Below are 144,179 nucleotides of genomic sequence, written 5' to 3'. Positions count from 1 at the left end.
CAAATTCCTGTCCTACTGGCTCCGTTTAGCCGCTTGATATTTTGCAAACACAATTAGCACTGCGTGATCCAGGCGCCCCTCTTATCTATATGCCTCAGCCTTGTGAGGTACCCTTTATGACAATGCTCCATACGTTTAGGAATACCATTCCACGGGAAATTTTAAAAAAGTTGTGAAAGTGTTTGATAAACTGCTGTCGCCTTTTGCTTTCCGATACCAGTTGAGGTATAAAAAACCGCATAAAGAAGTCACAGTTTCTTCCGAAAGCCAAATTGCGATAGAAAATTATTAAATTAATTATTAGAAAGGTGATCGAAATGATATCAAGAATTATCGCCCTATCTCAGTGTGGCCAATATTTTCAAAAGGTTTAGAAAAGATTATTCATGAGCGCCTTTCAATTTTTTCTCAGAGATATGACCTTTTACCCCAGCTCAATTTGGATTTAGAAAGCATTTCCGCGGAACTAGCCTTGATAGAACAAAAAGAGTTTATTTTATCACAGTTTTCAAGTAAGATAGTTGTACTTGGCCTGTACATTGACTTCACGAAAGCTTTGACTGCATTGTTCATTCCATTTTACTCAAAAAATTTGAATTGTATGGACTGCGTGGCCATTGCTGGAATCTTATAAAATCTTACCTTGGCTATCGGCGGCAGTATGTTCAAATTTTCTGAGCACTGCTCCGACCAAAAACCGACTGCAAGAGGAGTGTCTCAAGGCAGCATTCTTGGACCTTTTCTTTTTAATATCTATATAAATGATCTGGTCAATACATGCGCTTAAGCCAAATATATATTGTACGCCGACGATGCCAGAATATTTTTTTCCGCTACAGACTGTGAGCAAACCAGCTATATAGCAAACTCCGCCCTTGTAAAACTTCTGGACTTCTCTGTAGCAAATCAGTTAGAGGTTAACACCAACTAAACTAAGGCTGTGCTATTTAGACCGAAATCAAAGCAGGTAAATATGAACATAGATCTTATCTATGGCACCAGAAAAATAGAAATAGTAAGTAGTATTAAAATTATAATATGAACGTAGATCTTATCTATGGCACCAGAAAAATAGAAATAGTAAGTAGTGTTAAAATTCTTGGGGTAATTAAGGTTTTCGCAAAATATGCTGTGGCATATTCATGTAGATTCTGTTTGCCCTAAGTGTCAAGTGTCGTTGTTATTTTATCCAGATGTAGGTGGATATTACCTTTCAGCGTAAAAAAGCTGATATATAATTCTCTTTTTTACTCACACCTCTCTAACTGCTTTTTAGTATGGGGATATACCACAGTAACTAACTTAACAAAGGTGTACGTCCTACAAAAAAAAAAGAAAATTAGGCTTCTTTTTGATGTCCCCTACAATTCTCATACACATACTCTGTTCATTAAAGCAGATGTAATGCCTGTCTGGAAATTGTTTAGCTATAGACTAATTGTTGCCTTTAGGTGCGAATTAAAAGACAATCGAAATTTCTTTCACAACCTAGCCAAGCTGGAAATAAAGCCTACATCCTATAGTATACGTCAGTCTCAATACTGGAAGGTGGTCACTCCCCGTGCTAACTATTCTATGGGTACACTATCGTATATTTTGCCTAAACTTCTTAATGATCTGAATAAATGTGGAATTGATTTAGGTCACACTACAGTTCGCGAACTGCGCCACGTGATATGTCATGTTTTGAACAAATCTAATATTGGATTTCCTTGTGATATATTAAATCGAATCAATTTTGCGTTTGTCTTTTATCCGATTCCTCTATGTTTCATGTATGCTCCTGTACTGCCTTGTAGAGGGGACCGTGGGCTCCAGTCAAGCTATTCAGCAGCTTTTACCCATGGCCCCTCCATCGTTTTGATGGAAATAAAGGTTATTATTATTATTATTATTATTATTATTATTATTATTATTATTATTATTATTATTATTATTATTATTATTATTATTGTCAGCTACACGAAGTAAGAATGGTAGTTTTCTCGGCCGTGCATATCGGAAACATTGCTTGCTAGCAAGAGCGGTGTCAGGTCAGCGTGCGTAAGCAAACATCCCACTCGTTTAGGGCGGACACTCGCTGTCAGAAAGCTGCCAAGGTCGACCAAAATAGGTCGCGAAACTTCGGGCGAAAAGAGGTTCAGTACAAATCGTCATAGATATCAGAAAGGGGGGTTATGGGAGCAGCGATTGATTGAATGTTTGGAGGGAACGAACATTGGGGAACAAAAAAGGGTTCTTTTTAATACAAGTGAGACACAGCTACATTCAACAAAAAGAAAATTCTTGGTCAATTTTATATGTGCGTAACATATTAAGAAAATAGAAGTTTATTTAGTTTTATTACTATTAGTAAACACATTTCATTTTCAGCGCCCATCGTTACAGTGGGCGTTGACGCCACTATCCCTTGCAATGCAGTGCGCGTCTTGAAATGCGCAGGAGGGCACGCTCGCAAAGTTCACCTGTTGAAATACGCCCCCCCCCCTCCCCCACCTCACACGTTGTGCTTTTATGCTTGTCGAAGTTTGTATGTATTTGGTGACGCGGGTAGCTTCATCGCTTCTTAACCTGTTCGGTAAAAAGTAGTGATTTACGATCGCCAGATAATCCGTGTGGTTGTGTTCGTGCGACTGCGCTGGCCGAAGGGCTTGGCATCCGACGATAGGTTCAGCACTCTACACCTGGAGCTTTCGTCGGCCTCCAAAGAAAGTATGTTCCGTGAAGGGGTAGGATTTCGGCAACCATGCGGCTGGCCTATTCTTGCATCGCTTTCCGCTCTGAAAGGTCGAAACGCCCATCAAGTCGAAAGGAGGGGCATTCGAATATATAGCTCCAAAGCCAGACCAACAAAACAAATTTCACGCCTTCGAAAACAAAATGACGTCACTTCTGCTTTTAACGGATATGGCATCAGATTATTTTTTCTTCCGCCGGAAGTGTGCCCTCCACATACACATGGCGCTAAGCTCTACGAACCCCAGATCAACTGCCATGTTTTGAACGTATGGGCTCCTATGGAAGCTTGGCTACCAGGTAACTATACATACATACATACATACATACATACATACATACATACATACATACATACATACATACATACATACATACATACATACATACATACATACATACATACATACATACATACATACATACATACATACATACATACATACATATATACATACATCGTCTAATTGAGCAAGGAGTGAGTATGTATCAAGTCTTCCATAAGGAATACGTGCGATGGCGCTAACATGCAAAACGGCTCTATCCAACGTTACTAGACTAGTTTCAGTTTTAAAACTCGGCGCTGTTGCGCGGAACCGCCACCCGCCCGCGCCTTTGTGGCGCTGCAGTCGCGCCCGGCTTCACTTCCTCACTAGCCGGCTACGCGGGCGGGCCGGATTAAGCACGCGGTGCACCGTTGGTGTATTCTGTGGTTCGTTGTTGACAGCGAATTTCAGCTAGCATGTCATCCGTGGTACTGTAGCCTTCGCCGAGTTCAGCAGACGATACCGACGTGCTGCGTACCCATCGGAACGATGACGACAGTTCGGTGCACTACATTTTCTGTGCTCCCAGCAACGCGACGCTTCGCTCGGCGTGAAGCAGAGCGATTCCTCGTGCCGACCGGGAACTTGTCTTGTGTCCCAGACAGTGGCGCGTACCCACTATGGGGGATTGGCCATTGATTGATTGAAAACATCTTTATTTGTGGGATATTCGTAGAACTCGTGGGTGGGCCGCCCATTCCGGTAGCCCACTGGTTACTGCTGCTGCACTGGCCCTCCCCACCAGCCAGTGCTGACGCTCAGGATCATCGCTGAGCAGAATAGCCTCCCACTGCTCTTTTGAGGAATTTGGGATGGGGTCAACTGTGGGATTAAACCGGCAAGCCCAGACAATGTGGTAGAGGTTAGCTGCCGCTCCACAGTGTGGGCATTGCGGGGAGTATAGTGTAGGGTACCACTGGTGTAAATTAGCTGGCGTTGGGTATGTATTAGTTTGTAGCCTCCTAAGAGTGTGCTCTTGCATTTTATTGACGGATTTATGTGGTGTTGGGTACTCCTTCCTGTCTGTTCTGTATGGTGCGAGAATGTCAGCATACACTGCTAGAGCAGTTAGGTCCCAGCACTCTTCACGGTCATCAGGGGGAGACGCCCGGTATAGAAGAGCTCGGGCATGTCTGTGAGTGGCTTCGTTTCCTCCTGGTAGTTCCAGGTGACCGGGAAACCAGATGACTGAGGCTTGGCTGGGTGGATGCTTAGTCAGCAATGAAAACCCTGACCTGTGAATCAATCCATTATTGAAGTTGCGACAGGCGTTCTGGGAGTGAGTGAGCACATCGGCGTTGGGGTTAGATGCTATAGCTAATGCAATAGCTGCTTCCTCTGCGTGAGTGGTGTTGGAAGTTTTCATCGAGGCGCAATTCACCATCGATCCTGAAGGCGTTGAGACCACAATAGTCATCACCCCATTCTTTGGCACTGCGGCGTCCACATAGAGTATGTTAGGTTGCTCGTCCCATTTCTCCTGCAGGGCTTCCCCTCTTGCTTTTCTCCTTTCGATGTTATATACGGGATGCATGTTCTGCGGAATGGGGTACACTTTGATGTATCTCCTCACATCACGTGGTACCTCTTCCCTTTGGTCTATCGTATAGGGCAGATTAATATGGATCTTTTCGAGCAGATCTCTACCTGGTTTTGTGAGTGCGAGCCTATTGAGTTGTGGAAGGCATTGTGCTTCCCACATCTCTTTGAATGTATTATGTACTCCTAGAGCAATGAGCTTTGCCATTGGCGTGGAGTTTGGTAGCCCCAGTGCCGTCTTGTAGGCCTTCCGGATCAGTGTCTCCAACTTTTCAATTTCCGACTTGGAGAGGTTAAGGAATGCCGTCCCGTACATTATCCGAGAAATCACGAAAGCCTGCACTAAGCGGATGGCGTCCCTTTCCTTCATGCCATGGTGCTTATTTCTGATACGATGCATCATCCGGAGGATTTGCTCGGTGGATGTTGTAAGCTTCTTCACAGTGGTGGTGTTCTGTCGCCCCTGCGGGATATACAGCCCTAGGATCTTGATCTCCGTGGGTTTCGGTACTGAGTGGTTGTCTATATACACCGTGATGTTCTGCGCCAGGGGTGTCCTCGGGTTCTTCAGGATGAGCAACTCGGACTTTTACGGCGCACAAGGGAGGCCTCTTTCCCTTGCGTACTGGTCCACCGTGTCCGCTGCTGCTTGAAGGCGCTGCTCGATCTCGGCGTCACTCCCCGAGTTGCACCAGACAGTGATATCATCCGCATACAATGTGTGTTTGATACCCGGGATTTCAGAGAGAAGGCCTGGGAGATCTTTCATAGCCAAATTGAACAAAAGGGGTGACAGTACCGCCCTTTGCGGAGTTCCTCTCGGGCCTACAGTGATGGGATCTGATTTTATTCCACCGAAGTTTATAGTGGCTTGCCTTGCTGATAAGAAGTTCTTGACATAGTTGTAGGTTCTGGCGCCACAGTTGGTGTCGGCGAGGCTGTGAAGAATATTTTTATGTAGAACGTTGTCAAACGCTCCTTTATAATCAAGTGCCAGGATGGCCCTTGTCTGTGACTTGGGGGGAGTCTCAAGGAGATCCTTGTACAGGTACAAGAGGGCATCCTGGGTCGATAGGTGAGGGCGAAAGCCGAATTGAGTGTTAGGTAGGAGGTTGTTCTCTTCTAAGTATCTACTGAGTCTCGTGTTGATGACCCTCTCTATGAGCTTGCCCAAACACGAGGTCAGCGATATCGGTCTTAGATTATCCAGTTTAAGGGGTTTGTTCGGCTTTGGAATGAACCGAACCTCGGCCGTCTTCCAGGATATCGGTAGCATTCCTGTAGCCCAATGCTGCTCGTTGAAGCATTCCACCAGCGAGGTGATGGTGTCATCGCTGAGGTTAAATAAGAGCTTAGCTGTTATTAGATCTGGACCAGGAGCTGCATTTTTTCTCATGGCCGCTATTTCTGCTTTGTTCTCTTCTTTCGTGAGTGTGATGTCCAGCTTCGCATTCGGCAACCCAGAATACTCCGGTTGTTCCACGACTGGGTCCGTGCACAGATACCTGGTCTTGAGCTTTTCCATCAACTCTGTGTCCGCACCAGGGATGGTGTGTACAATCTTCGTGAGCCTGTCTTTAGTGGCCGACTTGCTGCTGCTGGGGTCGATTAGGACACGCAGGAGCTTCCAAGTCTTTGACACACCTAGCTTTCCCTGAATACCATCGCAGAGCGTATTCCAGTTCTGTCTAGCCAAGGATATGGCGTAGGATTCTGCCTTTTTGTTTATCTCGTCTATCTTTTTCCTGAGTTTGCTGTTAAGCCGTCGTCTTCGCCATCTCTTTGTCAATGAGTGTCTTGCATCCCATAAATGCAGAAGGTGCGGATCGACCCCTGGGCAATCTTCTGTCGTGCAGACCTCTTTCGTAAAGGCTTTCAAAGCTTGCACCACACCCTTAACCCATTCCTCTAGGTTTGTAATAGAGTTTGCAGTAGATGCCCGGGCCTGTCTCCACCTGTCCCAGTTCGTAATTTTTGCTATACCTATTTTGCGTTTGCACGCGTTTGTGCTTATCTCCAGAGAGAGGATGAAGTGATCGCTTCCCAGGTGCTGTTCGGTATTCTTCCAAATCGCGCTGTTTATGTTCTTGGTAAACGTCAGGTCTGGACACGTGTCTCTACTAACACTGTTTCCCAGCCTCGTAGGGTAAGTGGGATCGGTGAGGATCGATAACCCTTCTTGCGTCACCACTACTTCCAGTTTTCTGCCTTTTGGTGTCACCGCCGGGTAGCCCCATGAAGGGTGCGGTGCGTTGAAGTCTCCCCCAATCACGCAGGGGGCATGACCCGCTAAGCTCAGAAATTTCTATATGAGGGAACCCAATCTTGCGTGCCTGTCTTCGGGAGGGCTGTAAACATTCAATACATGTGTGCTTGTCGCTCGTCTTCGGAGAGGAAAAATAGTAATGTAGCAGTGCGCAATATCCGGCTCGAAAGGGTCGTGCAGTATGGCAGTGTATAGTTTGTGCACTAACGTGGCAGTTAAATGGCCTTGCTGATAAGTCACATAGTCTTGGAGTTTGATAGGTATTAGGTGGGGTTCTTGAATTAGAATAGCTGCCGGTGGGGTCAGATTCCTGAGATAGTAGGAGATTAAGAGCCGCCTGCTTTCTCCTGTAGCCCCGGCAGTTCCACTGCCAGATCTTTATTCTACGTTTGGCTGGCATGGTGAGTCCGTATCGGAGGGCTCATCCACTTGCATTGTACGAGCGAATTTGGACTTATGTCTTTTATCCGCATGTTCCTTCCCAAGTGCAGAAATTGCCGTCTCCGTGTATCGTCTGTTTGCAATCTGCTCTCGAATTTCTTGGAATTGGGCGTTCACGTAAATTGGAAAGGCTCGAAACTCCTCCTTGAAGGATCGGATTTCTTGGATAATTTGTTGGTACACCTCGCCTAAAGCAGGCTGGGAGCTAGGTGCCTGCTGTGTTTGGCTTTGAGGAGTCGGCTGAGTTACCGGCGTTATTGCATTAGTAGTGGCTCGCTTAAGCTCTTGGTTTTGGATTGTTAAAGCGCTGACTTGTTTATTAAGACTTTCTATCTCTTTTTTGAGTGCTGCCAACTGCGTGTTATACGGGGAGGACGAGGGGAGGGGAGGCCACTCTGCAAAGCTCACCTTCGAATCTGAGAGCTGACCCGAGGAAGCCTTCTTCAGCGCCCCGGTGGTCTTCGTGTGGTTCTCCTTCCCTTGTTCTTTACCCGCTTCCACGTGACTGGCGTTCTGGTTGGAGCCGGTTGCCCGGCGTCTCGAGCTCGAACGGCCGCGAGAGGTGGAACGAGAGTGGGAGACTGATGACGACGCTCCTCACCATCGCTGTTCAGGCTGCTTCTTCTGCCTGGGCCTGCTCCTACCTACTTCCAGTTCCGTTGTTGAAGCCGCGTTTGATGACGTGGCACAAGCGTTCTTGTTCAGCGGTCTGTGGAAATTTTCCTTGCAGTCCCTTGAATTAGTCTTGTGCGGACCCTTGCACAGCGCGCAAACGGGTGCGCACTCGCGCGTCTCATCTGGACTCGGCGTTCCACAGTTCTGGCAAGCAGCCCTCTTGGGTTTCGGGCAGACGTCTGCTCGGTGACCTGGCATTCCACAGTTGATGCAAGCCGCCCTCGTTTTCCGGTAGATGTAGCAGCGGCGCTCTGACCACCCGTAGTTGACCGTGAATGGAACTTTCTGGCCGGCGAAGACGATGACTGCCGACGTAGTCTTGCCCAGACGGCGCGCTCCCAGGATTGTATGGCTGGGTGAGGAGACGTCTTGGAAGATAGAGTCATCACCCACTTCAGGCTTGATATTATGTATTACACCCCTGCAAACATCCTCTGGCAAGGCAACGTAGGCGGTGACTGTTATACTCTTGCCGTCGAGGTGTAGACTATTAAGCTTGGCGAGGCGGAACGCATCTTCCTCACAGTGAGTACATATCATTATAATGTTCTGCTGGCTAACAACGCGCAGAGTTGGCTTTTCTTGTAGGGGTATGTCAAGGGCCGCTTGGATCTCTAATTCGAGATCCAAGGAGCGTGGAGCCACAGATTGCAGATCCACTGTGGTTTTAGGTCGGATGATGACCTCATATGGAAAATTCTTTAAACTCGGTAGACGCGGAGGTCTTGGTGCGGGAGGCTCTCGGCGTTCTTTCTGCTCCGGCTCTTGCTTGGGAGCTGTCGATTTAGCTTGCACCGCTCTTTCGTTGTTACGTCGGGACCATATGTTCCATCCATGGCTGTTGTCTTCCTTCGGGGGCTCCTGCGGGGGCATCAGCTGCTGCTGGGATGTTGGTACATGGCTGAAGTCCATCTCCGTCGGGTCGTAGCCTCTTAGGGAATTAATAGTAGTCGCGGTAGTCATGAGTGAAGCGGGAGCACTCACCGGCGAATGTCGTTGGACTCAGCGTTGCGCGAACGCCATGCCGCGCATCCGCCGGCGCACCTGCGTCTCTGCTGCGGTGACGCACCCAAACCACTCGGCCGTTAGGGTTAGCGCTCTTCGCGTGGTGCTGAGAAGTCACACAGTCTTTACCGCCGAGATTATGGCACTCACAGGTTCACTGGAGGTACCAGGCGATGCCAGGCGTTGAAGGGAACCCGTGGATGGTAAATATACGGTGATCCAATATTGTTATCCGCCGCAATTGAAGATTGTCAACGGAGCCCAATCATCGAACGTCCGCTCTTGACGAACGCTTGCAGCGCCCGGGGATTGGCCAAGAAGCAGGCGGTTTTCCGTATGGTTAGAAGTAGAGAGAAACTAGATCTGTATAGTGGAGCGTGGGACGATAGTACTGTAATTTAGAAGTGTAATTAAATATTGTAAGGAATTCCGATAAAATATGTAAACGTAAAGAAATGAAATAAATTTATTTATGGATAATTTTAGAAATTCAGCAAGGTACTCTTTTTGTGTCTCTAATAAAATTGTAAACTGCCAGAAAAGCATCCCTGTGGCTGGATCCCACTGAAGTCGCCGCAAAAGAAGGAATGGTTGGCGAGGTTAGCGAGAGGCCAAATTTGGTAAATGAGCATTCTAATAGTTTTCTTTGTCTTAGAAAGCGACGGCACGAGAGAAAGTAATGTTCGATAGTTTCAGGTTTGCTGCAAAAAGAACATAGAGGGGACACTGTGAGACCAGACCTGTGTAAGTAAAAATTTAGAGGAGGTATGCCGTATGCGACCTCTAAATTTTGTAAAAGAAACTTCCAATTGCCTTGAGGGACACCAATTAGTATTCCATGGGAAGCCAAGGTGGTGGAAATCAGAAGACAGCGTTAGAATGGATATTGCAGAGTTTTGATATATAGCGAAATTTCTGTACCTAACCGCGGTGACATAAACTGGTGTCGGCAAAACAGATCAAAACAGGAAAGCTCGTGCGAGTGAATCAGCCATTTCAAAGCAAACGTACTTTTCGTAAGCACGGAGGCACCATCGAACGAAATGTTCTTTGAATTGCTGAACTTAAAGATTCTGTTAGTGCTGTTCATACAGATAGCGAGTCGGTCACAATAACAGCTAATGGGTCATTTTGGACTTTCTGCGTTCGTCGTCGTCTTCCACAGCTGGCTGCGTGGCCGTTCATCTTTCTAGCATTGAATTTCACTTCACTTCTGTCGTCGTAATGGGGAGGCCGCGTTTACGGGGGTACAAGCCATTGCTTAAGGGAGTATGAGCCACTCATCGTCTTACGTAACGGAAAGATTTAATTTTGAAGAAATTTAATTTCGAAGAATCAAGCGGCTAATCGCAGGCGAAGGCTGCTAACCATGCCGCCGAGCAAACTCGAGACATCGAACGCAAGCGACAACTGCGGACGGTAGGCATACCGTCAGTGACGTCGTTCTCTCCGTCGCAGGCGATTTTGTGTATAACCTCATAACTGAGAAATACTTTAATGAAACCTCGGGATTAACCCAGTGATAAAAACAGGGGCCATACGTTTCAGCTTCGAACATAAAGCATTTTCACGGAATGAAAAATCCGACTTTTTTTTTTGCTTTTGTGTACAAAGACCGACCTCATCTTTCATTTTGTAGCGCTTCTTTGCCGTGGCGAGAAGCTTCGGTGGGGATGATGATGGCCAGATATTCAGGCTCGTGAGCCTAAACTGCGCGAAATGCTAAGACGACAGGAAGAAACACATGACATTTAGAAACGCAGCTTCTGCGCTTCGCTGTATGCGTTTCTTCTTTTCGTGCAGTTTACTCTTCTTTCAGTATTAACGAAGCGGCACGATAAATCTTATTGCTGTAGCTGGACCGCTTTCTCGTGGTATCACTATTTCCGACAAGGGAGAACGCCAGCGAGCGTGAAACACGTGCACACTGCCCGTCCGCACCAGCTCAAGCGTGTGACGAGGCATCTGCAGTGGAGCCCGATGGAACAGCGTTTCCCTCTGGCGGCTGTCAAAGAAGCGGTGACAGCGGCTGTAAGCGCGCGGGCGGGGAGTTCTACAACTGAAGCTAGTCTAGTAACGTTGGCTCTATCCATGGCGTGCGCAAGCTTATTGCTTCCGACGTGCAGTATCTACAAAAACATCTAGGAGAATTTATTTCTTTGTTCTTCGGTGGGGAATATCCGTAACCTGTACAATCTCGAGGATCAACATCGAAGACCTTCGAAGGCCTTCAGATGTAAGAATTGATTTGAAGGCGGACTTTGGATCGAAATGCCCTAATCACAGTTCAACTCGACCTCTATAAAATGAACGCTTGATACAAGGAAACTTCATGCGCGTTGTGTCATCTAAATTGAAACTTTGAAAAAGTGACGTCGAGCTATAGCAACGTATGCTCCATCTCTTCTTACAACAAGCGCCTGAATTGGATAGATTAAAGTTATCCTTATAACAAACCGAGTAACGTCACCATTGTGCGCTTTGGGAGAAAATGGCCACGTGCGGCTCGTTGAAACGAATATGTAGGCTGGTGAGGCGCTATGTAAATTCTGTAAGCTTACGCGCTGATTTCAAATTGTCCTGCATGACGATGAGATTCCCACCATCCTAGCAATAGATCTTCAAATTTTCGTAACCGTAAATTTTCGTAATATTGGTTATAGACTATCATCTGTAGGGAGCCGCGACGGGAGCGTTTTACTGTAGATGTATATCAAAGGGGTTCGTAACAATAAATGACAAAAAATGAAATGAGGTGTTGCCATGCTTTCAGAAGTCCAGCTTCATCCCGAACGTTTACACTTTCTCAGCGTACAGTGGCGACCGCAATTGTCACAGCCAACAACCGTGCCACTTTACCTTGCTCTGACATAAGCTTCTCCATTGTGTACCCTGTTCTTATGCGCACCTTTTTCGCTTAATTCACCTGATTCCCTCTGTGCCCGCTCACAAATGCTGTAGTTAGAGAACCCGTCATGTTCACATCATTACCCTTGCTCCGTTTTTTCCCCTTCTATACATTTTTTTTTGCTTCTTGAAGAACGTAAAAATGTGGTATTCCCTTTTTGCGTCGGCTGATTTGCATAAGTCACGTGCCAAAATCGCTGACGCTGTTAGCAGTGCGTCTTATGCACAAGCATTTTTTGCTAGTGAGCTTCAGTCTCGGCAGAGAGCGGGGTTACCAGAAAAGAAGGACGCCCGGGCTCTGTTTCGAATTCCAGCCATTCTGGCTCCGTGCTGGCGCTTGATAATTTGCATGCACAATTAGCACTGCGTGATCCAGGCACCCCGCATGTCTGTTTGCCCCAGCCTGGTGAAGCACCCTTTTTGACAATGCTCCATACGTTTAGGAATACCGATCCTCACTAAAATTTCCAAAGTGTCGTAAAAGTGTTTCATAAACAGCTGTCGCGCTTTGCGAGGCCACGGATAATTGCTTCATCTCGATTCACTGTATATGTTAAGGCTTTTGTGGTATATAGAGAACAAATATACGAACCAATTACTTGAATCAAGAGTCATGTTTGCAAGCGTACGCTCGTTCCATACTTATATAAGGCGCCGAAAAATTACGGCAAGTGAAGTCATTGACCTAAATTAGCTACGCCAAGACAGCCGATGCCTTTCGCTCACTGCGCCACAAGTCTCGGTTCCATGCGATGAAAGCCCAAATTGGTTGAAATGCGTCACAGGAGGTAAAACCGAATTTCTCCCCATGTTGTAGTTCGAAAGTGCATTGGCGCCATGACGAAGTGTACAATCAACGCAAGATTACGCCGGAAGCATAAGGAACAGGCTACATCTTAAAGATGTGGGTTGGCGAGCAGGCGAACTTTACTTACACAGCCAGCCCCGCTGGCTTCGGTGACGTGTCGCGCGCATAACACATGCATATGACGCGTATGTTGTGCGGCTAACTTGTTGCCGCATAAGGCAATAAAAATAAATCGCAAGGAATAAGTTTATTCATAGGAAAACTTTTTTAGTTTTAGCCGGAAAGAATAAAAAAAATGAAACGGTGTTTAAAATCATTTCACGTTTGTTCCCCAATGCTCGCCCCAGCTAACAGATGGGGCAAACAGTAGGTGTGACGTGTTTCCTGTTGCCAGTAATGTAATTCATGGGAAACTGTTTAGCTTTCGCAGTTTTTTGTTATGCTCGTGTCAGGTAACGGATGGGATGAACACTACGCGTGACGTGTTTCCGGTTGTCAATTTTTGCCGAGCGTCCCCGCTTGTTGAATTTATTTCTCTATGGTTGAACGGGTAAGGCGAGAGGAATGCAGGAATTTTAATATTTAACCAAGCGGAGACCAAGGTGCAACTGTCAATGCAGCCACAGCCCTGAAGAAAAGCGCCCTCTTCGTACGTTACGCAAAATTCATTTCACATTTGTTATCTTTTTTTTCGATGCTCACGTCAGCCAACGGATGGGATAAAAACTAGGCGCGATGTGTTGCTAATTTTTGCCCAGTGTGCTTTCTTGCTTAATTTCTTTCTCTATGGTCAATAAGATCGCGTACTTTAACGTTCCCGTACCTACCGCCAATGGAGCCATCTCAAAAGAAAAGCGCACTCATTTTACGTTAGACAAACTCCATATATGCCCAGTAATCTCTACCTAAGTTTCTCTTCAGGTCTGGAACGGAACTGTGCTTAGGGAAAGCTTGATCAAACTATACTGACCTAAAGTGTCCGCCACCCGTGTCTTCATATGGAGACCTCCTTTTCTCCTAGTGACGAATGCTAGTCTTCTCGTTTCGCTATGTGGAGTATATTTGCCCTTCCACTACGTAGCATAATAGCGCGCTAAGGCATGACATCATAATGATTTTACTGCTAAATACATCATAGTAGATCTGCGCGAAGTGGCAACCGCAAAGCGACCACCAAGTTCCTGCCACCCATTTCTGTCAAGCTCAGAATAAATGATGCGAAAACTAGCATTTATACGAGAACATCCATACGGACAATATGTAAAGCTCATTCCGTGTATTTTTTTGAGAAATATCAAATGGCCACTTATAAAACACTTAGCAAATTTATATCGTGCGTTAAATGATGCCTTTGCAGGCCTCAGTACTAGATCACGCCACCATAATGTAGGGAGGCTCCGTGTCGCGTTGACTGCGTGTCTCGTCCGAATAGCATCTCGTCGTCAGCGCATGCGCGGTTGCGCAAAATAGCCGCGTGACTGCATCCTTGCTGTTGCAGATTTCAATGCATGGACGCAAGAGTTGGTTATATTAATTCCATGGGTGAACGTTGGAGCCTGTTTTGTGTGTGATGCCAGCCGCGGCAGCTTAGTGCGTAAGGCATTTCAACGCTGAGCTCAAAGTCGTCCATTCCATTGCGACCACGGCGGCCGAATGTCGACTGGAGGGAAATGAAAAAACGAAGCAAAAAAATGAAGACGAAAGAAAGAAAAAATGTGCGTGTACTTGGATTTGGGTGCTCATTAAAGACCCCCATACTGCTAAAATCACTCTGGTAAAATCACAATTGGTAAAATCATCATAGCGTGCCTCATAATCAAAGCTGGATTTCGGCGCGTAAAACCCGACATTACAATTTCTATCGTTATGAGCGAGTAAAGTTTCAAAAGCGCAAGTTTCAGGCACTATATATATTGTGTGGGCTAGTGCTCTTATCCAACCCCGTGTCTCCTGCCTTCCCCTTCACCTTCCTAGGGTGGAGTAAGTTGTGGCTAGAAGGCTTCGTGCCGGCGTGGCGCTTACACCGACTGCGGCATCAAAGTGGAACTGGTTGTATTTACCATTGGGCTCTACGTGACCAGTCTGCTCAGTGCCACTGATGGATAAGCAGGTGCAGCGTAACACCTAATACTCACAAGTCCAGGCTCACAATCGGAACCCTCGTGTATGCTACTGCAAGCTTGCCTCCGCTGCACTGTCGCATCCAGGTACGACCGCTGGATACATGATAACAGATTCCACAAAACACACCTTCATTTAGTACACTACACAGGCATCACAGCACTTATAATACAGATATACACATGAATAATTCAGGTCTCCGGGCAAGTCGCGATCGCAATAAAAAACACATAAAAACGAAGTGCTCAAGTACGTGATAAGGTCTTTATCAGCCATGTTTCCGAGTGATTTGGGAAATTTCGACGTCGCGCCGAGTTTGCATACCTTGAAGATGGGGCTCATCAGACGTTTGTTGCATGGCGAAAATTTTAAGTTTGTAGCTGAGATTACATTTCTTAAGGAAATTGGTCCCACACTTAGTCTCTCCTTTTACTTTTTACGCATACTTTGTACCATTACCAAAATACCAAAATTCGTCGATAAACGAAACAAGAAACTTGATTATATTGCTCGAAAAGAAGAGACATGCCGTGGGTAATGCATAGACGAAATAAGAAGTGTTTATACACACACACGCACACGCACACGCACACACACGCACACGCACACGCACACACACACACACACGCACACGCACACACACACACACACACACACACACACACGCACGCACACACGCACGCACGCACGCACGCACACACACACACACACACACACACTACGTGTAATGCGATAAAGGGGTGAGTATTTATCGCCTTCAAAAAGCAATGCATGCAGTTGTGCTATCGTGCAAGGCAAGTCTTTCTTTGGCGACAGGAAGCCTATTGCTTTCTAGGCGCCGTGCACAAGTATCCAGTGGAATTTAATTTCGTTGTGCTTTCGTTGTGCGATGTTGGTTAGTTGTACCATCTCGAGGGCCGAATTGGAAGGCCATCTTATGGAAATCCAAAAAATACTGTGAAAGCGGACTTAAAATCAATATGCGCTATCCACAAGTCAACTCGATGTCTACAACATGGGTTTTTGACACAAGGAAACATCATGGGCGTTTTGTCATCCGTATTTAAACTTGGAAAAAGTGACGTGGAGCGATAGCAACGTTAGGCTCTATGTCTTTATACAACATGCGCCTAACTTCGTTATGTGAGGCAGTCATGCACGCAGAGAACGAGACTGTGCCATTTTTGACCGTGTTCCAACCCCGCGATCATGCTCCGTCATCATCTCACGGCTGCCTCATTGCTCGTGATTATGGCGCTGATCAGGTGTTCTCGTGAATTAATATTCAAAAAACAACAGTTCGAGAAAAGACTGAACCGGGACGCCACTCTTAATCCTAAGCTTTAACCCGTCGTTTTCCATAATGCAATCTTTGATTGTCTTCATAAGCTGATTTCTAGGAAAGAAACTATATAAATCTGTGACTTATACTGAACGCTGCTGATACACCCCCTCTTGTAAAATCCTGAGGAAATATGAGTTTTTTTTTATTTTGAATGGGTCTTCTACGTGGAGCCCTGTTAAATTGTGAAGGACGAAACACCTCGGCGCATACTGTCAATGGAGCCAATAGGATAATGGGGCGGGCACTCTAGGTAGGCTAGACAAACTCCACAGTTGCCTTGGTATCCGTACATGAGTTTCTCTTCAGTTCCCAATGCTTTTTGTGCAAATGCAAACGGAAATAAAAAACATTGAACTGAAATATCCGCAGCCCGTGTCTTTATACAGAGAGCTGCTTTTCTCCTTACGAACAATGCTAGTCTTCTCGTTTCGCTTGGTGGAGTGCCTGTGCCTGTCCACGACTGAGCTTGATGGCGCAGCAAGGCATGACACCGTAATGGTTTTACCGCAACACACATTAAGCAAATTTGCTCAAAAAATGGGGCAATTGCAAAGGCGGCGCAAAGTTGCTCCCTGCAACTTTTATCAGGCAAACAATATTCAACATATCATTCGAAAACTAGTATTACCCCGAGTACTTCCGTAGGGAGAAATTTGTAAAGCCCATTCCGAGTATTTTGGATAAATATCAGACGGCCACTTATAATACGTATATCTAATTTGGATCCTGCGTTAAAGGATGTGTTTCCAGGTGCCTGAATGAGATCGTGCCGCCATGATGAAGGCTCCGTGTCGCGTTCATTGCCCGTCTCGTCTGCATCGCATCTCGTGATCGGCACATGCGCGGCGGTGCAAAGTAGTAACATGGCGGGGTACTTGCAGTTGCTGATTTGAATGCATGGGCGAGCGTTTTCTCTAGAGTTGCCTATATTAAATCTATAGGTGAAGATTCCAGATTTTGTTTAATGGGATACCAGCAACGGTAGCTTGCTGCTTAAGGGGTTTCTCTGGAAAGCTCAAGGTCGTCCACTCAATCGCTGCCACAGCGGTCGTATTTTCACTGAAGAGAAATGGAAAAAAATGAGAAGAGAACAGACGAAAAAAAAAAACAGTCGTGTACTTGCCCTAAGGGTCATGTTATTCGACCCCAAATTGAAGAAGTCACTCCGAGTCCCTGGTTTTAGCGTGCCTCATAATAAAAGCCGGCTTTCAGCACGTAAAAATTAACATTGCAATTTCTAGCCTGATGAGCGAGCAAAGCTTCAAATGCGTCAGTTTCAGCCATTCTAAATATTGCGCGGGCAAGTGCTGTTATCCCACCCTGTGCCTGCTCCCTTCCGCTTCACCGAACCATGGCGGAGAAAATGCTTAGAAGGCTTCGGGCTGGGGTGACCCTTAAAGCGGCTGTGGTCACAAAGTGAAGTGTTCTCATTTACCACTGGGGTGCCACGTGTCCATACCCCGTAGTATCCGTGGTGGAGAGGCAGATGCGTACCACCTAATCTGCACAAATCCCTGCTTTCCTAGGAATGCTCGCATCTCCTACTGGAAGCCTGCCTCCGCTACGATGTCGCCACGAGCTACGACCACTGGATACGTGACGAGAGATTCCACAAAGCTCTACTTCGATTCCTACCCAACACAGCCCTCACAGCACAGATATAATACAGATATACACATCAAGAATTATGCTTTCGGGGCAAGTCCTTATCGCAATAAAAAAATTGCATATCGTGAACTGTAGCACAGCAAGCGGTCGGTATTTTCTTCGATGCCGCAGACCTCGCAAGCTACACTGTCGGCGACTCCAATTAATGTAGAGTATGCCTTTGTGAAGGCAACTCCTAATCAGAGGCGACCGAGATGCGTAACTTTACGTCGAGGAAGTCCGATTGGAGGTCGGAGAGGCAGTGAGGGGTTTAATTGATGCAGTCGTGTAAGTGGTAAGTTTGGCAAGTTCCATTCGGACAGTGAGAGACTGCGTGACAGGTGCCGAAGATGCCTTGTGGCGTCTGTCCAACGAAGCGGAATTAGAATGCTGTGCTCTTCTTGATGTGCTTTGCGAGCCGCGTTATCGGCGGAATCATTGCCACTGATTTCACAATGGGCCAAGCACCCACTGAAATACAACCTCGTGACCGTTTGGTTGGACGTGATGGTGAAGTTTCACGATTTATTATGTCAATTGTTCACAAAATCCGCGTCGGAGAACTGACTGCGTGCACTGTAACGCTGGTTTTGAGTCACACAACACAGTCCATTTTCTAGGCCTTTCAGAATCAATTAAATTGCGTTGCACGACGCAGAGCCGTTTGTTCTGCCACCGTTGAGGTCGTGACATGCGATGTCTTGAACCACAGTGTTTAAAAAATGTAATATATATTGTGGGGTTTCACGTGCAAAACACTTTCTGATTATGAGTAACGCCATAGTGGAGGACTCCGGAAATTTCGACCACCTGAGGTTCTTTAACGTGCACCTAAATCTGAGTACACGGTTGTTTTCGCTTTTCGCCCCGATCGAAATGTGACCGCCATGGACAGGATCTGATCCCGCGATCTTGGGCTCAGCAGCCCAACGCCAAAGCCACTGAGCAACCACGGCGGGTGAACCGCAGTGTTATTCCTAGCGTTGGTACAGCCACCGCACCACCAGAACAGGATGACGTAGTCGCTCCAGCGGTATAGTTGTGCATGTGGTTGCTGTACCTTTCCTGCAAGAGAAGTAATCTCAGCTGTTTTAGAGCAGCGGCCGGTAGATCTCTCTTCTACTGTAGTCCTGGAATCAATATATGCACTTGTGGACGGCTCACACACCACGGAGGAAACTCTGGCTTAGCCGCAAGTGAGCACCCAGAAGTAAGCGACGCACAATGGGCACTGACAGCAGCGCTAAATGTCGAGCAGGGCTTTGCATCAGTGAAGCTCGCCAGGTGGTGGGAAGGGGCCCTAGCATACTGTCTGAGATGCATACGCATTGTACGCATTGTCTAAATGGTAATGTGCGTCGTGATTGGGTAATCCTGCGCAATGGCAATGGTTTCGGCCGTCGATGCACTACATGGTAAGCAAAGACATATCTTAAGGGCATGGGCTTCAATGCTGTGAATCGTACGCAAGTTAGTCTTGCAGGTGTTGGATATTGGAGGCAGGCTGTATCACAGGAATCCAATGAACATCACCATGTGCAGCTGTAACACAGCGTGTATAAGACAGTCCACAACTTTTATTTGCAAGGAATTTGAATAGGCGACACATTGCGGTCAGCCGCTTTTTCACGTAATTCACTTGGGGAGTCCAAGACAGGTCTCTGTCAATTACGACTCCGAAGAACCTATGATTTCTGCTGTGAGGTATAAGTTGTCGGTCAATAGATATGCCGTAAGCAGATATTGGCTTCCTCGTGAATGCCAGCATTGCGCACTTTCCGCATGATATTTCAAGTCCTTGTTGACGAAGGCAGCAAGATGTCATTGTGGCGGCCTTCGGAAGCCTAGCGCGAAGCTGAAGTCGTGAAACACCTGATGTCCAAATGCGGATGTCGTCCGCATAGAAGGAAAGTCGCACGGTTCATCGCAAGTTGTCAACTAATGCAATGAGGATCAGATTGAAAAGCGACGGGTTAAGCACTCTGTCTTGAGGGACTATTCGGCTACCGTAATGCTAGGATGTCGTAGTAAGTGGAATGCAAAGGGTTCGGTGCCGGATGTCATCACTGAAACTAGCAATCCAAGTTATAGGCGACACAATGTCAGAAGATGACGTCAAAACCGAAAGGAGTAAGGACGAATGCCTTTTTTGTTCTACACGTGCTGGGAATCCTACGAGTTGCGACAGCGGCAATTCAGAGCAGACATTTAGAAAACAAGTAGGCTTCATCAGATTCATCAGTTGCCGCGGCTTAGAAAAGAGAAAAGAGTGTTGTCACTGCAAGAAAGAAAAACCAAAGTCATCGAGTAAAAAAAAAATTGATATACCTAGAAAAGTTCCAAAATATTTGATCCAATCAGTCCTGAAACATTTCACGAAAACCACTGCTATATTGCGGCGCCCGGTAACCTGCCCCAAGAATTTTTTTCTTTGAAATATAAACGATCACAGAGCAGCAAATCATTTCCAACTCTGCTCAAATAGGAAAAATACCACATTGAACTGATTCGCAAACTGCGATAAAAAATTTCGAGCACGCTTAAGATTCGCCTCTAAGAGCGAAACGCGATAGCATTAAACAAACCTTTATTGTTTATCTTGCTTCGCGGCAACTGTAGCCTATGTAACCGTAACATTTTCCTAGAAACGCTGCCGGCGAACGCTATGCACGAAGGTGAACTTTCTGGTTCTTCCTTTTTTTGTCTCCCCCCACATAGCATTTGGCGCCGATGACGAGCTTGCGCGGAGGCGAGCGCCATCTAGATGGTGCTGCAAATAAGGAACTTAGCAGGGCGCGACGTTCCTTTTATTGGAGACCTCAAACAGCAGCTGGAAAAGAGATTTGCGTTCGAGTTTTCACGCGACAGAATTACGGTTTCTCGCATATTCCAATTACAATTCGACACTATAATATCATTGATAGCCTGTGCGTCGCACATTACGAATTTTCTGACGCATTTTACTTTGAGAAGTTCAGTTAGTTCAGTAACGCCTCCGCCAGACGAAGAAACAATTTCTAAGAAATCTGCTCTACTCTCAACCGTGCGCATGGCCGCCGCATTTCGATGGGGGAGAAATGCGAAAACACCAGTGTACTTGGATTTAGCTGCCCAGTAAAGAACCGCAGGTAGTTCAGATTTCCGGTGTCTGCCACTACGACATGCTTCATAATCAGATGAAAGCTTTAGTACGTAAAACCCCATATTTTTGTAATTTCAGCCTTTCTGTTTTGAAAATGTGGCGGAGACGTGCATGTCCAGACGATGTCTCCCGCGAATTTCCCAAACATCTACTGAACTCGAAATATCACCGGAGCAAACGTCCATAGCTAAAACGTTAAGCCCAGAAGAAACAATAAAGTGCAGTATGGAATGAAAGTCTGCGGTGACATACACTGTCGGTGCAGCCGGTATTGTTATCCGAGAAAAACTAATGAATTTTCCTCTTGCAATCGCGAATGCCTTGGTAGTGTCACGGGAGCCAGCTCATTAACAAAACGGGCACTCTTTGTACGTTACACAAACCACGCAGGTGCACTGGGATATCTACACAAGTTTCTCTTCAGTTGTCGAAGGCAATTGTGAATATGCAAACGGCGATCAAATTATATTTACGTAAAATATGTGCAGCCCGTGTCTTTATTCGGAGATCTTGTTTTCTGCTATAGAAAAATGCCAGTGTACTCATTTTGCTTCATGGAGTATTTTTGCCTTTACTTTACATAGCTTGATAGCGCACTGACGCGTGACATCGCAACGATTTTACCGTTAGACACATTAGATTAAATCTGCGCGAAATAAAGTGGCAACCGCAAAGGCACCGCTAAGTGCTACCTCCCATTTCTGTGAGTCTAACAATATTCATTATACGGTGCGAAAACTCGCATTTGCTCGAGCACGTACGTATGGGGGACAATGTGAAAAGCTAATTCCGTGCATATTTTATGAATGCCACATGGCCATTTATAAAACATTCAGCTATTTTTTGTCGTGCGTTAAAGGATACGTTTGGAGACGCCTGAACTAGATTCCGCAAACATAATGAAGGGTGGCTCCGCACCACGTTCATTGCGCGTCTCGTCTGGGTCCCATATCGTCAGCGCAAAGTATCTGTATCAGCAGTAGCAGTAGAAGCATCTTTTGGCATCTACGGATACGCAGCAGACAACGTGTAGTCATTCCTTTTATCTGCATTCCACGACTGCAGATGAAGTCAAGGTGTGGATTAGTTCTCTAAAGTCGAATATCATTTGATCGTGTAGTCCACGCCAAAAGGCTCATAGCGACGACTACAGAGCTGCTTCGAGTCCCTGAATATTGACCATTTTTGAGACTGTTTTTGGTGGACGAACTAACATATATGTGGCCCGGTGAGGATTTCTTGAAAAATTACGCATGCCATACCCCTGTGCTATCCAATTTAAGTATGCGTGCTTAAATACCAGTTTGTGTAAAAAAAGAAAGCCACAGTTTGTCCGACAGGCGAAACATTTAATTGTGATACCGAAGTGTTAGACAACTGCACATAGTAAGGTTCGTAGTTTTACCGGCTACGTAATTCACAGTAAATAATCTCTAACTAAATAAATTACGAAGCACGATGTCACGTTCACCAAGGCAAACATGAGCAACGCTGTCATGATGATCGTTGGAATCCGTAGTCAAAAACTTGGAGCTGCCTCTCGCGTGAACGCCTGTCCGACGCGTGAGTTTACACAACCTTCAACACCAGGCACACTGCAAGACAGCGCACGTGAAGCGACGAGTCATCTCGCCTCGCCCAACTATGCATCCGTCGCAGATTGCCATCAAAACAGCGCACCAGGGAATGCGCTCAACCAAACAGAGAGCCATGCGCAGCCACGGACGCCCGCCTTCACTTTCCCTCTCACGTCCGCCATACCATCATACATACATACGTACGTACATGCACACTGTACTAAGGCAGAAAGATGGGCGAGTTGGAACGGGTGCATACTTAATAATACAGCGCGAAAAAAATGGAAGACACCGATTTAGAAAGACCAACGCATTCTAACTCGGCGTCTTCCGTGTTTTTCGCGCTGAATATTAGGTATTTACACACACAGGCGTACACATACACGCCGCCCCCCCCACACACACACGCACGCACACACACACTACGTGTAACGTGAGAAAGGGGTATGTATGGTCTTCAAACAGCAATGCTTACAGTGGTGCTATCGTGCAAGGCAACTCTTCCTTCGGCGATCGCAAGGATATTGCTTTCCACACGCCATGCACAAGTATCCAGTGGAATTTAATTTCGTTGTGCTTTCGTTGAGCGATGTTCGTAAGTTGTAAACCTCGAGGGCCGATATAGAAGGGCATCTTATGGAAATGCAAAAAATACTTTGAAGGCGGACCTAAAATCAATATGCATTATTCACCGGTCGACTCGATGCCCACGACATGGGCGTTTGACAAAAGTAAACATCATAGGCGTTTTGCCATCCGTATCTATACTTTAAAAATGTGACATCGAGCGATGGCAACGTTACGCTCAATCTCTTTTTATCTTATTTTTATTTATTTATTTATACATACTGCAGCGCAGTTTGCGCTATAGCAGGAGTGGGTTAAGAAAATGTACAGAAAATGCATTGGAGTATACAGCGGTAAACACAAGTGAACACTTTTAAAGAGCACAGATGAAAGGAAAATACACAAAACTACAAGTGAACACTTTTACAAAAGAGCACTGGTGAAAGAATACAAAAGAAGTTATACAAATGCTGCCAGGCATACCCATGCCTGATTATGCCCATACCCATACCCATGATTATGCATCTAGGATGGCGGTTGCAAAAATTTGGGATGAGCATGGGCGAATGGATCCAGGTAATGAATTCCAGTCTTCGATTGAGCGGGGAAAGGAGCTGAATTTGAACATGTTAGTACGTGCGTAGTAGGGTATTAAGTTTCGGTCATGATGTCTTCTCGTTGATGATCCCGGCGCGAAGTTAATGTAGTTATCATTTGAGAGCCTAACTAAAGAATTGACAATGGAGTGCAAGAATTTTAATGAGTCGACACGGCGACGAGAAGAGAGCGTGTTTAGGTTCAAGGAAGAAAGTGCTGAAGAGGGCGAAAAGTCTCGATCGTAACGATGACATATAAATCGCACAGCTTTTTTCTGTATAGCCTCTAGTTTATTAATATCTAACTGCTTATGCGGGCTCCAAACTACAGATGCATAATGAAGAACAGGGCGGATTAGAGATTTATACATTAGTAACTTTGTGTCTTTAGGAGAACGGGTTAGCGTTCGCCTCAAGTAACCTAATTTTTTTAGCGCTTTACTGCATATGTAGTCAATTTGTTTGGACCATGACATGTTATGCGTAAAAATGACACCGAGATACTTATACTCAGAAACCTTATCTACTGTACGGCCATTGGACGAGTAACTGAAAAGGCAGGGGGAAGATTTGTTGCAGAAAGACATCAGAACGGTTTTATTGAAATTAATGTTCATTTGCCAAGTGTTACACCAATCGCAAAACCTAGAAAACGACTCTTGAAGGCGATAATGATCATTAGAAGATTTAATCACTTCATATAGAATGCAGTCATCAGCATAGAGACGGATGTTAGAAGAGCAGTGAAGTGGCAAATCGCTTATGTATAATAAAAAAAGAAGCGGCCCAAGGACGGAGCCTTGGGGCACACCTGATATCACATCAACAGTAGCGGAGTCAGTCGAACTGTAAGAAACGAACTGGGAGCGAAATGAGAGAAAGCTTAAAATTCAGTTAACCAAATGAGGATTATTCAGTACAGCATTAGGTTTAGCAATAAGTTTAGAATGTGAAATGGTGTCAAATGCCTTCGAAAAATCTATAAAAATTGCATCAACCTGGTTGCCTACGTCAAGGTTAAATGAAATGTCATGCGTGAACTGAAATAGCTGCGTTAACGTGCTAAAACCGCGCCTAAACCAGCGTTGCATGTTAGACAGTAAATTATTTGATTCCAGAAAGAGCGTGATGTGCTTATGAATGATGTGTTCCAACATTTTCCATGACTGTGGCGTCAGTGAAACTGGTCTGTAATTCGACAAACACTGCTTATCTCCAGATTTATAAAGAGGGAGCACTTTGGCTAACTTCCTTGAAGAAGGCACAGTAGATGATGATAAGGACCTTCTGAATATGACTGACGGATATTTTGATGACCACAACGAATAACGAACAAGGAAGGCATTGCGTATCCCGTCCGGACCGGTGCATTTCTTAACATCCAGGTTTATTATAAGGTTGAGGACGCCTTCGCAGTTTATCTCAACGTCACTGATTGCTTCAGAAGAAACTATATTGGTAAGTGTCGGGACAAAGTTGTTATCGGAAACAAACTCGGATTGAAAATACTTGTAGAATGCATCGGATATCACCGCCGGGTCGTTGGTGACGTCATTATCTATTGTGAAAGAAGTGGATGAGGCATCGCGAGGTAAAATAGAAGACAAAAATTTTCGTTGGTTACTTGTTAACAAATTGTGCAGGCGAACGCGAAAAAAGAACTCCTTGGTATTTTGCAACATAAGATGGAGTTCTTTCTTTGCCTTAACAAATCTATCCAATGCCATGGGATCCATGCCTCTTCTGGAACGCCTTAACCTTCGAACGCGACGGGACAAGTGCAAGATATCGCGAGTCATCCAAGGAATGTTAGAATTTTTTTTTTAGTTTTAATGGGCAAAAAACGTTCGATACATGATTTGACAAGACGCTCAAAGGAATTAGCAAGGCAGTTGACGTCCTGGTTGTCTGCAAGCGCACTAAACGTATCGAAATGATGAGATAAGGCATCAGTAATGGAGTGTTCGTCCGCACGAGTGAAATCAGGGAAACTACTAAACGTGTAGGGGGATTTAGGAATTGGACAGGAGAGTGACACTAAAACGCCTCTATGGTCTGAAATACCATCAATTACGTCGCAAGAAAAGTCACGTTCGGCTAGGTAAGCGCTTGGTCTCAGCCGACGCAATGGTACACAGATGCGCTCAGCCAGACAATGCTAGACGCTGGCAGTGTTCCTTCTATTTGCACTCAAGACAAATGCGTGGGTGCAATGCCTGTTTTCAGTCGTTAAGAAGACAGAATTTTCAAGACACTAGTTTCTGAGCTCCTTGGCGTTATCTTTCCCGCGTTTTGCCACCACAAGCAACAGATTCCAGTCTTATCATTCCTGGCAATCGGTGGTCGCGTTTTCGCAAGCGTGAGTACCTAAAGAAGGTCTAGGTTGGGGTCACACAAAGCGTCATAACCTTGTCCCACTGAGACTGAGTAAACGCCAAACTTACTTTCTCACCATGGTCAAGCCGCTTTTCGTTGACTGTGTCACAACGCCAGGCGCGGTGAACGTGCCTCGAAAGTATCTGAAAAATAACGAAATTATTTACAATAATGTTCGAGGTCAGAGAAAGCGCCAAAGCGTGTCCCAGTAAGATTCAGTGCACGCGAAACTTGCGTTACTAAGGCGGGTGAGGCGAGCATGCGCAAAAACTACCGAAAAAGGTAAAATAATGTTGAGGCTCATAGAAAGCGTCGCAATCATCTCCTAGTACGAGTTATTAACTCAAATTAACTACTCTAAGAAAGCAGAGCTGTGTTTCGCTTACTGCGTCACAAGTCTCGGTTCCGTGTTATAAGAGTCTAAATTGGCTTAACTGGGTCGCAGACTGTCAAACAAAATTCCTCATCTTGCTGTAGTACGATAGTGCATTCGCGCTGTGTCGAAGTACACAACGAAGGCAAGAACACACCGGCAGCATAAGAAACAGGCCACATCCAAAAGATGGGGATCGCCGAACAGGCGAACTTCACATATGCAGGCGGCTTCGCTCGCTTCGGTGGCGTGTTGGCGCGTAAAGCATGCATATGAGGCGTCTGCGGCACCGCTAACTCGTTGCTATGTAACTCACGAAAAATAAATCGCAAGGTGTAAGTTCATTGAACGCTAAAACATTTAAGCTTTAGCAGGAAATAATAAAAAAATAAATAAAACGTTGTCTAAATTCATTTGACATTACTCTTTTTTCGATGGTCGCATCATCTAAAGAATGGGACTAACACTAGCCGTGACGTGTTTCCTGTTGCCAGTAAGTTCATTTATTGGAAAAACTTTATCGTTTTAGCGAGAAAGAATAAAATAAAAATAAAACGCCGTCTGAATTGATTTCACATCCTGTGTTTTTTTCCACTGCTCGCGTCAGCTTATGTGTAGAATGAACACTAGGCGTGGCGTGTTTCGTGTTCCCAATTTCTGCCGAGTGTCCCGTCATGTTTATTTTTTCTTTCCCTGCAGGTAAACGAGTAAGCCAACAACTGAAATTATTTTACTTTGAAGCAAGCGGTGATGGAACTGTCAATGATGCCAAAACGTAAAGAAAAGCGCATTCTAGGTACATTACTCAAAATTCCTTTCACATTCCCTTATTTTTTTCCGATGCTCGGGTCAGCATAGCGGATGGGATGAACACTAGACTGGGCGTGTCCCATCTTGTTTAATTTCTTTCTCAATTATCCAGAAGTTTTCGTACTTCAAATAGAGCGAACGTGAAGGTCACTGTCTATAGAGCCAACTACTTAACGAAAAGCGCGCTCCTGATATGCTTCACAAACTCCATAGTTGCCCAGGAGTCTCTAGATAAGTTTCTCTTCATTTCCCGAATGGAAATGCGCTAATGCTACCGGTTATTAAGCAGTGTTGACATAAAATATCCGCCGCCGGTGCCTTTATATGTACACCTTCTCTGTTGATCAAAAATGCTAGGCATCTTGTTTCACTACATGAAGTATATTTACGCGTCCACTACGTAGCTTGATAGCGCACCAAGGCACAACATCGTAATGCTTTTACCGCTGTACAGATTAGAATAAATCTGCCCGAAGTGGCAACCACAAAGGCGCCGCCAAGTTCTTGCCTCCCATTATTGTCATGCTCGCAATAATTGATGCGAAAACTTGCATTTACTCGAGAACGTCCATACGGACAATGTGTAAAAGTCCGTCAGCGTATTGTGGAGAAATATGGGATCGCCATTTATAAAACATTTAGCTAATAATTAGCGTGCCCTAAAGGATGCCTTTGCGGGCACCTTAACTAGATAGCGCCTCCATAATCAAGGGATCCTCTGTATCGCTTAGATTGCGCGTCTCGTCTTAATCGCATCTCGTCGTCGGAGCATGGGCGGCGGTGCAATGTAGCAACATGGTGGCGTCCTCGCGGTTGCAGGTTTCGATGCATGGGCGCTAGAGTTGGTTATATTAACTCCATAGGTGAACGTTGGAGTCTGTTTTAAGTGTGACGCCAGCCGCGGCAGCTTAGTGCGTAAGGCGCTTCACTGCTGAGCTCAAGGTCGTACATTAAATCGTGGTCATGGCGGCCGAATGTCGACGGGAGAAAGAAACTAAAATACGCGCGTGTGCTTGGATTCAGGGGCACGTTGAAGATTTCGAAATTGATAAACTCAATCCGAGTCCCTCACTGTAGCGTGCCTCATGAACAAAGCGGGCTTTTGGTGCGTAAAAACCAACATTTAAATTTCTAGCGTTATGAGCGAGCAAAGTTTCAAAAGCGTCAGTTTCAGCCACTGCATATATTTCGTGCGCAAGTGCTCTTATCCTTCCCTGTGCATGCTTCCGCCCCCTTCACCTTCCTAGGGCGGAGGAAGTTTGGGTTAGAAGGCTTCGGGCCAGGGTGGCCCTTACACCAGCTGTGGCCTCAAAGTGGAAGGGGTCGTATTAACCAGTGGGTGCTACGTGTCCAGACTACTCAGGGCCAGTGACGTATAGGCAGATGCCGTGTACCACCTAATACGCACAGGTCCAGGCTCACAATCGAAACTCTCGTGTCTCCTATTGCAACCTTGCCTCCGCTACATGCAATGTCGCATCCAGCTTTGACCGCTGGGCGCATGGCAATAGATTCCGCAAAACACAGCTTCAACAAGTACACTACACACGCCTTACAGCACAGATATAATAGAGTTAAACATATCAAGAATTAAGGCTTCAGGGTAAGTTGGGATGACAATAAAAACGTACAAAAACGAAGTGTTCGAACATGTTATACGGTGTTTATCAAGGTTGTCTGCGAGTGCCTTGGGAAATTTCGACGTCATGCCGAGTTTGCATGTGGCGAAAATGGGGATCATAAGATGTTTATTGCATGGCGAAAATTTAAAATTTGCAGCTGTGATTACATTTGTAAAGAAAACTGGTGCCACACTTTTGTCCCTCTTTTTCATTTTCACGCACAGTTTGTGTCATTGCCAAAATTGATTGTTGAACTAAACAAGACACGTGATCATATTGCTTGAAAAGAAGAGGTATGCCGTGGGTTATGCGTAGACGACACCAAAAGCGTCAGATTTAACCACAGCTTCTGCAGTAAATTACGTATTCAAGCAGTGCGGGAGCGTTTTAAATGTGTTTCATGAAAAGGGAGGGGGGGGGGGGGGTCTGCAGAATTTGGCACGCTTTCCAGGGACCACTATTATTTCCCTAAGGATTTTATTGCCTTCGAGGCCAGGCACTCATGAGGTCTGGCCAGTCTGAGCGGACAAGGGAAGTGTATACCACTCGCTCTAACGATAGTGTCTGCTCAGTATCGCAACGTTACATGCCGCGCAAAGTAGTTAAATTTCAAACCAAACGCCGTTTGCAGTTCTCCGCGGGGGCGCCGCCTCCCAGTGAAGGAGTGCATGTTTATATCGCGCAATTGCGCCTACGTACATGGCAGCCCTGTGAAGTCACTCATAGTGATACGCGACTACAAAAACTATTCAAGCCTGACATCATTTATCGTTTACTATGTTATTTCAATGGATGACTTAGAGTGAAGAGAAATAATGAAACACGCAAGCCGAATGTCCTCGTGTTTTTCTTTTACTTCGTGCCGTATGGTAAGAGAGATGTACTTCGATTTCGTCTCCTTGTTCCCACGTCACGCATTTGCGCGCTCAGAGAACCAAACTAGGTCGTTTATACTTGCGTATTCCAGCGCCGTGGTCAGGCTCTTTCATCCTCTCACGCCTGCCTCATTGGTCGCGATTACGGCGCTGATCAGGTGTTCTTGTGTAGAGCGCGAGAAATCACTTGCTGCGCAAAACAAGACACAAAAGAGCTCGCCCGCGATACCGTCATCGGAACTTTACCACTCAGCAAAAATACGTCAGAGCAAATAGAAGGCAGGACCGGTGACGTATCCGTCAGGCGATCCTCCGGCCGAGGCATGGGAGAGTGCAGAGGCGGAATTTCACTTACTGAGCCTAGAGAGGCAAAATGGAGAGGGTGTCTATTTCGGTGGTTACACTCGTCTGTTTGCAATCACGGGTTAGCACCATTGCAAATATTTCAATCTCTGCTATTAATGATCAAATTTAAAGAAGTGTTGCCGCAGAACGCTACTTAGACTTAGAGGGCACGTAACAACATCCAAAGGATAGCCAAAATATCATTGTGGCTCTTTGAGGGTTCTCCTAAAAAGGGCGCTTACTATAGCACTTGTGCAATCGAATTTATGTGCGCATGCCTATGTTCCAGTTTTCGTATTAAAGAAGGTAACAGTTTCGTACAAATGGCGAAGTACTTAATTGCAATAGTGAATTGCTAGACAACTACGCGTCGTAAGTTTGATAGTTTTATGGGCTACATAGCTCAAAGTAAACATTTTCTTACTAAAAAAATAGCAAGCACGATCTCATGTGCACCTAGTCAAACAGGAGCCGCGTTGTCATGATGAACCCGCCGTGGTTGCTCAGTGGCTATGGTGTTAAGCTGCTGAGCACGAGGTCACGGGATCGAATCCAGGCCATGGCGGCCGCATTTCGATGGAGGCGAAATGCGAAAACACCCGTGTATTTAGATTTAGGTGCACGTTAAAGATCCCCAGGTGGTCGAAATTTCCGGAGTGCTCCACTACGGCGTGCCTCATAATCAGAAAGTGGTTTTGGCACGTTAAACCCCGTAATTTATTTTTTTTAATTTTGTCATGATGAAGTACTGTCGGCATCAAGAATGCAACTCTTGGAGCAGCCTCTCACTTCAGGGCATTTGCGACAAGTGAGTTTACGTGATCTATAACACTTAGGGACGCTGGAAGACAACGCACGTGAAGCGACACGCCATCTCGGCTCCCTCCACTATTTGCCCGCCGCAGGTTACCTCCGATGTACCGCACGCAACCAGGGAATGTGCTCAACCACCCGAAGAACCATGCGCAGCCACTGGCCCCCACCTTCCCACCCCGTCCCATGTGTGCCATACTATGGCCACCATACATACATACATACATACATACATACATACATACATACATACATACATACATACATACATACATACATACATACATACAATAATACATACATACATACATACATACATACATACATACATACATACATACATACATACATACATACATACATACATACATACATACATACATACATACATACATACATACATACATACATACATACATACATACACACATACACACATACATACATACATACATACATACATACATACATACATACATACATACATACATACATACATACATACATACATACATACATACTACAGAAGCACTCATGAGCACTCCAATCTAAAGCTTTCGTCGGCCTCCAAAGAAAGTGTGTTTTCTGCAGGGGTGCGATTTCGACAACCGTACGGTTGGCATTTTCCTGCATCGCTTTCCGCGCTGAATGCTCGATACGCCCATCAAGACGAATAGCGTAGCATTCGAATATATAGCTTTAAAGGCAGGCGAACACAACAAGTTTCGCGCCTTCCAAAATATAATGGCGTCACTTCTGTTTTTAACGCATATGACGTCGCGTTATTTTTTCTTCTGCCGCAATTGTTCCCTCCACATACAGATGGCGCTAAGCCCCATGAACTGGCGATAAACCGCCACGTTTTGAACGTATTGGCTCCTAAGGAAGCTTCGCTACCGGGTCTATATTTACCTTCGCATGGGCGCAAGAGTAGTTTTTGTTAACTCGATAGGTGAGCGTTGGAGCCTTTTTTGTTGGGTGATGCAAACCGCGGTCGCTTACTGCGTCAAGCTTTCACTGCTGAGCTCAAGGTCGTACATTATATAGCGGCTGCGGCGATCGAATTTAGACGGGGCCGAAATGGAAAAATAAGACGAAAAAAGAAAAAGAAACAAATAGATCAACGCGTAGGTGGATTTAGGTGCACCTTAAAGAATCCGAAATTGGTAATGTCGCTCTGAGTCGGTCATTATGGCGTGCCTCATAATCAAAGCGGGCTTTCGGCGCGCAAAACCGAACAGTGCAATTTCTAGCGTTATGAGCGAGCAAAGTTTCAAAAGCGTCAGTTTCAACCAATATATATATTGCGTGGGCAAGTGCTCTTATTCCACACTCTGCTCCTTATCCCACTTTCTGCTCCATCCCCTTTCACCTTACTAGGGCGGAGGAAGTTGTGGTTAAAAGGCTTCGGACCAGGGCGGCTCTTACGCCAGCTGTGATCTCAAAGTGGAACCGGTTGCATTTACCGTGGGAAGCTACATGTCCAGACTGCTCAGTCCCAGTGCCGGATAGGCAGATGCGTACCACGTATTATGGAGAAGTGCAGGCTTACAACCGGAATGCTCGCGTATGCGACTGCAAGCATGCTTCCGCTACAGTGACACAACCAGCTATGACCACTGGGTGCGTGATAACAGATTCCATAAAACACACTGCTTCAATTAGTACTCTACACAGGCCTCACAACACACATATATTACAGACATAACCATCGAGAATTAAGGCTTCAGGGCAATTCGTTATCGAAATAAAGAAACATAAAAAGTAAGGGCTCAAACACGTTACACGGTGTTTTATCAACCATGTCTCCTAGTCCTTCGGGAAATTTCGATGTCATGCCGAGTTGAATGTGGCATAAATGAGGCTCATTCGATGTTTCCTGCATGGCGAAAGTGTTCAGTTTGTAGCTGTGGTTACATTTGTAAAGAAAACTGGTCGCACAGACTGTCCCTCATTTCAAATTTTACGCATGGTTTGCACCATTAGCTAAATTCATCGTTGATCTACACAATGCACTTGATTATATTGCTTGAAAAGAAGAGGCATGTCGTGGGTAATGCGTAGACGAAATCAAACGCGTCAGATTTAACCACAGCTTTTGTAATAAATTACGTATTCGATCAGCACGGGAGCCTTTTAAATCTGTTTCATGAAGGGGGCTACAGAATTTAGCCGGCATTCCGGGAACAACTAGTACTACCTCCGATTTTATATTGCCTTCAAGACTGGCCCCTCACCAGGTCTGACCATCTTGAGCTAAGAAGCGCACTGCATACCAGGCGCGCTAACGTGCGTGTCTGCTAAGTATTACTTTCTTATGCGTCGCGCTAAGAGCTTAAATCTTAAACGAAACACCGATGGCCGTTCTCCTCACGGACGCCGCCCTCCCAGCGAGAGAGTCGACGTATTTCGCGCAAGGGTGCCTACGTACATGGCAGAGCTTTGACGTCGCTCATAGTGACACCTGACTTTTAAATTATTCAACTCGAAATCATTTGTTTGTTTACCATGTTTCTTTAACAGATGACTTAGAGTCAAGAGAAATAATGAAGCCTACAAGTCAAATGTCCGCATGTTTTTATTTCACTTCGTGCCATGTGGCAAGAGAAGTACTTCGATTTCGTCTGCTTGTTCCAATGTAACGCCTTCGCGCGCGCAGACAACGAAACTGTGTCGTTTTCTAGCGTATTCCAGCGCCGCCATCATGCTCCTTCATCATCTCACGGCTGCCTCATTGCTCGTGATTACGGCACAGATCACGTGTTCTCGAGAAGGAGCGCGCGAAATCGCTTCGTGCACAAAACCAGACAGACGTACGCTTCATCTCGCCCGCGATATAATCACCGGAAGTGCACCACTCACCAAAGACGCTGCAAATAGGAAGGCAGCTCTCATGCCTTATTTGTCATACGACCCTCCGGCTCATGTACGCGAGAACGCAGGCAAGGAATTTCACTTGCGGAGGCTAGACGGGGTAAGTGAAAGATTGTCTATTTTTGGAGTGACGCTCGACTCCTGCAATCGTGGGTTAGGGCCATTTCAAATATTTTTCTCTCCGCTATGAATGAACTTAGCGGAAGAAATGTTGTGGCAGAACACTCCTTAGAGGGTACGTAACGGCTTCCAACGTCTAACCAAGATATTCTGTGTGGCCCGCTGAGGGTTCTTAAAAAAGGGGCGCATACCATATGCACTGTGCAATGGAATTTAAGTGTGCGTGCTTAAACACCAGATTTTGTAAAAATTCAAGTTTACTGTTTCGCCCGAAATGCGAAGCTCTAAATTTGATGGCAAAGTGTTAGACAACTACACATATTAGCGTTCGTAGTTTTATCGTCTCCACACGTCACAGTAAACATTCGCTTGCTAACTAGCAACACCTTACCTCTGGTTAACCTCCCTGCCTTTCTCTGCATTATGCTCTCTCTCTCTCTTGTCACACCCGGCAATACAAACATGAAACACGCGGTCATGAAAGTTGCGATAATCACGAGTCAAGCTCTTTGAGCCGCCTCTCGCTTCAGCGCCTGTTCTACTTTCGCAATCTCCAGCGCTAGGCACACTGACAGACAGCGTATGTGACGCGACAGGCCATCTCGGCTGGCCCAAGTATATATATATGCACCCCCCGCAGATTACCTCCAAAATAACGCACTAAACCGCGCAAAGAACCATGCGCAGCCACGGCCGCATTCCTTCACACAACACACACACACACACATACACACACACACACACACACACACACACACACACACACACACACACACGCACACACACACACACACACACACACACACACACGCACGCACACGCACACGCGCGCGCACGCACGCACGTACATAATACGTGCACAGCCGCAGTGCAGAAGTATCCAGAGGAAGCTAATGTCGTTGTCCTTTTGAGCAAATGTCCATAACTTGTTCAATCTCGAGGGCCGAAATTCAACGGCAACTTCTTGAAACCCATGATAGGATTTGAAGACGCGCTTAGAATTGATACGCCGTATCCCCATTTCAACTCAATCTCTACGACAAGAACGATTTATACGGGGAAAGATCACGGCCTCCTCGTCATCTGGAATTAAACTCAGAAAAAAGTGGTATCGAGAGATAGGAACGTCCCATGACTTCACACAAAAAGCGCCACACTTGGTCAGATCAGTTTGAGGCTTTCTTTAATCCATACCGTGCAATGTCAGAAATGCATGTGTAGGGTGGAACAAGTCAACTACGGCTCGTTGAAACGATTATGCAGGCTGATGAGGCACTAAGTAAATTATGCAAGCATGGGCACTCATTTTAAGTTATCCTGAAGATAACCGACTAACATTCCTTAATAGCACGATAATCCGTAAAAAGATTGTGTGAAGAATTCACCGATTCTGAGAAGAAATGATTCTTATCACACCTGCAATGAATCTTCAGAGTTTTCCACCTGTGCTTTGTACCTCACCGAAGGAAAGTTTCAATTTTTATTTACAAAAGTACGAAATTTGACTGCAATATTTTTTTTCCCAACTGCACATACACTCCGATTTTCGATACTTTTTTTCCCGAAAAGCTTGCAGATTTACGGAGAGAAGTCGCACATCACTCAGCCTGCGCAGTTATTTGTCAAGCCACATTATGCTGCCTAGACTTCTTTTCGGAACACGCATGTCTATTTATTCAGCGCAATATAGCTTAGCGCGCGTTTACTCGACAGGCAATAATTTGAGGGGAAGTGCATATGGATAGTGATTAGAGAACAACAACTGTGTTCCTGAAGCGAAAATACCGTACACCACCCAGAGGTGTCCGGAGGCGAGGTGCAAGTATCATAACGATAGTAATTGTCCGCTAACTCTGGACGTGTTTGACTTCAGTAATGTTCCCTTAAAGGGAAGCTGAAACGGTTTTCAATTTCCATGAATTGCTGGGGTTGGGAAGAACAGACCTATTCATTTACGGTTCTGAATTTTTTTTCTTTGTTTTGCTAATATAAGGGGCAGATATAGCTTTCTAAATTCCCCCCGCGGACACGTCCCCGTCGCTTCCCGGAGCGCCGGGTGAGGTGGTTGCTAGAGGAGAGAACCGGTGAGAGTGACGTCACTCGCGGGGAACGTACTGCAGGACCGGCGTGCTGGCATGTGCTGGCATGTTTCTTCCCGTCCTGCGCTTTGCTAAACGACGCTACGTGAGATATGCAACCGCTGACGTTTGCTTTCTATTGCGATTTTCGTGAACTGTGCTTCCTTTCTGTGCTGCGTGAGTGCTTACAGCCAAGGGCGCCCAACATGCCCTCGTTCTGTGCACATTCGGCTGTGCGAACACAGGCGGCCGAGACGATGTGGTGTTTCAAACGTTCCCGAAGGACAAGAAACTTGCAGCGCAGCGGGTCCGTGCGGTGAGGAGAGATAATTTCGTGCCGACGAAATCAACTGTGCTGTGCTCGGAGCACTTCCGCGACAGTCGTTATCATCGGAGCTTCACAACGATGCGGGCAATCGGTATTCCAATTAAATCGGCGCGACTGAAGCCCGGCGTTGTTCCGTCTATATTCTCCCACAAGACAAACACCTCGCCACCTCCAAGAGCGGCCTTCGCCAAGAGGAGAAGGAGTGAGGTAAGGGTTTTAATGTGCACACGGGCAATGTTTTAAACAGATCATCACCTGAGTGTCGAACAAACGGCCTTCAGCGGCCTTTGACGAAGCGAGGTGGAGGCACAGCCGGGAATATGCACATCCATACAAACAGCTTGCCGTTGTCATCCTGTTTTTCCCCTCCGCTGTGTCACGGAACACTGTACTACGGCTGTTTGTTCGGTGCTGTTTTGATACGGTGAAATAACTGACCGGGGGTACGCTTGTGCATTACGTGATATTTGCTATTCGTGCTACCACGCGGTGCCCGCAGATTTAGCTGTTCAGCATTCTTGTTCAAATCACACGACATGAAGCGTTACGGTATTATTTTCATGCTCGCGATACAGTAGTTGAACTCGGCGTGTAAAAACTTCGTTCCGTATATTTCGCACTCACAGCTTGCTACCAGCAGCGAAATGCCGCAAAAACAAGCGTCGGCACAGCCACGCCAGTGGCAAAGCGAACGGGCTCAGATAATGAAGTAACGTTGTGAGGTATTGAACTGGTCAGCGTTCGACGTCGTCTAGCCCAGTACAGGCATCGCTGCTGCGCAAAAAAATATTTTCTTGCCTTTGTACCTAGAGCACTAGCTATGTATCAGGCATGACAAAATTATTATTTGAAAGTAAATATATTACATTACTCATTACTTTCTTATTACAACGATCAATTTGAATTACATTACCGATTACCACTTTCAAAAATCACATTACTTTACGATTGCTTTCAAAAAGTTTTCATGCATACAAGAAGCAAAAAGCAAAGTTTAAAGGGACGCCAAACTTTCTTCAAGGTAACATACACTTGCCTACATTTCATGCCCTCCCCCTCATGTTCCTCCACAACACCTCACAACACTACCAACGTTCTGGCACCGTACACAACTTACTGGTGCATATTTAACGCAATTAATAAATTTCTTCAGCCATGAAATTACAGACACCAAATAATTCACATTGCTAAATCACTAGACAACTAATCCATGACGTAAACTACTGAAAAAGTATTTCAATTACTGGAAGTAATCCAACTGCTGTCATGTTTCCTGATATGCATGATATGCTGAAATTCATGACATCCATGCCTTGCACTCTTTCAAGTTCTAGCAGAGCACCTAGAGAACCGAGCCCCTGATGAACCTGTTCCACTACCATCACCAATCGAAGAGTTTGAAGCAGCCAGTGTGACACAGGCAGATAATGTTGACGAGCTTGAAGTAGCCAAACGCGGCACTTATGTTCACGATCGTTTATCAACACGCAAAAAACCTCGGAACTTTAGACAAGCAGGGGCAAGGTGTTTGACATCGCGTAATTGCACCCGTGTTTACAATCTAATGAGAAGTTAGTGCTTCGGCATTTTTGCATCCTGCTAGTAACAGTGCAAAAGGTAGACAAGGGACGAGACAAGAAGACACCACAAGCGCTGTCTTTCAACAACTTCAACAACGCTTGTGGTGTCTTCTTGTCTCGTCCCTTGCCTACATTTTGCGCTGTTACTAGCAGGATGGAAAACCAACAAGCCCAAGCTGCTATTCTGGCATTTTTGCAGCAGCAAGTTCCTAGTGACACTTTAGCGCATTTTTTCTCCAGTCATTGAAACGTGCAGCTACATTAAAAAAAAAACATACGTACCAGCTAAGATTTCCAACACGCGAGAAGGTGCACACATCGCTCTCGCTGTTGGCACACTCAACATCGTCGTTGCCGCCATCGTTTTCCGTATCGGCTGTCGGTTCGAACATGTACGGCGAAAACAGAGGCTGTCCGAGACAGCGAAAACGTTCCATATTTTTTACAACTCAGCCATAGAATAAAGAACATCTTTGACTCAGCTATGAAGCCAGAACAGAACAGCGTGCTACGCTCTGAAACGGCGGCGCCGACCGGCGACTGCTGCGAATGACGTCACAGCGGCCCCGACCAATCACGGGCAACAGCGGCGTTCGCGCGATGCCCTGAGGCTCTGGTGTGCGTTTTCTTGGAAAAACAGCCGCTTGCGTTTGTTTCCGCATTTTTTCAACCAGATATTCGCCTTCAGGAGACTCAAAACTGTAGAATGCCGCAGAGAACTCATTTTTTTTTTTCGAAAAGTGTTTCAGCTTCCCTTTAAGGCGTTGCGTTGCTAAATGCTCGTTCCGGGGTTTTTCTCCATTCATCCAACGTGGTGACACCATGGGTAAGCAGCAGTAGTTGTCGTACAAAGCTCAACGAAACGGCATCTGCTGAAAAATTACAAGCATGTGTCGTTTTGGCCTGTAGACCTTTTAGGAATACTGTGCGTAGGGGCGAAGCGTGTGAAAGTCATGAATGGGAGGCATTACAAACCGAATAAATTCGCTTCTGCCTACACATGGCGTACAGAATACCCGGCTCATCCCAACCAATGCTATCAAATATGAAAACGTCTGATTTGCAAACATTCCCCATTCTCGGACATAATTTCATGCGCTTTAAGAGCACAAATACACGTGCGACGGCGCTTTTAGAAAACAACTTAGCCTCAGCCGATGCGATGGTAGACAGAAGTGGCCACAACACAGGCTCTCTGGTTGACCATGGTAGACCCTGGCAGAATTACTTCTATTTGCATACCAGACAAATGCGCGGGTGCAATGCCTGTTTTCAGTCTTTCAGAAGACAGAATTTTTAAGTTCTTAGCTTTTGAGCTCCTTGGCGTTATATTTTCCGCGTTTTGGCAGCGCAAGCAACATACTCCAGTGTTATCATTCCTGGCAATTAATGGTTGCGTTTTCGCAAGCGTGAGTACCTAAAGAGGGTATATGTTCGGGCCACAGAGAGTGCCATAAGCTTGTCCCACTGAGACTGAGTAAACGCCAAACTTACTTTCTCACCGCGACCAAGCCGCTTTTCGCTGACTGTGTCACAACGACACGCGCGGTGTGCCTGCCTCGAAAGTCTCTTAAAATAATAACGACAATATTTACAATAATGTACGAGGTCAGTGAAATCGCTAGAGCTTGTCGCGGTAAGACCCAGTGCATGCGAAACTTACGTCACTAAGCCGGGCGCGGTGAGCCTGCCCCAAAAATACCGGAAAAAGGTAAAAAAATGTTAAGGCTCATAGAAAGCGTCGCAACCATCTATCTCACAGTCATTAACTCAAATGAACTACGCCAAGACAGCCGAGTTGTCTTTCGCTTACTGCGCAACAACTCTCGGTTCCGCGTTATAAGAGCCTAAATTGGTTGAACTGCGTCGCAGATTGTCAAACGAAATTTCCCACCTTCCTGCAGATCAATAGTGCATTAGCGCCGCGTCGAAGTGCACAACGAACGCAAGAATACGACGGCAGCATATCAAATAGTCTACATCCAAATGATGGCGGTCGCCGAAGAGGCGAACTTCACATATGCAGCCGCCTCACTCGCTTCGGTGGCGAGTCTGGCGCATAACGCATGCATGCGACGCCTATGTCTTGCGCTACTTGTTGCGAGGTAACGCAATAAAAATAAATCGCAAAGTACAAGTTCAGTTTAAAGAAAGGTGTTAGATTTAGGGGGTAAGGAATAAAGAAATAAAGCGCTGTCTAAATTATATTTCACATTGTTTTTTTTTAGGTGCTCGCGTCAGCGAACGAATAGAATTGACACTGGGCCCGACGAGTTTCCGGTTGCCAGTACGTTCGCTTAGAGGCAAAGCTTCTTGGTTTTAGCGAGAAAGAATAAAATAAAAATGTAGAAAAATAAGTTTAAATAAAAATAAAAAAACTTCTTAGTTATAGCGAGAAAGACTAAAATTCGAATTGATTTCATATTCTTTTTGTTTTTCGCTGCTTGCGTCAGCTAACTTGTGGGATGAACATTAGGTGTGACGTGTTTCCTGTTGATAATTCTTGTGGAGTGGCCCCTTTTGTTTAATTTCTTTCTCTATGGTTAAAGGAGTTAGCCGACGACTGAATTAATTTTATATTGAACCAACGGAGACAAAGATGGAACTGTGAATGGAGCCAAAGTATAAAGAAAAGCGCATTCTTGGTACGTAACACAAAATTCCTTTCAGATGCTTTTTTTTTTCTCGATGCTTGCGTGAGCTAACGCATAGGTTTACGACTAGCGATTACGGGTTTCGTCTTGCCAGTTCTTGTTGAATTTCTTTTTGTATGATTACACAGAAGAAGTTTTAGTACGTAAAGCCGAGGTGGAGTGTCAGCACTGTCGATGGAGCCAGCATCCTAAAGAAAAGCGCACTCTTGGTACGTTACACAAACTCCGTGGGTGCACTGGGATCTCCACACAAGTTTCTTCTTCAGTTCCCGAAATGAACTGGGCTTATGTGAACGATGATCAAAAAGCATTTACGTAAAACATCCACAGCTCGCGTCTTTATATGGAGACCTCTTTTCTTTTATTGAAAAATGCTAAACTTATCCTTTCGCATTACGGAGTATATTTGCCCGTCCACTAGCTTGATGACGCAATAAGGCATGACATCGTAATATTTCCACTGCTAGACACATTAGAGTAAATCTGCGCGAAGTGGCAACCGGGAAAGTTGCCGCCTAGTTGCTACTCCCCATTTCTGTCAGGTTCACAATATGCAATACATGATGCGAAAACTATCATTTACACGAGCACGTCCATACGGACAATGTGTAGAGCTCCTGCATATTTAGGAGAAATATAGGATGACCATTTATGAATCGTTTCGCTTATTTTTATCGTGCCTTAAGTTTTGCGTTTGCAGGCCTCTGAGCTAAATCCCGCCATCATAATGAAGAGGGGATCTGTATCGCGTTGATTGCGCGTCTTGCCTGAATCGCATCTCGTCGTTGGCGCATGCGCGGCGGCGCAATGTATCCACATGGCGGCGTCCTTGCAGTTGTAGATTTGAATGCATGGGCAAGGTCGATCCAAATGGGTTGCGAAGCTTCGAGCGAAAGCAGTTCAATAAAAATGCTCACCGATATCAGCAAGGGTGGTTGTGGGAGCAGCGACTGGAAAAGATAAAACATTGGAAAAGATTGGAAAAGAGAAAAGCGTTTTTTTAATTCAAGCGAGACGCAGTTACATTCATTAACGAATAATAAAATTCTTGGTCATTTTTACACATTCGTGAGGAGCTAAGGAAATAGAAGTGCATTTAGATTTATTATTACTAAAAACATACATTTCTTTTCAGCACCCCTAGTTACGGGGGCGTTGACGCCGCGATCACTCTTAGTGCAATGTACCTCTTGAAGCGCGCAGAATGACGCGCTCGTAAAGTTCACCTCTTGAAATATGCCCCCTTCACACGTTGTGCTGTCTTGCTTCTCGAAGTTTGTCTGAATTTGGTCCTGTGGGGTTACTTCATCACCTAAAGCACTCCACACAAGCACTCATCAGCACTCTACACCTAAAGCTTTCGTCGGCCTCCAAACAAATTATGTTCTCTGCAGGGGTGCGATTTCGACAACCGTACGGTTGCCTTTTTCCTGCATCGCTTTCCGCGCTGAATGCTCGATACGCACATCAAGTCGAATGGCGGAGCATTCGAATACATAGCTGTAAGGGTAGGCGAACAAAACAAGTTTCGCGCCTTCGAAAACAAAGTGATGTCTCTTCTGTTTCTAACGGATATGGCGTCACATTATTTTTTCTTCTGCCGGAATTGTCCCCTTCAGATACAGATGGGGCGATCAACCACCATGTTGTGAACGTATGGACGTGAGCTTGGCTACCAGGTATACTTATCTTGGCATGGGCGCAGGAGTTGTTTTTGTTAACCCGATAGGTGAGCGTTGGAGCCTGTTTTGTGTGTGATGCAAGCCGTGGTCGCTTAGTGCGTCAAGCTTTTCACTGCTGAGCTCAAGGTCGTACATTCAATAGCGGCCACGGCGATCGAATTTCGACGGGGGCGAAAAGGAAAAAGAAGATGAAAAAAGAAAAAGAAACAAAAAGACGATCGTGTACCTGGATTTGGGTGCCCCTTAAAGAACCCGAAATTGGTAAAGTCGCTCCGACTCCCTCATTATGGCGTGCCTCATTACCAAAGTGGGCTTTCGGTGCGTAAAACCGAACAGTACAACTTCTAGCGTTATGAGGGATCAAAGTTTCAAAAGCGTCAGTTCCAGCCACTACATACATTGCGTGGGAAAGTGCTCTTATCCCACACTCTGCTCCTTATCCTACTTTTTGCTGCCTGCCCGTTCTCCTTACTAGGGCGAAGGAAGACGTGGTTAAAAGGCTTCGAACCGGGGCGGCCCTTACATCAGCTGTGATCTCAAAGTGGAACTGGTTGCATTTACCATGGAGTGCTACATGCCCAGACTGCTCACTCCCAGTGACGGATAGGCAGATGCATGCCGTCTAATATCTAGAATTCCAAGCTTACAACCGGAATGCTCGCGTATGCCACTGCAAGCTTGCCTCCGCTACAGTGACACAACCAGCCATGACCACTGGGTGCGTGATAAGAGATTGCACAAAGCACACTGCTTCAATTAGTACACTACACAGGCCTGACAACACACATATATTACAGACATACACATTAAGAATTAAGGCTTCAGGGCAATTCGCTGTCGAAATAAAGAAACATATAGAAACGAAGTGTTCGAACACGTTGTACGGTGTTTATCAACTATGTCTGCGAGTGCCTTGGGAAAGTTCAACGTCAGGCCGAGTTTGGATGTGGCGAAAATGTGGCTCATTTGATGTTACCTGCATGGGGAAATTTTCATTATTTAGCTGTGGTTGCAATTGTAAAGAAAACTGCTCACGTTGACTGCACCTCATTTCAAATTTTACGCATGGTTTATACCATTAGCGAAATTCATCGTTGATCTAAAGAAGGCACTTGATTATATTGCTTGAAAAGAAGTGGCGTGCCGTTGGTAATGCGTAGATGAAATCTCAAGCGTCCGATTTAACCGCAGTTTTTGTATCAAATTACGTATTCGATCAGCACGGGAGCCTTTTAGATGTGTTTCATGAAGGGGGCTACAGAATTTAGCCGGCTTTCCAGGGACAACTATTACTACCCGCGATATTATATTGCCTTCAAGGACTGGCCCCTGACCAGGTCTGACCATATTGAGCTAAGAAGCGCACTGCATACCAGGCGCGCTAACATTCGTGTCTGCTAAGTATTACTTTCCTATGCGTCGCGCTAAGAGCTTGTGTGTTAAACGAAACGCCGCATGCCGTTCTGCTCCCAGCGCCCTCCCAGCGAGAGAGTCGACGTATATCGCGCAAGGGTGCCTACGTACATGGCAGTGCTGTGACGTCGCTTGTAGTGACACGCGACTTCAATATTATTCAAGTCGAAATCATCTCTTTGTTTACTATGTTTTTTCAATGGATGACTTAGAGTTAAGAGAAATAATGAAGTACAAGTCGAATGTCCGCATGTTCTTATTTCACTTCGTGCCGTGTGGTAAGAGATGTGCTTCGTTTCGTCTGCTTGTTCCAACGTAACGCCATCGCGCGCGGGGACAACGATTCTGTGTCGTTTTCTAGCGTATTCCAGCGCCGCGATCATGCTCCTTCGTCATCTCACGGCTGCCGTGAGATGTAATAAATCGCAATTACTACGGATGCGTGGATGTCTGATTTTAACTTTTTTAATTACCTCTCTCCACATTGCGGGTTTCTGCAGAACTATTGCATCATGAAATAATTTCTAAAAATATCTGCGCTACTCTCAACGCTGCTCTCAGCCGCTGCATTTCTTGGCAGTGAAATGCGAAAACACCCTTTGTACTTCGATTTAGGAGCATGTTAAAGAACACCTGGTGGTCCACATTTCCGGTGTCCCCCAGTAAGGCGAGTCTCATAATCGGAACATGCATTCGGAACTTAGAACACCATATTTATTCATCTGAACCCCACTGTTTCAAAGATTTGGCTGATGTGCATTTCGAAAGGAACGCCTCCAACGAATTTCACAGACATCCACAGTACTCCAAATATCGCAGGATTTAACCTCTATGCTCAATGTGTTAAGCACAGAAGTATCAATGACGTTCAGTATTGCCCGCCGTGGTTGCTATTGTGTATGGGCACGAGGTCGCGGGATCGAATACCGGGCATGGCGGCCGCATCTCGACAGGGGCGAAATGCGAAAACACCCGTGTACTTAGGTTTAGGTACAGGTTAAGGAAACCGAGGTGTTGCAAATTTCTGAAGTACCCAAATACAGCGTGCCTCATAATCAGATCGGGGTCTTGGATCGTAAGATCCCATACTATAATTTTTGTGATGTGCAGTATTTAATGAAAGTTCGACCTAGTACAATGTTACTGGAGCCAGTACTTAAGAAAAACGCACTATATATTATGGCGAAACGGTTTAGGCCAGAAGAAGGAATGAATAAAAGTGAAAGACCCGATATACAGTCTAACAAAAAGCGCGCTGATTTTATAGCTAAATGGTTAAGCCCAGAAGAACGCATGAATTTCTATATTTAAGCAACGTTTGCGAACACGCCATTGTCTATGGAGCCACAGCGTAACGAAAAGTGCGCTCCTTGTACGGCACAAAAACTCCATGGGTGCCTCGGGATCTTTGCAAAAGTTTTTTATTCTTTCCCGAAGGATGCAGAGTATAAACAGTTTCTAATCAAGCACTAATTACGCGAAATATATGGAGCTTGCGTCTTTATATCGAGATCTTCCTTAATACTGTTTAATATGCTAGCCTTCTCGTTTTGCTCTATGGAGTATAAAACTTGTACATCCAATGCGTAGCTTGATAGCACACCAATTCATAACATCCTAATTCTTTGACCGCTAAACACAATGGACTACAAGTGCGCGAAAAACAGTGGCAACGGCAAAGGCGCCGCCAAGTTGCTACCTGAAATTTTCGTCAGGCTAACAATATTCAACATATAATATCAAACTAGACTTTACATGAGCACGCCTTTCTGGAAAACTTGCAAAGCTCAGTCCATGCATTTTGGAGAAATATCGGATCGACATTTATAAAACGTTTAGCTCATTTTTACCTTGCGTTAAGGGCTGCATTTGCAGGTGCCTCAACAAGATGGCGCCACCATGGGAGGCTCCGTTTCGCGTTCATTTCGCGCCTCGTCTGAATAGAATCTCGTCGTCGGCGCCTGCGCGGTGTCGCAACGTTGCAACATGGCGGCGCCCTTGCAGCTCCTGATTTCACTGCATGGGTGCTATGGCGAGCGTTTCTTCTAGACTTGGTTATATTAACTCTAAAGCTGAACGTTGCAGTCTTTTTTACAGTAATACCAGCCGCGGTAGCCCAGTGCTTAAGGCGTTTCACCGTTGAGTTCAAGGTCGTCCATTCAATCGCGGTCACGGCAGCCGACTTTCTGTGGGAGCAAAATGAAAAAAAAAGAGACGACAAAAAACAAACAGAAAAAGCAAAGAAAAAGCGCTCGTGTACTTGGATTTAGGTACAGGTTAAACAACCCTAAATTGGAATAGGCAAACCGAGTCGCTCATTATAGAGTGCTGCATAACTAAAAGCTGGATTTCAGCACAGAAAATCCAACATACCAATTTCCAGACTGATGAGCGAGCGAAGTGTCCAATGCGCAAGTCTCAGCAACGATAAAAATTACCTGGGCCTGTGCTTTGATCCCACAGTGTGTGTGCTCCTTCCCCTTAACCTTACTAGGGCGGAGGAGGTTTTGCTTAGGAGGCGTCGGGCCGGGGTCGCCCTTACGCCGGCTGTGATCTCAAAATTACACTGGTCATATTTACCACTGGGTGGTGCTACCTCCTCAGACTGCTCAGTCCCAGTGATGGATAGACAGATGCGTACCCCCTAATCTGTACAAGTCCAGGCTTACAATCGGAACGCTCGCCTCTCCTACTGCAAGCCGGGTTCCCCTTTCAGTGACGCAATCAGCTATGACCGATACATACTTGATGACAGATTCCACAAAACACTACTTCAATTTATACACAAGACAGGCCTCACACAACCCACATAATATAGATAACACACCAATAATGATGCCTTCAAAGCCAGTTGTAATCGTATTTAAAATATATATAAAATAAAGAAGCGCTCGAACTCGTTGCAATGCGTTTATCAGCCACGTTTCCCAGAGTCGTGGAAAACTTCTACGTCACACCGAGTTTGAGTGTGGCGAAAATGGGGCGCATTTGAGGTTTAATTGATGGCGAAAATTTTAAGTTTGTAGCAGGGATTACGTTCGTAAAGAAAACGGTTCCCAAAAAATCTCCGTCTTTTCAATGTTTATGCACGGTTTTGTACCATTAGCCAGATTTATTGTTGAACTAAACAAGGCACTTGAATAAATTGCTTTAAAAGAGGGGTTATGTTGTGGGTGGTGCACAGGCGAAATCAAAAGCGTCAAACTTACCCACAGCGTTCGTAGTTAAGTATGAAGGCCAGCAGCGTGGGAGCGCATTAAGTGTGTTTCACGTACGGGGGGGCTGCACAATTAAGCATGCTTTCCAGTAAGAAGTATTACTGCCAGCGTGATCATATTGGCTTCAAGGCCGGGCACTCACCAGGTCTGGTCAGGTTGAGCTGATAAGCGCAGTAGATACCACTCGAGCTAACGATCGCGTCAGCTAAGTATTGCATCATTACATGCCACGCAAAGTGTTTAAATGTCAAAGCAAACGCCGTTTGGCGTTGTCTTCACGGGCACCGCCCTCCCACACAAAAAGACGACGTATATCGGGCAAGTGCACCTATGTACGTGGAAGTTCTGTGACGTCACCCATGGTGACACGTGCCTTAAAAAATGATTCAAGGCGACATCATTTACACGTTCACTATGTTGTTTCCATAGACCACTTAGCGTTTAGAGAAATGTTGAAACACACAAACGGAATGTGCGCATGTTCTTTTTTACATCGTGGCGTATGGCAAGAGATATGGACTTCCTTTTCATCTGCTTGTTCCCACGTCATGCAGTCGCGTGCGCGGAGAACTAAACTACGTCGTTTTCTACCGTGTTAAATCGCCACGATTATGCTCTTTCATCATCTTACAGCTGCCCCGTTGCTCGTGAATATAGCACAGATGAAGTGTTCTCGTGAAGGAGGTGTTCTCGCCAGCTGCGCGAAAAGAAACAAACGCAACCAATTGTGCGGGAGACCACCCTCCGAAGTGGACTCGTCGTGCTTTCGACAGGTTTATTGACACGCTGACCGTACTTTTAACGAATGCTAAAAACTCTAGTTAGGAAACAAGTTATACATTATTGGAGGCCGCAAGAACAGTTTAAAAGGTTTTCCACGCACGATCCCATCAACGCGGTGTATCATTTACGTGCAGTCACAGGAGCCGCGGCGTGCAGTCACCTTAAGTTACAGTATTAATTACTGAGAGAAGAGAAACTGCCATTGTCAAACAGAGTAAGAATAACTTATAAGTGGCGTGTTTATGACCACCATGGACGCGACAATCCGCCGACAAAATACAACGTACTCATGAGCCATAGGGGAAAGTGGAGAAAATGTCGCCACCGGTGAATTGTCATACAGCGCGTAGCATTCTCCGCAACCATTCCCGATGAATCTTACACCAGGGTGAAAAATATTGGAACACCTTGCTTATACTCCACTCTTGAAACCAAGACTGCCGCGATTTAGGTGTCGAGCCACTCCGTAATATACCACGCACACTGATGATATCCGCAGTAGACTCGTTTGTACCGCCAGTCTTGTTTTGGTGAATGAAAACAAAATTATTGTTGTGTTGTTTTTTGCTGTCCTACAATTTGCCCGCCGACGTCCTCACCTGCATTCCAACGCGTCCTCCTCAGATGCTTCTTGCTGTTGTTGCAGACAGAATGCTCTCGGTGCGTGCGTTTTCAGCGCGAACCTTCATCGCGGAAGCTTTCGCTTTCGTTGAAAATGTGCCTCTGTAAACGCTGCGTTTTGCATGCATTTACTCGACGAATTCAGGCCTCTCCGTTCCTCGTCCCTTAACAGCTTTTTAATGCATAAGCATTTTTTGGCGAGCCCCCAAGCCCTGTCACGCGAGAAGTATGCCCACGAAAACGCGTAATTTACAAATTTAAGACATTTAGTCGTTGTGATAGTGTGAATACATATTATTGGCAGCGTTTAGCAGTGTAGAACAATTTAGAGCAAAAGAAAGATGCCCGTAGATATACAGAGTCTTAAGAAGATGCATGGCAAAGTTTATAGTATGAATAAAGCAATGAGCATTTGAGAGTAGGTGAACTTGAAATTTGGCCTTGGGGACAAATTAAAATCTGGAAGTGGGCCAACCTGACATTTCTGGGTGAGCCAACATGAAATGTGGGGTGGGCCAAATTGAAATTTCAACCTGGGGCATCTGCAATTGCATCTGCGAATGCAAATATGAGCAACGCTATCGTGAGCCACGTCGGCAACATGAGCCAAACGCTTGGAAGCTGTGGCTTGCTTGAATGCCTGTACGACACGTGAGATTACGCGATCGCCAACACTAGGCACGCTGCGAGACAGCGACGCAAAGCGACAAGCCATCTCGGCTCGCCCAACTATGCACCCTGCGCAAATTACCTCCAAGAGACCGCACGAGCAAGGGAAGGCGCTAAACCACACGAAGAACAATGTTAGTTAGTGTTAGTGTTAGTTAGAGAACCCGTCATGTTCACATCATTAACCTCGCTCCCTTTTTTCCCCTTCTATTCACTTTTTTGCTCCTTGACGCAGGTAAAAATGTGGTATTTCCGTTTTGCATCAGCTGATTTACATAGATCATGTGCCAAAATCACTGACGCTGTAGGCAATGCGTCTTACGCAAAAGCATTTTTCGGCAGTGAGCTTCAGTCTCTGGCAGAGAGCGGGGCTGCTTAAGAAAAATGACGCCCGGGCTCTGCTTCAAATTGCAGCCGTTCTGGCTCCATGCATCCACTTCATATTTTCCATGCAAAATTAGCACAGCGTGATCCAGGCACCCCGCATGTATGTTTGCCCCAGCCTGGTGAGGCACCCTTTATGACAATGCTCCACACGTTTAGGAATACCGATCCTCTCCAATAGTTCGAAAGTGGCGTAAAAGTGCTTCACAAACAGCTGTAGTGTCTTGCGAGGCCACGGATAATTGCGTCTTCTCGATTCACAGTATATGCTACGGCTTTTGTGGTATATAGAGGATCAAAATACGAACCAATTACTTCAACCAAGAATCATCTTTGCGAGCGTAAGCTCGTTCCATGCTTATATAGAGCGCCGAAAAATTAGGGCAAGTGAAGTCATTGACTAAATTAACTACAAGACAGCCGAGCTGTCTTTCGCTTACTGCGCCACAAATCTCGGTTTCACGCGATGAAAGCCCAAATTGGCTGAAATGCGTCACAGACGTAAAGCCAAATTTCTCCCCATGATGTAGTTCAAAAATGCGTTGGCGCCGTGTACAGGTGTACAACGAAAGCAAGAGTACGCCGGAGGCATAAGAAAGAGGCTACATCCTAAAGCTGCGGTTAGGCGAGAAGGCGAACTTCAAATACCTAGCCGGACCTGCTGGCTTCGGTGACATGTCCAGTGCATAACGCATGCATATGACGCCTATATCGTGCCGCTAACTTGTTGCCAGGTAAAGCCAGGTAAGGTGCAGCGGTGGCGCAGAGGTAGAGCATCCGCCTCGCGTGCAAGAGGAACGTGGTTCGATTCCCGGACCCACACAATTTTTCACCGGACTTAAAAAAAAACGCGTGTTGATAAATTGCATAAACAGGCCTGGAGTGCGGTCTGATTCCGGTGACCAGAACCAGTAACGCACTCCCTCACTAGAGCAGGATTGGCCACCCTGGTGCAGTACTTGGCCATAACCTCCTATACGAATACAGCAATATAACCCCGGCGCTCAGTCCCCAACAGCTGCGAAGCAACTGACCACGGCTGTGGTCAGACCTGTGACGCAGCAAAGGGGGCTAAGAATCCCTGGATCCGAATAGGCTGCCATTGGAATCTGAACCTGGCAACGTTTAACGCTAGAACGTTAACTAGTGAGGTGGGCCTAGCAGAGCTATTGGAGGAATTAGAGGGCGGCAAATGGGATATAATAGGCCTCAGTGAAGTTAGGAGGACAAATGAAGCATATACAGTGCTAAAACGCGGGCACGTCCTGTGCTACCGGGGCTTAGCGGAGAGGCGAGGACTAGGAGTCGGATTCCTGATTAATAAGGATATAGCTCGTAAAATACAGGAATCCTACAGCACTAACGAGAGGGTGGCAGGTCTTGCTGTGAAACTTAATAAGAGGTACAAATTCAAGGTCGTACAGGTATAGTACGTATGTAGTCTACGCCCCTACATGCAGTCATGATGACCAGGAAGTCGAAAGCTTCTGGGGAGACGTGGAATGGGCGATGAGTAAAGTCAAAACAAAATACACTATACTGATGGGCGGCTTCAATGCCAAGGTAGGCAAGAAGCAGGCTGGAGACAAGTCATTGGGACAATATGGCATAGGCACTAGGAATAGAAGGGGAGCGATATTAGTAGACTTCGCAGAGCAGAATAATATGTGGATAATGAATACCATCTTCCTCAAGCGGGATAGCCGAAAGGAGACGTGGAGGAGCCTGAATGACGAGACTAGAAATGAAATCGACTTTAAACTCTGCGCTAACCCTGGCGTAATACAAGATGTGGACGTGCTCGGCAAGGTGCGCTGCAGTGGCCATAGAATGGTAAGAACTCGAATTAGCCTGAATTTGAGGGGGAACGGAAGTAACTGGTGCATACGAAGCCGATCAATGAGTTAGCGTTAAGAGGGAAAATAGAGGAATTCCGGATCAAGCTACAGAGCAGGTATTCGGCTTTAACTTAGGAAGAGGACCTTAGTGTTGAAACAATGAACGACGATCTTACGGGCATCATTAAGGAGTGTGCAATAGAGGCCGGTGGTAACTCAGACAGGATACCAGTAAACTGTCGCAGGAGACGAAAGATCTCACCAAGAAACGCCAATGTATGAAAGACTCTAACCCTACAGATAGAATAAAACAGGCAGAACTTTCTAAGTTAATCAGCAAGCGTAAGACAGCTGCCTTAAAGAAGTATAATATGGACAGAATTGAACATGCTCTCAGGAACGAAGGAAGCCTAAAAGCAATGAAGAACAAACTATGAATTGGAAAGAATCATATGTATGCGTTAACAGACAAAGCCGACAATATCATTGCTGACATGGATGAGATAGTTCAAGTGGCAGAGAAGTTTTATAGAGATTCACACAGTACCAGTGTTATGCACTACAAGTCTAGAGGAAATTGAAATCCCACAAGTAACGCCGGAAGATGTAAAGAAAGCCTTGGGAGCTATGCAAAGAGGGAAGGCAGCTGGGGAGGATCACATAACAGCAGATTTCTTGCAGGATGGTGAGAAGATTGTTCTAAAAAAACTGGCCACCCTATTTACACAATGCCTCATGACCTCGAGCGTACCGGAATCTTGGAAGAACGCTAACATAATCCGAATCCGTAAGAAAGCGGTCGCCAAAGACTTGAAAAATTATAGACCGATCAGCTTACTGTCTGTTGCCTATAAAGTATTTACTAAGGTAATCGCAAATAGAATCAGCAACACCTTACACTTCTGTTTACCAAAGGACCAGGCAGGATTCCGTAAAGGCTACTCAATAATGGACCATATTCACACTATCAATCAGGTGATAGAGAAATGTGCGGAATATCACCAACCGTTATATATAGCTTGCATTGATTACGAGAAAGCGTTTGATTCAGTCGAAACCTCAGCAGTCATGGAGGCATTACAGAATCAGGGTGTAGACAAGCCGTATATAAAATACTGAAAGATATCTATAGCTGCTCAATAGCCATCGTAGCCCTCCATAAAGAAAGCAACAAAATCCCAATAAAGAAAGGAGTCAGGCAGGGAGATATGATCTCTCCAATGCTATTCACAGTGAGTTTATAGGAGGTATTCAGAGACCTGGATTGGGAAGAATTGGGGATAAGAGGTAAAGGAGAACACCTTAGTAACTTGCGATTCGCTGATGATTTTGCCTTGCTTAGTAACTCAGGGAACCAATTGCAATGCATGCTCACTGATCTCGAGATGCAAAGCAAATGGGTGGGTCAGAAAATTAATCTGCAGAAAACTAAAGTAATGCTTAACAGTCTCGGTAAAGAACAGCAGTTTACAATAGGTAGCGAGGCACTGGAAGTGGGGAGGAAATACTTCTACTTAAGGCAAGTAGTGACCGCGGATCCGGATCATGAGAGTGAAATCATCAGAAAAATAAGAATGGGCTGGGGTGCGTTTGGCAGACATTCTCAGCTCATGAACCGCAGGTTGCCATTATCCTTCAAGAGAAAAGTATATAACAGCTGTGTCTTACCAGTACTCACGTATGTGGCAGAAACCTGGAGGCTTACGAAAAGGGTTCTACTTAAATTGAGGACGACGCAACGAGCTATGGAAAGAAGAATGATGGGTCTAACGTTAAGGGATAAGAACAAAGCAGATTGGGTGAATGAACAAACGTGAGCAAATGACATCCTCGTTGAAATCAAGATAAAGAAATGGGCATGGGCAGGACATGTAATGAGGAGGGAAGATAACCGATGGTGAATAAGGGTTACGTACCAGATTCCAATGTATAGGAAGCGTAGCAGGGGGCGGCAGAAAGTTAGGTGGGCGTATGAGATTAATGAGTTTGCATGGACGACATGACCACAATTAGTACATGACCGGGGTATTTGGAGAAGCATGGGAGAGGCCTTTGCCCTGCAGTGGGCGTAACTAGGCAGATGATGATGATGAAGGCTTAAAAATAAATCGCCAAGTATATGTTTAATTATGGGGAAAACTTTTTTTAGTTTTAGCCCGAAAGAATAAAAAAATAAACCGATGTCTAAACTCATTTTACATTTTTTCGCCAATGCTCTCGTCAGCGAACCGATGGGGCTAACACTAGACGTGACGTGTATCCTGTTGCCAGTAAGTTCATTTATGGGTAAACTGTTTAGTTTTAGCGAGGAATAGTAAGATAAAGATAAAACGCCGTTTACATTCATTTCACGTTCTTTTTTCGATGCTAGCTTCAGCCAACAGAGGGGAAGAACACTACGCGTGACGTGTTTCCGGTTGTCAATTTTTGCTGAGTGTCCCTTCTTGTTGACTTTATTTCTCTATGGTTAAACGGGTAAGGTGAGAGGAATGCAGAAATCTTAGTATTTAACCAAGCAGAAACCAAGATGGAACTGTCAATGGAGCCAAGCCTAAACAGAAGCGCCGTCTTGGTGCGTCACACAAAATTAATTTCACAATCCTTTTGTTTTTCGATGCTCACGTCAGCTAACGGATGGAACAAACATTAGGCGGAACGTGTTGCCAATTTCTGGCGAGTGAGCCTTTTGCTTAATTTGTTTCCCTATGGAAATAAGCTTCTGAATTCAAAATCACAGGTAACGACTGCCAATGGAGCCAGATTCCAAACGAAAAGCGCACTCTTGGTATATTAAACTAACTCCATAGTTGCCCTGCAATCTCTACCTAAGTTTCTCGACCCGTCTAAAACGCAACTATGCTTATGGAAATGGTGATAAAACTGTATTTACGCAAAATATCCGCCGCAAATATATTCATGTGGAGACATCCTTTTCTCCTAGGGAAGAATGCAAGTATTCTCATTTTGGTATATCGAATATAGTTATTATTTCACTACGTAGCTTGACAGCGCACTAAGGCATAACATCATGATTTTACCAGTGTACACAGTGTAATAAATCTTCGCGAAGTGGCAATCGCAATCGCGACGCCAAGTTCTTCCCTCCAATTTTTGTCAAGCTCACAATAAATTATGCGAAAACTAGCCTTTACACGAGCCCGCCCATACGGAAAATGTGTAAAGCTCATACCGTGTATTTTTGAGAAATACAGGATGGCCACTTATAAAACATTTAGCTAATTTTTACCATGCCTTACATGATGCCTTTGCAGGCCTCTGAAATAGATCACGCCACCATAATAGAGAGCTTTAGCAGAGCGTTTACGGTCCGCTCCGCTGAGAGCGAGACCGGCGTACCATAACAATTGGCACATAGCCACTGAGCAGAACGCTACCGGAAACACAGACGTGCCTGCGCATAATGCTCACTGCAGCAGCGGAACATAGAACGCTGCCAAGGTTCCGCGAGGAACTCGATTTTGCGAAGCGTCAGGATGCGTCTAATTGCCGTCTTCGTCGTTTTACAGCGCAGCAGAGAGCACGTAACTGGCATTTCTATGAGACGCGCTTGTTAGATGAGCGAAGTCAATGCTTTCTATGCAGCCAAATCTGTGCGGAGCGGAGTGTAAGCAATGCTCTGCTATAACTCTCTAATGAAGGGAGGCTCCGTATCGCGTTGATTGCGCGTCTGGTCTGAATCGCATCTCGTCGTCGGCGCATGCGCGGTGGCGCAAAGTGGCCGCATGTCGGCGTCCTTGGAGTTGCCAATTTTGCTGAACGGGCGCTGGAGTTCGTTATAATAACTCTATACATAGTATGCACGTGTCGTCACATCGGCTGCTGTCGTCGGCTTCCGCACTACCTTCCGCCATCTTGGGGCTGCTAATCAACAGGCGCGCGCATAGGCTGGCTTAGGCCTATAGGTTCCCCAACATGGCGCTGCCGTAAACCGGAAGCCGCGGAGTATCGTTGAATGACGTACGTGCAACTTTGTATAGGTGAACGGTGGAGCCTGTTTTCTGTGTGATGCTAGCCGCGGCAGCTTAGTGTGCAAGTCGTTTCACTGCTGAGCTCAAGGTCGTCCATTCAATCGCGCCCACGGCGGCCGAATTTCGACGGGAGCGAATTGGAAAAACAAGACGTAAAAAGAAAGAAAAAGACGCGCGTGTATTTGCTGGATTTAGGTGCACGGTAAAGGAACCAAAATTGGTAAAATCACTCTGGGTCCCTCATTAGAGCGTGCCTCACAAGCAAAGTAGGCTTTCAGCGCATAAAACCCAACAATTTATCTTCTAGTGTTATGAGCAAGCAAAGCTTCAAAAGTGTTGGTTTCAGCCGATATATATTGCGTGGGCTAGTCCTCTTATCCTACCCTTGCCTGCTCCCTCTCCCTTCACCTTACTGGTGTCTAGGAGGTTGTGGTTTGAAGGCTTCGGGCCGGGGTGGCCCTTACACCGGCTGTGGTCTCAAAGTGAAAGTGGTCGCATTTACCCCTGGATGCTACGTGCTCAGACTGTTCAGTATAAGGGAAGCATAGGCAGATACAGCGCAATACCTAATTTGCGGAAGTCGAGGCTTACAATCGGAACGCTCGCTTCTCCTACGGCAAGCTTGCCTCCATCGGATACATGACAACACACTCCACAAAACACTGCTTGAATTAGTACACAACAAAGGCCTCACATAAAAAGGGTGTGCTCGAACACGTTTAGGGTGTTGATCAACCATGTTTCCGAGTGCCTTGCGAAATTTAGACGTCACGCCGAGTTTGCATGTGGCGAAAATGGGGCTCATGAAATGTTTAATACATGTACAAAATTTTAAGTTTGTTGTTGTGTTTAAATTTGTAAGGAAAGCTGACCCCACACTTTGTCCCTCATTTTAATTTTGCGCATTGTTTGTACTACCACTACCTCAATTCCGAAAAATACCGAAATTACCGAAAACAGCTGATTACTTTCGAAAAGAAGAGACTTGCCGTGGGTAATGCATAGATGAAATCAAAAGCGTCAGATTTAACCAGAGCTTTCGTAGTAAATTATTTATTCGAGTAGCGCGGGACCACATCAAACGTGTTTCATGAACGGGGGCCTGCTGAATTTAGTACGCTCTCCTGGAACAACTAATACTACCCCCTATGTTATATTACCTTCAAGGCCGGGCCCCTCACCAGGTCTGGCCAGTTTGAGGTAACAAGCGCACTGCATACCTGGCACGCTAAGAATTGTGCCTGCTAAGTATTGCATTCCTACTCGCCGTGCAAAGACCTTAAATATCAAACCAAACGCCGTTTGCCGTTCTCCTGGCGGGCACCAGCGTCCCAGCCGGAGGGTCGACGTATATCGCGCAAGTGCGCCTACGTACATGGCAGCGCTGTGACGTCGTGCATAGTGACCCAGACTAAAGAAATTAGCCAAGCGGACACCATTTATTCCCATATGTAGGTTCCTTAAATACATGACTTGAAGTTAAGGTAAATAATGAAATGCACCCGCCGTGGTTGCTCACTGGCTAAGCATGGTGTTGGGCTCCCGAGCACGAGGTCGCCGTATCGAACCCTGGCTACTGCGGCCGCATCTCGAAGGGGTCGAAATGCGAAAACACAGGTGTACCTAGATTTAGATGCACGTTCAAGAAACCCGGGTGGTCGAAATTTCCGGAGTCCTCCCCATGGCGTTAAACTAGTTAAACCATAACTAAATTCAGAATAGGTAGGAGTTTGGATGATAACTTGTTTGTTCTTACTCAGTGCATTGAAATATCAAAAGCAGAAAGCAGACCGTTGTATGTGGCCTTTTTAGACATTACAGGAGCCTACGACAACGTGGACCGCAACATTTTCTGGGATATTCTGGAAGGGGAAGGCTTAGGTAACGATTGTATGCAGCTTTTGAGAGAGATTTACCTAGAAAATGCCGTTTGCGTTGAATTGGAAGGGATGAGGAGCGAGGAGAAAGTTCATATCAACAAGGAGCTGAGGCAGGGGTGCCCTTTATCCCCGCTCTTGTTTATGATGTACATGGTGAGGTTGGAGAGGGCGCTAGAAGGAAGTAATATCGGGTTTAATCTCTCATACAAACAGGCGGGGACAGTAATAGAGCAGCAACTCCCAGGTTTATTTTATGCGGACAACATTGTGTTGCTAGCTAACAAGCAAAGTGATTTGGAATGTCTGGCTAATATCTGCGGACAGGAAGGCAACGATTTGGGTTTGAAATTTAGTGTTAGAAAATCAGGTGTTATGGCATTCAATGGAAACAGTGAACAGACGGTGGAGATACAGGGCCAAGAAATACCTCGGGTAACAGATTATAAATACCTTGGTATATGGATAAACGAAGGCAACGGATATATGGAAACACAAGAAAAAACCATGAGAGTAAAGGGGAAGAGAAATGCAGCCATAATGAAGCAGAGAGCGCTATGGTGATACAATAGGTACGAGGTCCTCCGAGGTATGTGGAAAGGTGTAATGGTTCCAGGACTTACTTTTGGAAATGCGGTTGTTTGCTCTAAATCAGGGGTACAATCAGGACTCCACGGGAACCAAAGGTCAGTGGGTCGCCTCACATTGAGCGCTCACGGGAAGACTACAAATGAAGCGGTGCAGGGTGATATGGGCTGGACTAGATTTGAAGTGAGGGAAGCTCGCAGTAAAATTGAGTATGAAGAATGGCTGAGGAATATGGAAGAAAGTAAATGGGCTGGGAGAGTGTTCAGGTATCTGCACAGGAAAAACATTGATTCACAGTGGAGAAAAAGAACTAGGAAGCTTACTAGCAAGTATGCGGCCTGTAGGGTGGACAACACAGCAACAAAGAAGGTCAAGCGGAAAGTCAGAGAGGATGAATTAATCTCATCGGTGGCGGCAATGGAAAAGAAACCTGCCATGAGTAACTACTTAAGAGGAAAAAACGAAATCAGGAGAGAAACCATTTATGGTAACTCAAAGGGAAGCTCATTACTTTTCGAAGCGAGATCGGGATGCCTTAAAACACGCACCTATAAAGCGAGATATAAGAAGGAAGAAGAAGCATGTGCTTGCTGTGGTAAAGCTAGGGAAACTACGGAGCATGTTTTATTAGAATGTGAAGACGTCTACCCAGCGGTCGATTTAGGCATTACTGGCCTCCTTGAAGCCCTTCGGTTCAGAGGGAGCAGTGGTAAAGCAAACATGTCCGCAATAGACATTAGTAAGAGGCGACTGGAGGATTGGTGGAAGAAAAGTAGGGAAACAACAAAAGACGGAGACGTACAAAAGCACAGTTCGCAATAGGGGATCAGAAAATTTGGGCGTGGTAGTTCATAGTGTTTTTTTTTCTTTTTTTAATGTTTAACCTAGGTAGGATATTAGGCAGTATAGTAGCAAGAGCTTGGTGGCGCTAACCTCCGCCCCGTTCCAAAGGGGACGCTGATAACATCCATCCATCCATCCATCCATGAATTCGCTGCTGCATGTGCTTTTTGGTCTGGTGGCTCAGACCATTCGGTCATCCCGCCATATCACGTGGAAGTTGAATTCTCTGTTACTTGCAGTTTGTGCGAGTTTCGCGATAGAGAAAAACGAGCGGAGCACTACGCCATAGCGAAACTACTGAAACGCTAAAGCGTGGGCGGCGCACAGTTGAGCGAAAACGAAACCTTTCGACCACCCGTGTCGTTGTCGAGGATCTTTCAATGGGTACAATTTTTTTTTTCGAAAAATGAAATAGAACTGGAGAAGTAGCGTTTTATTTCGCCTGATAATACAATTAAGGAATGTTTTTTTTTGCAACGAGTGTTTGAATACAAGGGACAGAATTTTACTCAGCAGTGATTTCGTCTAGTCCACGTACTTGAAAGTCCCGGGGGAGCCTGTAATCATGCCCTGCATTTACCTCACTTTCTCGATTATTAAAGCTCTGTTCACGATAATATTGAAGCCATAGAGATCATTGAGCCTTAATCTATCAGATTAGCTTGATTTATTGTTTACCTTTAGTGTCCCTTTAAGCCGACACCGCACATAAGCCTGCGGAGGCACGCTAATAGGCATCCGCGCACTCACGCATGCACGTGCAGTGAGGCATGGCTCGTACGCGTAGAAGCGGGGCACGATCTGGGTCAACAGTCTCTCTGGCATTCCGATTCAAAACCAGCCATTCGCAACTGCACAAGAGGACTGATAGCACCCAAAGTGCAGAAGGTACTATCTGTCACTCCTCCCTCAAGGCAACGCCGCGTGCAGATCATCCGGGCCCGTGGTGGCTCGGGTCTGGCTGGAAACAAAGCCACCCACGATGTCGCCCGAGCTCTCGCACACCGGGCGTATCGTCCTTCGCCTGAGTCTTCCCATCCTGACCAGCCCTCGGTTCTGCATCGCATTCACGCGCTGTACCGAATGGTCACGTTCAAAGAAATCCTCCTCCATGACCGCAGAGAGCTTTTACGCTACCCCCCAGCACTCAAAACAATGAATGAATCTCAATCCACCACTTGGCGACTACTTCAGACTCCAACTTAGCCGAACGCCGTGTTGTACAACCGCATTTGCCCCGACGCATACTCCCCACTCTGCAAAGCTTGCGAGGCCCACGATGACCTCGATCACATTATCTGGCAATGCCCTCAAGCCTCACCGACAAACACCTACCGCACTAATACTACACGCATCATAGCTACGACCGAACATTGGGAGACTGCTGCACAGCTTGGAGCCAGAGCAGCAGCTCTGGGCTGTCCGGATGGCCGAAGACGCCACCAGAAAGCGAGGACTGGCTCCCGTGTGAGGAAGGGGGGACTGGAGGATAGTCTCCCGACCCCCGCCAGCCCTGGACCCCATCACGGGCATAATAAAGTTTTATCTCTCTCTTGGGCTGCCTCGCATCAGCGCGCCTGGCTTCGCAGCTATGGCGTGGTACATTCAACTCTGTGAATATATATAACATGCAATAAAGTGCTTATTCTTTCTTTTCCGTTCTTATCTAACCGCATTAAATATGTAATAATTACAATGACAGGTATCGAAGCATTTTGAGGCACTTTCAATACCTAAGTACGAAGTCGCGTTTTCCAAGGCGTCTATGAGGGCGCCCAGTGAACGCATGTGGTCGCTCTCATGGAGGCGCGTGTTTGTGGATGCAAGCCACCGTTCCTCGCGAGGCGTGGCAGGCGCAAGACGCGTAGACGCGAGCTTGCGCACGTTCGCAAGCATACGTGTGGTATGGGCTTCATACGGAACCTGAGGGGACGCCGACAGAGAAATGCGCCAGGAGTGTCCATATAAATGCTATCACAATAAATTGCGTCACTGTGATGAATGTTTCCAGTCCCAGTTGTTTGCAGGCTTCCACAATGGAGGGGCGCTGGATACGAATCAAAGTGTGCCGTGGAAGTTCTAAGGTCAAACTACACGTACGCCTGCCGGCGCGTGAAAGCTCGCGCCCCCGTGCCTTGTGTTTGGCGCTCCTTGCGTGTAATGGTGGTTCGAACCTACCAGACGCACGCCGGCGCGCGTCCATTTGGTCTGATTTTTGTCTTGGTAGACGTCGTTTCGTATATTGTGAGGGAGCCAGAGCACCGATAAATGTCTGGAGGACGTATACAGCTTCAGAGTAGCGTAACACTTGTAACATTAAACACAAGTACTTTGCTGGGCGTTCTGGTATGCATTCCTTCAAAACATTTAGTGCAACGTAGGGTAACGAAAACGCATGGAAGATTTAGTGCGCGTGATGTTAAAACTAATTTAGATCAAAGAAAAAATGCAGCAGCCGTGGAACCTTCCACTTCCAGATCCATTGACAGAATATGATTCAAATGGTACGCGACAAGCTCGGCCAGCGCCGGCACAGAAATATCGGCGTCGGAATTCGCGTGGGGTTCATTCGCAGCGTGTTGCTTTCATCTCTCCGGTGATTTGAGGTCATAATCACGCTTCGTGACCCTGGTTCAAAAAAAACCTCTCCTATTTTCTCGGGCAGCACAATATAGATATGAGCAGAAGCACCTTATTACTGCATGTGTGGTAAACATTCCTTGATCGACAACATGGGTGAATGGCGCTTGAAGAACTTTTGACTAAAAGTGTATTTCGCCCACGAGTATTGTTCGCTGCTGCTCTTGTGGCTGCTAAGAACACTGCTGCTCTGGACCCCTGTGAAGTAAAGTTGAGTGCGAAGAAATAAGTGCGTTGATTGATCTTCTCTAAAGCAGAAATACGGCCACGATTCGGTGCGGCCTCCGCTTATTCGATATCGTAGTTGATTTGCCGCTAACCATGCCACTCACCTCTTCGTCGCAAACCATCAACATAGCAACATTGAAGCACGTAATAACATAGACCTGTATCTCTTCGTTGCCTATACTGGGAGGATTTTTGTCCCAGTGTATATAGAGTTACCATTTTTACGCATCTACCGATTCGCAGCAGCCGGCGTGTCCTTTATCTCATATACCTCGGTGTAGCCATTATTTTACCTGCATTCGACGACTGCAGATGAAGTTCACAAGGTTATGAAATTATTGAAGACCACAAGCGCTGGCTTAGACCACATTTATCCTTGTAAAGTAAAAGTAATTTCGTAACAAATGTCCTCAGTCTTGGCACTAATCATTGACAAACTCTGCAGGGGTCTTTCCGAGTTGTGATCGCATTTCACTAGGAAATTACAGGCCAAGTTGTAGCTTTCCTTTTTCTGTTAAAGTGATTGAAAAGCTTTTCCACATTCCATATAATGCGGTACCTAAATAACTTTACCCTTTTGTTTCCTCAGCAATTCGGACTTCCACAAGGATGTTCAACCGAACTCACACTTATTATTTTAACTGAAGAAATCGAGCAAGCTATTGACGGAGGTCTAATTGTGTGTTTTGTATTCATCGATCTGACGAAGGCATTCTACACAATAAACCATCGCACACCACTTGTTAAAATCCCATCATTTGGTATATCTGGTCCTCTACTAAACTTTGCAACAGACTACTTGAATAACTTGTCTCATGTGCTACAGCCTAATGGTCATCTCTCATCATCCAAGCTAATTAACGTAGGGGTCCCAAAGAGATCAGTTTTACGCCCACCTTTATTTTTGATGTTTATTAATGAGTTATATACAGAGTATTATTGCCAAAGTCAAGTGCATATTTTACGTTGATGACATGACCACCTTTACATTCAGTACATCAATTGCCACACTCCAGTCTAACTTTAACACCGAGTTAAACAGTATTATTTATGGTGCTGAAATAATCATGTGCAAATTAATCCCAATAAAACAACATCTATGGTGTTGCATTCACAACGACATTCAATGGACCTGCCCACTTCTGTGTACATTGGTGATTAGGCTATACAGATTTCGACGAAGTGGAATTCCTCGGTGTCATCTTTGATACTGAACTAAAATTTCATGGACACGCCCGGTTACTTGTGAAAAAGGTTGCATTTGGCATCCACATTATCGCAAGGACAAGAACTTATTTTCCACCTCACGTCGTACGATCTTTTGTATTTTGCTTATATCCATAGCCATCTTTCGTATTATGCATCGTCAAGGGACAATACGTACTCTACGCATATTGAACGTCTGCAGCCACTTCAGAACCAAGCTATGACACCAATGAATTTCAGCCCATCTGATTTGTCCTACAGGTCTTTGACGTCTGCTATAGGTCTGACGTCTCTACTTTGACGTCCGCCATTAATTCCCAGTATGCTCTGCGTATACATCTGTTTAACTCATAACACAATGTGTTCAATAGCTGAAGAGAAGAAAACGCATCTGGTTTCAGTTGATTGACAAAATATTTCTCTAGAAATCTGCTATACTCTCAACCGTGCTCATGGCCGCCGCATTCAAATGGGGAAGAAATGCGAAAAACCCGTGTACTTAAATTCAGGGGCACGGTAAAGAAACCCAGGTGGTAGATGTTTCCAGTGTGCCACACTACGATGTGCATCAAAATCAGATCGTAGTTTTGACACGTAAAATCTAATATTTATTTCAACCCTGGTGTCTCAAAGATGTGGCCAACCGGCGTGTCCAGAGGAACGTCTTCAGCAAATTTTGCAGACATCTAATGAATTCGAAATATCGCAGGAGTTAACATTTAAGGTAAACTGTAAAGCCCCGAAGAATCGATGAAGCTCAGTATTGAACGAAAGTTGAAGACGTACTACATATTTATTGGCGCCAGAGAAAACCACACTACTTCTATGCTTTAGTCCAGAACACTTCATTCCAACGTTTTCCATCAAACCATTCTAGACGCACTTTTGACAATTGAACTAGGAGGACGAGTATATCCATGGGTTAGTAACTACTTGACACAAAGGTCCTTTTTCGTACGAATGGAAGATGGTCCGACTACCGACCACTACAAATGCCGAGGCGTTCCCCAAGGCGGTGTTCTAAGCCCTATTCTTTTCAACCTTGCGCTTCTTGGGCTGGCCGAATCCCTACCGGAAACAGTGAGTGTTTCAATCTACGCGGCTGACATCTGCATCTGGACATCAGCGGTCACTCGCCTGCAGGTTCGCGCATGGCTACAGAAAGCAGCAACACAGGCATCTGACTACCTTCACGAAAAAGGCCTTACCAACTCAACAGAAAAATGTGCGTTAGTCGCTTTTACGCGAAAAGCGATGACTCCTTATCCGGTGTGCATCAATGGTCAGCCTATCTCCTACAAGAGAAATCACCGGTTTTTGGGCGCCATTGTAGACCGGGACCTCACTTGGAGCCCTCATGTTGCCCACTTGAAGAAGAAGCTCACATCTATTGTCCACGTTTTCAAGTTCATCGCCGGCAAAACATGGGGACCGTCAGTGGGCGCCATGCTACAGTTATATCGAGCACTGTTCATCGGATTCCTACGCTACAGTTCTCCCGTGCTTGCTAAAACATGCAAGTCAAATCTTCGAGAACTTCAGAGCGTGCAGGCGCAGGCACTACGTGTTTGCCTAGGCGCAGCGCAGGGCCTCAACAGCTGGAACCATTATAATGGCTCAAGACCATCCGATCACGACTTACATTAGTACCGAAACGCTTAGAGCCCATGTTCGTCATGTTTCATGGATGCAGACAAGCTCTCTTGCGTGCCTGCCGGAACGACGACCACAGGTGTCCTTCTCCAACAAGGTCAGCATTCATCGTGCCTCCTTACCATCGGGTTTCACACCCTCTGCACGTTCAACCTCAGCTTTGTTGTGTTTAAAACAACCTCAAGTGCGTCTTATGGTTCCAGGAATAAGAAAGAAGTCCGACCTGCCTACCTTGGCCTTGAAGCAAACAGCTCTGGATTGTTTGCACACTTACTACTTTGATCGAATACACATATATACGGATGGCTCTTCCACTCAGACCAGCTCCACCAGCGCAGTGGCTATACCATCACGATCACTAAGCATCCAATACAAGATTTCCCACTTGACATCATCGACTGGTTCGGAGCTTGTTGCCCTCCGAGGTGCCGTTGATTATATTAATAACCAACCGCCTAATCGGCGGGCTATATTCTGCGATTCTAAGGCGGCCTTACAATGTCTTCTGGCATCTCTTCATCGCGGGTCATGTGAACCACTCGTGTCGGAGATACGAGAAATGCGCCATCACATGATCGCGAAAGGACACGACGTCGTGTTCAGTGTGTTTCTCCGGCAACGACCTCGCTGACGAAGCTGCTAGAAAAGCACATGAAGGCGCAACCCTTGTTTCAATACCTTTATCGCGGACCAACGCAGCCCAACACGTAGGCAAGCTAGCGCACTCTTTGACATTGGAGAAGTGGCACACGTCTGAATTCACTCACCATCGCTTGCATTCCCTCGATCCCTCTATGCAACTGCGGCTGTTACCAGGTCTTCCGCGCAATGAGGAAACAGTGCTGTGCCGCTTACGTTTGGGAGTCGCATTCACAAATGTTTATGCAATTCTGATTGGAATGGTTGATAGCTCCGAGTGCAATGCCTGCGGTGTCGAGGAAACCATAGAACACCTACTGTGCTACTGTGCTACTGTGCCCATCTTATGAAAATGAAAGGCAAGACCTCTGCGCAGCTCTCAATCAGCTAGATGGAAAGCCGTTCACCTTGAAGAAGATCTTGGGATCATGGCCTCGCATATCACAGCTACAAAAGGCCAGAAAAGCGCTGCTGCGATTTTTGAGAGCGACCGGATTGAGTCAGCGCCTGTGATCCGGACTGAGTGACCGAATGAAATCTCCACTGGACTTTCTCTTCTTTTCATCTTTCCGTCCCCCTTTCCCTTTCCCCAGTGTAGGGTAGCCAACCGGGCTCAGTCTTGGTTAACCTCCGTACCTTTCATTTATCATTTTCTCTCTCTCTCTCTGGTTAAACACACTGTGTCGACGGAGCCACCACTGCAAGTGGAAACAGCCCCCTTGGTACGCTATAGAAACTCCAAAGGTGCCCTGACATCTCTATAAAAATTTCGTTTCAGTTTACAAAGATTTCGTGCCAGTGCAAACAGCGATCACACAATGTTTACGAATATATCCGCAGCCTTCACCTTTATACAGAGATCTGCTTATTTCCATACGAGAAATACTAGTCTTCTCGTTTCGCTTGACGCAGTATATAAGCGTGTCCACTAAGTGGCATGATAGCGCGCTAGGGCATGATATCGCAATGATTTTAGCGCTTAACACACAGTAAATTTGAGCGAAAAAACGTGGCAACCACAAAGGGGCAGTAAGTTACTGCCTCCAATTTTCGTCAGGCTAACAATATGCAACATATGATGCGAAAACTAGGATTTCCACAGGCACATCCATAGGGTCAATGTGTAAAGCTCTTTTTCGTGTATTTTTGAGAAATATCGAACCGCCATATATAAAACATTTGGCTAATTTTGATCCTGCGTGAAAGAATGCGTTTGCAGCCGCCTCAACTAAATCACGCCAGCATGATGAAGGGAGGCTCCGTGTCTCGTTCATTGCTCGTCTCGTCTGAATCGCATCTCGTCCTCGACGCCTGCGCGGCGCGCAAAGTGGCAACATGGCGGCGTTCTTGCAGTTGCAGATTTCGGTGCATGGGCGCCATGACGAGGGTTTCCTCTAGAGTTACTTCCTGCTACTTACTTTTTCACCAGGACCAAGCCGCATTTGGCTGACTGCGTCAGAACGCCAGGCGCGGTGGGCGCGCCTCCAAAGTCTCTGAAAAAGTAACAAAATTATTTGCAGTAATGTTCGCGGTCAGAGATAGCGCTATGACTTGTCCCAGTAATGTTCAGTGCACGCGAAACTAACCACCTCACGAAGCCGAGTGAGGCGAGCCTGCCCAAAGACTACCGCAAAAATACTAAAATAATGTTGAGGCCCATAGAAAGCGTCGCAACCATCTCTTAGTACGAGTCATTAACTCAACCATGCCATGAGAGCTGAACTGTCTTTCGCTCACTGTACCACAAGTATCGGTTCCGTGCCGTAAAAGCATGATTGGTTGTAATGCGTCGCAGGATGCCAAACGAAATTTCTCACCTTGCTGTTTGTTCAATGGTGTATTCGCGCCCTGCCGAAGTGTACAAAGAACGCAACAATACAAGGCAGCATAAAAACCAGGCTACATCCAAAATATGTGAGTCACCGAAGAGGCGAACTTCACATATGCAGCAGGTCTCGCTCGCTTTGTTGGCGATTCTGGATCTAACGCAGCATGTGACGCGTACGTGGTGCCGCTTACTTGTCGCCAGGTAAAGCATGAAAATAAATCGAAAAGTATAAGTGCATTTATAGGCGAAACCTTTTAGCTTTAGCGAGAAAGAATAAATTGAAAATAAAACGCACTCTAAATTCATTTCACATTCTTTTTTTTTTTTTGCTCTGCTCGCGTCAGCTAACGTATGGAACGAACACTAGGCCTGACGTGTTTCCTGTTACAAATTTTTGCCAATTATCCCCATTTGTTCAATTTCTTTCCCTATGATTAAACGGGCAAGCCGAGAAAAGTCAACGAATTTTCGTATTGAACCAAGCGGGGACCAAGATGGAACGAAATGAAGTCAGAGCCTAAAGAAAAGTGCACTCTTGGTACGTTACACAAAAGTAATTTTTCTAAGCCCGCGTCGGCTAACAGATGCGTTTAACACTAGGGATAACGTATTTCCTGTTTCCAGTTCTCGCTGAATATAACTTCTCTATGATTAAATGTGTAAGCCCAGAAGCATGAATAAGTTTTAGTACGTAACACAGCAGGCAGGACTCCTCGACGGTTAATGGAGCCAGCTGCCTAACGAAAAGCACACTCTTGGTACGTTACACAACCTGCGTAGGTGCCCTGCGATGTCTACATAAGTTTCTCTTCAGTTCCCGAACGAAACTAGGTATACATGCATAGTGATCAAATATAATTGACGTAAAACACCCGCAGCCCGTGTCTTTCTACAGAGATCTTCTTTCCTACTATTGAGAACTTCCAGACTTGTCGCTTCGCCAAGTGGAGTATATTTGCCTGTCCACTACGTAGCTTGATAGCGCACTAAGGCGTGCCATGGTAATGATTTTACCGCTAAACACTGTAGAATAAATCTGCGCGATGTAGAAACCGCAAAGGCGTCGCCAAGTTCCTGCATCCCATTTCTGTCAGGCTAGCAATATTCAATATATGATACGGAAACTATAGCATTTACACGAGGATATCTATACGGACAATGTGTACGCCTCATTCCGCGTATTTTTGAAAGTTATCGAATTGAAGTTTAAAAAAATTTTTGCTAATTTTTATCGTGCGGTAAAAGATGTCTTTGCAGGCGCCTGAACTTGATCGTGCCACCATAATGAAGGAAGGCTCCGTATCACGTTCATTGCGCGTCTCATCTGAATTGCATCTCGTCGTCGGCGCCTGTGGGGCGGCGCAGAGTAGCCGCTTGGCAGCCATAGAGTTTCTCACTACAACACCTAGAGGGTAATCTGGCGCCACCGTCTATGGGAGTTTCTTAAGGGGACGCCGTGCCGTCATGGGAATGACGGTATATGTGTCTGCGAGGCTAGTGTTGGCTGGTGTTGTAAGAGGCTTCGTCTAAAACGTGGATATGGATACGCAAATAACGCGTTCTCAAAGTAAAATCTTCATAAAATGTTTCCATTCACGCATATTACATCTTTACTCACCCACGATGCATGACCAAGCGTAGAAAAGCAAGTACAGACGACCAATTGTGTCAAAGCGAACGCGAACCTTGTCGTCAGTCCTTGAACTTTAGCGACCCGCTAATACTTTTTACGTAACATGTAGTCGTACACACAGTAACAAGTTCTCATAGTTAAAGAAAACATGTTTTCACGGAATAATAAAGCTAAAACAGCTTTTCGCGTGCTGTTTTAGTAGAAAGTGAATCATTGTGCCAGACGGAACGGTACTTGCCAAGCGCGTCTTCAAGGTGTCCTGTCTCTACGAGAACGATGCCAATCCAAATCCAGAATATACCGGCATTCCCATGCATACCACAGTGAAGTAGCGCCAGATTTCCTTCTAGGTAATGTAGTGAGAAACTCTATGATGGCAGCGTCCTTCCAGTGGTAGATTTCACGCATAGGTGCTAGAGTGGGTATATTAGACAGCTTCAGTACTGCGCACGTTGCGTAAGCGAAGGCGTTGCGTACGTAAGATCGCTACGCTCTGCAAAGTGCGCAGGTGCAGAACGCTACGCGAGCGGTACGTGATGCGTGCGTGACCGCTGCGTACGCACGCATCCTGCTTCTTGCGTGCGTACGTGGGGAGGCTTGCGTGCTGCTCTCGTGGTTCCTGTGTGTTCGGGACAGCGCGAGACAAAAACAGTTTCGCAAAATGGCGCTGTCAAAGGCAACCAGCGGTAGGGTGTACTTTTCAAAGGCCTAAAGTTTGGCTTTGCTGCCTGAAGTCAACGCGCAGAAGCCATTCCTTGATATTGCATGCTGAGAATGCAAAACAAAAATAAGAACTTGAAAGAAAGTGTTGAGTGTGCACTTTTTGCACGAAAGGCTTGACATCCAGTGTGTGCAGTTCGTCGCAAATGACTGTGCCAACCCAAGATAGCGAATACAGAGTTTTCATATTTCAAGAGACGATTCGTGTATTGCATCCGTATTAAATGTAGACTCCTTTAAAAGCCTAAATAGAGTTCGCCGTAGCATGAACGTGCGCACAGGTTAATGGCTAAATATAGTCCGACGTAGCGCGAGCGCGCGCATGCGTTACATCACCTATATGAGAACAACAGCGTGTGTAGTTCGACCGGTGGTTCGACGCACTAGCGCAGCCAACATAACCGGATGCGACCAATGCGCACCGACGCGTCCGGCGCCGATCGACGCTTGCACGCGCGCTCGTAACATCGGACTATAAACGCGTCTTTACATCACGTGGCGAGATCAACAGCGTCTGTAGTCCGACCGATGGCTCGACACACTGACGGCCGTGGTCAACGCGTTCTAACGCGGCGGGCGTCTAACAACGTTCGCCCGCTTACGTACGTAAACATTTTACACTATTAAAACCCTAACGTGACACGCACTCCTACGTTCCGCAAAGCGCTTGCGTGCTGCCTACGTATCGTCGTGGCGCAATACTAACACTGTCTGTTAACCCGCCGCTCGAAGAGCTTAAATTTCAGAACCAAACGCCGTTTGGCGTTCCCCTCGCGGGCGTCGCCCACCCACCAAGAGAGTCGACGTATATCGCGCAAGGGCTCCTATACGTACAATGCACCGCTGAGACGTCAGTCATAGTGGCACATTACTTCAAAAATTATTCAAGCCGATATCAATTATTTGCTTAAACAGGCGACTTATATTTTATAGAAACAGTGATACACACAAACCGAATGTCTGCACGTTTTTCTTTTACTTCGCGCCGCATGGCAAGAAGGGTGTACTTCGGTTTCGTCTGCTTGTTCCTACGTCAAGCAGCAGCGCGCGCAGAGAACGAAACTATGTCGTTTTCGACCGTGTTGAAACGCGCAAAGCCGCCCGCTGTACGAAACGAGGCAGACGCAACAGCTCATGCGCGAGACCGTCACCGGATGTGCACCACTCAGAAAAACATGGGAAAAATAGAAAGAAGGCGCGGCCCGTGACGAACACATCAAGCAATCCTCCGGCTTCGCTATGGGAGAACGCAAGGAAATAATTTCGCTTCCGGACGCTAGACGGCGCAAGTGAAGAGAGTGTGTATTTTGGCGGTGACGCTCGCCTCCTGTAGTCACGGGTTAGAGCCATTTCAAATACTTCGATCTCTGCCATCATTCTGCCAATTTGAAGAAATGTTGCGGCAGAACGCTCCTTTGATGACACGTAATCACTTCCAATGTGTAACCAAAGAAGGAAAGAAGGAAGGAAAAAGTGGAGGCGGAAAGGCAGGGAGTTAACCCGTTTACTTAACCGGTTTGCTACCCTACAAATGGGAGCGGGATGAGGCGTATAAGCAAAATTTGCTATGTGACCGGTGAGCGCTCCCTTAAAAATGGCGCATATCATATGGCTTGTGCAATCTAAGTTAGGTGTGATTGCTTAAATACGAGAGTTTGTAAAAATACAAGCTCGCACTTTCGCCCGAAAAGCGAAGGCTTTCATTGTGATAGCAAAGTAGTAGACCACTACACATAATTAGGTTTGCATTTTAACGGCTACATAAGCCACAGTAAACATTCTCTCATTAATAATTTAGCAAGCACGATGTCACACCCGCGAATGCAAACATGGGCAACGCTATCATGAACCACGTCGGTCACATGACCCAAACTAATGGAAGCTCCCGCTCGCTTGAATGCCTGTACGACACGTGATATTAAGCGATCGTCAACACTAGGAACGCTGGAAGAGACCAACGCAAAGCGACAAACCATCTCGGCTCCCCGATCTATGCACCCGGCGCAGATTACCTCGAAGATACAAAAGCGCCAGAGAATGCGCTCAACCACACGAAGAACCATACGCAACCATGAGCGCCGACCTTCACACCCCGTCCCATGTCCACCATACCATGTCCACCCTACATACATACATACATACATACATACATACATACATACATACATACATACATACATACATACATACATACATACATACATACATACATACATACATACATACATACATACATACATACATACATACATACATACATACATACATACATACATACATACATACATACATACATACATACATACATACATACATACATACATACATACATACATACATACATACATACATACATACATACATACATACATACATACATACATACATACATACATACATACATACATCTTGTAATTGAGCAAGCAATGAGTATGTTTCAAGTCTTCCATAAGCAATCCGTGCGATGGCGCTAACATGCAAAACGGCTCTTTCCATGGCATGTGCAAGCTTATTGCTTCCGACTTGCAGTATCCACAAAAACATCTAGAGGAATTTATTTCTTTGTTCTTCGGTGGGGAATATCCGTAACCTGCAGAATATCGAGGGCCAACATCGAAGACCATCGAAGTCCTTCAGGTGTAAGAATTGATTTGAAGGCGGACTTGGGATCGAAATGCCTTAACCACCAGTTCAACTCGATCTCTATAAAATGAACGCTTGATACAACGAAACCTCATGCGCATTGTGTCATCTATATTTAAACTTTGAAAAAGTGACGTCGAGCTGTAGCAACCGTATGCTCCATCTCTTCTTACAACAAGCGCCTGAATTGGATAGATTATTTCGAAGTTATGTTTATAACAGGCCGCGCAACGTCAGCAATGTGCGCTTTGGGAGAAAATAGCCACGTACGGCTCGTTGAAACGAATATGTAGGCTGGTGAGGCACTATCTAAATTCTGTGAGCTTGCGCGATGATTTCAAATTGTCCTGCATATAACCGCCTGACTGTCGTTTAAAAATGACAGTGCATTGAATAATTTCGTGACGAATTCATCAATTTTTCAGACGATGAGATTCCCACCATACTAGCCACAAATCTTCAAATTTTCGCAACCGCGCTTTCCACCTCCGCGAAGGAGATTCAGCATTCATAAAAGAAAGTACGACATCTGTCTGCACTACTTTTATCGCAACTACAAGCTCTGGTTCTAGATATTTTGCATAGCTGGAGGCACTACTCAAAACCTTTAGACCCCTTGGCAAATTTTTGTTTTGGACCATCATCTGTAGGGAGCCGCGACGGGAGCGTTTTACTGCAAATTTATATCAAAGGGGTTCGTAAAAAAATGATAAAAATAAAATGAGGCGTTGCCGTGCTTTCAGAAGTCCATCTTCATCGCGAACGTTTACAATTTCCCAGCGTAGACTAGCGTTCGCAATTGTCACAGCCAACGACCGTGCCATCTTTCCCTCCCTCTGACATAACCTTCTCCATTGTGTTCCCCGTTCTTATGCGCGCCTTTTTCGCTTAATTCACCTGATTCCCTCTGTGCCCGCTCACAAATGCTGTAGTTAGAGAACCCGTCATGCTCACATCATTACCCTCGCTCCGTTTTTTCCCCTTCTATTCATTTTTTTGCTCCTTGACGAACGTAAAAATGTGGTATTTCCATTTTGGGTCGGCTGATTTGCATAAGTCTCGTGCCAAAATCACTGACGCTGTAGGCAGTGCATCTTACGCACAAGAATTTTTCGCTAGTGAGTTTCAGTCTCAGGTAGAGAGCGGGGTTACTAGAGAAGAAGGACGCCCGGGCTATGTTTCAAATTCCAGCCATTCTGGCTCCGTGCTGCCGCTTGATATTTTGCATACACAATTAGGACTGCGTGATCCAGGGACCCCGCTTGTCTGTTTGCCCCAGCCTGGTGAGGCACCCTTTATGACAATGCTCCATACGTTTAGGAGTACTGATCCTCGGCAAAATTCCAAAAGTGTCGTAAAAGTGTTTCATAAACAACGGTCGTGTTTTGCGAGGCCACGGATAATTGCGTCTTCTCGATTCACTGTATATGCTAAGGCTTTTGTAGTATATAGAGAATTCATATATGAACCAATTCAATCAAGAGTCATCTTTGCATGCGTAAGCTCGTTCCATACTTATATATGGCGCCGAAAAATCGGGGCAAGTGAAGTCATTGACTAAAATTAACTGAGCCAACATAGCCGGGCTCTCTTTCGCTCACTGCGCCACAAGTCTCGGTTCCATGCGATGAAAGCCCAAATTGGTAGAAATGCGTCGCAGAACGTAAAACCAAATTTCTCGCCATGCTGTAGTTCGAAATTGCGTTGGCGTCATGTCGAAGTGTACAACGAACGCAAGATTACGCCGGAAGCATAAGGAACAGGCTACATCTTAAAGATGTGGGTAGGCGAGCAGGCGAACTTTACTTACGCAGCCGGCCCCGCTGGCTTCGGTGACGTGTCGGGCGCTTAACGCATGCATATGACGCGTGTGTTGTGCGGCTAACTTGTTGCCACGTAAGGCAAGAACAATAAATAACAAGGAATAAGTTTATTCATAGGGAAAATTTTTTAGTTTTAGACGGAAAGAATAAAAAAAATAAAACGGTGTCTAAACTCATTTCACTTGTTCCCCAGTACTCGCCCCAGCTAACAGATGGGGCAAACAGTAGGTGTGACGTGTTTCCTGTTGCCAGTAACGTAATTTATGGGAAACAGTTTAGCTTTCACAGTTTTTTTTAATGCTCGTGTCATGTAACGGATGGGATGAACACTAGGCGCGACTTGTTTCCGGTTGTCAATTTTTGCCGAGCGTCCCCTCTTGTTGAATTTATTTCTCTTTGGTTAAACGGGTAAGGCGAGAGGAATGCAGGAATTTGAATATTTAACCAAGCGGAGACCAAGATGGAACTGTCAATGCAGCCACAGCCTGAAGAAAAGCGCCCTCTTCGTACGTTACGCAAAATTCATTTCACATTTGTTCTCTTTTTTTTCGATGCTCACGTCAGCCAACGGATGGGATGAAAACTAGGCGCGATGTGTTGCTAATTTTTGCCCAGTGTGCTTTCTTGCTTAATTTCTTCTTCCATGGTCAATAAGTTCTAGCACTTAAGCGTCCAAGTCATCACCGCCAATGGAGCCGTCTCAAAAGAGAAGCGCACTCTTTTTACGTTAGACAAACTCCATACGTGCCCAGCGACCTCTACCTAAGTTTCTCTTCAGGTCTCGAACAGAACTGTGGTTATGGAAAGGTTGATCAAACTATGTTGATCTGAAATATCGGTCGCCCATGTCTTCATATGGAGACCTCCTTTTCTCCTGTGACGAGTGCTAGTCTTCCCGTTTCGCTATGTGGAGTGCATTTGCCCTTCCACTACGTAGCTTATTGGCGCACTAAGGCATGACATCACAATGCTTTTACTGCTAAACACATTATAGTAGATCTGCGCGAAGTGGCATCCGCAAAGGCAGCGCCAAGTTCTCGCCTACCAGTTCTGTCAAGCTCACAATAAATGATCCGAAACCTAGGATTTACACGAGCCCGTCCATACAGAAAATGTGTAAAGCTGATTCCTTGTATTTTTGAGAAATATCAGATGGCCACTTATAAAATATTTAGCAAATTTTTACCGTGAGTTAAATGATGCCTTTGCATGGCTCTGAAATAGATCATGCCACCATAATAGAGAGCTTGAGCAGAGCGTTTACGGTCCGCTCCGCTGAGACCGGCGTACCATAACAAATTTGCACATATCCACTGAGCAGAACGCTACCGAGAACACATACGCGCCTGCGCACAATGCTTATTGCAGCAGCGGAACATAGAACGATGCCCAAGTTCCGTGAGGAATTCGATTTTGCGAAGCGTCAGGGTGCGTATAATTGCTGCCTTTGTCGTTTTACCGCACAGCAGAGAGCACGTAACTGGCGTCTCTGGGGGAGGGTCTTGTTACATAAGCGAAGTAAGTGCATTCCCACAGTCAAATTTGCGTGGGGAGGGGCGCAAGCAGCGCTCTGCTGAAGCTCTCTAATGAAGGGAGGCTCGTTATCGCGTTGATTGCGCGTCTCGCCTGAATCGCATCTCGTCGTCGGCGCATGCGTGCTGGCGCAAAGTTGCCGCATGTCGGCGTTCTTGGAGTTGCAGATTTCGCGGCCCGGGCGCTGGAGTTGGTTTTATTAACTGTACAGATGAACGTGGGAGCCTGTTTTCTGCGTGACGCCAGCCGCGGCAGCTTAGTGCGCAAGGCGTTTTACTGCTAAGCTCAAGGTCATCCATTCAATCGCGCCCGCGGCGGCCGAATTTCGACGGGTACGAAATGGAAAAACAAGGCGTAAAAAGAAACAAAAAGAACGTGCATGTACATGGATTTAGGTGCACGGTAAGGAACCCCAAATTGGTAAAATCACTCTGGGTCCCTCATTATAGCGTGCCTCTTAATCAAACCGGCAGTTCAGCGCATAAAACCCGATATTACAATTTCTAGCGTTGTGAGCAAGCAAAGTTTCAAAAGCGTCAGTTTCAGCCACTATATGCATTGCGTGGGCTAGTGCTCTTATCCCACTCTTTGTCCGCTCCCTCTCCCTTCTGCTCACTAAGGCGGAGGAAGTTGTGGTTTCAAGGCTTCGGGCCGGGGCGGCCCTTACACCGGCTGTGGTGTCAAAGTGAAACTGGTCGCATTTAGCACTAGATACCACGTGCCCAGTTTGTTAAGTCAAAGAAAAGTATCTGCAGATGAAGCGTACCACCTAATTTGCAGAATCCCAGGCTTACAATCGGAACGCTCGCTTCTCCTACGGCAAGCTTGCCTCAGTCGGATACATGACAAGACAATCCACAAAGCACTGCTTCAATTATTATACAACAAAGGCCTCAAGCGAAAACGATGTCCTCGAACACATTTGGGGTGTTTATCAACAATGTTTCCGAGTGCCTTGCGAAATTTCGACGCCACGTCGAGTTTGCATGTGCCGAAAATGGAGCCCATCAAATGTACAATACATGTTCAAAATGTTAAGTTTGCAGCTGTGGTTACATTTGTAAAGCAAGCTGGTACCACACTTTGTCCCTCATTTTAATTTTACGCATCTTTTGTACTACCAGTATACTGCCCTTTCATTTTCTTGTGTGCATATGCTAGCACACGGGTTAGAAACGTGGCAAGCAGGTACAAGATTGATGTTGTCTTTAGTGTGGGACACAAACTTTGTCAGGCTTGCCAAGCTGTCCGCAAAATAGTGAACGGAGGGTCAAATGACAAACCTGCAGGATGTTCTGTTAACCAAAAGAAGTACGTGAATTGCAAAACTCAAGTTGTTTATAAAATACCGTGCTCATGTGGAAAAATTTACGTAGGGCAAACAAATATATATTTAAACATCAGGATCCACGAACGTGCGCTCAAGTAAGTATGCATGTATAAACAATGGCATTGGTTCACATTCAGTGGTTCATTGCCACTTACGATTGTGTAAGCCCAATTTTAATAAAACGGATTTTGTACAGGTATAGAGCGCAAAAAGAAGTGAAATAATGGATGCCTTTTACATGTTTTTCGAGGGTGACAGATACAGGAGCCAACCCTCGATAGCTTTGTCACAGCTATGTAGTACGGAATTCTTTACTTAGCTGAAATGATTGCGAACGATCCTTACTAGCGTCCATCGAATCATTGCCACGTGCACTTTCATAAAGCAAGACGCAAGACGCATTCTAAATGAGGAAATAATTTTTTGCTCTATATAAATGCTTGCTCCGGGCTTTTTGTCCATTCATCCAACTTTTGACACCAGGTAAGCAGCAGTTGTTCTAGTACGAACCTCCACTGGACTGCATTTGCTGCAAAAGTTACAAGCATGTGTCATTTTTGTCTTTAGACCTTTTAGGAAAACTGCGCGTAGAAGCGAAGGGCGCGAAAGTCGTGAATGGGCGGCATTAGAAGCCAAAGCAATCCACTTCTGCGTACACATGGCGTAGAGAATACCCGACGTTAGTTTGGGCCATAGCGTTTCATGCAATAAAACTCACAGGGTCTGTCGTGGTACCTCTAAAACGAAGGCGAAAGACCATGTGCCGATACATGAAAGAGGAACACATAAGCTACATATTGAACTTGATACATTTACTAATCCTCCTCATTCACTTAGTCACTCCCTTATTACCCTCCGCGTACTTCCCTTAGTCATGCCTCTTAATCACGAAGGACGCAGTTGCTACTCGCACCCTAGATCATGGGTTCGAGCGCCTTAGCAGTGTCCTAATTAACTGTGCCTGAGTTAACCTCGCATTTATTAACACCAATGGTCGTGCGTTCGACTCTCAAAAAGGACCATGGTTATACCCCTGCGAAATATCGCGCATTCTCAGCCCTAATTAACGCCAAAGGTTGCACGTTCAACTCCCACCAAAAGTAGAGGGCTCGTAGCATTTTCGTGCCTTTCATGTCGTCAGCGGTTTTACGCTCATGGGCGACTGACCGATGAGACATAAGGCTTTCACCTGAATAACTAAACTCAACTCTGGCATTGCGATCATTCGGCCGGTAAGGGAATGATGGACAGTGAGTGCATCTGTCTGATCTTCATGTTCGTGGCTTCAGCCGTGTTAGAACGCCGCTCTTTAATGCCGCCCCACATTCAGTGTTTTTGCGGTGTTTCGTCACCCGGCGTCGCTTGGCGTCGATGCTCAGGGTGGCGTGATCAATGACACCAGGGGTGCGATCTTGTACGCGTTCCAAAATAGAACGGAGGCGGTTCGTTCTTTACGTCACAAAATGGGCGGTATGTTCCGTTCCGTTCGTCCGATAGCAGACGACACGGAATGATTGACAGCAGATATCACGTCACAATTGAAGTCATGGCGTTCGGCACGGTTCAAATCGACGAATCGTGTTTGGCTCGGTGGAACGAACCGCCTCCGTTCTATTTTGGAACGCGTACAAGATCGCACCTCAGTATTGCTATTCTGCAAGAGTCCACCTAGTGGACTGTCAATTTCGGCTGCTACTGATTGCATGCAGGTGTACGAGAGAGGAGGAGACGAGTGGCCCTAGCCAATCAGCAGCAGCCGAAATGGACAGTCCACTAGGTGGACTCTTGCAGTATACCTCCCCATATCTCGCAGCCGCCGCCAGAAGCGGCTCGATGAGTGCGGACCGATCAGCGCTATTCCGCGTGCCGCTCGTGTGCCTCGACGTGCGTTCGCGCGGAGACGCCGAAAGATGGATCGCCAGAAAACGCCGTTAAAAACGCTTAATGTGGGTCTGCCTTCAGGTGCGTGTTCCTGCGCTGAGCGTCGGGGTCGTCGGCGTCGCTCGGCCTCACCGAGCGAACGAGCACCGCAAAGGACGAAAGAGCGAACGCGGAGCAAAGCGGGGTTTGAAACACGGCATTAGCGAAGAGAGCGCGAGGATGGAAACGGTGGAAGCATGAGGAGGAAAGCGAAGGAGGAGAGCATGGCGAAAGGGTGAGGAACAAAGCAGAGTGCCACACGAGACCACGATTTTGCATTATGGAGCATCGTTGTTCTTGGTGAATTCCATTCTAGCTTCCTTTATTTTGCCTTTATTGGCCTTCAGTGCCTTACATTTCAAAGGAATCTATATTTGCATATGTATAGTTAAGTAACACTGCGAATGAATTGCAACCAATCACTGAGGTCCTTAGCATAGAAATTATAAGAGTTAAAATTATAAGAGTTTATTATCCAGAAAACAAAGAAAATGTTCAGTAGTCTGGCGAGGAAGCAAGAATTCATGATCGCCGGTCACCCTCCACGATATGCGGAATAGTAGGTTTATTTAGGTGACCTGCTCACAGACCACCTAGATCAGGGGAAGGAAATTAACAGCTGAATAAAAATGGGTTCCAGTGATTACGGCAGGCATTACCTATTCGCTGATTGGAAGCTTAGCACTTTCGTCGAAAAGATAAGTGTATAATCTATACATTCTACCAATTCCAACATATGGGGCCAAAACTTGGAGAATAACAAAGCTCGAGAACAAGCTGAGGACTGCCAAAGAAGAATGGAACAAGAAACTTTGGGCGTAATGTTTGGAGACAGGAAGATAACGGTATGGATGAGAGAGCAAACCTCGATTACGTCAGAGGAGGGGGGGGGGGGAGAAATTAAGCTGGGCAGGTCTTGTATTCCCCAGGGTAGAAAACCGGTGGATCACTAGAGTTACAGAATTGGTAATAAAAGAAGGGATGCGCTGTCGATGACGGCAGAACATCATGTTGAATGATGAAATCAGCAAATTTATGGGCGCAAGTTGGATCGAGCTAGCGCAAGACAGGGTCAATTGGAGATGGCTGGTGACGGTGTGCGGTGTCTGTAGCAGCTATCACCGGTAATGAGAAAAAAAGAAATATGCACTTCCCGCCGGATAGAACCCGAGACTACTGCGCATGAGTCAGCTCCTCGAGCACTGAGCCAAGCCATCGCTGCCTAGCACGCAGCGGAAAATTGCGCTTTAAATGCGTCCTAGCACGCAAGGAGAGACGCGATACGACATGTGCGCCGCGTAGCGTCGACGAGTGCACATTTTTCATTGGATCACCACATGAGGTAGGACGCCACGTAGGAGTTGCTGAGGTAGTGGTACAGGGTAGATAGTCAACTCATGAGGAATAAAAGCGAATTATGGAGATGTATAGATATTGATGTAATGAAAAACATGTATGATATACCTGATTATTTCAAGCAGGCTAGGTGAGTATCTCCATGCCGTTTCACACAGAATGTCATTAAATCTTTATCATCATCATTAGCATCATATCATATACGATTTCACACGCGATGTGAGAATTTGAGAACATCTACCAACCGATTTTATTAGCACGCATTGTCGTCGTTTGCGCTTTTTTGGTTGCCCGCTTCACGAAATGAAGAATGTTTGATTTCCAATCCTCGTGGTGAAAAACTCAACTATATAATAGCAATCTTCTTTCATCTAATGGCTTGTGCGTGAGGTCGGGTCTGCGAGTAGCAAGCGCACAGACTCGGCGAATGTGCTGGGTCTAACCTCATCGCCTCAGCGCGATCGACATCAGCTCAAACTGTGTTCGCGGCTCGTGAAAACAGAAGCTTGTGCCGCCAACAATCCGTCACCACTTTCCAACCATGAGCCAGCCGTTTACAGGGAAGTTAACTTCTGGCGAATGCAACATCTCATGTCAAACTCGACCTCACGGTCGTCAATATTGTCGCCTGCCATTAATTCCCAGTATGTTCTGCGTATTCAGCTATTTAACTAATAACACAATGTGGCCAATAGTCGAGGAGCAGGAAACGTATCTGGCTTCAGATGATTGAAGAAATAATTTGTAAAAAGCCCTGAAAAACGAATGAATTTTAGTAATTCAAAACATCGAAGGCCAAGAGTGTCTGTGGAGCCAGCAGCCTAACGAAAAGCGCACTCTTAGTACGCTAGACAAACTAACCGGTTGCCCTGGCATCTCTACATAAGTTTCTCTCAAGTTCCCGAAGGTTTCTGGGCAAATGCAAACAGCGATCAAATAGTATTGACGTAACATATCCGCAGCCCGTGCCTATATACGAAGATCTCCTTTATACGAAGTTACGTCCGCATAGGTGGTTGAGAATGTTATGAAAGAAAATGATTATGTACGAAATATGCTGAAACATCTAATAATTACGGCGCGTTCAATTCTCTGCGGACTACAGACGCCGGTTGCTAAGACCGCGCTACATGTTCTAGATGCTTTGGAACCGCTCCTCGTGGCTTTACGATAATGCATCATGACGTTATCTTTTGAAAACCAATTATGAAGATCTGCGATATTGCAGTGGAATGCCAGAGGTCTACGAGGCCACCCCGCTGACACTCGGCAATGGAAGGGTGTTCAAATACCAGTTTCCCGTGTCTGTAATATGTGAACCAGGCATGGCCTCTTTACTGCGCATACCTAGATATGTGCCGCATTTGTCAAGGAGTGACCGCAATTTAAGGAAAATGCTGAATTTTATTCGTCGGAATTTAACATGCCTTCGTAAAGACATTTCTTCACGTGCTCCCAACGAGTACGTTTGCATAAAACTGAAGTGCAAGCGGCGCACATTCATAGTAATCGAAGGATATATACCCCCAGCATCGAGCATAGACGGTTCATATTTCCTGTCAATGCTGCAGACATATGCGAGTCCTCACACATTCATCGCCGGCTTTAATGCCCACCATCCCTTGTGGGGCTCTGCTTCCACGAACGCCCGTGGTAGAGACGTGGCTGATTTCATGCTTAGTCAAGGCTTCATGGTGATCAATGATAGCTCGCCAACATATCTGCGAGGCTCTAAGTACAGCAATTCTCTTCACATTGCGTTTGTTTCAAAGAGCCTGCTGTCTTTTACATGATGGTGTACTGATCTTGCCACCCATAGAAGTCACCATCTACCAACATATATTCAGATGAAATAGTTGCATTCCTCAGCTCCGCACACTGTGCGATCTATCGACCGGCCAACATATCGAGAATGTGTGAACACCGCATGCCAAGCCATCCAATCTCCATCCAATACTGAAGATGTCATCGTTACAATATTACGCGACACAACAAAACACCTCAGCGTACCTTCACCTAGATCACCCATTGGTGACCAGTACAAGCGACATCACGCGATACGCCCTCGAGCAGAAGAGAAATACAGAAGGACCAAATCACCATTAGACGCCGCATCACACCGGGCTCTTGCGTCATGTCCTGCGCCACCTTGACAAGCTCGACAAACAACGCTGGAGATAATTCTGTGGCACTCTGGATCCGAGAACACCTTTCTCTAGAATTTAGAAAATTGTGCGAAGCCTTCGATCGCATCCTCAACAGTGCTCCCGTTCAGCGCTGTAGCCAAACGGCAAGGCCAGCGTGAAGTTGAGGTTGCGGATTACTTCTGCAAATTACTTCTGATTTTCTCTAATGGTATAGCAATGCAATCACCACTGACGGTTCTACCATCTAGAGATCGCTGGCTTGATGCGCCTTTTACTGTGCACGAGGTGTGACATCTACTTCCCACTGGTCACCTTGTCCAGAACCAGATGGAATTTGGTTCCAGGACCGCTATTTGCCATCTTGAAGTAGGAACTTGAGAAATTCTCATGACGCTCTATAACTCTACGTGGTAGAGAGCAACTGTGCCTGGCCACTGAAAGTGCAGTCGTCTTGTAGCTTTGCTAAAACCCGAAAAATGCCCACATGATCTCTCACGTTATCGGCCAACAGCCTTGGCAAGCTGTGTCGGTAAAGTGATGGAGTTGATGGTACTGAGCAGGCTGGAATGCCTACCCGAGAAAAGTCGTGGCCTTCCTGATTTTATCGATGGATACAGAAGAGGTCGATCATCCATTGATGGTGTGATCGACGTAGAATCTTCTGTTCTACATGTAAAGAGATGCCGTCGTCTGGTATGTGCACCATTTCTGGACGTTAAGGGTGCCTACGACAACATTATCCATAATTCGAATATTGGGGCTCTTGAGGATATTGGAGTTGGTGGCCGGATGTATGCATGGCTGCACAGTTACCGCAGTGGCCGCACCATTTTTCTGTCCACTTCGGATGGCGAGACTGATAGACATGACGTTCGCAAGGAAGTTCCACAGGGTGGTGTCCTTAGCCCAATATTGTTCAGTGTCATAATAGTGGGCCTTGCACACGAGCTACCTCAAAGAACACATACAGCAGTTATGCGGATGATAACTGTATGTGGTCATCTGGGGTCACACGTCCACAAGTGCGTGCAAGGCTTCAACCTGCGGCTACTATCGCGGGGAAGTACCTGCGCTGTAGAGGCCTGCAATTCTCATCAACTAAGTGTGCAGTGTTGGCATTCACTCGCAAATCGATGTCACAGTATCTAACCTTGGTGGACGAAACTGTGCTCCCTTTAGTCCCTTACCAGATAGTTCTTGGTGTGATAATAGACCGCAATCTTTCTTGGACCAAACATGCCACTGCGCTAAAGGCTAAAGTGACCAGCCTCATACACGTTCTTCGTCTAATATGTGGACTGAGATGGGGCCCCTCTAAACGAAGTTTGCTCCAAGTGTACCAGGCACGGTTTGTGGGCTACATACGCTTCAGCATGCCTGTGCAATCTAACATGGAATCATCTTGTATACACACACTAGAGAGCCTTCAGGCACAGGCACTGCAGATGTCTTGGCTTTTCACACTGCACGTCAACTAAGGGCACAATAGGGGAAGCACAGGCTTGTCCAATCGACATATACAGGTCTTGTGAACCTAGCCAACCAATGTTCGCCTGCTGACCAGACACTCAGACCATCGTTTGTCAACACTTCCAAGAACGAACCTTGACTATGGTTTTTATAAAGCAATTGCATGTCACGCAAGCATTATACCTGCAAGCTTACAGGCCACAAACTTTCCTGAGACACTTCAATGGACATTGCCAAGACCACTAGTGAGGCTTCAGATGCCCGGAATCATGAATAAATCCCACGTTTCATCCATTGGCTTGAAAACACTCCCCCTGTTCCTTATATCTACATTATATAGTGGGACTGTACAAGTATATACCGATGATCCGGTCGCGTCACCTGCCACAACGGCCGCATTTGTCATCCAATACCTTTGAATTACTCGGCGATTTCAGTTTGACCACAAATCGACATCTATGGTTTCGGAACTCGCGGGAATACGGGAAGCTCTCCGTTTTATGAGAACGGAGACACCTCATCAATGCACGGGATCCTGCGATTCCAAATGAACGCTAAAGGAGCTAAAATGGTTTTTAAAGAAAGGCTCATACTGCCTGCTCGTGCTGGAAATCGCCGAACTTCAGCACAGTGCCGAGTTAAGTGGCCATGTCATCACTTTTCAATGGGTACCTAGTCATGGTTGTGTGATTGGCAATGAACTCACTGACAGTGAGGCAACATCAGCCTTCTCTTCCTCTGATGAAGTATGGTTTGCCCACTCGCAACCAGACACCAAGGCCATGATCCAGTCACTCATACAGGACCCTACAAAGGTATACAGAGCCCACAATGGCAGCATTGACCGACGCTTAATATGATCAACCCAGTCGCTAAATTATGTTTGCCCCCGAAAGTTAAGCGGAGCAAAGCGTCATTGCCACAAAGGATTCGGCTGGGCGTTGCTTTCACTCGTCGTTACGCGCATCTCATCGGCCAATCGAAGCGCGCTGATTGTGAACACTGCCAGATGCATGAAACACTGGAACACATACTGTGCGATTGCCCAGCATATATGCTGGAGCGAAGGACGTTAGAATGTTTCCTAGCCAGCGTTCGCAGGCAACCACTCTCGGAGGAAGCTATCCTCGGCCGATATCCTCACCTTGCAACTTCAGTACGTGCAACTAAAGTGTTGTTCAAGTTTCAGCAGGACACCAAGCTCGACGAGCGGCTCTAGCAATGCAACTGTCTCATATACATCAGCACTCACCACTTTATCATCATGTATCCCAGTACCCTCACTCCGCTTCCCTCTTCCCCAGCGCAGATTAGCAGACTACAGCGCACTAGCTCAGGTCAACCTACCCGTCTTTCCTATTAATAAATTCAGTTCTCCCTCTCTGTCTGGCTTTTCTGCTAACAAAAAATGCTAGTCTTCTCGTTTTGTTTGGCTGAGTATATATGCCTGTCCGCTATGTAGCTTGATAGAGCACTCAGGCAAGACATCGTAACGATTTTACCGCTAAACATATTAGAGTAAATTTGCGCAAAAAAACGTGGAAACCGCAAAGGCGCCGTAAAATTACTGCCTCCCACTTTTGGGAGGCCAACAATAACAAATACATGATGCGAAAACTAGCATTTCCACTAGTGTCCGTAACGACAATGCGCAAAACTCATTCCGCGCATTTTCAAGAAATACCGACGACAATTTATAAAACATTTTTTTCTAAATTTGATTCTGCATTAAGGGATACGTTTGAAGGCAACCGAACCAAATTGCGCCACCGTGATGAAAGGAGGCTCTGTATCGCGTTCATTGCGCGTCTCGTCTGAAACGAATCTCGTCGATGGCGTATGCGGGGCAGTGCTAGGTAGCAACATGGCGGCGTCTTTGCAGATGCAGATTCCAATGCATATGCGCTATCGCGAGCGTTTGCTCTACAGTTGGTTACAATGACTCCATAGCTTATCATTGCAGGTTTAGTGTGATACCAGCCACGGTAGCAAAGCGTTTAAGGCATTTCGATGCTGTGTTCATCATCATCATCATCATCAGCAGCAGCAGCAGCAGCCTGGTTACGCTCACTGCAGGGCAAAGGCCTCTCCCATACTTCTCCAACAAACCCGGGTCATATACTAATTGTGGCCATGTCGTCCCGGCAAACTTCTTAATCTCATCCGCCCACCTAACATTCTGCCGCCCCCTGCTAGGCTTTCCTTCCCTTGGAATACTTTCCGTAACCCTTAATGACCATCGGTTATCTTCCCTCTGCATTACATGTCCTGCCCATACCCATTTTTTTCCTTGATTTAAACTAAGATGTCATTAACTCGCGTTTGTTCCTTCACCCAATCTGCTCTTTTCTTATCCCCTTGCTGTTACACCCATCATTCATCTTTCTATAGCTTGTTGCGTCATCCTCAATTTAAGTAGAACCCTTTTCGTAAGCCTCCAGGTTTCTGCCCCGTAGCTGAGTACTGGTAAGACACAGCTATTATATACTTTTCTCTTGAGGAATAACGGCAACCTGCTGTTCAGGATCTGAGAATGTCTGCCAAACGCACCCCAGTCCATTCTTATTCTTCTGATTGTTTACGTCTCATGATTCGGATCCGCCGTCACTACCTGCCCTAAGTAGCTAGACGTATTCCCTTACCACTTCCAGTGCCTTGTTACCTACTGTATATTGCTGTTCTCTTCCGAGACTGTTAAACCTTACTTTAGTTTTCTGCAGATTAATTTTTAGACACACTCTTCTGCTTTGTCTCTCCAGGTCAGTGAGAATGCATTGCAATTGGTCCCCTGAGTTACTAAGCAAGGCAATATCATCAGCGAATCGCAAGTTACTGAGGTATTCTCCATAATCTTTTATCCCCAATTCTTCCCAATCCAGGTCTCTGAATACCTCCTGTAAACACGCTGGGAATAGCATTGGAGAGATCGTATCTCCCTGCCTGACGCCTTTCTTTATTGGGATTTCTTGCTTTCTTTATGGAGGACTATGGTGGCTGTGGAACCGCTATAGATATCTTTCAGTATTTTTACATATGGCTCGTCTACACCCTGATTCCGTAATGCCTCCATGACTGCTGAGGTTTCGACAGAATCAAACGCTTTCTCATAATGCATGAAAGCTATATATAAGGGTTCGTTATATTCCGTACATTTCTCTATCACCTGATTGATAGCGTGAATATGGTCTATTGTTGAGTAGCCTTTAATGAATCGTGCCTGGTTCAAGGTCCTCAAGGTTCAAGGTTCAATGATGTCTTCAAGGTCGTCCAATCAATCGCGGCCACAGCGACCAACTCTGGATGGGGGCGAAATGCAAAAAAAAAAAACGAAACGATGAAAAGAGAGAAGAACGAAAAAAAATGCTCGTGTACTTGCATTCATGTGCACGTTAAACAACCCCAAACTGAGGAAATCACTCCAAGGCCTTCGTTGTAGCATTCCTCATATCAAAGCGGGCTTTTGGCGCGTAAAACCCAACATTACAAGTTCTAGCGTGAAGAGCGGGAAAGTTTTAAATGCGTCAGTTTCAGCGATTATAAATATTGCACGGGCAAGTGCTGTTATCCCTACCTATGCCTGCTTCCTTCCACTTCATTTTACCATGGCAGAGAAAGTTTTGCTTAGGACGCTTCGGGCTGGAGTGACCCTTACAGTGGCTGTGGACTCAAACGGAATGTTTGCATTTACCACTGGGCGCTATGTGCCTGGATTGCTCAGTGCTAATGTTGGACAGGGATATGCAGCGTACCACCTATTATGCACAAGTCCAGGCTTACAATCGCAACGCTCGCGTCTCCTGTTGCCTCCGCTACAGTTTCGCATCCACCTATGAGCGCTGCATACGTAATGAGAGATTCCACAAAACACTACTTCAATTCATATCCAACACAGGCATCAAAGCACACATATAATATATACATATACAGGTTAATAATTATGCCGTTAGAGAAATTCCTTATTTAAATATATATAATACGGTATACGGCGTTTATCAGCCTTCTTTAACAGCGCCTTCGGAAACTTCTACTTCACTCCGAGTTTGCAGGTGGTGAAAATCGCTCTCATTGTACATTTATTTGTTTGCCATAATTTTAAGTTTGTAGTTGTGATCACATTCGGAATGAAAACTGCTCCCACGCAGTTTTATGCGAGGTTTGTGCCACAACCCTAATTCATTGCTGAACTAAATTAAGCCCTTGACTATATTGCTTGAAAAGAAGGCGCATGCTGCGGGTAATGCGCAGACGAAATCAAAAGCGGAAGTTGTAGCCGCAGCCTTTGTCATAAATTACTTGTTCAAGCAGCGCCGGAGTGTTTCAAGTCTATTTCACGAACAAGGAGCTGCAGAATTTATTATGATTTCCGTCGACAAGGAATACTGCCATCAAGGCTACATTGACTTCAAGGCCGGGTCCCTCATCAGGTCTGGCAATTTTGAGCTGACAAGTGCATCGCATCCGTACCCACCGCGCGAAGAGCTTAAATTTCAGAACCAAACGCCGTTTGGCGTTCTCCTCGCGGGCGTCGCCCACCCGCCGAGAGAGTCGATGTATATCGCGCCAGTGCTCCTGTACATACAATGCACCGCTGAGACGTCGGTCATAGTGGCACATGACTTCAAAAATTATTCAAGCCGATGTCAATTATTTGCCTAAACAGGCGACTTACATTTTATAGAAACAGTGATACACACAAACCGAATGTCTGCAAGTTTTTCTTTTACTTCGGACCGCATGGCAAGAAGGATGCATTTCGGTTTTGTCTGCTTCTTGCTACGTCACGCCGCAGCACGCGCAGAGAACGAAACTATGTCGTTTTCTACCGTGTTGAAAGGCGCAAAGCTGCCCGCTCTGCGAAACGAGACAGGCGCAACAGCTCATGCGCAAGACCGTCACCGGAAGTGCACCCCTCAGAAAAACGTGGAAAAAGTAGAAAGAAGGCACGGCCCGTGACGAATACGTAACGCAACCCTCAGGCTCCGCTATGGGAAAAGGCAGGGAAATAATTTCGCTTGCGGACGCTAGACGGTGCAAGTGAATAGAGTGTGTATTTTGGTGGTGACGCCCGCCTCCTGCAGTCACGGGTTAGCGCCATTTCTAATACTTCTATCTCTGCTATTATTCTGCGAAATTGAAGAGTTGTATCGGCAGAAAGTTCCTTAGATGACACGTAACCACTTCCAACGTATAACCAAGGAAAGAAGGAAGGAAGGAAAAAGTGGAGACGGAAAGGCAGGGAGGTTAACCAGTTTAGCTTAACCGGTTTGCTACCCTACACATGGGAGCGGGATGGGACGTATAACTAAAATTTGCTATGTGGAAAGTGAGCGTGCCCTTAAAAATGACGCTTATCATATCGCTTGTGCAATCTAAGTTAGGTGTGATTGCCTAAATGCCAGCGTTTGTAAAAATACAAGCTCACAATCTCGCTCGAAAAGCGAAGGCTTTCATTGTGATAGCAAAGTATTAGACCACTACGCATAATTAGGTTTGTATTTTATTCGGCTACATAAGTCACAGTAAACATTCTCTCATTAACAAATTGGCAAGCACAATGTCACACCCGCGATAGCAAACATGAGCAACGCTGTCATGTTCCACGTCGTCAAGATGAGCCAAACGATTAGAAGCTGCCACTCGCTTGAATGCCTGTACGACACGTGATATTACACGATCGCCAACAGTAGGCACGCTGAAAGAGAACAACGCAAAGCAACAAGCCATCTCGGCTTGCCCAACTATGCACCCGGCGCAGATTACCTCCAAGATACAACATGCGCCAGGGAACGCGCTCAATCACACGAAGGACCATGCGCAACCACGCGCGCCCCCTTCACACCCCGTCCCATGTCCGCCATACCATGGCCATCATACATACATACATACATACATACATACATACATACATACATACATACATACATACATACATACATACATACATACATACATACATACATACATACATACATACATACATACATACATACATACATACATACATACATACATACATACATACATACATACATCGTGTAATTGAGCAAGCAATGACTATGTAACAAGTCTTCCATAACCAATCCGTGCGATGGCGCTAACATGCAAAACGGCTCTTTCCACGGCGTCCGCAAGATTATTGTTTCCGACATGCTGTATCCACAAAAACATCTACAGGAATTTATTTCTTTGTTCTTCGGTGGGGAATATCCGTAACCTGTACAATCTCGAAGGCCAACATCGAAGACCATCGAAGACCTTCAGGTGTAAGAATTGATTTGAAGGCGGACTTGGGATCGAGATGCCCTAACCACAGTTCAACTCGAACTCTAATATGAACGCTTGATACCGGGGAACCTCATGCGCATTGTGTCATCCATGTTTATACTTTGAAAAAGGGACGTCGAGCTATAGCAATGCTATGCTCCATCGTTTCTTACAACAAGCGCCTGAATTGGATAGATTACTTCAAAGTTATCTTTATAACAAACCGCACAACGTCAGCATTGTGCGCTTTGGGAGAAAATAGCAACGTATGGCTCGTTGAAACGAATATGCAGGCTGGTGAGGCACTATGTAAATTCTGTATGCTTAGGCGCTGATTTCAAATTGCCCTGCATATAACCGCCCGACTGTCGTTTAAAAATGACAGTCTGTTGAATTATTCCGTGACGACTTCATCAATTTTTCAGACGACGAGATTCCCACCATACCAGCAACAAATCTTCAAATTTTCGCAACCGCGCTTTCCACCTCCCCGAAGGAGATTCAACATTCATAAACGAAATTATGAAATTTGTCTGCACTATTTTTATCCCAACTACAAGCTCTGATTCTAGATATTTTGCATAGCTGAAGCCACTACTTAAGAACTTTAGGCCCCTACGCAAATTTTGGTTATAGACTGTCATGTGTAGGGAGCCGCGAAGGGAGCGTTTTACTGTAGATGTATATCAAAGGGGTTCGTAAGAATAAATAATAAAAATGAAATGAGGCGTTGCCGTGCTTTCAGAAGTCCAGCTTCATCGCGAACGAGTACACTATCTCAGCGGGCACTAGCGACCGCAATTGTCACAGCCAACAACCATGCCGCCTTTCCCTTCCTCTGACACAACCTTCTCTATTGTGTACCCCATACTTATGCGCACCTTTTTCACTTAATTCACCTGATTCCCTTTGTGCCCGCTCACAAATGCTGTAGTTAGAGAACCCGTCATGTTCACATTATTACTCTCGCTCCCTTTGTTTCCCCTAATATTCATTTTTGTTCTCTTTGACTAACGTAAAAATGTGGTATTCTCGTTTTGCCTCGACTGATTCACATAAGTGACGCGCCAAAATCGCTGACGCTGTAGGCAGTGCGTCTTACGCACAAGCATTCTTCGCTAGTGATCTTCAGTCTCTGGTAGAGAGCGGGGTTACTAGAAAAGAAGGACGCCCGGTCTCTGTTTCAATTTCCAGCCGTTCTGGCTCTGTGCTGCCGCTTGATATTTTGCATACACAATTAGCACTGCGTAAACCAGGCAACTCGCTTGCCTGTTTACCCCAGCTTGGTGAGGCACCCTTCATGACAATGCTCCATAAGGTTAGGAATACCGATCCTCGCCAAAATTCCGACAGTGTCGTAAAAGTGTTTCAAGAACAGCTGTCGCGTTATGCGAGGCCACGGATAATTGCGTTTTCTCGATTCACTGTATATGTTAAGGCTTTTGTGGTATATAGAGAATCCATATACGAACCAATTACTTCAACAAAGAATAATTTTTGCATGCGTAACTCGTTCCATACTTATATATGGCGCCGAAAAATTAGGGGAATTGAAGTGAATGATTTAAGTTAGCTACGCCAAGACACCCGAGCTGTCTTTCGTTTACTGCGCCACAAGTCTCGGTTCCATGCAATGAAAGCCCAAATTGGTAGAACTGCGTCGCAGACTGTAAAACCAAATTTCACCCCATGGTGTAGTTCAAAAGTGCGTTGGCGCCTTGACGAAGTGCCCAACGAACGCTAGAGTACGCCGGAAGCATAAGAAACAGGCTGCATCCTAAAGGTGCGGGTCGGCGAGCAGGCGAACTTCACATAGGCAGCCGGCCCAGCTGCCTTCGGTGACGTGTCTGGCGCATATTACGCGTATGTTGTGCGGCTAACTTTTTGCCAGGTAAGGCAACAAAACGAAATCGCAAACTATACGTTTATTTACAGGGAAATATTTTTAATTTCAGCCAGAAAGAATAAAACAAATATAACGATGACGTGTTTCCTGTTGCGATTTTGGTTGTTTTTGTTTGTTTGTTGTTGCGAGAAATAGTAAAACAAAAATAAAACGCCGCTTAAATTCATTTCACGTTTTCTTTTTGTGGTGCTCGCGTCAGCTAACCGATGGGATGAAAACTAGGCGTGACGTGTTTCCGGTTGTCAATTTTTGCCGAGTGTCCCCTGTTGTTGAATTCATTTCTCTATGGTTAAACGGGTAAGACGAGAAGAATGTAGTAATTTTAGTATTTAACAAAGCGGATATCGCGATGGAACTGTCAATGGAGCCATATCCTGAAGAAAAGCGTCCTCTTGGTACGTCACACAAAATTCATTTCACATTCCTTTTTTTTTTTCGATGCTCGCGTATGCTAACGGTTGGGATGAACATTAGGGGGGACGTGTTGCCTATTTTTTTCTCTATGGTAAATAAGTTTTTGAATTCGAAAGTGCAGCACCGAACTTCCTATGGAGCCAGCTGCCAAACGAATAGCGCACTCTTGGTATATTACAGAAACTCAATAGTTACCCTGCAATCTCTACCTAAGTTTCTCTTCAGGTCTCAACGAAATTGTGCTTATGGAAATGCTCATCAAACTATATTTACGTAACATATCCGCAGCTTACGTCTTCATATGGAGACCTCCTTTTCTCCTAGTGAAGAATGCCAGTCTCCTTGTTTCGCTATATGGAATATATTTGCCCTTCCACTACGTAGCTTGACACTTCACTAAGGCATGACACCCTAATGATTTTAACGCTGAACACAATATATTAAATCTTCGCAAAGCGGCAATCGCAATGCCGACGCCAAGTTATTGCCTCCAATTTCTGTCAAGCTCACAATAAATGATGCGAAAACTAGCATTTACACGAGCCCGTCCATACGGAAAATGTGTAAAGCTCATTCCGTGTATCATTGACAAATATCGGATGGCCACTTATAAAACATTTAGCTAATTTTTATCGTGCGTTAAATGATACCTTTGCAGGCCTCTGATATAGATCACGCCGCCATAATAAAGAGCTTTAGCAGAGCGTTTACGGTCCGCTCCGCTGTGACCGGCGTACCATAAGAATTGGCACATATCCACTGAGCAGAACGCTACCGGGAACACAGACGCGCCTGCGCATAATGCTCACTGCAGCAGCGGAACATAGAACGCTGCCAAAGTTGCGTGAGGAACTCGATTTTGCGAAGCGTCAGGGTGCGTCTAATTGCCGTCTTCGTCGTTTTGCAGCGCAGCAGAGAGCACGTAACTGGCGTTTCTATGAGACGCGCTTGCTAGATAAGCGAAGTCAAGGCTTTCTATGCAGCCAAATGTGCGCGGAGTGGAGTGTAAGCAACGCTCTGCTAAAACTCTCTAATGAAGGGAGGCTCCGTATCTCGTTGACTGCGCGTCTTGTCTGAATCGCATCTCGTCGTCGGCGCATGCGCGGCGGCGCAAAGTGGCCGCATGTCGGCGTCCTTGGAGTTGCCGATTTTGCTGAACGGGCGCTGGAGTTCGTTATATTAACTCTATACATAGTATGCATGTGTCGTCACATCGGCTGCTGTCGTCGGCTTCCGCACTACCTTCCGCCATCTTGGGGCACCTTATAAACAGGCGTGCGCATAGGCTGGCATAGGCCTATAGGTTCCCCAACATGGCGCTGCCGTAAACCGGAAGCCACGGAGTATCGTTGAATGACGTACGTGCAATACTTTGTATAGGTGAACGTTGGAGCCTGTTTTCTGTGTGATGCTAGCCGCGGCAGCTTAGTGTGCAAGTCGTTTCACTGCTGAGCTCAAGGTCGTCCATTCAATCGCGCCCACGGCGGCCGAACTTCGACGGGAGCGAATTGGAAAAACAAGACGTAAAAAGAAAGAAAAAAAAACGCGCGTGTACTTGGATTTAGGTGCACGGTAAGGAACCCCAAATTGGTAAAATCACTCTGGGTTCCTCATTATAGCGTGCCTCATAATCAAACCGGGCGTTCAGCGTATAAAACCCGACATTACCATTTATAGCGTTATGAGCAAGCAAAGTTTCAAAAGCGTCAGTTTCAGCCGCTTTAAGTATTACGTGGGCTAGTGCTCTTATCCCACCCTTTGTCCGCTCCCTCTCCCTTCTGCTCACTAGGGCGGAAGAAGTTGTGGTTTCAAGGCTATAAGGAAGTTGTGGTTTCAAGGAAGTTGTGGTTTCAAGGTAGCCCTTACACCGGCTATGGTCTCAAAGTAACACTGGTCGCATTTAGCACTGGATACCACGTGCCCAGTCTGTATAGTCAAAGGGAAGGATCGGCAGATGTAGCGTACCACCTAATTTGCAGAATCGCAGGCTTACAATAGGAACGCTCGCTTCTCCTACGGCAAGCTTGCCTCAGTCGGACACATGACAACACATTCCACAAAACACTGCTTCAATTATTATGCTACAAAAGCCTCACACAAAAAGAATGTGCTCGAACACATTTGGGGTGTTTATCAACCATGTTTCCGAGTGCCTTGCGAAATTTCGATGCCACGCCGAGTTTGCATGTGCCGAAAATGGAGCTCATCAAATGTACAATACATGGACAAAATGTTAAGTTTGCAGCTGTGGTTACATCTGTAAAGCAAGCTGGTACCACACTTTGTCCCTCATTGTAATTTTTGCGCATCTTCTGTACTACCAGTATACTGCCCTTTCATTTCCTTGTGTGCATATGCTAGCACACGGGTTAAAAACGTGGCAAGCAGGTACAAGATTGATGTTGTCTTTAGTGCAGAACACAAACTTTGTCAGGCTTGCCAAGCCGTCCGGAAAATAGTGAACGGAGGGGCAAGTGACAAACCTGAAGGATGTTCTGTTAACCAAAAGAAGTACATCAATTGCAAAACTCAAGTTGTTTATAAAATACCGTGCTCATGTGGAAAGATTTACGTAGGGCAAACAAATATATTGCTACGGCACAATATGTGCGATCACGAAAGGTCAGCAGCGTGAAGACGACGACGACGATTTAGAAGCTAGCGCGGGCTGTTGCCTCTTGGCCAAGCGCAGCGTATTTTCCTTGTAAATATATTTGTACATAGCTTGTCGTCTGCGTCTTCCTACGTAACATATTTGGTGGAGGTGGACGTTCCCTGTACCTCGTCACGGAGCTTCGCAGTGGACGGTACGTCGAGCCTACCTTCATGGCTCCCGGCGACGCCAACCCGACTCCACCGGCTCCGACACCTGCTGCCACTTCGACGACCTACATAGCCCTCTCCGCTCCCCGTGATCCTGGCGTATTCTCGGCAAAAGATGGGGAAGACGTCGAGGACTGGATCAGCCTTTACGAACACGTCAGCCGCAATAACCGGTGGGACCCAACTATCATGCTCGCCAACGTCGTCTTTTACCTCGGTGGCACACCTCGAGTTTGGTATCGGACGCACGAAGATGAGCTGACCAGCTGGGATTCGCTTAAGCAAAAGCTTCGAGACTTGTTCGGCAACCCCTACGGTCACCAACTTGCCGCGCAGAAGGCGCTTTCCGGTTGTGTGCAGACGTCAACGGAGCCCTACGTCACGTACATTCAGGACGTCTTGGCTCTGTGCCGCAAAATTGACACCCACATGACTGAGTCAGACAAGGTTTCCCACATCCTCAAAGGCATTGCCGATGACGTACCCGCCGCGGTTGCTCAGTGGCTATGGTGTTAGGCTGCTGAGCACGAAGTCGCGGGATCGAATCCCGGCCATGGCGGCCGCATTTCGATGGGGGCGAAATGCGAAAACACCCGTGTACTTAGATTTAGGTGCACGTTAAAGAACCCCAGGTGGTCGAAATTTCCGGAGTCCTTCACTACTGCGTGCCTCATAATCAGAAAGTGGTTTTGGCACGTAAAACCCCATAATTTATTTTTTTTTATTGCGATGACGCCTTCAACTTGCTCGTTTGCAACAACGTCGCCACGGTGGATGCTGTTATAAAAGAGTGCCGCCGCCTGGAACTCGCCAAAAGCCGACGTATTGACCAGCAGTTTGCCCGTCTGCCCAACACCCCAGCGACATCTTCCTGTGCCGACGCTCCCCGTCCCAACAACACTGCCGATGTTACCAGGATCGTCCGGCGTGAGATCGAGGCCGCCTATCCGGCTGCCTTCGACTCCAGTCCCACCACCACATCTGCAGTCACGGTCTCACTGATCCAGGCAGTTGTCCGCCAGGAGTTTGAAAACATGGGTCTTCACACCATCTGCTCGGCCCATCGCCCTGATACCCGCCCGGCTTCTTCGATTTCGCCCCGTCCCGCATCTTCTTACCCACCACGTTTCCGCAACCCAGCTGAATGGCGCACTGCTGACGACAAGCCTATTTCTTTCCACTGCCATCGCATCGGGCACATTTCTCGGCACTGTCGTAGTCGCTGGAGTTCCCCGATCCGCCTACTTATACTGCCTACTCTCGCCCCTCAGGTGGCCCTTCTCGTCCCTATGCCGCACGCTCCGATAATGCCGCCACTGATTCTCCTGCAACGAACCGCCCCTATTCTCGTTCGCCTTCGCCCCAACGCCGACAATCTCGTTCTCCCCAGCCCCGTCGCTCCTATTCGCCGACTCCCTTCGGACGCCGCTCCCAGCCGGAAAACTAGACTATGCAGCGCCTCGAGGTGACGCTGCATTGCCCCCTACGCCACCAAATCCTCTACTGACTTTGCCCACTCATCTGAACCTTCTTGCCATGCAAGTCGACGGTGTTTCTGTGTCTGCTCTCATACACACTGGGGCGCATTTGTCCGTAATGAGCGCAGACCTTCGTAACCGGCTCAGGAAAATTATCACGCCCGCCACGACGCCTGTTGTCCGTGTCGCCGATGGCGGAACAGCCCCCGTCATTGGTATGTGTACCGCTCGCGTCTCCTTCGCCGATCGCTCAACAATCGTGCTATTCACAGTCATCGCCCACTGTCCCCACGACATCATCCTCGGCTTAGACTTCCTCTCCGCACATTCTGCTCTCATTGATTGTTCCGCCAGTACTCTCCGCCTTGACCTGCCGACTTCGTTCGCTTGCCACCTTCGGCACTGACCTACGTTGACCTAGTGTCATCCCCACCAGTCCCCGACGGTCACTACATCGCGGCTCCTATGCCAGACGTCCTCCTTACACACGGGATCACAGTACCCCATACAGTTTTATCTCTTACGGCGAATTGCGTCTGCCTGCCAGTGGTCAACTTTGGCTTGACGACACAAGTGCTGCCACGTGGAATGTCTTTGGCCCAGATTTGTTCATTCGAGGATCACTCAGTAGCATCCATTGCAGTAGACGACACTTCATCCGATGCTCCTCTCCCATCGCAGTTGACAAATTGTACCATCGCTGACTTCCGGAAAATGATTGCCCCCGACTTGCCCTCCGAGCACGCTCGTGAACTCTACCGCGTTCTGTTTTCCTACCACGATATTTTTGACTTTAACGATCGTCCTTTAGCCCAAACTACAACTGTCAAACATCGCATTAATACCGGCGATGCCCCTCCCATTCATCGCCGTCCGTATCGAGTGTCACCAGCTGAGCGTCAAGTTATTCACGCAGAAGTTCGCAAAATGCTTGCCAAGAACATTATTGAACCGTCATGTAGTCCTTGGGCGTCACCGGTTGTGCTGGTAAAAAAGAAGGATGGCTCATGGCGCTTTTGCGTGGATTATCGGCACCTTAACAGGGTTACCAAAAAGGACGTGTATCCCCTACCTCGGATTGATGACGCCCTTGACTGCCTCCACGGTGCTCGCTATTTCTCCTCTATTGACCTTCGCTCCGGCTATGGGCAGATTGCCGTGGACGATCTCGACCGCGAGAAGACTGCCTTTGTAGCACCCGACGGTCGTTATCAATTCAAGGTGATGCCGTTCGGCCTATGTAACGCTCCTGCCACTTTTTAACGCATGATGGACTCCCTTCTTCACGGTTTCAAATGGTCCACGTGCTTGTGCTACTTGGACGACGTTATCGTATTCTCCCCAACGTTCGCTACGCACCTCGAGCGCCTCTCAGCAGTCCTGGATGTTTTTCGGCGAGCCGGTCTGCAACTCAACGCATCGAAGTGCCAATTCGGCCGTCGCCAGATTACCGTCCTTGGACATCTCGTTGACGCGAACGGAGTGCAACCGGACCCAGGCAAGATCCATGCTGTTACGCACTTCCCTGTTCCGAAGTGTGTCAAGGATGTGCGCAGCTTCATCGGCCTTTGTTCGTACTTCCGCCGTTTCGTGAGGAATTTCGCCGCCATAGCACGACCACTAACCGACCTTTTGAAGAAAGACGCTCCTTTCCAGTGGGGCGATAACGAGGCCTCTGCATTTTTTCATCTAATCGACATTCTCACAACGCCTCCCGTTCTGGCCCATTTCGATCCTTCTGCGCCTACCGAAGTCCGTACTGATGCCAGCGGTCACGGAATTGGAGCAGTACTGTCACAACGCCAGCGTGGCCACGACCGTGTTATCGCTTACGCCAGCAGGCTCCTCTCACCCGCGGAGCGCAACTATTCCATCACTGAGCGTGAGTGTCTGGCCCTAGTTTGGACGGTTGCGAAATTCCGCCCATACTTATATGGCCGATCCTTTTCCGTTGTCACAGACCATCACGCGCTTTGTTGGTTATGCTCATTGAAAGACCCTTCAGGAAGACTTGGTCGCTGGGCCTTACGCCTCCAAGAATATTCGTTCTCTGTCACCTACAAATCTGGCCGACTACACAAGGACGCTGACTGCCTGTCTCGCTTCCCGGTAGACGAGCCTGACGACGCCGACAGTAGTACCGCCGGCGGCATTTTCTCTGTGTCTGCCTTCGCTAACATCGCCGATGAGCAGTACCGAGACCTACCGCTGCGAGTACTCATCGAGCGTCTGCGCTCTGCACCTACCGACGCATCCGTTCGCCGATATGTCCTCCAGGGCGGCATTCTGTACCGAAGGAGCTTCCTCCCTGATGGCCCTGATCTTCTTCTTGTCGTGCCAAAACATCTACGACCGACTGTGCTCTTTGAGATGCACGACGCACCCACTGCAGGACATCTTGGGGTAACCCGCACGTACGGCCGCGTCCACCGCCGCTTCTATTGGCCTGGTCTCGCTCGCTCCGTTCGACGCTATGTTGCTGCCTGTGATCCCTGCCAGCGTCGGAAGACACCTCAGGTGCTACCTGCCGGTCATCTCCAGCCGATCACCGTCCCTGTGGAACCGTTCTTTCGTGTTGGATTAGACCTGCTCGGTCCCTTTCCCACGTCATCCTCTGGGAACAAATGGGTAGCCGTCGCGACTGATTACGGTACCCGATACGCTATCACTCGGGCTCTCCCTGCCAGCTGCGCCACTGACGTCGCGGACTTTCTCTTGCGTGGCATTATCTTGCTTCATGGCGCCCCGCGACAGCTGCTTACTGACCGTGGTCGAAACTTCCTCTCGAAAGTTATCGCTGACGTTGTGCATTCCTGCTCCATTCAACACAAACTGACTACTTCATACCATCCTCAAACCAATGGCCTGACAGAGCGGTTAAACCGTACTCTTACCGATATGCTGGCCAAGTACGTTTCCAAGGACCACCACGACTGGGACATTGCCCTTCCTTACGTAACATTTGCGTACAATTCTTCCCGGCACGACACCGCCGGATTTTCTCCCTTTTATCTACTGTACGGTCGCGAACCTACCTTGCCCCTAGACACGGCACTTCCTCCTGCTGCGGTCTCAACAAGCGAGTATGCGCGCGACGCCATCGCCCTCGCCGACCATGCACGCCAGCTTGCCCGTGCTCGACTTACGGCCTCACAGACCACTCAGCAGTGTCAGTACAACGCCCGCCATCGTGACGTACAGTTTTCACCTGGCGCGCTCGTGCTCCTGTGGTCGCCCTCTCGTCACGTCGGACTTTCCGAGAAGCTTCTTTCGCGATACAAAGGGCCCTACCGCGTGCTGCGCCAGGTGACGCCAGTGACTTACGAAATTGCTCCTGTGGGCTCAAGCTCGTCCTCTCCTGTGGCATCTACTGATGTCGTACACGTCAGTAGGCTCAAGGCCTACTACACTGCTTCCGAGTCCGATCTTTAGTCGCTCCGGGACGGCGCTTTTGCAGCCGGGGGTAGTGCTACGGCACAATATGTGCGATCACGAAAGGCCAGCAGCGTGAAGACGACGCCGACAATTTAGAAGCTAGCGCGGGCTGTTGCCTCTTGGCCAAGCGCAGCGTATTTTCCTTGTAAATATATTTGTACATAGCTTGTCGTCTGCGTCTTCCTACGTAACAATATATTTAAACATCAGGATCCACGAACGTGCGCTCAAGTAAGTATGCATGTATAAACAATGGCATTGGTTCACATTCAGTGGTTCATTGCCACTTACGATTGTGTAAGCCCGATTTTAATAAAACAGATTTTGTACAGGTATAGAGCACAAAAAGAAGTGAAATAATGGATGCCTTTTACATGTTTTTCGAGGATGACGGATACAGCAGCCAACCCTCGATAGCTTTGTAAGAGCCATGTAGTACGGAATTGTTTTATTTAGCTGAAACGATTGCGAACGATCCTTACTAGCGTCCATCGAATCATTGCCACGTGCACTTTCATAAAGCAAGACGCAAGACGCATTCTAAATGAGGAAATAATTTTTTGCTCTATATAAATGTTTGTTCCGGGCTTTTTGTACATTCATCCAACTTTTGACACCAAGTAAGCAGCAGTTGTTCTAGTACGAACCTCCACTGGGCTGCATTTGCTGTAAAAGTTACAAACATGTGTCATTTTTCTCTTCAGACATTTTAGGAATACTGCGCGTATGGGCGAAAGGCGCGAAAGTCGCGAATGGGCGGCATTGAAACCAAAGCAATCAATCTGCTTCTGCGTACACATGGCGTAGAGAATACTCGACGCATCACAGACAACACTAAAAAATATGAAAACATCTCATTTGCAAGCATTCTCCATTCCCGGACGTAATTTCACACACTTTAAGAGCACTAATACAGATGGGACTGCGGTTTTCGAAAACAACTTGGCCTCACGCGACGCGATGGTACACATATGCTCTCAGCAAGACCAGGCTAGAAACTCCCAATATTCCTTCTATTCGCACTCAAGACAAATGCGCGGGTGTAATACCGCTTTCAGTCGTTTATATGACAGAATTTTCAAGGTCCTAGTTTCTGAGTTCCTTGGCGTTATCTTTCCCGCGTTTTGACGCCACAAGCAACACACTCCAGTCTTATCATTCATGGCAATTGGTAGTCGCGTTTTCCCCAGCGTGAGTACCTAAAGAAGGTCTAGGTTGGGGTCACAAAAAGCGTCATAAACTTGTCCCACTGAGATGGACTAAACGCCAAACTTACTTTCTCACCACGACCAAGCCACTTTTCGTAGACTGTTTCAACCTGCCAGGCGCGGTGAGCGTACCTAGAAAGTATTTGAAAAATAACGAATTTATTTGTAATAATGTTCGAGGTCAGAGAAAGCGCTGATGCTTGTCCCAGTAAGATTTAGTGCACGCGAAACTAGCTACGTTACTAAGCCGGGTGCGGCGAACATGGGCAAAAACTACCAGAATAAGTTAAAATAATGTTGAGGCCCATACAAAGCGTCGCAACCATCTCCTAGTACGAGTTATTAACTCAAGTTAACTACGCCAAGACAGCAGAGCTGTGTTTCGCTTACTGCGTCACTAGTCTCGGCTCCGTGTTACAAGAGCCTAAATTTCTTGAAATCCATCGCAGACTGTTAAACGAAATTTCTCACCTTGCTCTAGTTCGATAGTGCATTCGCGCCGTGTCGAAGTACACAACGAAGGCAAGAATACACCGGCAGCATAAGAAACAGGCCACATCCAAAAGAGGGGGATCGCCGAACAGGCGAACTTCACATATGGAGCCGGACTCACTCGCTTCGGTGGCGTGTTGGCGCATAAAGCATGCATATGAGGCGTCTGTGGCGCCGCTAACTCGTTGATATGTAACGCACGAAAAATAAATCGCAAAGTGTAAGTTCATTAATAGCTAAAACGTTTTTGTTTTAGCGGGAAATAATGAAAAATAAATAAAACGCAGTTTAAATTCACTCGATATTCCTTTCTTTTTCGATGCTCGAGTCAGCTAACCGATGGCACTAACACTAGCCGTGACGTGTATCCTGTTGCCAGTAAGTTCATTTATAGGAAAAACTTTTTACTTCTAGCGAGAAAGAATAAAATAAAAATAAAACACCGTCTGAATTGATTTCCCATTATGTCTTTTTTTCCACTGCTCGCGTCAGCTTATGTATGGGATGAACACTAAGCGTGACGTGTTTCCTGTTCCCAATTTTTACCGAGTGTCCCGTCCTGTTTAGTTTTTTTTTCCCTGCAGGTAAACGGGTAAGCCAACAACTCAATTAATTTTCCTTTGAAGCAAGCGGTGATGGAATTGTCAATCATGCCAAAACGTAAAGAAAAGCGCACTCTAGGTACATTACACAAAATTCCTTTCACATTCCCTTATTTTTTTCCGATGCTCGTGTCAGCATAGCGGATGGGATGAGCACTAGGCGGGACGCGTCGCCTGTGTTTGCAGGGTGTCCCATCTTGTTGAATTTCTTTCTCTATTAACCAGAACTTTTCGTACTTAAACAGGCGCAGATGGAAAAATTACCGTCTATGGAGCCGACTACCTAACGAAAAGCGCGCTCCTGATAAGCTTCAAGAACTCCATAGTTGCCCAAGGGTCTTTAGATAAGTTTCTCTTCATCTACCGAACGGAAATGCGCTAATGCTATCGGTTATTAACCAGTGTTGACATAAAATATGCGCCGCCGGTGTCTTTATATGTAAACCTTCTCTGCTTATCAAAAATGCTAGGCATCTTGTTTCATTACATGAAGTATATTTACGCGTCCACTACGTAGCTCGATAGAGCACCAAGGCACAACATTGTAATGCTGTTACCGCTAAACACATTAGAATAAATCTGCCCGAAGTGGCAACCACAAAGGCACCTCCGAGTTCCTGCCTCCAATTTCCGTCATGCTCACAATAAATGATGCGAAACTAGCATTTACTCGAGAACGTCCATACGCACAATGTGTAAAAGTCCGTCAGCGTATTGTGGAGAAATATGGGATCGCCATTTATAAAACATTTAGCTAATTATTAGCGTGCCTTAACGGATGCCTTTGCGGGCACCTCGACTAGATAGCGCCCCCATAATCAAGGGAGCCTCTGTATCGCTTAGATTGCGCGTCTCATCTTAATCGCATCTCGTCGTCGGAGCATGGGCGGCGGTGCAATGAAGCAACATGGTGGCGTCCTCGCGGTTGCAGGTTTCGATGCATGGGCGCTAGAGTTGGTTATATTAACTCCATAGCTGAACGTTGGAGTCTGTTTTATGTGTGACGCCAGCCGCGGCAGCTTAGTGCGTAAGGCGCTTCACTGCTGAGCGCAAGTCGTACATTAAATCGCGGCCATGGCGGCCGAATGCCCACGGAAAAAAGAAACAGAAATACGCGCGTGTGCATGGATTCAGGGGCACGTTGAAGAATTCGAAATTGATAAACTCACTCAGAGCCCCTCACTGTAGCGTGCCTCATGAACAAAGCGGGCTTTTGGTGCGTAAAATCCAACATTTAAATTTCTAGCGTTATGAGCGAGCAAGGTTTCAAAAGTGTCAGTTTCAGCCACTGTATATATCTCGTGGGCAAGTGCTCGTATCCCACCCTGTGTCTGCTTCCGCCGCCTTCACCTTAGTAGGGCGGAGGAAGTTTTGCTTAGAAGGCTTCGGGCCAGGGTGGCCCTTACACCTGCTGCGGCCTCAAAGTTGAAGTGGTCGTATTTACCAGTGGGTGCTGCGTGTCCAGACTACTCAGGGCCAGTGACGTATAGGCAGATGCAGCATACCACCTAATACGCACAGGTCCAGGCTCACAATCGGAACTCTCGCGTCTCCTATTGCGACCTTGCCTCCGCTACATGCAGTGTCGCATCCAGCTTTGACCGCTGGGCACACGGCAATAGATTCCCCAAAACACAGCTTCAATTAGTACACTACACAGGCCTTACAGCACAAATATAATAGAGATATACACATCAAGGATTAAGGCTTCAGGACAAGTCGTGATCACAATAAAAACATATAAAAACTATCTCTTGGAACGCGTAATACGCTGTTTATCAACTATGTCTGCGAGTGCCATGGGAAATTTCGACGTCGTGCTGAGTTTGCATCTGGCAAAAATGGGGATCCTAAGATGTTTAATGCATGGCGAAAATTTTAAAATTTTTAGCTGTAGTTACATTTGTAAAGAAAACTGGCGTCACACTTCGTCCCTCTTTTCCATTTTTACGCAGAGTTTGTACCATTACCAAAATTCATTGTTCAACTAAACAAGACACTTGAACATATTGTTTGAAAAGAACAGGTATGCCGTGGGTAAAGCGTAGACGACACCAAAAGCGTCAGGTTTAACCACAGCTTCTGCAGTAAATTAGGTATTCAAGTAGGGCGGGGGCGTTTTAAATGTGTTTCATGAAAGGGGGGGGGGGGGTGCTGCAGAACATAGCACGCTTTCCAGGGACCACTATTATTGCCCTAAAGATTATATTGCCTTCGAGGCCAGGCACTCATGAGGTCTGGCCAGTCTGAGCTGACAAGCGAAGTCTATACCACTCGCGCTAACGATAGTGTCTGCTCAGTATTGCAACGTTGCATGCCGCGCAAAGTACTTAAATTTCAAACCAAACGCCGTTTGCATTTCTCCGTGGGGGCGCCGCCTCCCAGCGGGGGAGTGCATGTTTATATCGCGCAAGTGCGCCTACGTACATGGCAGCCCTGTGAAGTCACTCATAGTGACACGTGACTATAAAAATTATTCAAGCCGACATCATTTATTCGTTTACTATGTTGTGTCAATGGATGACTTAGAGTGAAGAGAAATAATGAAACACGCAAACCGAATGTCCTCGTGTTTTTCTTTTACTTCGTGCCGTATGGTAAGAGAGATGCATTTCCATTTCGTCTCCTTGTTCCCACGTCACCCATGTGCTAGCGCAGAGAACCAAAGTATGTCGTTTTTACTTGCGTATTCTAGCGCCGCGGTCATGCTCTTTCATTTTCTCACGCCTATCTCATTGCTCGCGATTACGGCGCTGATCAGGTGTTCTTGTTCATGCAGAGCGCGAGAAATCATTTGCTGCGCAAAAGAAAACAGACAAAAGTGCTCGCCCGCGATACTGTCACCGGAACTCTTCCACTCAGCAAAAATACGACAGAGCAAATAGATGGCAGGACCGGTGACGTATCCGTCAGGCGATCCTCCGGCCGAGGCATGGGAGAGTGCAGGGGCGGAATTTTGCTTACTGAAGCCAGAGAGGCAAAATGGAGAGGGTGTCTGTTTTGGTGCTTACGCTCGTCTGTTTGCAATCACGGGTTAGCACCATTGCAAATAATTCCATCTCTGCTATTAATGATCGAATTTAACGAAATGTTGCCTCAGAACGCTTTTAGAGGGCACGTAACCACTTCCAAAGGATAACCAAAATTGTATTGTGGCTCGGTGAGGGTTCCTCTAAAAAGCGCGCTGACCATAGCGCTTGTGCAATCGAATTTATGTGCGCGTGCTTGTATACCAGTTTTCGTATTAAAGAAGGTAACGGCTTCGTCCAAATGGCGAAGCACTTCATTGTAGTAGTGAAGTGCGATACAACTACGCATCGTGAGGTTGATAGTTTTATGGGCTACATAGCTCACAGTAAACATTTTCTTGCTAAAAAAATAGCAAGCACGATGTCACGTCCACCTAGTCAAACATGAGCAACGCTCTAATTATGAAGTACTGTCGGCATCAGGAATGGAACCCTTGGAGCAGCCTCATGGTTCAATGCCTGCCCGACACATGAGCTTACGCGATCTCTAACGCTAGGCACGCTGGCAGACAACGCACGTGAAGCGACACGCCATCTCGGCTTCCCCAAGTATGCACCCGCCGCAGGTTGCCTCCAATGTACCGCACGCAACCAGGGAATGTGCTCAACCACCCGAAGAACCATGCGCAGCCGCTGGCGCCCACCTCCCCACCCCATCCCATGAGTGCCATACTATAGCCACCACACACACACACACACACACACACACACACACACACACACACACACACACACACACACACACACACACGCACACGCACACGCACACGCACACACACACACACACACATACATACATACATACATACATACATACATACATACATACATACATACATACATACATACATACATACATACATTGTAGGACAGCTCACGTGTACATACGCAGTGCACAAGTATCCGGAAGAATTCATCTTTGTTGTCCTTTTGTTGAGCAATGTCCATAACTCGTACAAACTCGAGGGCCGAAATAGAAGGGCAACATCTTGAAATGCATGAAAAGATTTCAATGCGGGTTTAGAATCGATAAGCCCTACCCCTAGTTCCACTCAAGGACGCAGTTTATTTATTTATTTTATTATTTATTTATTAATACATACTGCGCCCTCAATGAGGCTATTCCAAGTATGGGATGAACAACAAACATACAAACATTTATAAACAAGCTTGCGTAAATTGTTTCAGTGGTAGTGAACGGATGTTGCCCGGTAATGAATTTCAGGCTTCAATTGTTGATGGAAAAATACTATTCTTAAAGGAATCAGTGCGGGCAAAAAAGGTTGAGGTATTTAGCGCAGGATGACTCTTCGTACATGAGGGTTTGGAATAAGTAGTTATCTAGAGAGGAGAGGCCAGGAGAATTGATTAAGGTGTGAAAGAATTTTAGGCATTGAAGTTTGAGACGCTCTGCAAGAGGAATAAGACCAAGAAGGGCAAGAGAGTTAGACGGTGAAAATTCCTTCTCATAACTCGTACAATTAAAACGCATTGCCCTTTTTGCACTGATTGTAGTTTTTTGACGTCACAGTGTACTTTTGGATTCCATACAAAGCAGCCATATTGGAGGATGGGGCGAATGAGGGTTTTATATTGAGAGAAGTTTAGTTTCTATGTGGAGCAAGACGAAGCGTTCGATGTAGGTAACCAAGTTTTTAAGGGCCTCATTACAGGTGACATCAATGTGTTTCGACCATGACAAATCGTGTGTTAGCAGGATAACGAAATATTTGAATTCGAAGACCCTATTTGAAGTATTATGTTTCAACGCATATGCAAAGAAGGAAGGGCATGAGCATCGTCTGAAAGGCGTGGAGGGAGTTTTGGAAATGATGATATTTATTTGCCATGCTTTGGACCAGTTACAAGAATCACCAAACTAATTGTTAAGGCCAATATGATCAGAAGCAGATTTATTTTATGATATAAGACACAATCATCAGCAAAAATCCTATTTTAACAAACGTGTGTAGAGTTAGATCACTATTAAAAGCAGGAATAAAAGAGCACCCAATGCTGAGCATTGGGGAACCCCTGATGAAACAGGCATCAAGGGTGAGTTAGCAGAGTTGAAACATAGATAATTCGAACGCTGGGAAAGAAAGTCCGATATCCAGCCAACCAAAAATGCATTTGAATGCAGTGAACAGTTTGTAGATACGTTATCGGTTTGAGACAGTGTCCAAGGCCTTTGTGAGGTCTGTGAAAATAGCACCAATCTGGTCAATGGGCTTTTAGATAAAAACGCTACTCCCCATGCTTTCCCACAGCAAGCGCCCAACTTGGTTAGATCCCAGTGAGGTTTTCTTTAAAGCATATCGGGGGAGGGGGGGGGGGGTGAAACATCAAAAATGTGTGCGTATGGAGGAAATAGTCAACTATGCCTCTCTGAAACAGTTATGTAGGCTGATGAGGCACCATGTAAATTCTGTAAGTACGCGCGCTGATTTTAGGTTGTCCTGAATATAACCGCCTGGCAGTCCTTAATTATATGAGACACCGTTCAATGATTGCAAGAAGTCAGCAATTTTCAGAAATGCGATTCTTACCATACGAGTAATAAATCTTCAGAGTTTTACATCTGTGCCTCGTACCTCAACAAAGGGCCATTTCAAGTTTCATTTAAAAAAGTTATGAAATTTGTCCGCAGTATTTGCCTCGCAGCTACACATTTTGATTTTCGATATATTGTATAGCTAACAATGCTAGTTAAAAGGTTTCAGGCCCTTCGGCAAGTTTTCTCTGTAGATCTGCAGCTGTGGAGAGCCACTAAGGGAGCGTTTTACTGTAAATAAACTTCAAAGTTGTTCATTACAAAAAAAAATGAGAAAAATTGAAATGTGGCGTTGCCGTGCTGTGAGAACGCCAGCTTGATTGTAAAAGTTGACACTGTCTCGCGGAGAGTAGATTACCGTCCTCAAATGTCACAGCAAACCCTCGTGGCACCTTTCCCTCCCTCTAACATAAACATGTCGATTGTGTGCCTCATTCCTATATGCACTCTGTTTCCCTTGATACACCTGCTTCCCGCTTTTCCTGCTCGCGTATGCTGTAGCTACATACCCCGTCAATTTCGCGTCCTTACCCTCGGCTCCCTTCCTTTTCCCCTTCCATTCACGACGCACGTAAAGTTGAGGTACTTTCCGTTCTCGGTCGGTTTAATTACAGAAGTCACGTGTCAATATCATTGACGCTGCAGAGAGTGCGTCTCACGCACCAGCATTTTTGCTAGTGATCTTGAACATCTGGCAGGGAGCGGGGTTCCTCGAGAAGAACGACGAGTTTGTTTCAAATTACGGCCGTTCTGGCTCCGTGCAGGCGCTTCATATTTTGCGTACAGAATAAGCGCTTCGCGATCTACGCGTCTCGCTTGTCTGTTAGCTATGCCCCCGCCTGGTGACGCGTCCTTTAAGACAATGAATGCTCCATACGTTTAGGAATACTGACCCTAGGCGAAACTGTCATAAGTGTCACAAAAGTACTTCATAATACTCTTGCGTTTTGCTAATCCGCGGATAATTGGACCTTTTCAATTCACGGAATAAATTTCGACTTTCGTGAAACGTTCTTCAAGCGCGGAACTTCTAGATTTTTATGTATTCTTCAGTAATGCAATTCTTAAGCCAGAGTCCATCGATAATAGCCGGTTCCATATTTGACACTCGAAAGGTGTCTATGACCAGTTGTTGTTTTTTCCCCAAAACTTGTATGTTAATTGTTCTGCCGCTATACTGCATGACATGGGGATTTACTTTCAATGAGTTATAAGAGCATTATGAGGACGCGAATTTTTATGCCATATTACCAGTGGTGGGAACCATCTGGTAACGTTCCTAAACCTAAGCTTTCAAAACATTTGACTCCTTTCGGCTATCCAGCTACTTTTGCAATTGGCATCAAACTTCTCAAACTTTTCGCGTTACTCGATATGTCGCCGAAAAACTATGTATCCGAACTGTTACGAAGTTGTCTGCGTTCGCTGGTAGGCACGTTTGAGTACCCATTTGTACGTCACTTCCGGTTTTTCACTGAAAAGTGACACATCGCTTGGTGGGCGCTTTTAATTTTCAAAGCACATTATGCTCCCAAAACGAGAGGCACGAAACCTTCTATTCCAAATGCGCATGCCTATTTAAACAGCGCAATATACCTTCGCGCGCATTTACTCGACAACCAATTATTTGAGGAGAAGTGCACATGGATAGTGATTAAAGAACAACTGTTTTTCTGAAGCAAAAATGCCGTACGCCGCCTACCGCTGTGCCGAGATGAGGAGCATGTCAAATAACGAGAATACTTGTCGGCTAGCGCTGGACGTGTTTCTCATCAGTAATGTTCGATGAATGGACTGGGCCACCGTCGAGAAAATAGATGAGCAACGGCTGAATTAGGCAACAGGGAAGTTATACCGACTTCGCAGAAATGTATCGCTCACATTGACAACTGTGTACTTTCCCATATGAGCTAAGGTGTAAAGAACCGCAAAAAAAGTCGCAGTTTCTCCAGAAAGGCGAATCGTCAATTGCGATAGCAAATTAGTGGACAGCTATACTAAGTAAGGAAAGTTGTTTTGTCGGGCGTATTACCTTGGAACACAATCGCTTACTAATAATTAACAAACAAAGATGGTGTCAGCGCGGACAAGCAAAAGCAAACAAGAACTCATCAGATTCAATAAAGGCAGATGCGCTGTCAAAACGCTGATGTAAGCAAGCGGCAGTAGCAGCGAGCTAAATGACCTTTGTGCGGCCTTTGACCTTTGAACGCAAGAGCGGCGAGAACATAGCGCGCACATAGGTATGAGCCTTCTGCAGGTTCCTTACAAGATACCGTGCGCGCGAACGGGCGCGGCCGCGCAAAGTACGCACTTGTTGGCGGAGTCGAAGCTGCTCCCGCGTCCCTAGTGCGCTGCCTCCCCGCTTTCCTCCATAAATGGCGCGCGCGAGATTGAGCCGCGATGGCCAGTTCCCTTGCGCCCAGTCGCGAAATACGCGGTGGCCGCCGGAGCACAACGTCGCCCCCTCTCTCCCTCTCTCTTACTCTCTCCCTCGCGTTATACCATCGCGGTAGCAGGACTGAGCTGCGATCGCTGACTTCCTTCGCGTGCTTTCACTCGCACATACAGCATATACCACGCGCCGCGAGGATGTTATCGTCTTTGTACTTTACAGGGAACGACAGGCCACCGGCGACAGAAAAAATGCGCCTAGAGTGCGTTTACAATTTTTATCGCTGTAGAATGTGTCAAAATGATAAATGCTTCCATTTAGAGTTGGCATACTTTCCAGCTGTAGGCCCGCCAGGTCCAATTGGAGGCCTTCTGTAGAAATGTGACACGCACTCTAGTGCTAACATTCGCACCTAAACGAACACAAGCCCGCCGGGACGTACCATCCGCGTCGAAATGGCCAAGCCAATTGAAGTAAAACCAGGTCGGACGCACCTAACTGCTTCCCCTGCAAATTCCCTGGCGTGATTTCAGAACGCGCACACATTACGGCATCCGGGACTTTTTGTTCTCTAGGATGATGTGAGTTTGACCCACCTACGCTTCTGCAGCCCTTCGCGTGGGATTTTTCAGAAGCGCAATTACCTAAATTTCGTTTATTTTTTTCACATAGATACTGCCTAATCTTGAGCAACTACCACTTTAACAGCACTTGTCACAGGTGGCTTGGTCACTATAGGATTTATTATTTATTTATTGTACCCGAAGGGCATACAATACATTATAGTGGGGATCGAGGGGCTCTCATTATAAATATATGGGAGAAATGAAAATGCAAAATAAAGGACGAAAACACTACGAGCAAAGAAACAATGCTGTCACAGAAGAAAATCTATGTGGAAGGTAAATGGTGCCTTTAGACGTACGAAGGCAGAAAAAGAAACAGAAGAATGCGTAAACTGAGCACATATTGGCACAATGAGAGAGGGTATTCAGAATATGCTGGCGAGTGACCTGCGGAAATCATCAGTGTCTCTAATGATGTCTGACGAAGCAGGAAGGTGGTTCCAGTCATGGCATGGTTTAGGAACGAAGGGCAGAGAAAAGTCACAGTGTTATTAAGCTCGATCTTTTTTCTTTCTTTGTTTGTTTATTAGATAATAAATCATACAGTAAAATATTTTGTCAGCCCACCAAAGCCATTAGGGTTTTGAGCGGGACTGGGCAGTGCTCTGGCCCAAATGGCACAGTCTTATGCTCACTCTTCTGGGCTTAACCGTTTCGCTGTAAAAGGGGGCGCCTGTATATTGAGCGTGTGCGTTTTGAACGCTAGCTAGCTTTCCTTGCACCGGCAACGCAAATCAACCTGTGTTAGCGTTGGCGTCTGACACCACGTGGCGATAGGAATTTCACCCGACCTTCTACCAGGATTTGTCGAAATTAGGCTTGACTTCTCCTGCGATGGTTAACGCCACGCACCTTGCGCGCAAAAGGCCTTCTACCACCCGGCCTTCTACCAGGCTTCGTCGAAATGAGGCGTGACTTTTCCTTTCCTTGCTCGGTAATGCCAGAGGAGGAGGGGCCCTCTCTCTGTGCCTGTCACGTCACATCGAAGGAAGCAAGATCCCGCCCACACTTGTAGAGAGCCTATTTAAGGGGCTCCGAAATGTACTTTTAGATACTTCATGCTTTTCTCATTTTCTTCCATCTACCTTTGAATAAACCGTGCAAGTTTCGCACTAGCAAATCGTCTCGCCCTTGCTTGGTCGCCATGGTCTACCGGATGCCTGCAGCCCGCCGACAACGCCACGCTACCCAATAAGCAATGTCGGTCAAGCTTCGATAGGCAGGCGCCGCTACTTCTCGGCAGCAGTACGATACGCTACCCTGGAGGACGCAACACCTGGCATTCTTTTTTTTTTGCTTGTGCTTTTCGATCGCGCGGTTTCTTAGTACGGAATGGTTTTTTTTAGTTGATATGATTGCGAACGAACTTTACATGCGTCTATCGAATCAGTGCCACGTGTAGTTTCGTAAAGCAGACGCAAGACGCATTCTAAATGAGGAAATGTTTTTGCTCTATTTATATGCTCGTTCCGGGGTTTTTCTCCATTCATCTAACGTGGTGACACCAGGTAAGCAGCAGTAGTTCTCGTACGAAGCTCCACTGAACGGCAGCTGCTGATAGATTTACAAGCATGTGTCGTTGTGGCCTGCAAACCTTTTAGAAATACTGCGTGTAGGGGAGAAGCTTGTGAAAGTCATGAGTGGACGACATTACAAACCAAATAGGTCCGCGCCTGCCTACACATGGCGTAGATAATACCCAACTCATCCCGAACAATAACATAAAATATGAAAACATCTGGTTTGCAAACATTCCCCATTCCCGGACATAATTTTATGCGCTTTAAGAGCACAAATACACGTGCGACGGCGCTTTTAGAAAACAACTTGGCCTCAGCCGATGCGATGGCAGACAGAGGTGGCCACAACACAGGCTCTTAGGTAGAAGACCATGGTAGACGCTGGCAGCATTCCTTCTATTTGCACTCCAGACAAATGCGAGGGTGCAATGCCTGTTTTCAGTTTTTCAGAAGACAGAATTTTTAAGTTCTTAGCTTTTCAGCTCCTTGGCGTTATCTTTTCAGCGTTTTGCCGGCGCAAGCAACATACTCCAGTGTTATCATTCCTGGCAATTGGTGGTCGCGTTTGCGCAAGCGTGAGTACCTAAGGAGGGTATATGTTGGGGCCACAGAAAGTGTCATAAGCTTACTTATGCTTATAACGCCAAACTTAGTTTCTCACCGCGACCAAGCCGGTTTTCGCTGACTGTGTCACAACGACACCGGCGGTGTGCGTGCCTCGAAAGTCTCTTAAAATAATAACGACAATATTTACAATAATGTTCGAGGTCAGTGAAATCGCTAAAGCTTGTCTCGGTAAGACCCAGTGCATGCGAAAGTTACGTCACTAAGCCGGGCGCGGGGATCCTGCCCAAAAACTACCGGAAAAAGTTAAAATAATGATAAGGCTCATAGAAAGCGTCGCAACCATCTCTCAGTATTAGTCATTAGCTAAACCTATCTATGTCAAGACAACCGAGCTGTCTTTCGCTTACTGCGTAACAAGTCTCGGTTCCGGGTTATAAGAGCCTAAATTGGATGAAATGCGTCGCAGATTGTCAAAAAATATTTCTCACCTTCCTGCAGTTCAATAGTGCATTAGCGCCGTGTCTAAGTGAACAACGAATGCAAGAATACGTCGGCAGCATAAGAAATAGGCTTCATCCAAAAGATGCGGGCCGCAGAAGAGGCGAACTTCACATATGCAGCCGCCTCACTCGCTTCGGTGGCGTGTCTGCCGCATAACGCACGCATATGACGCGTATGTCGTGCCGCGACTTGTTGCCAGGTAACGCAATAAAAATAAATCGCAAAGTACAAGTTCATTTTTAGGGAAAAGGTTTTAGTTTTAGCGGGAAGGAGAATAAAGAAATAAAACGTAGTCTAAATTATATTTCACATTTTTTTTAGGTGCTCACGTCAGCGAACGGATAGGACCGACACTGGGCGCGACGTGTTTCCGGTTGCCAGTAAGTTCAATTAGAGGCAAAGCTGTTTGGTTTTAGCGAGAAAGACTAAAATAAAAATTTAGAAAAATAAATTTAAATAAAAATAAAATAATAACTTCTCAGTTAAAGCGAGAAAGAATAAAATTCTAATTGATTTCACATTCTTTTTGTTTTTTTCGCTGCTGGCGTCAGCTAACTTGTGGGATGAACACTAGGCGTGACGTGTTTCCTGTTGGCAATTCTTGTGGAGTGTCCCCTTTTGTTTAACTTCTTTCCCTATGGTTAAACGAGTAAGCCGACGTCTGAATTAATTTTATATTGAACCAAGCGGAGACAAAGATGGAACTGTGAATGGAGCCAAAGGGTAAAGAAAAGCGCACTCTTGGTACGTAACACGAAATTCCTTTCAGATGCTTTTTTTCCCGATGCTTGCTTGAGCTAACGCATATGTTTACGACTAGCGATTACGGGTTTCGTCTTGCCAGTTCTTGTTGAATTTCTTTCTCTATGATTTACACAAAATTCCTTTCAGATGCTTTTTTTCCCGATGCCTGCGTGAGCTACCGCATAGGTTTATGACTAGCGATTGCAGGTTTCATCTTGCCAGTTCTTGTTGAATTTCTTTCTCTATGATTTACACAAAATTTCTTTCAGATGCTTTTTTTTTTTCGTGCTTGCGTGACCTAACGCATACGTTTACGACAAGCAATTACGGGTTTCGTCTAGCCAGTTCTTGTTGAATTTCCTTCTCTATGATTTACACAAAATTTCTTTCAGATGCTTTCTTTTCGGTGCTTGCGTGAGCTAACGCATAGGCTTAAGACTAGCGATTACGGCTTTTGTCGTGCCAGTTCTTGTTGAATTTCTTTCTCTATGATGTACACTTCCTTTGAGATGCTTTTTGTTTCGGTGCTTGCGTGAGCTAACGCATAGGTTTACGAGTAGCGATTACGGGTTTCGCTTTAGTATGTAAAGCTCAAGTCGATATCCGGTACCGTCGATGGAGCCGGCATCCAAACGAAAAGCCCACTCTTGGTACATTACACAAACTCCATAGGTGCACTGGGATCTCCCCAAAAGTTTCTTCTTCAGTTCCCGAAATGCACGGGCTGATGGAACGATGATCAAAACTATTTACGTAAAACATTCACAGCTCACGTCTTTATATGGAGACCTCTTTTCTTTTATTGAAAAATGCTAAACTTATTGTTTTGCATTAGGGAGTATATTTGCCCGTCCACGAGCCTAATGACGCTATAAGGCATGACATCGTAATAATTTCACCGCTAGACACATAACAGTAAATCTGCGCGAAGTGGCAACAGGGAAAGTTGCCGCCTATTAGCTACTTCCCAATTCTGTAAGGCTCACAATATTCAGTACAATGCGAAAACTAGCATTTACACGAGCACGTCTATACGGAAAATGTGTAAAGCTCCTGCATATTTTGCAGAAATATCTGACGACCATTTACGAATCATTTCGCTTATTTTTATCGTGCCTTAAGTTTTGCGTTTGCAGGCCTCAGAGCTAGGTCACGCCACCACAATGAAGAGGTGCTCAGTATCGCGTTGAATCGCGTCTCGTCGTTGGCGCATGCGCGGTGGCGCAATGTATCCACGTGGCAGCATCCTTGCACTTGTAGATTTGAATGCATGGATGAGGTCGATCCAAATAGGTTGCGAAGCTTCGAGCGAAAGCAGTTCAATAAAAATTGTCACCGACATCAGCAAGGGTGGTTATCGGAGCAGCGACTGGAAAAGATTGGAAAAGATAAAAGCGTTTTTTAATTCACGCGAGACACAGTTACATTCATTAACGAATAATAAAATTCTTGGTCAATTTGCACATTCGTGAGGAGCTAAGGAAATAGAAGTCTTTTTAGTTTTATTATTACTAAAAAATACGTTTCTTTCAAGCACCCATCGTTACGGGGGCGTTGACGCCGCGATAACTCTTAGTGCAATGTACCTCTTGAAGCGTGCAGAAAGGCGCGATTGTAAACTTCTCCTCTTGAAATACGCCCCCCTCACACGTTGTGCTTTCTTGCTTCTCAAAGTTTGTCTGAATTTAGTGACGCGGGGTAACTTCATCACCTAAAGCACTCCACACAAGCACTCATCAACCCTCTACACCTAAAGCTTTCGTCGGCCTCCAAAGAAATTATGTTCTGTGCAGGGGTGCGATTTCGACAACCGTACGGTTGCCTTTTTCCTGCATCGCTTTCCGCGCTGAATGCTAGATACGCCCACCAAATCGAATGGCGGATAATTCGAATACACAGCTTTAAAGGCAGGCGAACAAAACAAGTTTCGCGCCTTCCAAAACAAAATAGCGAATTTCTGTTTTTAACGGATATGACGTCACACTATTTTTTCTTCTGCCGGAATTGTCCCCTTCAGATACAGATGGGGCGATCAACCACCATGTTTTGAACGTATGGACTGCTAAGGAAGCTTGGCTACCAGGTATACTTATCTTGGCATGGGCGCAGGAGTTGTTTTTGTTAACTCGATAGGTCAACGTTGGAGCCTGTTTTGTGTGTGGTGAAAGCCGTGGTCGCTTAGTGCGTCAAGCTTTTCACTGCTGAGCTCAAGGTCGTACAATCAATAGCGGCCACGGCGATCGAATTTCGACGGGGGCGAAAAGGAAAAAGAAGATGAAAAAAGAAAAAGAAACAAAAAGACGAGCGTATACCTGGATTTGGGTGCCCCTTAAAGAACCCGAAATTGGTAAAGTCGCTCCGACTCCCTCATTATGGCGTGCCTCATAACCAAAGTGGGCTTTCGGTGCGTAAAACCGAACAGTACAACTTCCAGCGTTATGAGCGATCAAAGTTTCAAAAGCGTCAGTTCCAGCCACTACATACATTGCGTGGGAAAGTGCTCTTATCCCACACTCTGCTCCTTATCCCACTTTCTGCTGCCTGCCCTTTCCCCTTACTAGGGCGAAGGAAGTCGTGGTTAAAAGGCTTCGGACCGGGGCGGCCCTTACGCCAGCTTTGATCTCAAAGTGGAACTGGTTGCATTTACCATGGAGTGCTACATGCCCAGACTGCTCACTCCCAGTGACGGATAGGCAGATGCATGCCGTGTAATATCTAGAATTCCAAGCTTACAACCGCAATGCTCGCGTATGCCACTGCAAGCTTGCCTCCGCTACAGTGACACAACCAGCTATGACTACTGGGTGCGTGATAAGAGATTCCACAAAACACACTGCTTCAATTAGTACACTACACGGGCTTCACAACACACATATATTACAGGCATACACATCAAGAATTAAGGCTTCAGGGCAATTCGCTGTCGAAACAAAGAAACATATAGAAATGAAGTGTTCGAACACGTTACACGGTGTTTTATCAACCATGTCTCCGAGTGCTTTGGGAAATTTCGACGTCAGGCCGAGTTTGCATGTGGCAAAAATGGGGCTCCTTTGATGTTACCTGCCTGGCGAAAATTTTCAATTTGTAGCTGTCGTTACATTTGTAAAGAAAACTGGTCGCACAGACTGTCCCTCATATCAAATTTTACGCATGGTTTGTACCATTACCGATATTCATCGTTAATCGAAACAAGGCAGTTGATTATATTGCTTGAAAAGAAGAGGCACGCCCTGGTAATTCGTAGACGAAATCAGAAGCGTCAGATTTACCCACAGCTTTTGTATTAAATTACGTATTCGATGAGCGCGGGAGCCTTTTAAATGTGGTTCATGAAGGGGGCTACAGAATTTAGCAGCATTCCGGGAACAACTATTACTACCCGCGATATTATATTGCCTTCGAGGAGTGGCCCTTCACCAGGTCTGACCATCTTGAGTTAATAAGCGCACTGCATACCAGGCGCGCTAACGTACGTGTCTGCTAAGTATTACTTTCGTATGCGTCGCGCTAAGAGCTTAAATGTTAAACGAAACGCCGTTTACCGTTCTCCTCGCGGGCGCCGCCCACCCAGCGAGAGAGTCGACGTATATCGCTCAAGGGTGCCTACGTACATGGCAGCGCTGTGACGTCGCTCGTAGTGACACGTGATTTCAAAAATTATTCAAGTCGAAATCATTCATTTGTTTACCATGTTTCTTCAATAGACGACTTAGAGTTAAGAGAAAATAATGAAGCATACAAGTCGAATGTCCGCATGTTTTTATTTCACTTCGTGCCATGTGGCAAGAGAAGTACTTCCGTTTCGTCTGCTTGTTATAATGTAACGCCGTCGCGCGCGCGGACAACGAAACTGTGTCGTTTTCTAGCGTATTCCAGCGCAGCGATCATGCTTCTTCGTCAACTAACGGCTGCCTCATTGGTCGTGATTATGGCACAGATCACGTGTTCTCGAGAAGGAGCGCGCGAAATGGCTTCGTGCGCAAAACGGGACAGACGTACGCCGCACACCGCACGCGATACCACCACCGGAAGTGCACCAATCATCAAAGACGCTACAAAAGGAAAGGCAGGGCTCGTGCCTTATTTGTCACACGACCCTCCGGCTCATGTATGCGAGAACGCAGGCAAGGAATTCCACTTGCGGAGAGTACAAGAGGTAAGTGGAAAGATTGTCTATTTTGGCAGTGACGCTCGCCTCGTGGGATCATGGGTTAGCGCAATTTCAAATATTTTTCTCTCTTCTATGAATGAACTTAGCTCAAGAACTGTTGTGGCAGAACACTCGTTAGAGGGTACGTAACAGCTTCCAACGTATAACCAAGATTTCCTACATGGCCCGGTGACGGTTCTTAAAAAAGGGGCGCATACCATCTGCGTTGTGCCATGGAATTTAAGTGTGCGCGCTTGAATACCAGATTTTGTAAAAATTCAAGTTTACATTTTCGCCCAAAATGCGAAGCTCTAAATTTAACAGCAAAGTTTGCTATAATTTGACAACTACACAGCTCTAATTTGACAACTACACATATTAACGTTCGTAGCTTTATCGTCTCCACAAGTCACAGTAAACATTCGCTTACTAACTAGCAACACCTTGTCACACCCGACAATGCAAACATGAACAACGCAGTCATGAAAGTCGCCATCACGAGCCAAGCTCTTTGAGCCGCCTCTCGCTTCAACGCCTGCTCGACTTTCGCAATCTCCAGCACTAGACACACTGAAAGACAGCGTATGTGACGCGAGAGGCCATCTGGGCTGGCCCAAGTATGCACCCCTCCGCAGATTACCTCCAAAATAACGCACTCACACGCGCAAAGAACCACGCGCAGCCACGGCCGCATTCTCTCGCAGGCACGCACGCACGCACGCACACGCACACGCACACGCACACACACACACACACACACACACACACACACACACACACACACACACACACACACACACACACACACACACACACGCCCATAATACGTGTACAGTCGCGTGCAGAAGTATCCAGAGGAGGTTAATGTCGTCCTTTTGAGCAATGTCCATAACTTGTACAATCTGGAGGGCCGAAATTCAATGGCAACTTCTTGAAACTTATGATAGGATTTGAAGACGCGCTTAAAACTGATACGCCGTATCCCCGTTTCAACTCAATCTCTACGACAAGAACGCTTTATACGGGGAAAAAAATCACGGCCTCCTTCTCATCTGCAATCAAAGTCAGAAAAAAGTGATATCGAGAGATAGGAACATCGCATGGCTTCACACAAAAAGCGCCACACTTGGTCAGATCAGTTTGACGCTTTTTTTAATCCATACCGTGCAAGGTCGGAAATGCATGCGTAGGGTGGAACTGGTCAACTACGGCTCGTTGAAACGATTATGTAGGCTGATGAGGGACTAAGTAAATTATGCAAGCATAGGCGCTCATTTAAAGTTATCCTGAAAATAACCGACGGACATTCCTGATAATCCGTAAAATGATTGCGTGAAGAATTCACCAATTCTCAGAAGATATGATTCTTCTCACACCTGGAATGAATCTTCATAGTTTTCCACATGTGCTTTGTACCTCACCGAAGGACAGTTTCAGTTTTTATTTAAAGAAGTACCATATTAGACTGCAATATTTTTTTCCCAACTGCACATACGCTCCGATTTTCGATACTTTTTTTCCCGAAAAGCTTGCAGTTTTTCGGAGAGAAGTCGCACATCACTCAGCCTGCGCAGTTATTTATCAAGCCACATTATGCTGCCTAGACTTCTTTTCGGAACGCGCATGTCTATTTATTCAGCGCAATATAGCTTCGCGCGCGTTTACTCGACAGGTACTAATTTAGGGGAAGTTCCTATGGATAGTGATCAGAGAACAACAACTGCGTTCCTGAAACGAAAATACCGTACACCGCCCAGAGATGTCCGGAGATGAGGTGCAAGTATCATAACGACAATAATTGTCCGCTAACTAAGAATTAATGGAGAATACCTTAGTAACTTGCGATTCGCTGATGATATTGCCTTGCTTAGTAACTGAGGGGACCAACTGCAATGCATGCTCACTGACCTGGAGAGGCATAAGTGATGAGGAAGAATTAAAGAAAGAGTGATTTCATGAGAAGAACCATAGCGATACATAGCGTCCGCAGAAAATGCATGGGAAAGCCTATAGTAGGGGTGGGCCGACTTGAAATTTGGGTGTAGGCCAACATAAATATGGGAATGGGCCAATTTAAATTTTGGGATGTGTCATGGCTGAACTTGAAATTGGGGGGTGGGCTTATGCACACACCGACCGCTCCAGTAGAGTTTCTGTGGGCTTTTTAGCAGTACGGAGCCCTGGCTACCCACTCCCACCATAGCATGAATAAACCTCACATGATTCGGAGCAGTTTAGGAGAGAAATGCACTAAAGTGGAACTTAACCTTAGGTAAATAAACTTAATTTTGTTTTACATTATTCAGGCTTAGGTATTTCTATAATGGCGACGTTCACTTAGTTATTTGAATTGGTAGCCTTAGTTAAGGTTATGACGAAGACGTTTGTATATGTAATCAATAATTAAGTTTACTGATTTAGGTCTACATAATCTCGAGGTACCCTTAATTCTTGATTGGGCTCCGTTGGTTGAACCTTAGTAACTTTTGATTAGTGTAAAAGTTTAAAATAAATTTATTTTAGTTAGCCTCAGTATTTCTAATTACCCACGGTTAAGCGTCGTTACATCTAATTTTATCGTAATTAATTTTGTTAGTCTTTATTGACCTTACTTGCACTTATACCCCTCATTACTGACTATGTATAGTCAAAGTCATAAATACGTAGTCATAAGGCATTCTCATTTGCACATCCATAGGGTCTCATGCCCACCTATGCATGCAGTGCAGCATGCCACTGTTTACAGACAGAAAAATGGCAGAACGCCGGACGGTCGGATGGATAGTCTGTGGTTTCAAAGGGGAACTGGTCGAATTCACCACTGGCTACTACGTGCCCAGCCTCCTCAGTCCGAGTGATGAATAGGCAGATGCTTACCACCGAGTATGCATACATCCAGGCTTCCAATCGGAACACTCGCGACTTCTACTGCAAGCCGACCTCCGCTACAATGTCGCAACCAGCTATGACCGCTGGATACGTGATAACAAATTCCACAAACATACCTTGAATTCATGCCCAACACAGGCCTTAAAGCACACATATAATTCATATTTATAGGTTAAGAATTATGCCGTGGCCGAAATTTCTCATTGTAATATAAAAAGAAACAGTGCTGGACCACAATATAAGACTTTTATCATCCTTGTTTCCCCGTGCCTTCGGAAACTTCTACGTCTGTGCGAGTTTGCATGTGGAAAAAAAAGGCTCATTGCATATTTGTTGCAGAAAATTTTAAGTATGTTGCTGTGATTAAATGTCGAAAGAAAGCTGGTCGAACGCACTCACCCTCTTTTTAGCATTTATGCGCTGTTTGTACCGCTACCCTACTTCATTGTTCAACTAAACTAAACTTGAAAAGTAGTCGCATGCTGTGGGTAATGCGCAGACGAAATTAAAAGCGTAAGGTTTAGCCACAAGCCTTTGTCGTGAATTACGTATTCAAGCAGCGCGGGAGTGTTTCGAGTGTGTTTTCCGAACAAGGGGCTGCATAATTTAGTATGCTTTCCGGAGACAAGTACTGCTTGTCTCCGGGAAGCATACTCCGGAAATTACTTGTCCCCATCAGGTCTCGCCAAAGAGCTTAAGTTGCAAAACAAAACGCCGTTTGCCGTTCTCCACGGGGGCCACGCCCTCCCAGCGAGAGAGTCGACGTATATTTCACGCAAGTTCACCTGCGTACATGGCAGCGCTGTGACTTCGCTCATAGTGACACAAAAGTTGTTCAAGGCGGCATCGTTTATTTGCTTATTAGGTTGCGTAAATAGCTGACTCAGAGTATAGAGAAATAGTGAAACATACAAACCGAATGCCTGCATGTTTTTTTTTTTATTCTATTTCGTCCCACATGGCAAGAGAGATGTACTCCGGTTTAGTCTGCTTGTTCCCACGTCACGCAGCCACGCGATCAGAGAACGAAACTATGTCGTTTTCGACCGTGTTCAAGCGCCGCGATCATGCGCTTTCATCATCTCACGCCTGCATCATTGCTAGTGATTACAGCGCTGATGAAGTGTTCTGGTGAAGGAAGTGTTCTCGCCCGCAGCGCGAGACCGTCCCTGGAAGTGCTCCACTCAGCAAACACGCGTCAAAAATTAATAAAAGAAGACGCGGGCCGTGACAAATTCCTCACGGCTCCGCTATCGGAGAACGCAGGTAATTAATTTCGCTTGCGGAAGCTAGACGGTGCAGAGTGTGTATTTTGGCGGTGATGCTCGGATCCTGCAATCACGGCTTAGCGTCATTTGCAATATTTCTGTCTCTGCAATTGTTGCGGCAGAACGCTGATTAGATGACACGTAACCACCTCCAACGTATAACCAAAATTTGCTGTGTGCACGTTGAGAGTTCCTTTAAAAATTGCGCGTACCATAGCCTTTGTGCAATCTAATCTAAGATTGCTTGCTTAAATACCAGTTTCTTGTAAAAATAGTTCACAGTTTCGGCCGAAAAGAGAAGGCTTTGATTGTGATAGCAAAATATCATGCTACGCATAGTAAGGTTCGTAGTTTTATCAACTACATAAGTCACAGTGAACATTATCTGATTAATAAATTAGCGCACGCACGCACGCACGCACACACACCCACACGCACACACGTACGCACGCACGCACGCACACAGCATATTGCTTCCCACACGCAGTATCCACAAAAGCATCCAGAGGAATATAACTTTTTGTTCTTCGTTGGGGAATGTCCATAACTTGTACAATGCCAAGGGCCAACATCGAAAGCCGTCTCATGAAATATAAGCATTGATTAGAAGGCGGACATGGGATTGATATTGCACTATCCACAGTTTAACTCGACATCTACGAAATGAACGCTTGATACAAGAAAATCTCAGGGGCGTTTTGACGTCTATATATAAACTTGGAAAAAAGTGACGTCGAGCGATAGCAACGCTACGTGCCATGTCGTCTTACAACATGCGCTTAGCTTGGATAGACCACTTTAACGTTTTCTTTATACCAAGCCGTGCAATGTCAGCAACGTATACGTTGGGAGAAAATAGTAACCTACGGCTCGTTGAAACTAATATGTAGGCTGGCGAGGTACTAAATATATTCTGCAAGCTTAGGCCCTGATTTTAATTTGTCCTGAATATAACCATCTGAGAGTCGTTTATAAATTAGTCCGTTAAATGATTGCGTGATGAAGTCATCTATTCATTGCATGACGATTTCAGGCGACGAGATTCTTACCGTACGAGCAATAAACATTCCGATTTGTCCTACCGCACTTTTCTCCTCACGGAAGGAGTTTCAACTTTCATATAAGAAAGTACAAACTATGTCTGCAATACTTTTCTCTCAACTACACATTCTAGTTCTGGATATTTGCCGAGGCCCCTCGGCAAATTTTCGCTGTAGACCAGCAGCTGTAGTTAGCCACGAAGGGAGCTTATTACTGTAGAAGTATTTCGAAGGGGTTCGTTACAATCAATGAGAAAAATTCAAATGTGGCGTTGCTGTGCTGTCAGAAGGCTGCAGGTTCACCGCAAACGTTGACACAGCGTCTCTCCTAGCCTAGACTAGCGTCAGCAAGTTTAACGGCAAACCCCCGTGGCACCTTTCCCTTGCTCAGCATAACCATGTTCATTGTGTGCCCCATTTTCATGTGCCCTCTTTTTTGCTTGATTCACCAGATTCCTGCTTTGCCTTCTCACATATGCTGCAGTTAGAGAGCCCCATCACGTTCACGTCATCACCCGCGGCTCCCTTTTCTTCCGTTCTATTCATTTTTTGACGCGCGATGCGCGTAATGTTGTGGTACATCTCGTTCTGCGTTGATTGATATACATGAGTGACGTGCCAAAATCACTACGCTGCAGAGAGTGCATCTTACGCAACATAAATGTTTGCTATAATGAGCTTGACTCTCTGGCAGAGAGCGGGGTTCCTGAAGAAGATGGCCGCGTGGGCTCTGTTTCAAGTTCCAGCCCTTCTGGCTGCGTGCAGCCGCTTGATATTTTGCAAACACAAGCGCGAGGCCTGGAGGTGTCCTCCGAGAAGTGCTCTATGGTCGCTTTCACGCGCAAAGCAATGAAACCGTACGTTGTCAAAATTAATGGACATCCGATTGCATACGAGAAGACGCACCGCTTTCTAGGGGTGATAATAGATCGAGACCTCTCCTGGAGTCCTCATGTCTCGTACCTAAAAAGGAAATTACTCATGATAACTCACGTGCTCAGATTTCTTGCAGGAAAGTCATGGGGTGCGTCTGTGAGTGCAATGCTCCAACTCTATAATGCACTGTTCCTCGGTTTCCTGCGCTATAGCTTACCTGTACTGGGTGGGACCAGTAAGACCAACCTCCGTGCCCTCCAGTCTGTACAAGCTCAAGCTCTACGAATTTGCCTTGGACTTCCCAGATGTGCATCCACGGCAGCAACAATAGCCATCGCGCATGACTACCCCATCGCTACGTATCTTCAAGTCGACGCTTTAAGGATGCATATCAGGCACTTCGCGCGACTTCCATCGCATCATCTCGCCCCCCTTCCTGCCACTCGACCTCGTTCAGCGTTCAGCAGGATTATTGCCGCCAACCACGGAACTTTACCATCAAACTTCACGCCTGCAGGACGACCATCTCTACCGCTGTGGTGCCTTCATCCACTCCAGGCTCTTCTTGATATTCCCGGTATCAAAAAGAAAACGGAGATGTCATCTTTTGCCCTCAAACAAACCGTGCTTTCATTACTACATGACAAACACAAAGAACGCATCCACGTTTACACGGATGGTTCTGTCTGCTCTAATAGCTCAGCTGGAGCAGTGGTTATTCCCGCAGAGTCTGTCACCCTCAAGAACAAGACGTCTCACGTAACATCATCGACGGCTGCAGAACTCGCAGCTATCCGTGCTGCTTTAGAGTTTATTTGTCACAAATCGTCACAGTCATGGTCCCTCTTATGTGACTCGAAGGCAGCTCTCCAGTGTCTGATGTCCCCTTTCAACCACGGACCAAATATGCAACTAGTGGCAGACATCCGACTACTCCACCATCAAGCAATCAACAAAGGGCACAACGTCATCTACCAGTGGATACCGGGTCACTGCGGAATTGCGGGCAATCATCATGCGGATGATGCCGCCCGATCGGCCCACGACGGTGCCCGCGTTGTACCACTACCACTGTCACGAACAGATGCAGCCACAAGTCTTCGCTCCCTCGCCCGCGAGCTCACGCAGAATCTGTGGAACACCAATGAGTTCACGAACGAACGTCTCCACAGATTGGATCCATGTCTGCAACTCCGCCTACCACCAGGGTTACCACGAGCGGAAGCAACACTTCTGTGCCGCCTGTGGCTCGGCGTGGCATTCACGAACTCCTATTCATTCCGCATTGGAATGGCCGACAGCCCTACTTGCGGCACCTGCGACTGCGAGGAGACGATTCAGCACCTCCTTTGTGACTGTCCCAGCTACAAAGTGCCAAGAACAGTGCTCGTAACCGCGCTTGAAAAACTGGACAATCGCCCCTTTACAGAGGAGAAGGCTCTAGTACACTGGTCCAGACGGGCTTCCGCACTCAAGGCCTTAAGGGCTTTGCTGAAGTTTTTAAGGACATGCGAATTGTGCGATCGCCTTTGAGTGTTGTATCGCGTAGTATCGCGGTACTGCGTGAATTTCCTTAATTTTTTTTTCTCCTCTTCTTCTTCTTTCTCCTTTTATTCCCTTTACCCCTTTCCCCAGCACAGGGTAGCCAGCCGGTACTTACACTGGCTAACCTCCCTGTCTTTCCTCCTCTTATTTCTCTCTCTCTCTCTCATTACCACTGCGCGATCCAGGCGCCCCGCTTGTCTGTGTGCCCCAGCCTTGTGAGGCACTCTTTATAACAATGCTCCATACGTTTATAAATACGGATTTTAGCGAAATTTTCAAAAGTGCCATAAAAGTGTTTTATAAACCGCTGTCGCGTTTTGCTAGGCAACGGATAATTGGGTCTTCTCCCTTCACAGAATTTGTGGTACATAGCGTATCAATATACGAACCAATTACTTGAACGACGAGTCACCTTTCGATGCGCAAGCTCGTTGCACACTTATATATGGCGCTGAAGAATTGGGGCAAGTGAAGTCATTGACCTAAAAAAACTACGCCAAGACAGCCGAGGTGTCTTTCGCTTACTGCGTCACAAGTCTCGGTTGCGTGCCATGAAAGCCCAAATTGGTTGAAATGCGTCACAGACTGAAAAAACAAGATTTCTTAGCTTGGTGTAGTTCAATCATGCGTTGGCGCCACGTCGAAGTATACAACGAACGCAAGAAAACGAGAGCAGCATAAGAAACAGGCTACATCTAAAAGGTATCAGTCACCGAACAGGTGAACTTCACGTATGCAGCCGGGCTCGCTCGCTTCGGTGGCGTGTCTGGCTCATAACGCATGCATATGCCACGTAAGTTGTGCTGCTAAGTTGTTGCCAGGTAGGGCAATAAAAATAAATCACGAAGTATAAGTTCATTTAGAGGCAAAAGTTTTTAGCTTGAGTGGGAAAGAATAAAAAAAATAAAACGTTGTTTTCACACCTTTCACATATTTGCCCAGTGCTCGCGTCAGCTAACGGTTGAGACTAACAGTATGCGTGACGTGTTTCCTGTCGCCAGTAAGTTCATTTATGGGTAAACTGTTTCGTTTTAGCGAGCAAGAGTAAAATAAAATAAAACACCCTTTAGAATCATTTCGCATGTTTTTTTTCGGTACTCGCGTCAGCTAACGGATGGGATGAGCACTAGGCGTGACGTGTCTCCAGCTGCCAGTTTTTCCCTAGTGTTCCCTGTTTAATTTATTTCTCTATGGTTAAACGGATACGGGGAGAAGAATACATAAATTCTAGTATTTAATCATGCAGGGACCAAGGGGCAACTGTCATTGGAGCCACAGCCTAAGGAAAAGCGCACTCCTGGTACGTTAAGAACAATTCATTTCACATCCTTTTTTTTTTTGCCGTTGCTCCCGTCAGCTAACGGATGAGATAAACACTAGGCGGGACGTGTAGCCTGTTGCCAATGCTTGCCGGGTTTCCCCTCTTCTTTAATTTCTTTCTCTATTAGAAAGTTTACGTATTAAAGCGGATACGTCAGCTGCAGTGTCCATGGAGGCAACTACGTAACGAAAAGCGCACTCTTGGCACGCTGCACAGAATTCCTTTCCCTTTATTTTCCGATGCTCGCGTCAGCTAACGGACGGGATTAACACTAGACGGGACGTGTTGCCTGTTCTTTTATCATTGTGTGCCGGGTGTCTCCTCTGGTTTTATTTTCGTATTTGAAATGCAGGCTGCAGAGACTGCACTGTCTATGGAGCCAGCTACCTAACGGAAAGCCCGTCCCTGATATGTTTCACAAACTCCATAGTTGCCCAAGCGCCTCAACATAAGTTGCCCTTCTGTTACCGAACCGAATTGCGCTTATGCAATTATTGATTGAATAATATTAATGTAATATATCCGCCGCCCGTGTCTTTATATGGAGACCTCTTCTGCTATTGAAAAATGCGAGTCTTCTCGTTTCGCTAAATCAAGTATATTTGCGCGTTCACTACGTAGCTTATTAGCGCCCTGAGCCACAACATAATAAGGCTTTTACCGCTAAAAACATTACGTTAAATCTGCGAGAAGTGGTAACTGCAAAGGCACTGCCAAGTTCTTGCCACTCATTTCTGTCAGGCCCGCAATAAATGATGCGAAAAGTAGCATTCATACGAGAACGTTCATACGAACAATATGTAAAGCTCATTCCGTGTATTTATTTAGAAATCTCCAATGGCCACTTATAAAGTGTTTAGCAAATTTATATCGTGCGTTAAATGATGTCTTTGCAGGCCTCTCAACTAGATCACGCAACCATAATGTAGGGAGGCTCCGTATCGCGTTGACTGCGCATCTCGTCCGAATAGCATCTCGTCGGCGGTGCATGCGCGGTTGCGCAAGGTAGCCGCGTGACGGCATCCTTGCAGTTGCAGATTTCAATGCATGGACACAGGAGTTGGTTATATTAACTCCACAGGTGGACGTTGCTGCCTGTTTTGTGTGTGATGCCAGCTGCGGCAGCTTAGTGCGTAAGGCGTTTCACTTCTGAGCTCAAAGTCGTGCATTCAATTGTGACCACGGCGGCCGAACGTCAACGGGAACGAAATGGAAAAACGAAACGAAAAAAAATGAAGACAAAAGAAAAAAATGCGCGTGTACTTGGATTTAGGTCCATATTAAAGACCCCCGCACTGGTAAAATCACTCTGGTAAAATCGCAATCGGTAATGTCGTAATAGCGTGCCTCATAACAAAAGCGGGATTTCGGCGCGTAAAACCCAACGCTACAATTTCTAGCGTTATGAGCGAGCAAAGTTTCAAAAGCGTAAGCTTCAGCCATTATATATATTGCGTGGGCCAGTGCTCTTATCCCACCCTGTGTCTCCTGCCTCCCCCTTCACCGCACTAGGGAGGAGGAAGTAGTGGTTAGAACGCTTCGGGCCGGCGTGGCGCTTACACCGACTGCGGCATCAAAGTGGGACTGGTTGCATTTACCACTCCCTGCTACGTGCCCAGTATGCTCAGTGCCAGTGATGGATAGGCAGGTGCAGCGTACCACCTAATAAGCACAAGTCCAGGCTTACAATACCAACGCTCGTGTATGCTACTGCAAGCTCGCCTCCGCTACAGTGGCGCATCCAGCTATGATCGCTGGATACATGATAACAGATTCCACAAAACACACCTTCATTTAGTACACTACACAGGCATCACAGCACATGTAATGCATAAATACAAATAAATAATTAAGGTTTCAGGGCAAGTTGTGATCGCAATAAAAAAACACATAAAAAAGGGAAGTGCTCGAACACGTGGTACGGTGTTTATCAGCCATGTTTCCGAGTGCCTTGGGAAATTTCGACGTCACGCCGAGTTTGCATACCTCGAAAATGGGGCTCATCAGACGTTTGTTGCATGGCGAAAATTTTAAGTTTGTAGCTGTGATTACATTTCTAAAGGAAACTGGTCCCACACTTAGTCCCTCTTTTTACGTTTTACGCACAGTTTGTACGATTACCCAAATTCTTAGATGAACCAAACAACAAATTTGATTATATTGCTCTCAAAAAAGAGGCATGCCATGGGTAATGCGTAGACGGAATGAGAAGTGTAAGATTTAACAACAGCTTTTATAATAAAGTATGTACTCAGGCAACGCGGGAGCGTTTTAAATGAGTTTCATGAACAGGGGCCTGCAGAATTTACTATGCCTTCCAGGGACAACTATTACTGCCACCGATAATAAATTGCCTTCAAGGCCGGTCAAGGACCAGGTCTGGGCATTTTGAGCTAATAAGCGCACTGCATACCAGGCGCGCTAACGATAGGGTCTGCTAAGTATTGCATCCCTACCCGTCGCGCAAGGAGCGTAAATTTTAAACCAAACGCGATTGCCGTTCTCATGCCGTGCGCCAGCACCCCAGCGAGATTGTCCACGTATATATCGCGCAATAAATCCTACGCACATGGCAGCGCTGGGACGTCGCTCATAGTGACGCGCGACTACAAAAATTGTTCAAGGCGACGTCATTTATTTGTTTTTTTACGTTGCTTCAATAAACGACTGAGAGTTTAAAAATAGTGAAACACAGAAACCGAATATGTACGCATTTTTCTTTTTTCTTTTTATCGTGCCGTATGGCAAGAGTGATGTACTTCCGTTTCATCTGCTTGTTCCCACGTCATGCTGTCGCGCACGCGAGACCGAAAATGTGTCGTTTTCTAGCGTATTCCAACGCCGCTGTCATGCTCCTTCAACCTCTCATGCCTGGGTCTTTGCTCGTGATTACGGCGCTGGTCAAGTGCTCTCGTGCAGAGCGCGCAAAATCGCCCACTGTGCGAAAAGAAACGAACACAACCGCTCGCGCGAAACAGTCACCGGAAGTTCACCATTAAGAAAAAACGCGACAACAACAACAAAAAAAAAAACAGAAAGTAGGCGGCAGGGCCCTCGACTGATTCGTCAAGCGACCCTCGGGTTAACCTATGGGAGAACAGAGGGAAAAAATTCGTTTGGGGAGGCTAGACGGAGCAAGTGGAGAGAGTGCCTAATTTGGCGGTGACGCTCGCCTTCAGCAATGCCGGGCTAGCGCCGCTCCAGATATTTCTATCTCTGCTATTAATGAACTAATTTGAAGAACTGTCGTGGCAGAACGCTCCTTAGAGGGCACGTAAGCACTTGCAATGTATAACCAAAGAGAGACAGAAAAAGGGGAAAAGCAGGGAGGTTAACCAGATGGGAATATCCGGTTTGCGACTCTAGGCTGGTGAGCAGGGGGCAGGGGGGGAGGTTGTAAATTGTAAGCAGTGTCAGGAAGAAAGGGAGGAGCATAGACATACAATCTGAGTCGGTCACTGTCCCCGCTTACGGTCACCGCACAGCACTGTAGCTCTTGCACCACTATAAACGTCTGTTTAGGCTACAGTCGCTTGTTCAATTCTGTTCGCCTTAATAACTGCAACAATGGCCTCGTCGCATTCCGCTGCGATCCCTTGTGATGTCGGCATTCTAAAGAACGTTCGTCAGTTATAGGCCTTTGGTCAGAGCGCGCTGTCGTGATTGGGAGCGATCGTCTCTGTAAATTGTAGCGAGCACAGTCACAGAGAAGGTGTTGAATAGTCTCCCCGCTACCACAGTCATCACACGAGGCGTCGTCGATCCATCTGATTCGGTATGCAATACACTTAGTGAAATCCACTCCTATAGCCATATTCGACAAAGCAGGGTAGCTTCACGACGGCACAGTCCTGCTGGAATGCAAAGGCGTAGAGAGGAGTCTAGGTTGTGCAGCCGGTTGATTTGAAACCTTCCTGCGTTCCACAAGGAGAACGTGATATCACGTGTGAGCATTCCAAGTTTTCTAACGGCATATGTCATTTATGAAGGTATCGGTTCCTCTTCGTCGCCTTGAAGAGCCGACCGAGCAGCGTTATCGGTGTGATCGTTCCCTATGACGCCGCAGTGAATTGGAAGCCATTGAAATGTCACGTGGTGACCCTTCTCAGTCAAGGTGTGGATTAGTTGTCTAATGTCGAATATCATTTGATCACGTAGTCCACGCCAAAGGACTCGTAGCAACGACTACAGAGCTGCTTCGAGTCCCTGAATATTGACCATTTTTTAGACTGTTTTTGGTGGACGAACTAAAATATGATATGTGGCCCGGTCAGGATTTCTTCAAAAATTACGGATACCTACACCTGAGCTATCGAATTTAAGTATGCGTGCTTAAATACCAGTTTTTCTAAAAAATCAAAGCCACAATTCATCTGAAAGGCAAAGCATTCAATTGTGATACCGAAGTGTTAGAGAACTGCACATAGTAAGGTTCATAGTTTTACCGGTTACGTAAGTCACAGTAAATATCCTCTTACTAAATAAATTACTTAGCACGATCTCATGCCCACCAAGGTAAACATGAACAACGCTGTTATGATGGACGCTGGCATCCGGAGTCAAACACCTGGAGTGCCTCTCACGTAAACACCTGTCCGACACGTGAGTTTACACAACCTTCAACACCGGGCACGCTGCAACACAGCGCACGTGAAGCGACGAGCCATCTCGCCTCGCCCATCTATGCACCCGCCGCAGATTGCCTCCAAAATAGCGCACCAAGGAATGCGCTCAACCACACAAAGAACCATGCGCAGCTACGCACGCTCGCCTTCACTGTACCTCCCATGTCCGTCATACCATCATAAATACATACATACGTACGTACATGCACACTGCAGTACACTGCACACTTCAGGAAGATGGGCGATTTGGAACGGGCACATTCTTAATATTTGAGTGCGTAAACAACGGAAGACACCGAGTTAGAAAGACCAGCGCTCGTCTGGTGTTATTCTAACTCGGCGTCTTCCCTTTATTTCGCGCTGAATTAATAAGCGCGCGCGCGCACGCACGCACGCACGCACACTCGCACACGCGCACACGCGCACACACGCACACGCACACGCACACACACACACACACACACACACACACACACACACACACCAACGAATTGCTGGGGTTGGGAAGAACAGACCTATTCATTTAGGGTTCTGAATTTTTTTCTTTGTTTTGTTAATATAAGGGGCAGAGATAGCTTTCTGAATCCCCCCCACGGACACGCCCCCGTCGCTTCCCGGAGCGCCGGGTGAGGTGGTTGCCAGAGGAGAGAACCGGCGAGAGTGACGTCACTCGCAGGGACCGTACTGCCGGACCGGTGTGCTGGCATGTGCTGGCATGTTTCTTCCCGTCCTGCTCTTTACTAAACGACGCTACGAGAGATATGCCGCCGCTGACGTTTGTTTTTTTTTTGCGACTTTCGTGAACGGTGCTTCCTTTCTGTGGTGCGTGAGTGCTTACAGCCAAGGGCGCCCAACATGCCCTCGTTCTGTGCACATTCGGCTGTGCGAACACAGGCGGCCGAGACGATGTGGTGTTTCACATGTTCCCGAAGGACAAGAAACTTGCAGCGCAGTGGGTCCGTGCGGTGAGGAGAGATAATTTCGTGCCAACGAAATCAACTGTGCTGTGCTCGGAGTATTTCAGCGACAGTGGTTATCATCGGAGCTTGAGAATGATGTGCGCAATCGGTATTCCAATTAAATCGGCGCGACTGAAGCCCGGCGTTGTTCCGTCTATATTCTCCCACAAGACAAACACCTCGCCACCTACAAGAGCGGCCTTCGCCAAGAGGAGAAAGGGTGAGGTAAGGGTTTTAATGTGCACATGGGCCATGTTGTAAACAGATGATCACCTGAGTGTCGAAGAAACGGCCTTCAGCGGCCTTTGACGAAGCGAGGTGGAAGCACAGCCGGGAATATGCACATGCGTGCAAACAGCTTGCCGTTTTCATCCTGTTTTTCCCATGCGCTGTGTCACGGAACGCTGTACTACGGCTCTTTGTTCGGTGCTGTTTTGATACGGTGAAATAGCTGACCGGGGGTACGCTTGTGCATTACCTGACATTTGCTAACCGTCCTACCACGTGGTGCACGCAGGTTTAGCTGTTCAGCATTCGTGTTCAAATCGCACGACATGAGGGGTTACGGTAATATTTTCATGCTCGCGATACAGTAGTTGAACTTGGCCTGTAAAAGCTTCGTTCCGTATATTTCGCACTCACAGCTTGCTACCAGCAGGGAAATGCCGCAAGAACAAGCGTCGGCACAGCCACGCCCGTGGCAAAGCGAACGGGCTCAGATAATGAAGTAACGTTGTGAGGTATTGAACTGGTTAGCGTTCGACGTCGTCTAGCCCAATACAGGCATTGCTGCTGCACAAAAAAATATTTTCTTGCCTTTGTGCCTAGAGAACTAGCTATGTATCAGGCATCACAAAATTATTATTTGAAAGTAAATATATTACATTACTCATTACTTTCTTATTACAATGACCGATTTGAATTACATTACCGATTACCGCTTTCAAAAATCACATTAATTTACGATTGCTTTCAAAAAGTTTTCATGCATACAAGAAGCAAAAAGCAAAGTTTAAAGGGACGCCAAACTTTCTTCAAGGTAACATACACTTGCCAACATTTCATGCCCTCTTCCCCACGTTCCTCCACGACACCTGACGACACTACCAACGTTCTAGCACCATACACAACTTACTGGTGCATACTTAACGCAATTAATAAATAACTTCAGCCATGAAATTACAGACACCAAATAATTCACATTACTAAATCACTAGACAACTAATCCATCACATAAATTACTGAAAATGTATTTAAATTACTGGAAGTAATCCAACTGTTGCCATGTTTGCTGATATGCATGATATGCTGAAATTCATGACATCGATGCCTTGCACTCTTTCAGGTTCTAGCAGAGCACCTAGAGAGCCGAGCCCATGATGAACCTGTTCCACTACCATCACCAATCGAAGAGTTTGAAGCAGCCAGTGTGACACAGGCAGATAATCTTGAAGAGCTTGAAGTAGCGAAACGCGGCACTTATGTTCACGATCGTGTATCAACACGCAAAAAACCTCGGAACATTAGACAAGCAGCAGCAAGGTGTTTGACATCGCGTAATTGCACCCGTGTTTACAATCTAATGAGAAGTTAGTGCTTCGGCATTCTTGCAGCAGCAAGTTCCCAGTGACACTTTAGCGCATTTTTTCTCCCGTCATTGCAACGTGCAGCTACATGAAAAAAAAAAACATACGTACCAGCTAAGATTTCCAACACGCGAGAAGGTGCACTGATCGCTCTCGCTGTTGGAACACTCAACATCGTCGTTGCCGCCATCGTTTTCCATATCGGCTGTCAGTTCGAACATGTACGGCGAAAACAAGCTGTCCGAGACAGCGAGAACGTTCCATAATGCTTACAACTCAGCCATAGAATAAAGAACAACTTTGACTCAGCTATGAAGCCAGAACAGAACAGCGTGCTACGGCGGCGCCGACCGGCGACTGCTGCGAATGACGTCACAGCGGCCCCGACCAATCACGGGCAACAGCGGCGTTCGCGCAATGCCCTGACGCGCTGGTGCACGTTTTCTAGGAAAAACAGCCGCTTACGTTTGTTTCCGCTCTTTTTCAATCAGATATTCGTGTTCAGGAGACTGAAAACTGCAGAATGCCGCAGAGAACTCAATTTTTTTTTCGGAAAATGTTCCAGCTTCCCTTTAAGACGTTGCGTTGCTAAGCTCAAGTTCGTCCATTCAATCGCGGCCACAGCGGCCAAATTTTTAATGAAGGGAAATGCGAAAAAGATAAGAAGAGAGCGGAAAACAAAAACACTCGTGTACTTGTATTAGGGTGCATGTTAATCAACCCCAAATTGAAGAAGTCACTCCGAGTCCCTCTTGTTAGCGTGCCTCATAATGAAAGCCCGCTTTCAGCACGTAAAACCCAACATTGCAATTTCTAGCGTGATGAGCGAGCAAAGCTTCAAATGCGTCAGTTTCAGCCATTCTAAATATTGCGCGGGCAAGTGCAGTTATCCCACCCTGCGCTTGCTCCCTTCCGCTTCACCTTACCATGGCGCAGAAAGTGCTTAGGAGGCTTCGGGCTGGGGTGAACCTTACAGCGGCTGTGGTCTCAAAGTGAACTGTTCTCATTTACCACTGGCGTGCCACGTGTCCCTACCCCGTAGTCCCAGTGGTGGATAGGCAGATGCGTACCACATAATCTGCACAAGTCCGTGCTTTCCTAGGAATGCTCGAGTCGTCCACTGCAAGCCGGCCTAACCCGCCGTGGTGGCTCAATGGCTATGGTGTTGGGCTGCTGAGCACGAGGTCGTGCGATCGAATGCCGGCCACGGCGGCCGCATTTCGATGGCGGCGAAATGCGAAAACACCCGTGTGCTTAGATTTAGGTGCACGTTAAAGAACCCCAGGTGCTCGAAATTTCCGGAGACCCCCACTACGGCGTGCCTCATAATTCAAAAGTGCTTTTGGCACGTAAAACCCCATAATTTTTGCAAGCCGGCCTCCGCTGCGATGTCTCCACCAGCTACGACCGCTGAGTACGTAACGAGAGATTCGACAAAACTCTACTTCGATTCGCACCCAACACAGCCTTCACAGCACAGATATATTACAGATATAAACATGAAGAATTATGCTTTCGGGCCAAGTCGTCATCGCGATAAAAAAAAGAAGTGCTCACACAGGTTATGTAGCGTTATTATCCATGTTTCCCAATGGCTTGGGAAACTTCTACGTTTCCCCAAATTTGCATGTGACGAAAGTGGGCTTCGTCTTATGCTGTGTTTACATTTGGAAAAAGAAAACTGGTTTCACGCGCTCTCCTTCATCTCAATTTTTATGCATGATTTCTAGATTAACCCAAACGCATTGTGGAACGAAACATCGCTGTTGATTACATTCTTTGAAAATAAGGGGCATATGTGCGTAATGCACAGATGAAATAAAAAGCTTCAGATTTAAGCACAGCCTTTGTGGAAATTTACGTATTCGAGCAGCGGGGGAGTGCTTTAAGCGTGTTTCACGAACTGGGAGATGCCGAGTTTAGTACGCTTTCCTGGGACAACTATTACCGAGACCGAGATTATATTGTTTTCAAGGCCGGACCCCTGACGAGGTCTGGTCATATTGAATTGACAAGCCCAATGCATGCAATATGCGTGCCAACGATCGTGTCTGCTAAGTATTGCGTCATTACATGCTGCGCAAAGAGCTCAAATACGAAGCAAAACGTCGTTTGCCGTTCTCATCGCGGGCGCCACCCTCCCAGCGATAAAGTAGGCGTAGATCACGCACGTGTGCCTACGTACATGGCAACGCTGTAACGTCGCTCATACTGACACGTGGGTACAAAAGTTATTGAAGGCGACACCATTTATTTGCTGGTCAGGTTGCTTAAATAGACAACTTCGAGCTTACAGGAATAGTCAAACACACAAACCGAATGCCTGCATTTTTTTTCTTCTACATCGTGCCGTATGGAAAGAGAGATGTACTTCCGTTTCGTCTGCTGGTTACCACGACACGCTGTCGCGCGCGCAGAGAACGAAACTATGTCGTTTTCGAACGCCTTGAAGCACCCGAAATTGCCCGCTTCCCGAAACGAGACAGACGCAACAGCTCGTGGGTGAGACCCTCACCGGAAGGAAAGAAAAGAAAAGAAAGAAAATGCGGCCCGTGACGAATTCGTCATGCAATCGTCGGGCTCCGCTGTGGGAGAACACAGGGAAATCATTTCGCTGGCGGAGGCTAGACGGCGCAAGTGAAGAGAGTGTATTTTGGCGGTGCCGCTTGCCTCCTGCGATCGCCGGTTAGCGTCATTTCAAATATTTCTATCCCTGCAATTATCGAACCAATATCAAGAATTGTGGCTGCAGAACGCTCCTTAGGTGACACGTAACAATTTTCAGCGTACAACGAAAATTTGCTATTAGACCCGGTGAGCGTTCCTATAAAAATGGCGAATACCATAGCCCTTGTGCCATATAATTTAGGTGTGCTTGCTTAAATACCAGTCTTTTTTTAAAAATAAAAGTTCACAGTTTCGCCCGAGAAGTGGACGCTTTCATTGTTATGGCAAAGTATTCGACTAGAACACAAAGTTCGTGCTTCTTTCCGGTACCTAAGTCACAGTAAACATTCTCTTATTATTAAATTAGCAAGCACGATGTCACACCAGCGAATGCAAACATGAGCAAAGCTTTCATTTCTATTAATTTATAGTTTCTTCATTTTCATTTATTAAGCACGATTTCCCCTATGTTGTGCTTCGTGTCAGTGTTAGTTGGATAGTTATGATATAACTTGTTGCCAGGTAACGCAAGAAAAATAAATGTGAAGCAAAACGCCGCTTGCCGTTATCTTCGCGGGCGCCACCTTAGTAGACTTATGACACGTGACGTAAAAACTTATTTAAGCCGACATTATTTATACGTTTACTATGTTGCTTCTATAGACGACTTAGAGTTTAGAGAAATATTGAAACACACAAAACGAATGCCCGCATGTTTTTATTTCATTTCAAGCCGTATGCAAAGAGAGATGTACTTCCGTTTCGTCTGCTTGTTCTCACGTCAGGCAGTCATGCGCGCAGAGAACGAGACTGTGCCATTTTCAACCGTGTTCCAACCACGAGATCATTCTCCTTCATCATCTCACGGCTGCCTCATTGCTCGCGATTATGACGCTCATGAGGTGTTCTTGTGAATTGACATTAAAAACCAAGAGTTCGAGAAAAGACTGAACCGGGACGCCACTCTTATTCCTAAGCTTTCGCTCGTCGTTTTCCATAATGCAATCTTTGATTGTCTTGATCAGCTGATTTCTAGGAAGGAAACTATATAAATCTGTGACGTCGATGCTGAACGCTGTGCATGATGGATACATCCCCTCTTGTAAAACCCTGAGGAAATCTAAGTTTTTTTGTATATATTGAATGGGTCTTCTACGTGGAGCCCTGTTAAGTTTTGAAGGACTAAAGGTGCACATCTATGCTGTAAATGGAGCCAACGGCCTAATGGGGCGGGCACTCTAGGTACACTACACAAACTCCATAGTTTACTTGGCAGCCGTACATGAGTTTCTCTTCAGTTCCCGAAGATTTTGGGGCAAATGCAAACGGAAATAAAAGATGTGAAGCTAAAATATCCGCAGCCTGTGTCTTTATACGGAGAGGTGCTTTTCTCTTTGCGAACAATGCTAGTCTTCTCGTTTCGCTTGATGGAGTACCTGTGCCTGTCCACGACTGAGCTTGATGGCGCACCAAGGCATGACAGGGTAATGGTTTTACCGCAAAACACATTAAGTTTGCTCCAAAAACGCAGCATCCGCAAAGGCGGCGCAAAGTTGCTCCCTGCAACTTTTGTCAGGCTAACAATATTCAATATATCATTCGAAAACTAGTATTACCCCGAGTACTTCCGTAAGGAGAAATTTGTAAAGCTCATTCCGAGTATTTTGGATAAATATCGGACGACCACTTATAATACGTTTATGTAATTTGGATCCTGCGTTAAAGGATGTGTTTGCAGGTGCCTGAATAAGATCGTGCCGCCATGATGAAGGGAGGCTCCGTGTCGCGTGCATTGCCCGTCTCATCTGAATCGATTCTCGTCATCGGCACATGCGCGGCGGTGCAAAGTAGCAACATGGCGGCGTACTTGCAGTTGCTGGTTTGAATGCATGGGTGCTACGGCGAGCGTTTTCTCTAGAGTTGCCTATATTAACTCTATAGGTGAAGACTCCAGATTTTTTTTATTGGGATACCAGCCACGGTAGCTTGCTGCTTAAGGGGTTTCGCTGCTAAGCTCAAGGTCGTCCACTGAATCTCGGCCACAGCGGCCGTATTTTTACTGAAAGGAAATGCAAAAAAAAAATTAGAAGGGAGCAGAAAAAAGCACTCGTGTACTTGCCTTAAGGTGCATATCAAACAACCCCAAGCAGAAGAAGTCACTCCGAGTCCATCATGTTAGCGTGCCTCATAATAAAAGCTGGCTTTCAGCATGTAAAACCCAACATTGCAATTTCTAGCGTGACGAGCGAGCGAAGTTTGAAATGCGTCAGTTTCAGACATTCTAAAAATTGCGTGGGCAAGTGCTGTTACCCCACTCTTACAATGTCTGCGGTCTCAAAGTGAACTGTTCGCATTTACCAATGGGTGCTACGTGTGCATACTGCGTAGTCCCAGTGGTGGACACGCAGATGCGTACCACCTAATCTGCACAAGACCGTGCTTTCCCAGGAATGCTCGCGTCTCCCACTGCAAGCCGGCCTCCGCTACGATGTCGCTACCAGCTACGACCGCTGGATATGTAACGACAGATTCCAGAAAACTCTACTTCGATTCGCACCCAGCCCAGCCCTCACTGCACAGATATAATACAGATGTACACATCAAGAAGTTTGCATTCGGGGCAAGTCCTTATCGCAATAAAAAAAAGTGCTCACACAGGTTATGTAGCGTTATTAACCATGTTTCCCAGTGGCCTGGGAAACTTCTACGTCTCTCCAAATTTGCATGTAAGGAAAGGGGGGCTCGTCTTATGCTGTGATTACATCTGCAAAAAAAAAAAAAAACTAGTTACACACTCTCTTCCTCATTTTACTTCTTATGCATAATTTCTAGCTTTACCCAAATGCAATGTCAAACAAAACATCGCACTTGATTGTATTCCTTGAATAGAAAGGGCATATGTGGGTAATGCGCCGACGAAATCAAAAGCTTCAGATTTAACCACAGCCTTCGTGGCAAATAACATATTCGAGCAGCGCGGGAGCCTTTTAAGTGTGTTTCAAGAACGGGTAGCTGCCGATTTTAGTACGCTTTCCTGGGACAACTATAACCGAGGCCGAAATTATATTGTCTTAAAGGTAGGACCCCGGACCAGGTCTGGTCATATTCAGCTGACAAGCCCAGTGCATGTTGTATGCGTGCCAACGATCGCGTCTCCTAAGTATTGCATCATTACATGTTGCGCAAAGAGCTTAAAGGGGGAGCAAAGCGCCGTTCGCCATTCTATTCGCGGGCGCCGCCCTCCCAGCGATGAAGTAGACGTATATCGCGCACGTGCGCCTGCGTACATGGCAGCGGTCTGACGTCGCACATAGTGACACGTGACTTCAAAACTTATTCAAGGCGACATTATTTATACGTTCACTAAGTTACTTCCATAGAAGACTAAGAGTATAGCGAAATATTGAAAAGCACAAAACGAATGCCCGCATTTTTTTGTTTCACTTCCTGCCGTATGTAAAGAGAGATGTACTTACGTTTCGTCTGCTTGTTCCTACGTCAGGCAGTCATGCACGCAGAGAACGAGACTATGTCATTTTCGACCGTGTTCCGACCCCGCGATCATGCTCCTTCATCATCTCACGGCTGCCTCATTGCTCGGGAATATGGTGCTAATCGGGCGTTCTATTGAATCAACAATAAAAACCAAGAGTTCGAGAAAAGGCTGAACCGGGACGCAAGTCTAATTCTTAGCTTTAACTCGTAGCTTTCCGTTTTGCAATGTTTGATTGTCTTGATCAGCTGATTTCTGGGAAGGAAACTATATCAATCTGTGCCGTCGATGCTGAACGCTGTGCATAATGGATACACCCCCTCTTCGAAAAACCTGAAGACATCTAATGAGCTTTTTCTCATCTAATGAGTTCTGAAGATAAGCTAACAATAGGTGCTGCCATTAGTTCATCTCAGACACGATTGTGCGTAAAGGTTGCTCAGGTTTATGCGTTTTTACCGTACAGAAAACCTCAAGGTTCAGCCCCTGACATGTTTCAATTAGAACTTCTCGTGATGGAGCGCGCAAAATCGCTTCCTAAGCGAAACGAGACAGACACAGCAGCTCGCACGCGATAACGTCACAGCAAGTGCAGCACTCACCAGAAAAGCGACAAAAAAAAACTTGGAGGATGCTTAAACTTCTTCTTCAAGAGTGGATCGCACACCCACTCCCTTGCCCAGCCCACTCATTTGCTCGGGATGTTCTTGAGTAACACAAAGACGAAACGTGCGCCTGAGCAAGCGGAACGAACCAAAGAACTCGGTGTCTCGGAGAGAGAAACGATCTACGCCAGACAAACGTCGTGATCGGCACGGACAGCCGGGCCGCGACACGCCATGAAGGCGGACACGACCATAGGGCTGACGCCTCGATAGGATAGTACTCTATCCCGCTTGGGAGCACCACGCAGACGCATGACTCCTCGCCAGCAGCACGGCACACATCGTAGGGGACGCTTTCCCACCAGACGCACTACGGTGCAGCGATCAGGCCAGAGGCGTCCCGTATCGGACGCTGCACCTAGGAATCGCGCTGTGAGCGCAAAGAGGAGCCGCGCCGCCTAAACATGAGGGTTCGAGTCACGCACTCTGGAAATTGGAAGGGGAGAGAGTGAGAAAACTCATTAAACGCAACGGTATCGGGGCATCTTCGCACCGGTCCCTGCACGGCCTCAATGCACTCAAACGACACGAAGGGGAGAAGCGGGTGAGTGGCGCGCCAGATGTTGCGGCAGCGCCGTACATTGCGAGGAGGGTGTCTTCTGTGTTTGTCGCAAGATTGCTCTGCGTGTGCGCCAAGCGCAGAAGAAATGTAGCGGAACGTACTAAGTTACGCGTTGAACTGCGACTTCTGTAATTTGCATGCTAATAATTACCATCATAGACCGCAGTAAAAATTTCTACGGCCAATTTCTAAGGTTACACAACATTCACTAGAGGCGCTTTTGTCGGGCTTTGACCCATCGAACTAACGGCTGAGTGGTAGCGTCTCCGTCGCACACTCCGGGGACCCTGGTACGATTCCCATCCAGCCCATCCTGCAAGTTGTATTTATTTATGAATTGCCTATTTGTATACATAAAAAGCACTGCGAGATCTCGGCGCCTTCTGTTTACTATGGCCCAGCCTGGTAAGGCGCCCTTTAAGACGATTCTCAAAAGTGTTTGAGTACTGATCCTAGAAAAAATTACGTAAGTTTAGTAAACGTGCTCCATAAACCTCTGTCGCATATTCTAGGGCGCGGATGATTGGATCTTCTTGATTCAAACAATATGTTTCGCATTTGATGTCCACAGGGAATTAATATACGAACCAATCGCATATACGAAGAGTCATCATTGCATACGTGAGCTCGTTCAACACTGATATATGTCGCTGCGAAATTGGGCCGAGCGTTACAACGTTCGTCAAGTGTGGAATTTCTAGATTTGTATGTATTTTTTAATACTGTCGTAAACCTGAGTGGTATGTCTTGCAATTCACACCTCTAAATAAATGTAGCGAACAGCGGACACCATATTTAGCGCTCGAAAGGTGTCTATGACGAGTTCCATTTTTTACCAACCCTTGCACGTTCACGGCTGTGTATTTCCCGATATGAGCTAAGGTGTAAAGAACCGCATTAAAAAAGTCGCAGTTTTGCCCGAAAGGCGTTTCGTCGATTGCGATTGCAAATTAGTCGACAGCTATATTGAGGAAAGAAACTAGTTTTGTCGGACGTCATCATCACCATCAGCAGCAGCCTCGTTACGCCCACTACAGGGCAAATGCCTCTCCCATACTTCTCCAACAACCCCGGTCATGTACTAATTGTGGCCACGTCCTCCCTGCAAACTCCCTAATGTCATCCGCCCACCTAACTTCCTGCCGCCCCCTGCTACGCTTCCCTTCCCTTGGAATCCAGTCCGTAACCCTTAATGACCATCGGTTATCTTCCCTCCTCATTACGTGTCCTGCCCATGCCCATTTTTTTTTTATTTAAAAAAAGATGTCATTAACTCGCCTTTGTTCCCTCAACCAATCTGCTCTTTTTTATCCCTTAACATTACATCCATCACTCTTCTTTCCATAGCTCGTTACGTCGTCCTCAATTTAAGTAGAACCCTTTTCGTAAGCGTCCAGGTTTCTTCCCCGTAGGTAAGTACAGGTAAGACACAGCTGTTGTACACTTTTCTCTTGAGGGATAATGGCAACCTGCTGTTCATGATCTGAGACTGCCTGCCAAACGCACCCCAGCCCATTCTTATTCTTCTGATTATTTCCGTCTCATGATCCGGATCCGCCGTCACTACCTGCCCTAAGTAGATGTATTCCCTTACCACTTCCAGTGCCTCGCTACCTATTGTGAATTGCTGTTCTCTTCCGAGACTGGTAAACATTACTTTAATTTTCTGCAGATTAATTTTTAGACCCACTCTTCTGCTTTGCCTCTCCAGGTCAGTGAGCATGCATTGCACTTGGTCCCCTGAGTTACTAAGCAAGGCAGCGTATTACTGAGAAAGGCAAGCGTATTAACTTGTAAACAAAAGCTTACTAACTGCATTAACAAACATGGTTTCAGCGCGCCCAAGCAAATCAAATAAGAACGCATCACACTCGATAAAAACAGACACGCTGTCAGAACGCTCTTGCGAGGAAGCGCGGCAGCAGCAGCGGGCCCCCCATGTGACCTTCGTGCGGTCTGTTCATTCAACGTAAGAGCGGCGCGAACATAGCGTGCACAGAGGCATGAGCCGTCTGCCGATTCCTTTCCAGATACGGCGCGCGTGAACGCACGCACTTGTTGGCGTAGTCGAAGTCGCCCCCTTCTACCTCCCGCGCTGCCTCCCCGCTTTCCTCCATATATGGCGCGCGAGATTGAGTCGCGATTGACCGTTCCGTTTGTGACCGGTCGCGAAATACGTGGTTGCGGCCCGAGCACAACGCCGGCACAACCCTCTTTCCATCCTTTTCGCCGACATGGATTTTCGCGGAAGACGGCGCGTTTGCTTTCCGCGCTATTCCATTGCGAGCGCCAGATTGAGCTGCGATTCTTGACTTCCTTTGCGTGCTTTCACTCGCACATACAGCATACGACGCGCGGCCAGTGTCCTCGGGCTTGATACGGAACAACATGGCAAGGTCGATGGAGAAACTGCGCCTGGTGTGGACATATAATCGTTATCGCAATAAAATGCGCCAAAGTGATAAATGCCTCCGTTTCCAGTTGTCGGTGCGCTTTCACATTGAACGTGTGCTAGGTCGAATTGGAGACCTGCCGTAGAAATCTTAGACGCACTGGAGCGCTCACATTATCGTCTGAATAAACACAAGCCCGTCGGGACGTACCCTAGCTTTCCAAATGCCCAAAGCCAACTTTCTTACAACCAGAATGACCTCACCTAACTGCTTCCCCTCCAATTTTTCTGCCCTGATTTCAGTGCGCGCACGCATTAGGGCATCCGGGACTTCCGTTCTCTATTTTGATGCGAATTTGG

General features: G+C 46.3%; 1 long non-coding RNA gene across 1 annotated transcript; it reads right to left on the bottom strand.

Moving 5' to 3' along the window:
• Positions 1 to 41,319: 41,319 nt before the first annotated feature.
• On the bottom strand, positions 41,320 to 113,129 carry LOC139049413 (uncharacterized). Its single transcript, XR_011508220.1, has 3 exons — positions 113,022 to 113,129; positions 66,236 to 66,310; positions 41,320 to 41,496 (listed from the first exon to the last, which is right to left on the bottom strand). It is a non-coding gene; the product is annotated as an uncharacterized lncRNA (long non-coding RNA).
• Between the last annotated feature and the right edge of the window lie 31,050 nt (positions 113,130 to 144,179).

The sequence above is a fragment of the Dermacentor albipictus genome, chromosome 9, assembly GCF_038994185.2.
Source record: "Dermacentor albipictus isolate Rhodes 1998 colony chromosome 9, USDA_Dalb.pri_finalv2, whole genome shotgun sequence".
NCBI lineage: Eukaryota > Metazoa > Arthropoda > Arachnida > Ixodida > Ixodidae > Dermacentor > Dermacentor albipictus.
Note: the sequence above shows the minus strand (reverse complement) of the source record. Positions and strands in the feature narration are given on the sequence as shown.